The 121,896-nt window shown below is 40.4% G+C and overlaps 1 protein-coding gene and 1 long non-coding RNA gene across 4 annotated transcripts; one reads left to right on the top strand and one right to left on the bottom strand.

Moving 5' to 3' along the window:
• The first annotated feature begins 3,259 nt into the window (after positions 1-3,259).
• On the top strand, positions 3,260-62,564 carry LOC127364252 (uncharacterized). 3 transcript variants are annotated; one of them, XR_007884990.1, is made up of 7 exons: positions 3,260-3,312; positions 3,990-4,098; positions 8,937-8,989; positions 10,782-11,057; positions 44,897-44,959; positions 59,636-59,673; positions 60,209-62,564. It is a non-coding gene; the product is annotated as an uncharacterized LOC127364252 (long non-coding RNA). The 3 variants fall into 3 exon arrangements; XR_007884989.1 differs by lacking the exon at positions 3,260-3,312 and having other exon boundaries at positions 3,534-4,098; positions 60,209-60,900; XR_007884988.1 differs by lacking the exons at positions 3,260-3,312; positions 3,990-4,098; positions 8,937-8,989 and having other exon boundaries at positions 10,455-11,057; positions 60,209-60,900.
• An 18,013-nt stretch (positions 62,565-80,577) lies between these two features.
• Positions 80,578-98,867, bottom strand: wscd1b (WSC domain containing 1b). The gene is made up of 9 exons (XM_051401580.1): positions 98,677-98,867; positions 96,694-97,329; positions 89,076-89,190; positions 87,900-88,084; positions 85,175-85,296; positions 84,389-84,569; positions 83,669-83,833; positions 83,360-83,560; positions 80,578-81,690 (listed from the first exon to the last, which is right to left on the bottom strand). The coding sequence occupies exons 2-9, from the start codon at positions 97,082-97,084 to the stop codon at positions 81,338-81,340; spliced, it is 1,713 nt and encodes a 570-aa protein (XP_051257540.1). The 5' UTR covers positions 97,085-97,329; positions 98,677-98,867; the 3' UTR covers positions 80,578-81,337.
• Positions 98,868-121,896: the final 23,029 nt, after the last annotated feature.

Below are 121,896 nucleotides of genomic sequence, written 5' to 3'. Positions count from 1 at the left end.
AGGAAATGACCTTTAAAGCAACTTAAAGGTCTTAGTTTATTAGTTATTAGTTTATAATAATCTGAATATAAGACATGTTGTGTTTTTGTTACCTTAGAATGAGCTGTTTAATGTACAGAGGGAGTGGGTCCTCTTCTACTGAGTCCGCCATGTTGAACCGCTATGTTTCTACAGTAGCCCAGAATGGACAAACCAAACACTGGCTCCTAGATAGGACAGGGGTCAGCAACCTTTACTATCAAAAGAGCCAAATCTGTCTGGAGCCGCAAAACATATTTGAGCCTTATAATGCTAATTTCTCACTGCAGATCAAACATACTGGTAAGCTCGCAGTGTTGGCTGTGAAATCAAACAAATCTATTCAATTCTATATTTTCCTCTGAGAGTCGAAGCCACCGTTATTGAGGTTTGGCAAAATAAAGAGAAAAGGGCGCCTGGGCAGGACGTATTGTTATGCTCATTTTAGTTGATGAAATGTTAACTGGTTACTCATTTTTACAACTGGAGAATGTAACAGCAATGACAAAAATTTTAAAAGTAACCTTTATTTGTTTCCACATAATTTTTTACTCAAAGCCGCAGGGTGCCACTTAGGGTGGCCATTTCCTTCACATCAAAAAGGAGGACAAATTTGAATATGTTTTTCCACCAGATTACATAAAGGTGCATACACATACCACATAGCTAATAATAAATATACAAGATACAGCTCATGACAACGTGCCCCTCCAATTCAGATTACATAGGTCTAATAAACATCATACAGAAACTGTTCTTAATGTTTTTATCTGGATAGATAAAGGGTAAACAAAATACAGCACCTTCTGTTTCAGATGTATAGACTTTGCCTATACATATGAGTATGAGCATTGTCAGAATTTCAGTCCAACTACCGACATTAGCTCACGTTATGTTCTCTGTTGCTGAGAGCTTGATTGACAGCCTGGTGGTAGCAAGGCGAGTGCCTGTTGTGGCGAATCAACACATGGCTCACTTGAATATTAAAATTAGCCATGTGTTGAAGGTCAGGACACGAAAATGTAACCAATGAAATTACTTATTTTGACACACATTTTTAGCCAATAAGTATTAAACTTACTAAGGAAATGTGTCAAAAGGCGGACCTTTTTAGTTATTTTCTTAAAAGGAGGACAAATGAGTATTTAAAAGCCGGACTGTCCGGCCTAAAGCCGGACGAATGGCCACCCTAGTGCCACTGGAGAGGGGCTAAAGAGCCACATACAGCTCTGAACCCAAAGGGTGTCTACCTCTGAGATGGGGCCCAGATTTTTGCAGCCACAGTTGTTTCTCCTACACACTTGGGACAGGAGGGTGAGGCGAGGGTGTTGCAATCAGCAACTTTACTTAGATGCCACTAAATCCTACACTCTTGTCCTTTAAAATAATGACAGCTTTTGCAAATTTTTGCAATGGCAGTCATTTTTAACTTTTTCAGGGTAGTTTTATATCTGCAATAAAATGCACTGCTGCCTCTGGTGAATCCCTTGTAATAAGTTCTTAATTAATGTTGATGATGTAGCTCTTAAGTGCTATTCAATACATTTCTTTCAGAAGCAGCCAATAAGAAATGAAGTCATGAACACAGCATGGAGGAGACGAAGCAGGAGCGCTAAGCACTCCGTGAAAAGCACTCCCGACATTCAGCACTCAATTTCCCATTTAGGCAAAGTCACAATCAGCAAAAACTGTGTCTTGGCTTGCAGTCAACGAAGAAACGGACTGATGCATTTAATAAATGAAGAAACATTCACTGAAACCGGCCATGAATCATTACCTTAAGCCCTTTCAGCCCACAGTTTTCATCTTTAATTTGCCCTCCCTCCCCCACCTCGTGGCCCAGATCACTGAGGAACTCACTAAAAGCATTGTTCCTCCTGCCAGCTCACTTGGCATATCTAGTTTTATTTAGAACCCTCTGGCTGTTTGGCAGGAGGGGGGAATAAGCGGTGTTAAAGGTATTTATGAGGTTGTCCTCAAAGAACCTTTCTTTATATCAACAGTTTGACTAATGCATGTGACAGTAAACTTGACGTTGGCAGCAGCTATGAAGAAGTTGTCTGTATGACTGATGCTGGTTGTGATATCTGCCAAGCCAACATGTATTAATTATAGTAGCTTTTAAACAGACTGTTTTCATGAAAGACAATGTTTGGGAACTACCTAAATGGCCGCGGCTGTTGATGATTACAATTGCCCAAAAGGGAAGTCAAAATCCATATTCTTAATATGGTTTACATGAATCAGCAGCAAGTGTAATTAAAGAAAGTCTCAAATGGGAGCAGGACTAAAAGCGGAGGGGTGACCTTTTGGACCTGGTCTGGGACACATACTACATTCTTGCAGTGTCCTGGCTTTGAATCCTATAGGTGGTCTTTGTTGCTTCCCTTTTTCAAAAAGGATAAAAACATCTCAGTATTTCATCAAGGTTGAAACATGATGATGTTCTCTGCCACTGTACTCTGCTGCAGTTGGTTCCCTCAATGTTCATGTCATTAAAACAGTGTGAAACATAATAGCATCCATTTTGGAATTCAATCTGCTGTGAAAATTCTAAATATTTTAATTTAGAGATTTCCAACCATCAAAAACTCATAGCCAGTGATGACATGGCAAAAATTCAACTTGAAACTCAAATTGTAACTCACTTTGAAGCTTGGCATGCATACCAAATTTCATGCTAAAGTTGAGAGCATACCACTTCCACAGTGCCCTGTGTAGTCAGACCTGTCTGCTTGGATGTCTACCTCACTATGAAAATTGCTTCGGCTGTCAAAACCTCACTCTCTTCATTCACTTAGTGACTTCTGTCTACTGAGATAATGTCTGACTGGCAACTAAAAATAACAGAATAAAGGAAAATACACTCATTAAAGCCTTGGGATGAAAATCAACCTGTGGCTTTAAAGCTGCAGTAGGTAACTTTTATAAGAAATAAATAGCTGAAATTTTCACTGTGTCCTGGCAGTAGCACATCAAACAGATAGTCCGTGAAAAATATATGATTCCTCCTAGTGCTCCTAATAGAATTTGTAAGAATCCACCAGGCCTGAACGAAAACAACCAATCAGAGCCAAGCAAGATATAAAGATGCTTTTGGTTGCAGGCTTGAAGATAACTGATTGTTGAGTCTCATTCCCATTGTCCCAAAGCGTCTGTATTTGACGCCACCTGATTATCTGTCTCGTGTACTACTGTCAGAATATAGCTTAAGCAAATATGACCTAAAATGATTTTCATAAAAATGACCCACTGCTGCTTTAACCTTGAAAATGGCAGACATGGAGAAAGGAGGTGAGGATATTTGTTAAGAATGACTTCGTTTATATAGGCCTCAAAATGTCAGAAACAATTTACCAGGTTTGACGACGGATAGGCCTATTTCTTTATTTTATTTGGAGCATTTGGCCGTCAAACACCCGTTTCCCTGCAGTTACAGCAGGTGTTATATCGCCGGACCTCTCCCCGCTATGCCTCAGCCCGGGCTTGCCTCAGACTGACTCCTGCTTCACTACAGGAAGTTTATAGCGATTTTAACCGCCTTTCCCTTCATTTTCTTACGTATGACAAGCCTGTCAGTAGTTAATGTATCTCGGGCTGCTTCATTTACGCTACATTTAACTGTTATGTATATTACAGTAGTGTGTATATGATATATGTAATAGCTAATTTTCGTTAATTTAGGCTACCTCATTTGGTTCTGAGCTAGCTTAGTTATATTAGTTGGTATAGTGTTGTTGTTATTGTTAGCTGGCTCGTTATCCAGGACAATAACAGACACAGAGTTGTCTCATTTAGTTAAAATAATGCAACAACAATATGGGACGTATAGAAAAAGGGTGTGAACAAGTCTAAGTTGGATGTCAGTGTCAGTAATGTATTAGTCTACACAGTGCATCAGGTGCAAATGAGTTAACGTTACTGGTAACAAGCTGCGGGCTGTGCTGCACATTGTTTTACATTTTGTACAGAAACACGCCTGTTGCCAGGAACATTGCTGCCTCAGCCAGCAGAATGTGGGACCCTTCTCCTCCCTCACTGGAGCTGACATCCCGCTGAAACAACAGAGGAAACCGGAGGGTGAGTGCAGTCAAACAGCCGCTGGCAACTCAACCTGATTTTCATCAGAGCTTTTCGATTCAGCCGTCCTTCATTTGTCTGCCCTCCCCTGCTTTAGTTTGAGGCTTTCGGTGGATTCCTCCTCACTGACAGAAGGATTTTAGTTTTTGTTGATGCAGGGGCTTCTTCTTCTCCTGCTGATGAAATTTGTCATATAAAGGCTCTGTTTTATAATTATCTCAATTTCTCTTGAGGCTATTGGTTTCTTTAATTTATTGAATGGCAGAATGGAGACTTTTGGTTGTAGGCTACAACTCAGAGACGCTAGAAAGCAGTGTTTTCTTCTGTTTGTTTTTCTTTTCGCTTTTCCATCTTTGTCTAGGGTTCTTTCTATATTGGTTATTCAAACTCTGACCGGTTGTTTTAACTATATAAGATACATTCCCTGGTGTTTTCGGCCATTAACAGAGCACCAAATACACAATAAAATAACATTAGGCTTGACTCAGCTTTTTAAGTTTATCTCAGTAGCTACTGGGCAAATAAGACTTCAATGTAAAGCATAAACATATGAATAAGAACACATTTATCCTTGCAATGCTTGCTGATATCAGCTGAGCATCTTGATTTGTCAGCCTTATTCAAACTCTGACTGTTTTAACTGTGTAAGATACATTCCCTGAGCTCCAAACACACGCAATAGTATTGCATGCCCGTAGAGTTTTCTCCAGTGTGTGTTTGTGTTTTGCGCCAGGTGTTCTCAGTCATTTTCATGTCATGTGGTATCGCTGCTTCCTGGGCCAAAGAAATCCATGTGATAATATTTCACTATGTAAATACACAGAGTGATGAGAGCAAAACTTCAGCTTGTAGAAGTTCCTGTCATACACGTTTTACTGTGAGTGACCTCTAGTTTTTAATTTTGATTCAATATAATGTTGTATTCCATTTGTAATAATAGATTCTCCTAAATGTTACACACTGGACCTTTAATACATTCAGAAGGGCTGTATTAACATATTAACACTAACAAGTTAGTGCTTGTCTGTGTCTGTGAGGGAGTCTAGTCTCCATGGTACTCTGTCTCTTTGTGTCTAGACACTCCTTTTTGAGTGTAGCCTTGATGTACATGTAGTATTAAAACATGCAATTTTCCCATACAGAGGAGGAAGGCTATCAAAGGTTTAAATATCTGTAATCTGCTGTGAAATCTAACAGTGTTGGCGTCACACATTGACAGTCAAGTAAACAGATGCCGTGAGACCCTTCCTGTCCATTTTAGCACAGGAAGTATGTTCCACATAAAAAGATAATGATAAAAAATAAAAATCTGCCTTCCTTTCGCTTGAAAATAAGCACATAACTTATCTTCTAACACACTGAATCCCAATAAGCATAAATGCAGAATATCTTAAATTTCTGGCAAATTCCCATCCTGCTAATGTAAGATCACATATGTTGAATTATTAGCCCAAATTCCTCCCAAAACATAAGCACCTACAAGCATGTAAACAGTACTGAAGCTGTTTATTGCTGTTTTTATAACAGATGTAAAAATGTCTCCATCAGGAGGAGAACATACACTGATTTACACTGATACTCAAATTCTGAATCCTCACTGTCTGACTTCTACTCACCAATAACTGAACAGGCATCTCTTTTTAAAACCTGTGGAGGGCAGCAGCAGGCTTGAGATGCATCTAGGCTGCTTGTAGTGTTAAAAGAAGAATAAGAGCAGGAAGACGAACAGCAACACATCAGCCCATTTATATGAACCAAAGCTGAGAACCTGATAGCACACTCTCAAGTTCAGCCCCTACTGAGCAGTCCTTTTAAAGTCATATTCACCCTTTTCAGGTTATAGGGCTGAAGCAGAGCCATCATAAGCTGACTCAACAGTACAAGCATTTTTAGTTTAACTGTGATGGAACTGCATGTAGTTACTTTAAAGTGTCATGCATAATACTGAACTTACTACTGATACGTTTATTGGGGGTAAAAGTTGTGCGTACAACTCCCAACCCAGTACAGCCCATAAACCCTTTGTCCTACTATACCTTTAAATAGTTTTCACTGTCTCATGTGGTCATTTACATCAAATTTAAATTATGAATGATGCTGTAGCCTATATTGTAGGTACTCTAAAAGGGCATGTTTGTACAGAGGCTGATAAGAAAGACTTGTTTCTGTTTAGTCTTTTTTCATATTTTGTATCATTATATCAATATGTGGAAGTATTTAATTTCAAAGGCTGCCAAATTTCAAATCTGTCAACATTAGGCTAAACTGTAAAGCTAAAGCCTTTTAAGTTTATACCAATAGCTACTGGGAAAATAGTAATAATAGAAATTAGAGACAGTTTTGCAGTTTAAAGCTTAAACATACAAAGAAGACCACATTTTTCCTTGCAGTATTATCAGCTGAGCATTTTAATTTGTCACTACAAGAAAAGCACAGCTGTAGCTCATAACACTAATGTTTCCATTCTATCTGAGTGTCCCAATAAGACATGCATATATTCAAACACATTCGAGACTGTACTGATCCGTCCACGTTCAAATCACAAATCACTAACTTTTCAAAACTGCTTTTAATGTGTGATTAATTGTTGTGTGTTTTATTTTTTTTTCAAACTACAGTATGTATTTTAACATATGTGAAGTGTTTTTGAGTACCATAAAAAGTAAAAATGTATAATTTTTTTCCACAGGTATTTTGACATGTTACAGTAGGAAAAGCACAGGTGTGAATAATTCCATTTAGCTGCTTCAGTTTCACAATCCTGGTATTCTGCTTGCTTGGCTCATTTTCACACTGTCATGGCTTACTGGGACACTTGAATAGAACAGAGCCATCGTCCGTCCTCTGTAGTAGAAGGAGGTATGATCTATAGCCCAACAGATGTTGGATTTCTAAGGCCAATACTGATACCAATATTTGCGAGTTTAAAAAAATCTTCCAAACATAAATGCATAACATAAATAACAATCTCAATATAGATCCCGTATTTGTTTTTACAAATAATTGGGACCAAGAAATCTTGTTTTATATATATATATATATTTACCTCCAAATTACCTCAAACCTAGTTTGGCCTTTCTGTACTACAAATTCTTGTTACTTATCAGCCAACATGCACCTATACCGATATATCTGCAATCAGCTCATTTTAGCAGGTATGTTGGCCTTGGCCAATTTTGATCACAATATCCCAGTTAAAATCCCAGATTGTGTTCCCACATTATTTATTTTCTAAAAAAAACTGAAAAGGGAAGACACCTGTAGCATACACCTTTTCCTAGCAATGCAGTTACAGTAAAATAGACCTGGTGTTGATCATTAGTATGATAATGTTTATCTGTGAAGATACTAAAGTGATGAAAGAAATTGCATGAACTGTACTGTTATGGTCAGTGGCCACAGAATTTTTGTTTTTTAAGCGGGACAAATGGTTTGCTCACATTGGTTGTGAGCCAAGTTGTGTAATAATTACATGCTGAAAAGTCAGGAACTAAATACTGAAGGTGTGAAGGGCTTGATGAATCCCTGACTGTTTGTGTTTCACTTTCAAGGGAGTCAGTATCTTTCATTAATGATAAGAGTTTTTTCCATTAGATTTTCAGTAAGAACATTTGCACTGAAACCAGCAAACATACTGTATTTCTGAAGAAGTTTCCATCTCCAAACATTCCAAAGCCTTTTACCAGAAAAGAATGGAGAGCTTTGTTCTTGTTTAATATAGGTATGATAATCTGACCATGCATTCAGTGTCTATGGTTCATGGCTGTCAGTTTGGGTTATAGGTGAATAGAAGTGGCTGTCAGCAGAACAATGCTGGAAAAAGATGTGCCTTTTATGAATTAAATAACCCAGAGGAAGCAGCTAAAGTCAGGACAGAATGAGGCCCAATATGGAGCCCTGAGGTATTCCACTCTTCCCTTGTACCAACTGAGAGTACAAACATGGTTTCTAACTGAATTTGTAAAGGCAAATCTAGGACATTCAGCAAATTGGATATGTGATCCAGAATATCCCAATTCATCTTTATTGGTCAAGAATGCATTAACTACCATTAGATATCAATGATCTCATAAGAGTGGGTATTTCTGTGCTTTATAAATAATGTATTCCTTAGACTTCTTAGAACTTTTGCAGTGTGTTTATTATCCGTTGTTAACGCTGTAAATAATCAGAATACTACTTTTAATTTATTGACATTGCAAAGACTTAAGAGTGGTGATGATCGCAGACTAGCTTGGCCATTATGACTAAAGGGGTCACCCAATATATATAACAAGCCTAGTGTTTTTAGACATTTTAATGTGGAAATGTTACATATTATAGCTTTAAAATCAATTACTTTTGAGATTTTGAAATCTCAAGATAACTAAGTATTAATTTATTGACAAGTAGACCTCTGTGACCAATATCTATTTTAATTCCTTTTATCTACATTTTTAAGTTTCATTATTGCCCTCGGAGGGGTAAAAAAACCTGAAAATACATTTGTCTTGTTTATTTTTACAAGCTCCAAATCAACAAATGTATCAAATTTAAAGATATGAGGCAGATACTCATTTCAAATGATTGTGTTTTGTATTTTTAAAATAATAAAAATACATATTTAAACAGTTCTTTTCAATCTTCCATCGCTGAAACAACATCTTTCTCGCTGTGTTATGCAAGATTAATTAAAAAATGCAAATATATGGGACCTGACCGTTATGTAAGCATCTGAGTGTCCAATTGGGCAAGGTATCTCCTTTTATGTGGGGTCTATAACCTCATTAATCCTCACATGATATAAGCACAGCTGGGCCATGGAAGTGGATGCATAATGTATATTATTGCTTTAACAGGATCTTCCTGTCAGGACTGCCATGGTTGCTGCGGCAGAAATATGAACTAGCTGGTAAGTGATTTAGTATTTTGGTTTCCTTTATACTGTTACATTATTGTGCAGTTGTATTTGAGAGGGTTTTAAAATAGAAAATTATATTTGCATTTCACCCTTGCTAAAGAAAAAGGCATCATATTCATGGCCATTTTCATCTATATTTCATATATTGGTAAAAGAAAACTGTCATATCAGACTGTAATGTTTTTACCTCAGTATAACTGTTAGTGAACATGTCTTTGCTGAAAGGTATGTACTGATGGAGAGTTTGTGTGTGTGTGTGTGAAGCAGGGAGTGAGAGAAAGACAGACGGAGACAGAGAGAGTGAGGGCAGGAGGGACCGTATTGGCCGGGACACTTGAATGAATTTGAAGAATAGGTTTTTACATGCAGAACAGCCACAATACTGGGCCCTGACTGGCAGACGGTACCAGCTTCTCCCATTCAAATGACGCAAACCTGCCTGATTGGAGGATTTTAAAAAATGTGTTTTAGAATAGTGTCCAAACAAAACCGAGTCCAGTTGTTTAACTTTCACTGCCACTGATCTGAAATCTGAAAAAAAACATGGCTAAATGCTAGGAATCTCTAACTTTCTTCTAATTCTAATTCTTCTAACTCATCTTCTGACTTTGTCTGACAGTAATTCCTTAAATGGACCCCATTCAAATTCTTAGGCATTTCTTCTGTTCATTTATAGCAGTGTTTTAATTATCTATAAAGAATTCAAAATCACGAAATATAGATTCAAATAACATTCCTCAACAAGGCAACACTGTGAATGTAATAAATGAGTATAATTGGACAGGCTTCTATAATGTGAAAAGTACTGCAAACCGCCTCTAAGGCTCTAGTATTATGACAACTTCTTCAGATTAACTCAATTAAATGTGATTTAGCAAACCACACAAAAATGAAAAACCTAAAAGCATTAAAAAAAACAGGAAACAAATGTCAAAAGTGAAGAATAAGGCTCAGTAATGTAATCTTCTTTCTACATATAAAACAGCTTAATGCAATTACTCTTGCGGAGGGAAGGCAGCTATTGTGTGCATGTAACACCAGTGAGTTTTACAGTGGTTGTGACTTACTACAGTGGTGTAAATGTCTGACAGTATTATCTCTGTCAAGTGGCTGTCCGGGTACGGTTATGTGATCTCGTGAGGCGAAGCTGGCCCCACAAATTTAAGCATACACAGACACAACTAAAGCTTCCAGCCCCTCCCGCACACACACACACACACATACACACACACACACTGTGTTTGACCTGGGGGTCAAGGTGCAGTGACTCTGAGGGTTGTCTAACTGGGCCTCTTAAAAGTCTTGCCTTGCATTCCAGCGCCTGGAGGAGGGGGTTGTTGCAGCCAGGCTTATTACCGGCGAGAGAGAGAAAGAGTGATAGAGAGTGAGAGAAAAGAGAGAGAGAGAGAGAGCGAGAGAGAGGGAGGGAGAAGTGGGGGTAGAAAGAAGCTGGAAGGTATTATGCACTATTTCCTTGGCTTCCTAGAAGCTCCCGCTTATTCCCTCCCACTTGCGACACAGTAAAGGAAACGCTGAAAACTTGAACCTGCTACTCTCCAGCTGCCTCGGCCTTCTAACTAGCTCACTTGTTTTCTTTCACTGCTGCTCCCTCTGTATGTTTCTCTCTCTCTCTCTCTCTCTCTCTCTCTCTCTCTCTCTCTCTCTCTGTCTTCCTCCCTCCCTCGCCCTCTCCCTATGTGTCTGTCTTTCTCTCTCTCTTTCTCTGGGCTGTGTGTAAGAGGATCTTACTTTGTGTCCGTTGCCTTTTTCCGCGGTGCTGCAGACACACATGAAGGAGAGGATTGGATTTGAGGAGATACTGACGGGGGTGCACAGCTGCAACAGTCCCCTCCATCTCCACACCAGGACTAATCCCCCCCCCCTCTCTCTCTCTCTCCCTCCCTGTGTGTTTGACTCTCCCTCTGTCGCACTCTCTCTGCTTTCTGCCTCTCGGAGGGGTGGGGGGTGCCATATGGGAGCTCAGAAAAATGGAAGTGGAGCGGAGATAGACAAGAGAGGAATCTGTCATTCTCGGGCTCGGATGTCGGGGATCTATGTGGTAAGTGCTTCTCTCTTTCTCTTTAAGCACTTTTAAGAAGTTCTGTACCCCCCCAAGAATCTCCTTATTCCTGAATTTTCAGCATGTTTGATTCCTCATTGCTTTTGATTCATATGTTGCCAACATTTACCTATTTTTGAGTTTTTATTGTTGGACTATTATTGTTTGAGCCAAAAACCGAGCCTGATTTTCTTCCACTTCACTTCAATGTGTCCAAGTTCATGTTTCATTGTTACAAGTAATTTGTGAGCCTTAGTGATAAGAGGGGCTTTGTGCTCGTACCAAGTTTTGAGGGTCAAGGTAGAGCGAGAAGGGAGGTGGAGTGGAGGCTGACTGGGGGAAGGGAATTTGGAGGGGTCAAAGAGAATGGCACTTGGCCCAGGCAACACAATGGCTCTGAAAACTTTTTTAGTATGACATTGTCACTGCGAAACATGCGCCTGCCTCAAAATCTAAAACCTGCTGCATGTTTCAGCTGGCAGGTTTGTTGTCGAGGCCGTTTATTTAGCTGATGAAATTGATCAGTTGCTCACTTTTTCATGAGCTTGGGATTTTTAAGTCTTGGTTGAGTGCAGTTTTGAGACAATGGGGATCAAAGTTTTGACACACTCACCATCTGACAAAACTGTTAGGCATTTTTTATGTGCCATTATATATTCTAAACTAATTTATTTTACAGAAATTATTAATAAATCAGACAGAAACTTAAGATTTCAAGTTCATAGTGTCTATTGTAGCAATGTTACAGATTACATCGGCCCAGGATACAATGTTCCATGTATCCAGGTTTTGTGGATAGTGTTGTTGAAAGAGTTCGTGTTGCAGATTATCAGCAGTTGGTTCACCTCCGTAGAATAGAATCTACCAGGCCATGGTAGATGTTGCTCCCAGTGCAAACTAATGCATTACTGCAGGCTGACTGAATAACTCCATTATGTGATAAATGGAAGTGATACCTCTGGAGCACTGGACTTACATATAGCTTTTAAAACTGCACTTTGACATTTGTTTCTGTTTGATTTATTGTGTGGTGTGCTACCGTATTTCAGGCAGATTTCATTGTTTGTAATGAGAATTTTTTGCAAGTAACATTCCCCATGATTTTTTTTCATCACATAATTAGTATTAATATAGAATTAATAATGCTACGTAAGACCTTTTTAACTATTATGTTTTTGACTACTTTTGTACACAGAGATCAATGCCTGAGATAAAACAGGGCAATATAAAACGTGTTCATTATCAGTCTAATCTCCTATCAAACTTGTCCTTTTCCTGAATCTCACAAAACAGAATTTTCTAAAATTCAAATACACATCTTTTCAACAAACTGCAATTTTGCAAGTTAGTGGTATTAACTCTGAGAAACTATGGATAGTCTTTTCACTTATTTTCACCCTAATAGTGTGTGTGAGTCTGGGAAAACAAGCTGAGTTGAGTGAGTGAACTCCTTTTAGAAAGCTATTGAACTTGAGGACGGTGATTTATGTGTCTCACCTTGATGGTTCATTGGCATTTTCACCTCCCTCCCCCGTCTCTTTGAGGAAATCAGAACCCGTCTCTCTGGCTGACTCATTCTATGCCTCCCTCGCTCCCTCCGTTCATTAGACATCTCAGTAACATGGGAATGAATTGTCTTGACCGGGCACCTCTGAAAGGTGGTATTTTTTATTATTAAAAAATTGAGTTTGTTTGTGTCTGCATGAATTTATTTTTAGTCTACTCTGTGCAGCATAATGTCTGTTAAACTTATTGTATGCTGGGAAGCTTTGCTGGATTTCAGACACTACTACTACTCTTTTATAAATACACACAAACTGTGTCTGTTGCAGAATCTAGTTCTCTATTTTGGGCATGTGGGTCACAATGAAATGAAGCAGCACTGGACACCTTAATGAGGACTCATGAAGTTACTGTCAAAAAGTTGCATTCTTGGCTCACATGGCTTCTGTTTCAGCTTCAATCATGTACTATGACAAAATGTAGAAACCTCAATTGCCTGCTCAGCACAAGGAAGTAGAAAATGAATTTGATAATAATAAAGTTATCTTTGATAAGATAACGTTCTTGTTGATCCAGTGCTTCAAATTGTTTCTCTCATCTGCAACACTTGAACAAAATCTAATTTAAAGATTTTAAATGAACTCAGGAACATGTTTGTTTAGATGTGACATGACTTTGATCAGGGAAAAGAAGCTGAACTGAAGAGTTTTTAATTCAAAACACTTTGTTTGCCCCCTCAAGGGGCAGTTTGAGGTAATTGTGTAGGTTTTTGGATCACTGGAATTTGCTGTTGTATATTGTAGGGCTGCATTATAATGCTGTTTTGTCACACATTTTACCTTTATCAAAAAAATTGTAGCTTCTTTGATTTGGGTATTGCACCTAACCATATTGCGATTTTTGATAATATTTCGATTAACTGTGCACCCCTAGTATATTGTTTATATATATTTCAGCTACATTTCTCCAAATCTTAAAGCAAAATTTTTAAGTAATAACACACAATAACAAACACATTTTAGGTGAGTTAAAATGTTTCGGAATTCATAGGAGTACAGGTGCTAAAAGAAGAAAGGCTCCAGTGTTTTGTGGGTTACTATTCAGGACCTTGATTTGGTACAGTTCATTCTCCTACCAAGGAGCCTGGATTATTTAAATCTGGATGGTATTTTATTTGTGCTGTCAGTTAAACACGTTATTAACGGCGTTAACACAAACCCATTTTAACGGCGTCAATTTTTTTATCGTCTTTTAACGTTTGTTTAACTTTGTAGTTTTTTTCACATGCTGTTGCAACAACTAGTAACGTTAGAAAAACTACAACACGGATCTAGCTAGACCGGAAACAAAACAACAGGCACGCCGCACACACTTGTTTAAGAGTAGTAGACGTTACTTTTTGAGTGGATGGCGAGCGTGAGACGCCAAAATGGAGGCCAATTATATTCTGAATGGAAAGTTTACTTTTAAAAAGTTGCCAAATGGTTCCATTGACAAGACCAAAGTGATCTGTGTGTTTTGTCATTGTGAACTGAGCTATCATCGCAGCACGTCCAGTCTGAAATACCACTTGATGGCCAAGCACACAGCTGATGCGAATTCTCTGCCCCCTCGTCAAAGCCAGGCGACAATGGATGATTTTTCAATAAAAACAAAATTTGCACAAAGCAAGCCGATCCACTTTTCCATGTTGATAAGAGCATTCAAATGAGAAAAAAATAATGGGACAAAAAGAAATCAAGGGACATTTAGAATAGATAAAATTGTGCGATTAATTGCGAGTTAACTATGACATTAATGTGATTAATCACGATTAAATATTTTAATGGTTTGACAGCACTATATTTAATGTATTAATAGTGCTCATCTGGTGTATGTCTATAGATGATTTTAGTTGTTTGTTATCCATTCTGCCAGGTGAAGACATGTCGTCAGATAACCTGCCTGACCTCCTCAGCCAATTTTAGCCTTTTCCTCATGCCTACTCTGGTTATAAATTAGCCCGCTTGTTTGCAAGCAGTGAAAGGAAAAGCTCACTTAGTAGAAGTGATTTATTAGTTGTTAGCCTGCTGCTGCCATATGAATGACAGAGGTGCCATTCAGGATGAAAACAGAAACTCAGAAAGCAGGCAGGATCTGACTGCCTCAGGAAATAGGAGGTGGTTTCCTTTTCTGCCACTCAACCAAAAGAGAATTTGCATGATTTACCTTTTAGTATTTCTTCCAAATAAATCTTTAGTCGTTCAGAGAGCATGTTAATAGTTCCACATAATTTTTACCATGACTTTAATGGGATATACATCCGTACCACTCCCTACTCCACATGAGTTGTTAATAGTTAACATGCATAAGGATCTGTGAAGGCCTACAGGGAGACAGGAAGTCAAATTTAAGCACTTTTGTGTTGATTCATTAACAGATACATTTAACACAACCTCTGTTACATACTTGCAATTGGCAGTCCATTTGCGGTTGCCCCCCAAAAAAGCCTGTTTTATTTTTCCACAGTTGCTCGCCTTGTGGCTCTTTCTTTAAAGACACTGCTTTGTATCTGGTTCACTCTCTGACTTTTGCATGCAAAATCAAACCACTGAGAGAAACCAGGCTATGTGGTGTCTGTTGTACATGTTGAGAGTCATTTGAAAGATCGATGAGTAATCCATCTCTGTAAATCGAGTTGTGCTTACTCCGATTACGACCTTAATGCAAGTAAGATAACTTTGTTAAGATGTTTGTACGACAGTTGCAATAATCTCAGTATTGCCTTACTCGGGTTGTGATCAAATTACTAAAGTGCATGTAAAAGCAATGAGTGACAACCCTGTTTGCCTCTCCTGTTCTGTCCACAACACTTTATGTCACACACCTAAGAATTCAGGCAGAAAACCCCAGTTTTTACCTCTTGAACAAGAAATATTTTGAAGAGCGAACCTCAGTGGTCCATCACTAAATTCTATTTGGGAGGTTATTTCTGCAGTGAATGTGAAGAAAATGTGTTAATTATACACCTCAGTTTCTCTCTGACAGTAGACCAATGGCAGACACAAGTTGCACTCTTGAGACTGGACGAAGAAATATGCCTCTAGAGTTTTGCTGACTAATGTGGGCACACAGTGAGTGACTGCAAATCCATGCTGTTCCAGGAAGCAATATGATGACATGATGTGAGTAGTTATGAGAATAACTGCTCCAACAATGCAGCTGTTCATGCAGCCTAAGGAGTTCATAACCCTGGAGGCCAAGAAAACAGGAGACTGTTTGACTGACTACATCTTGTCCCAGCACCCTTGTCAGCCCTTGTTGAGACAGACAGGGACAGAGAATGACGTGCACAATCATTATGTCCTTAGAAAGACCTCCTCAGGTTGTTCATCAAGCTTGGATAGTTGCTCCTTGATTACCCTCACAATATCCTGCACAAAGCTGTGTTCCCAACATGCTCCTCTATATGATTATCCTCAAGCAGCAGGTCCTTCCAAACTTTATTCAAATGGATGGCCAATTTTGTCCTCCATGATTCAGGAGTGTGTCGAAGTGTTGAAGGAGATGCTGTGCATGCAACCGTTAGTGTCACCGTTTATCAACATGATGAGCCATTACAGGCTGGGTTTATTCTGCTCAAAGCTTGAATTATCTTCTCTGGTTTAGTTGACAGTAGCTACGTGAAAGGCCACGCATCAGTTCTTAAAAGATCATATCATCATGTTTCTTGAGAGGGTTTTCTTCCTGGCAAGCTTTGCCAAGCACTAACTAAGAAACTATTCCTATCTTCTCTGTGGTTAATTAAGTGGAAAAATGGTTGAGTTGTCTTTTCTGGATTACTTGTTTTTACTAAAATACTGTGCAAGAAATAGTGAGTTTGAAAGTAGTTTTGATCCCCTATTGCTAAAACAATTATTTGATTATTTGATAAATTATCAACTGTTGAATTAATTGCCAACTATTTTGAAAATCTATTTATTGTTATGAAATTCTCTGATTTCAGCTTCTCACATGTGAATATTTTCTAGTTTCTTTAGTCCTCTATGACTGAACTAAACTGAATATCTTTGGGTTGTGGATGAAACGGCATTCAGGAAATAAATTGGGCTTTGGGGATGATTGCCATTGATCGCCATTTTATGGAACAAACAACTAATTGAATTGAAACTGAGCAACAGATTAATCGATAATGAAATAAGTCGTTAGTTGCAGCACTGCCTTGCACCCAGACAGAACTCTTTCCCATTGACTTGTTAACACTTTTATAAGCTTCTGCTGTCAAGAACCTCGAGCTCTGAACAGTGCTGTGGCTCACTCCACCACGAGGGAAACCTCTTTGTGTACTGAGAGGATCCTCAGTAGATCTTACGTACATGCAGCTTCTGAGCAAATCACTTTGGGCTCTTCATCAGGTTTACACAGTTTATGTGTCACCACCACTGAGCTGCAGCAGTTTGAATTCAGACATCAAGTGAGTTTGTGAGTGAGAGTTTTTTACTCAACACCCTGATAGCAGTGATTATCTAAAGACAGTACCATAGTGACATATAAAGACATCAACATGGATGTTAAGCTGTGCATTAAGCTTTGGACCTGAGACCCAAGGGTGACCATGATTTGTGACTGACTGTTTTAAGGTATTCTATGTAAGGCTGCTCAATTAATCAAAATTTGATCATGATTACGATTTTGGGGCCAAAAGATCTCAAAACTAATAAAATCGGAGGGAAACGATTTTTTTTTTCCATTTTCTATTGTGCAACGTTGTATAGAAAAAAGCTGAGCCCCTGAATTGGGACACAGCCACAGTCTGCGTATTTCGCGCGTGCTTATTTCCGTCCCTCCCCCGCAGCATGCACTGCACATCATGCACATCGCCGTTCCCGACCAGTCGCGCAACAATGTGAAGTCACTTGAGTGCTGTAACTATTTATACTTGCGCCAGTGGTCGCGACACTAGTTGCAGTCTTCTCCTGTCACGTTGTTTTCGTTTGAACAGGTACGTTTAAAAAAAATAATCGTTTGAATAATTGCGATTTCAATTTTGACCCAAGTAATCGTGATTATGATTTTTTACATAATCGAGCAGCCCTAATTCTAGTATGGGTGGGCGATATATATATCGTTTGCGATAATATCGTCATTGTTGTTTTGACGATGTGCAAATTTCCATTATCAAGTATTTAAATTACTTCGCCAAAAATATTGAAACGCACGCGGAAACTCCTCACATCCACTTAATACATGGTGCAGCAACGCTCTCTACAGCATGGCAGGAGCCAGTCACACGACTAGTGGGCCTACGTGATCACATGACGTGATCATATGACCTCTCGCTAGCATCTTCCTTGCAACAGTTTATCAGCGCGTTGTGATGGTAGAGAGAAAATGCAAACACCTCCAGTCCCTGAAGCTACCGGTACTTCAGATGATTTAGTGCCGAGACGTGGGTCTACCTCTCTGCCAGAAGAGCGCTTCAAGTTGAAATCTGTTCAACTTTTAACACCGCTGGGCACTCGGAAAATGAGTTTTTGAGCGCTCTCAGCGCTATAAACGCGTTTGGTAGACACAAGCCCTAACTCAGACAATTCCAATCACATTTTAAAGTATATCGACTGATTATCGTTATCGCCAAAATCCCCAAAAATATCAAAATATTATTTTTTGCCCATATCTCCCACCCCTATATGGAAGTCATGGAAACAACTTTATGCATATAATGAAAGACAGTCGTGACATTATGGGTCATTATCATGACGTACTTTGATTAATAGTATCAATGACAGATGGATGCAAGATGCCATTCAGCACTAAGATAATGATGACAGATGATATGCATCATAAGTCAGATTCTTATTGAATTATTAATGGCTTGAGCCAAGACTTGGGCCTTGCCAGTGGAAAATAACACAGATGTTTAGTATTCATTGTTTTCTGTAATAAACAGAAAAATAATACCCATTGCTACATTTTCTGTTAAACCTATTATTGCCATATGAATAAGAAAAGTAGAACAACATGTCAGTCTTTGAACTTAAAGTGATGTTAAAAAGATATTGCAGAGACAACTAATTTATAGCTCGCATGCATACACACAAACACTCTCACACACAGTATTGAATTTGAGCACAAATGGCCCCCAATGGGTTGGTTATAAAGGGGGTGATGTCATTTCTGTGATGGAGACTGTGTGTCCCTTTACCAGTGATCCATTTCTTATCCAGCTGTCCTTACTGATGCAAAGCAGAGAGAAAGAAAGAAGAAACAAAAGAAAGAGAGAAAGAAAGAAAGTGTACGAGTTCCCCACCCACCCCCAGCCAACTTTATATCAGCCATTAAAATGTCACTATAAGTGAAACGATGCTAAGATCAAATTTTCTTGGATCTTAACACTTTATTTCAAAAAGTGCTGATCTTTGTTTGTGCTTTGATGCATCCACTTTACATATTATTTCACATAAGTTATTATCTTATTTTGTGTTCCATAAATTTTAGAGCCGTGTGTTTTGGACAGTTGCCTGGTTCTAGGGTCAGGAGATCATAGGCAATTTGTCTGCTTGTCTTTGAGCTGACAGGAGCTCGTCCTCCTTGTTTGCAAGCGAAGGGGGTGCTGGACCTCTTTGTGGAATCAGTTGTGTGCATGCGTGTGTTCGTGTGTGTATGCCGGGCCCAGTGTTTCTAGCCACACGACTCCCTACACCATTTTAAACAGCTTGGCTTCTTTAACCACCTCAGCCTCAGCGGTCACACAGACATTGGGCGGGGGGGATGGGGGTGCCCATACAGAGCGCAGGGGCGCACTGGGAAATGGCTTCCATACATTTAGCATTTCCTCTTTTGAAGGCAGTCCAGTGTTGAGCAGTGGGGCTGTCGCGTCAAAGCTGTGCTGCAAGGAGGGGCGGAGGTGCTGGGTAATGCAGACACAATGGGCTAAGGCAAACATTAGGAGTGAGACAAAGGACACTCCACTCAGGTCATGGGGGGGGCAACTCTTCCCATTATCTGAGGGAAGTGATCTTAACTGAGGGACTTTTTAAACCCATCAGCAAATTAGGGTCTGTGCGGAGTTGCTGTGTGCACTGGGTCATGATCAAAGCCTTGAGAGTGCGTCTGTTTACAGAGGAAGACTGTAAAGTGTAGGACAGCAGTCAGAACACGACACAACATGGGGCTGGGTTAGCACCGAGCATGCTATCATGACCATGTTATCATTGTCACAGCCAGGGTATTTACTCATGGGAAGCAGAGGATAAGTTCTTTCTCATCTACACTAAAAACACCACAAGCACCATATGTCATAGGGTCAACCGAGGGTTCCCACACCATATGCATCCACTTCTGTTTCCAAAATAGCCCAAATACAATCAGTCTCTCTGTTCAGATGTGGGGTTAAAGCTTTGTTTTAGAGGAATCAATTATCTGCTTTTCCCGGACAATATTGTGTAATGATTTTTAATGAATAACCATCTTTCATTTAATTTCCCTTCTGTGTCATTGATGTTGTTGGAATTGTGTTTTTTATTATTGAAGGGACAGTATCAGGTTTAACCAATTAGGCATTTGAATTGAATTAGAAACAGATCCTTAAAGTACTAACCACTAGGGCTGTAACTAACTGATTTTCTTACTAATTAATCTGCCAATTATTGTCTTAATTCATTGATTAATGATTTGGATCATAAAATGTCCATACCATCACCGTTTTCTAAAACCCAAGATGATGTCGTCAGATTGCCTGTTTTGCCTGATCAATTGTCCAAAATACAACGTTGGTGTGCAATGATGTAAAACAGAGAACATTGCTGGAGAGGCAGCAAACACAGAATGCTAATTGTTGTATTTTTGTTGAAAAGTGACTCAAATTATGAATTGATTATAAAAACGGTTGCAGATAAATTTTCTGTCAATCAAGTAATTGATTCATTGACTTCTCGTTTCAGCTCCACTAACCACTTTACTGCTCAGATGTAGGTCAGCTTTTAGCATTTTTTATTAGCTAAACAGCCTGTCAAGTTGTGCTCTAATTTATTACTTGAAAACAAGGCGTCAATTACATGGTAATTACACGCTCTTAAAGCTACTGCTTAACTGGTAGACATTATGAACATTTATTTTGTTGTCTCTCAGTAAACATGCAATTTACTTTTGGGCTGTTTAGCCACTGGGAAACAATATAATGAAAACAAATAACTGTTTGCATCAAAGTAAGAAAAATCACTTATTAAACGAGCAAACAAATGCGGGCCGGCAGAACTCTATTTTAGGAATCTTTAAAATGGCTCAAGTGAATGTCTATATATTCACATGTTGTCCAACTGTGTGTGCTTTTTTTCGTATGAAATCCTATGCGTGTTTGTGTGACTGAAGGGCCATTATGGGACAGGCTTTTAAGGGAGATCTGGGAAGTGGAAACCTAATACTGCCTGACTGCTGCTCTTGTGTACATGAACCCCACAGCTGCTGAAGAGAGAGAGGAATGAGGCAAAGAAAGGGGGAGGAAGAAGGGAGGAGGGGGTAGAGGAGAGTGTGGTGCGCTCAGTAATTAGTTGTCTGGTTTTGTATTGACCAGTCTGGTGCTTGGGCCTTAGGGACTGTTAAATTTGCTATTGAAACTGAAAGGATTATGCACCCAAAAGAAATTAAACGGGAGCAATGAATAGATTGTGGGCCACATGGTGGACTACTGTTTTTTTTTTTTCCTTTCTCTTGTTCCTTCTTCTTACATCGGCCTTCTTTCTGCTTCAGTTAGACAAGGTTGTATTTTTCCTGTCAAAAACTGCTGTTTTTCATGTTATAGGTAAACTGAAAAATGCAGTACAGGGTCATGACAGTTTTATGTTCTGATAATGACACCTCATTTTGAGAGTGACCCATTTAACAAAAAACAATACACTTTTTACACCCTCTTTGCCAACTGTCAAATCTAGAGTCTTCTGTGGGGTCTATTTATTAGACGGAGACAAAATCCAAAATCATTTCCGCATGTTAGCTGTTGAAGGGTGTGATGTCGCGAGGGTGTAATGAAATCTGTTTGAATGTGGACGTGGTGATTGCAAGGGGGAATTGATGTGTCCTGCCCGGGCTGCCCAGAGGGAAGAGAGATTTGCGTCTCTGTTTACTCCTGCTGAGGTTGGTCGTACTTATTACTGTGGGCACTTCCCGGAGGGAACGTCCTCCACATGCCTGCAGAGGTTTATGGCCCAGAGAGACTATGTTCCCTTTAAATCAACATCCAGCATGGTCAAACTGTTGTCTGCCTCTGTCACCAGTTTAGTGTTTAGTTTAGGGACTGAAAAAAAAATCAGCTTCAGACCAAACTGTAACACAATCCACAGTGTAGTGACTTCCACTGTCTGTTAAGCAGGCCAACACTGGACAGGTGGCTGGACAGTATTCACATGACACTCTTCTTTTTCTCATTCACCCATTCACGCACACGCTTGCATACTGTCGGATCAGTGTCTTGCTCAAGGACACTAATGCAGGGGAACAGGAGAAGTCGGGGGTCGAACCACTAACGGCACCCCGCTCTACCTCCCTGAAGCACGGATCCCTGGCTTCAGCGGGTTAACATTAGCCTCCATCTGCAACGAGCATTTGAACCTGCTGAACTGTGAGCCTCGATTGTATCTAGTGGATGATAGAGGGATGATGTCATGTTCTCTCACTGTTTGTGTAGCTGGCAAAGGCCGGCGTGCTGCTGGAGAAGGTCGTACACTATGACTCAGTCAAGACCAGAGCAGCCCAGTAGGACATTATCCAAAAAGTAGGATAAAATCTTTTTTCTTTCTTTTTTTTCGTCCTTGCTGCCATAAAAAGCCAATGTCTTTTTTGTGAGTTTCTGGTTTAGTCTTTGATTCTGTTTTGACAAGATGATTTGAAATCTTGTACCAACATTCTGTGTTTTTAATCTGTTTGAGAGCCTTGTAACTTCTTGATCCGGACGGGAGTGAGTGTCCTTTGTAGATAAGACACACAATCTGGTCGAGATCCCCCTTTATGATTATCACAACGTAAATACAGGAGGGCCTGTGCACAGGTGGCTGGCTCTGGGCTGATGGTTACCAGACCAGACTGATGTCTGCACGCAGAAAAAAAATCACTGCTGTAATAATCAAGCAAAGCACAAGTCTATTTTTTAAACTCTGTCATTCTCACTGAAACATCATACAACAGAAGTTTTTCACAGCAGAGCCGATGTAGCAGCTCAGTCAAACTTTGTTAAATATCATCAGGTTGTGTACAGTGTAAGTCGTGTGGAGGTCTCACGGTGGCTGATCCTAACACATATCATCTGTGTCTTACAAGGGATGACCAGGGAAGGCAAAATCCCTGCTGTCTGATTGGCACTTTCTAAATAAAAGCATGTACATTCACATCTGGCTGTACCTCAGTGATTAGCAGTGACAGATATTTCTGGGAAGTATGATTAGGCAAACCCCAACGGTTGTGAAATAGAGCCTGGTGTTAGTCCCCACAAGAGGACATAGTCGGGAGAATCTGCCAGGGACTTTGGACTGAATCTCACTGACTGAATTTACATTAATGCAGTTACTTGCACATGGGATGGTTGTAATTAAATTACTCTGCAATGTTTTTGTAAAATAGCGGGCCGTTTGCCTCTCTGTGTCGTACAGTTTTTGTTAGAGCTTGTTTGTGTTGCTTTGTTTATGATTACTGCACTGCGGTCAGCAATGCATGCTGCTCCTCACATTAGTAAAACAGGTTTAGGCTATTTGTTTTCCACAGTCTACACACACACACACACACAAGTAGAGTCATTTTACATACACATTACTGGTGATAAGTATGGGCTCAAACACATTGTTTTTCACATGAGAGTGTTTCCTTCTGCAGTTCCTTTTTTTGTTTTATGTTTTATTAACATTGCCAAGACTCCTTTAAATGGTGCATGATTGAAGCCACACTGTATACAAAAAAAATCTACACATCCTTTGAAATGTTCTGGTTTTAACCCAGCTATCGCCTTAAAGCCTGAAATAAACCCATTAAGTCAGATTTGAGGTCCTGTTGCAAAATGAGCAACACTTAACTCTTCTGCCAAGAAGAACGGGAAAAAAACCTAAATCAACATAATCATTTCGTTAGGATAGCTGTTATAAAAAGCCAAGGGCCCTCTGCTAATTAAACACAATAAATGACATACAGTATGTATGGAACTAATTTATTTTTTCTCATTTTCATACTTTGTCAGATATGTAGGCTTTGTATTTTTGTTGTTTTTATCCAGACTTTGCTAGATGCTGTTATCAGTAATAAGTACCAAATGGATTTGCTAATCAGAAGGCAAAGAGCCAACATTAGAAACACAAAGTGAGTATGTTTAATGCAAAAATAATTGATGTCATATCAGATAGATTATCTTCTTCTTTTAAGAGTTTACCTCAGGAATATTTCTGATAGCTTATGAAGGTGGGTCAGACATTCTGATCATATAAAAGCTGGTCTATGGTTCTGTCTATTCTCTCTTTCCATTCCCAAATGAAAGTGAAAAATGTGATTAAATGTGTTCTCATTTCAGGCGTCTACGCTTTAAAAAGAAGTAAGTCTGAAAAGGTGTAGTGATGTTCATTGTGTCTGTGTGTAGCTGAGGTGTGGTGGTACGCTCACCGGCAGTTATAAACCTGGCTGAATGCGCTCTCCCCCCTATTTAGGGGGTCTCTGTCTCCCCTCCCCTCATCCCTCCTGGTAATAGATGGCCTCATCGCTCTGGGTTTGAGCCCACCTTTAAACAGCTAGACGAGACTGGGGTTTGTCTCCGGCCAAACGTTGGAGTGGAACAATAGGAGCGTGTGACATTGTCTGTGTGTATTAGGAGGCCCACGTCTGTCTGAAACACATGTGTATGCATGTGACGGCATGGTGTTGATGCCACCGGCTTCAGCCCGGGCCTGCCAGGTAGCAGAGGGAGGATACAGGACATCCAGGGTATGCAGATCTGTGCTACTTGTTCATTTTTGCTCATGTCTTTTCAATCCACCGCAGTTTCTCCAGCATTGCTTCATGCTTCTAGGGGTTGCTTGATGCGTACGTCTGTGCATCACGTTCATTGCCGTTTCCATGTTTCCGGCTGTTTGTCTTTAAGGACAAACCCTTTGTCTGGCTAAACCCTTTATACGGAGTGGCTGGGATGTAGCCTGCATGGAGCTGCTCTAGTGTGTAGGTGTGTGTGTGTGTGTGTGTGTGTGTCTGTGTGTGCGTCCATTCATGATAAAGCCTTTCTAAATATGTGTATGCAATTGTGTTTTGATTCATAAGCTGCTAGGCTGACAGCAGCGTTGACCTTGGCTGGGTTCGAATGTGTGTGGAGGGGAGATAGAGAGAAAGAGTTTGTGTGTGTGTGTGTGTGTGTGTGTGTGTGTGTGTGTGTGTGTGTGTGTGTGTGTGTGTGTGTGTAAAGCTGTTTTTCCCCTTTTTATTATTCTATCTAAATGTGCTTATGATGCCAATATTTCTGTTATTTGCCATGGGGGAGGATGTAGAGTCCTCCCTGCAAATGTGTGTTTTCTCACCCTGCGGTGGCTCCCTGGGACAAGGATCTTGCTTGTTTTTTTTCCTTTAGCATATTCCACATTCATATGGAAATGGGGGGCAGAGGAGGGACAGAATCTCACATCAACTTGATCTGGTCATGAATAGCTGCCAGTGTTTGGACTGACCCAGAGCCGGCTTAAAGGCACTGGCCAGCCTCTGCCCCCAGACCACAGAGCTGAGAGCACGTATGTGTGTGCGCACGCGTGTACATTTGCTTACACTAAAGATGAAAAAAGCAGATGCTCATAATTGCACTCACACAATTAGATACACTTGAGCACTTGGGAACACTGAGCGCAGTCTCTTTCTCTGTCACTGTCTCTGTCTTACACATACACAGACAGCCATGCTAAATCCCAGGGAGACGCCAGTGTTGAAATACTCTCTTCTTTTTTTCCCTCTGAAATCCTTTCTTTATTTTATTAACCCTCACTTTCCTCTTTTCCCCTCCCAATCCATCCCCAGATGATGGCCCTTTAGCAGTAAGAAGGAAGTTTGACTGTTTTAATTTATGTTATTCTTTTATGCACTTTTGTTGTTGAGCTGGTCAGAAAATCATGCAATACAAATAAATAATGAAGTACATAGAATTTAAAGAGGAACTGGTGGTGCTGTTTTATTTTATTACATTGTTTCATTTAACAATTTAATTTGATTGTTATGTGTTTATCGGTTCTCGGGTTAAAAGGAGAATCACTTGAGATGATTTATATATTTTATTAGAATAGCCTGAATTAAAACAGAGATATAAATGTCAGTGTGAAACATCCAAAAAATGTAATATTATGATAAAGGAAAAATATATTTAAAAAAATATTTACCAAACTTGAAGCTTTTTTTGTGTGAGCAGATAAATACTGAAACAAGAATATTAAAATCATAAACTAAAATGAATGGGTTGGATGAAGATCATTTGCTTTTAATGTGCTGTCTGTGAATTAATATTGTATTTGAGGGGTCCCGTTTCTAATACATTCTGAGTGTGTTTCCTTCTCGAGCGTCTCTGATACAATAGGCCTCCCAGACCGGACTGCTGCGGTTGGATCTAGCAGCAGGGATCCATCAAACAAGATTTGTCTCGGTGGATATGCTGGTTTTGTCCTTCAGGATTAGAGCCCACCACCCATATTCAACCCCGGTCATACTAGAGTTACTTTGTCTTTTATACATTTAGACAGTTGCCAAAGGTGTGCCTGTAGAGTTTTAATTAATTTAAGAGCAAATTATCCAACCTTTTAAAAATGATCCCTGCAATTTAGCTAATTTCAGTAAGCCCAACATATTCCACAATTAAAAATACAAAATATGATGGAGATAAATAAAAAGTACAACATTTATTTTCCTATTTAATTTAATTAAATACCAAACTGCTGTTTAAAAATTAGAAAGTGTTTCAAGAAACCAGATTTTAATTTATTTCACACAGATTGCAGGACTTTCTTTGACATACATTACAGCATGATTTCTTTGCATTTTAACAGTTTTATTTTTTTATTTAGTATTGAATATATTGAATAATATCAAATAGTGAATTTAACACATCTTGTCTGGCAAATTTGCCATCATAGAATTGTTTTCATTTTATTTTATAAGTTAATTCCTTTTATTTTTTCCGTTTTCAGAGTTTATCTATGCACACAGTCTGGGCATAGTGTGTGACAAGCTGAAGCATGGTATGTCGACCCTCAACTTATAGGCACAAGTGTTCAGCCTCTATAAAAAGAGCAGCGCGTTGTAGGAGGGCCTCAGTGTGTGTGTGTGCTGTTTTGTCTCTCCATTAGCACCCATTCAAGAGACAATGAGTTAGAGAAGCAGACGATGGGCTTGTTAACACACAGGCATTAGTGAACCAGTGTGTGTCTTTGTGAGGGAGGGGACACTCCTCTAGTGTTATGACGGGAGTCTTTCACCGTCGATACACTCCACTCCAACACCACAAGTGTCCGGCCACTGAATAGGGAGGATTTGTTGCCCTACACCTAATTAAACCGTGCTTTGAGTAGTGGTTATGGTGAGGGGCCCTTTGTTCCAGTTCACCTTCTAAAGCACCTTCCAAAGCTTAATGTTTGACTTGTGTGACAGTGATGGTGGGCGCCTGAAACCCGGCCTCACTGTGACAAATACAGGAGCTGCCTTTATACACACAGTGATCATAGCTCTTCACACTGTTTGGGATCTACAGGGGTGTCCAATGTTCTATTTCATCTCATAAATGAGTGTTTAGTTTTCTTAAAAAGGTCACTCATGTCCACAATCATTACCAAACCCGACCTATTAGATTCTGTTTCATATTCCAAAGCAACATTTTAATAAGTGGAGAGGATTTTTAACTCAGAAGCCAAAAGTAGTGAATTAGTAGGAGTCAGATAATATAGTGAAGATACTTTGGATCTGCTTAGCACTGTGGATTTTGAGCAGGGTAGACTCCGGGGGGGTTTAGGAGATTATGATGCCCTCTGTGTTTTGTGCAGCAGCCTATGGGCTTGACCTGAGGGAGGCAGACACATGCCTTTGTGTCCTCAGAGGGGACAACAGATCATGAGTAATGGTGTCTAAGTTAGTTGAACTCGAGAGTGTTTTGTGTGTGTCAAGGAGGTTAGTGGCAGTGTTACACTGATCTGTTGGTGTGGGGATAGACTCAGTTGACTTTTGCCTTTCATTAACAGTGATGTTTCAGCCTGTCATCGTATCCAGAGGCTCCTTCGTATTTCATTGTTTTGTTTAACTATTAATTTTGTAAATTAATTCTGTAATGTCTTCTAGGATTTCCACTCCTTTGAATTCACCCTGACAACCCTGAAGGAATTTCATTAGTTCTGATTTCAGGGGAGTTTTAGTGTCTCATGATGGTCTTAATGCTGCTTGAGAGGTTTTTAACATTTTAAAGACCCTGACACTAACAGACTTCTGCTGTAAAGAGGAGTGTGTATACTGTTTATGTTTATTTATCTTTTTGAAACTTTATATTGAATATTTCAAGAAAATGTTACTGCTGACTTTAGTGAATTGTTATATTCATATGAGTCAAACTCTAATTACTAACAGCCATAATCAACATTGTCTGTGTCCTCTCCTATGCTAAGCTAACATTAAAATAAATGGTAACTGTGCAGATATGTCGCATGTGAGCTGTAGTCAGACGGTTTGCTGTCTGCCCAATCTGCATTCAGGAAACCGGGACAGGATCAGTTCAGAGACGAGGGAGGGGGAGAAAAAAAAAAGTCTGAGAAATCAGAGAGGGGAGCTGGAACTTCTCATCCCTTGCAAACGCTTGCTTGTATTTGGTTAGCTTCGCTGCCTCGTAATGATGCGTGTGTGCCGCTGACACTGGGTCGTGTCTTTGCGGCAGTGCGAGCAGACGTGGCGGAGCTGCACTTGGCATTCAGCTGCCACTGTTTCCAGGCAGGATGATGGTGATGATGGGATGCTGGTTTACTTGTATGTCCCAGGGAACATCTGCCAAAGCTGTTGTTGGGGAGTGTGTGTGTCTGTGTGTCTGTGTGTCTGTGTGTCTGTGTGTCTGTGTGTCTGTGTCTGTGTGTGTTAGGTGCAGAGAAATCCAATGCTGTTCTTTGTTATCTTTTAATAGATTTATGCTCTGCCTGTCATTTAGTTACAATACCAGATCTGTGGGTCTCACTTTCGGGTCCCCTCTGTAGTACTCGGGGATAATTTGAGATGATGGGGAAAAAAGTTGTATTTCTGTCTTTATTTAACCAGGTTGTATTCCAAGACAAGCTCAAGAAAGATGCAGAATTTGTTTAAAACTGCAGTGAAGATTTTAAACATAAAAATGGTTTTAGCTTGAACTGGAAGTGCTGCTTCTCTATTGCATTTTATCCCCTGTTGTCCACAAAGCAGCACACCATTTTAACATTTATTTATATATATATATATATTATTATTATATATTTTTTTATATTTTACATTTCTGTAAAATATTGGCTCGTGCTAGTGTGTAATGTGAGACAGGAAGGTTGTGCATGTCTTTGTGGCAGATTTGGCCGGGGCCTGTCCCTGTTGGTGTGTTGTATGTTGGTTCAGTCGAGACATCCCCTCAACCCCCCACCCCCAACCCCCATCTCCACCATTGTTCCTGCTCAAATCAGCCAGCTCTATTTTCAACATGCCACATCTGTTGTTAGTATGTCACAAGTCTGTTTTTTACTTATGTTCTGCATTATTTTGGGGGCTTTATTTTTACTTGTTAATACTTATTTATGTATTCATTTTAAGATATACATTTTTAAGTAGAAGAGATTTAAAAATATATATATTGTGTAAATGACACATGTTCTGTATGTTTTACTCTTTCAAATTATTACTCTTTTTCATTAATGTCATTATCATTTTGTTCCAAATAGGAATATAAAATAGAAAGTATTATAATTGTGAATTTAATGAATTTTCCTGTTTTATTATATATATATATATATGTATATATATTACATAATGGTACTGATACAGAAGTATTGAGCATTGTATTATTTAGGTGTACATTTGTCACAATTATTTATGTTCATGAAGATTTGTTTCTTAGATTGCAATCTTACTACATTTTAATCACATAAAGCTCAAAGTAATTAAATGCTGAATTGCTGCGAAAGGGTTTTTGCTGCTTGTTCACAACAGTACTCTTCTGTCCGTTTAATCACATCATTTATTTTCACATAAAGCCACATTTTCTGAAACCAGTAGCAGACCTCCTGCTGTAGCCCTTTGGTTTTGTGCTGTTGGATGTGGCTTGTGGTAGTAGCAATATTTTCGGAGGCAGGCCTGGTACTCACGGTGGGAGCAGCCTTGATTGTTGCGCGAACACAATGCCTTTGCCTTCTTACTTCACTGGTTCCTTTGCTTTCCTTCCTCTGCCTTTGAATTTGCTCATTTTCTGCCCCGTTTTGTTCCCCCTTCTGCCCCCTTTGATTGGCCTCTGCGTAGCAACTTGTCACATGGAGCATGGAAGCTAAAACTGCTCCTTTGCTGTGCAGGCATTGCTTTTTAAATTTGATTCCAAGCAGTGTTTAAAATCTTCACAATTTGTTTTTCACCTCATTTGATAATGTGCTGTATTTTTAACTCTCATTTTGCATGAAAGAACAATTGGAATATATTTATGACCTCAGGCTGTTAGAATGGGTTAGATTTGTTAATAAGATATTCAGTCAAAATATTAAAATTATCATGATTATGTACATTTCTTTTACAATAATAATGTGTTAGATACATCATAAAAACAAACCAGGAATTAATTTAGCTGTAGTCTTTCAAAACTAATTTTAATGTTAAAGAGAAAGTAGAGGGTGAAGCATAAAACCATTTGTCAATTAAACAACAAAATGAGTTTTGCTTTATGAATCAGATTGAACAAATAGTCACCTTATCGGCGGCCTCGTCCCTGATTGAACAATATTGATATGTTGACATTGATCGTCTCACCTTTTACTAAGGCTGTCATCGAAGCTCTCGCCTGCCTCCTCTCCCTCTCTATTGCCCTGTCAAACGCACGTATACTCACCCATAACCATTTACTGCAAGAGCTCAATACACACACACTTTATGTTAATCTAAACAAATAGAATTTTAGCAGCGCTGACAGAATGATAATATTTAAGTAATTGTGTTGATTGACAAATTAAGTGTATTTTGACTTCAAATGACAAATAGTGACAATTGGTTATTTATGTGTGATAATTGTCTGAATTAAAATGTTTGTTTGGTCGGATAACGCAATAATTAATGCTTTAGTCTTAATTCTGTATATATTCTTTCTATATAAACATTATGAAATGTTGCTAAGGAAATATGATAATAACTAACCACTTCAGAATTTCAACTAAATAACAGCAGCAAGTCTCAGTTTAAAGTTGTTTTCCCATAATATGTAAGTATTTAAAATTAAATATATAATTGCCTCACAGCTCTGAGTGCACCTAATGCCAGTTGCTTATTTCTTGAATGATTATATCTCAAAAATGATGCTATTTTTTATTTTTTTTGCACTATTACATGATTTTGTTTGTTTCTGATTTGCTCACATTTGTTTAATCAGTAAATAAAAATTCAGAAATATACATTCAAAATCAAAAACGTGATCAGTCAAGAATTTTAAAATCCACCAGACCTAATTTCTGCATTAATCACATATCAAAATATCAGGCCGTGTCAGAATTAAACTTAGCAGGAATTATTAAAGACAGAAAAAACATAAAATAAAAATGACATTGATACAATTAGTGAGAATATAAATCACAGCTCTGGGCCCACAACACAGACCTGAGAAGAGAGAGGGAAAAAATGCTTGCTAAGCTATCCGTTTCACACACGCAGGGACAGAAGGTTCGATATTCATTCGATCGATGAATGAAAAGGCACAATGGCAAAATCGGACGGGCTCCTTTTCAAATCCACGTCTCCAATGTCCCCCCCCGCCACCCCTCCACAGTCTGCAGTCGCTGGGCGGCTGGTGTGGCAGGCAGAGAGAGAAAGAGAGAGAGAGGAGAGCAAGGGTTACATCAAGGCTGCTCCCTGGACCGTGCAAACAAGTCTAGACCAGTGACCTGTTCAATGGCTCCTTTTGAGGAGTGGGGCAAGTTCGGTCAGAGCGAGGAGAAAGGCAGGCACAGCCTCTTTTCACTGCCGAAGCAGCTCACAGCCTGCGATCGACAGGAGGTAAGGAGGGCCGGGAGGGCAGGCATCTGCTTCCATGGTTACGGGCCGGGTATGGGGACCCTACTATTGAGGAAGCTCCGTTCTCATGCTCCCACAGAGGCAATGTCACGCATTTTAAAAATGCGTCAGGCCGGGACGAGGACCATATCCACCAGCGACAGAGTCGCTCTTTGAGAGGGGAAATAAAATCATAGCACGTCAGTTTGAGGAGGGAAAAAAGAGTAGGGGGAACGCTTTGGGATGGGGGTGGCAGCATGTGCTTGAGAAAGAAAGAAATGCGTCACATGATCATGGCAAATCCTAATTCAAAGTAAGATGTTTTTTCGGTGAGCCACAGCGATGTTCTTAAATTTTCCGGGTGTACATTTTGAGCTGCTTTTGTGGTGAAATTGTATTGTTCTGTGAAAGTCAGTGATGATTTATCCTCGGAGAGACCAAAGGTCAAGGTTTATGTGGTGAACTCCTTTGTTGAGAGCCAGAGATATCATCTTAATCAGGATTCTCTCTAACAGGCAACTTTCATGTTTTCAGCATAAAAAGAGGAGGTGGGGTGGGGGGGGTGATCTGTTTTTACTTGTCTTTAACATTTGTTTTTAATTAGCAGAAAACTGTAACCTGGTAAAAATGTCAGTATTTATAGGCAGGTTTAACAGATCAATTGGAGCAAACTGGGCATAATTGTTACAATAACAGATTGTGTGTGAGCGCTTTGGATTGCAAATCTGTCGAATGTGAGGAGTCACATCTGACTGTTTGTGTGTTGATTTGTTTGTGTTTGGGCACAAGCTGTGTGTGTGTGTGCTCAGTTGAATGGATGCTTTGGGCTTTTCTTCATGAAGGAGGGGTGTGTTGGAACGTTGAATTTGGTCATGCAGCTGACGCTTTACCCCCTAACACACTCCAAACAGAACGGACAGATGGCCGGCCCTCAGGAAGGGCTCGGGGCGTTGGATTTGCTCTCAGACCGTGGGAAAGTCTTTGGCTGACTTCACCTGCTCAGGGAGCTGATGTGACTGGATTAAACAGCAATGAAAGAAGTGAGAAAAGAAAACTAACGTGGACAACGGTGCACCAGGCTTTGTGCAAGTGCGAGCCTATTCTCGTATCTTGTTTAAGAGAGAAAAATGGGACAATCCCTTTAAAAAGATTTACTATATGAATTTATTTTTTGAAGAACAGCAAACATGTCTTGTAAATTTTTTTTTTTTTTAGTGTGCCCAAAGAGAGAAAGGGTGGATGGGTTCACTCTATTTTTTGCATGTGTCTTTGTAATCCTAATTGGAAACAGTTGATGCTCAGTTTGTTGGGACATTAGACATGATGTTTGGCCATCTCTCTCTGCTTTTGATTATCTCTGTCTCAGAGACGGCAATGTGCGCGCTTTGATTTATTGTTATTAAAAAAGAATGGGGCAGTTTGTCAGCCTTTCATCTGATTGATGCTAAGATGCATGCACACTTTAAATTCATACTCATAAGAAACCACGGGCCGTGCATTTAATGGGTCATTAATTATCTGTTTGAATGTGCAATAAAGTCAGATGAATTAGTTGCACTGTTGTGTTTTGCTCATTTTCATTTAGTGCGTGGATGTTGGAAGACGCCACTTAAAGCTGTGCTGACAAGTGTGAAAGTCCATTTTAAACAATACAAATGAATGATCAAAAACAAAAAAACAAAAATCACTGTCACAACTGGAATAATGATCAGTGTAGCATGAAGTCCAGACAGGTAGCTCTTTATTCACCAGTCAAGGATTCCCCTCTGTGATGTGAGTGCAGATTTCAGCAGAAAAAGAAAAAGAAAAACAAAGATCCTGACGTTCAAACACCTGTACCACTTTATATTCTGTTTGAATTAAATATTATTTCTGAAGGCTTTAAGTGGGTGTAGTATGCTCATCTTTAACATGTTAAGCATAGTGTGTATGTTTGAGATTAGTTACTGACAATATAATCCAGTTCATTTTCACTCACTTTATAGTCTGTTACACATTTTAGAAATGAAAATATTTTTTTATTTATTTGCGTTTATTCTTTCTGATTTAACTCTGGCAGTAACTTAGTGGAAAATACAGAAAATCCATTTGCCAAGTATCTTTGCGCACTGGCAAATAACTGCATAGTTGTCATGTTTATGACACCAGCCCAGGCATCTCCAAATGTTGATTCATAACCACAAGAATCCCTGATTGCTGCCACTGCCAGTGCCATGCTCTCAGTGAAATACCCCATTGCAGTTTGGCTACAAAAAGGCATTATCTTTCATACAAGTAGAGTGCATAAGAGTTCAATTTGGGTACGAGTCAAGTGCTCTCCATCCGAGAAGGGTGTGTGTGTGTGTGTGTGTGTGTGTGTGTGTGTGTGTGTGTGTGTGTGTCTCTCTCTCTCTCTCTCTCTCTCTGTCTGTGTGTGTCTGTTGTTGGGTGGGGGGGGGCTGTGGAGGACTAATCAAATGTGGTTATGTGCAGAGCAGCATAGCCAGTGTTTGACAAGAAATGTGAACTTGACTCTGCGGTGCTCAAGAGACCCTTCAGGAATTTTGCAGTTTAGTTGTAGGTTTATTGTGCTCTTCAGATTTAACCCAAGCTGTCTTATTTCTGGGAATGATTTGTGCCGTAAGGATTAGGTCATACAGTTGTACATTTGATATTCATTTGCAGCACATTTCCCCACCAGAGCAGTGATGACGGGACAATGTCAACAAGGATTTAGATGGCATTGTTTCTTCCTCACTTAGCTCTAAAGGTGTTCAGCACTTCATTCAAAGACATATGATGTTCTAACTCTTTTTTCCCCCTTCTAGTTGTGTGTGAGTTTGCTCATCTCAGGTGCGCTCAAACGGCTAGATGCAAAAACGCTAACAAAACACATGTTTTATGTTACGACTGCAGAGCGTCGTAACGCTGATGTGATGGAGCTGGTCCCTGACAGTGGACGGACACTAATTGGGTTACTAGAGCTCGTTCCCCATTCGCTCATACACTGTATATATATATATATACACACTAAGAGACATTTTGTGCTCTGGCCTCGCTGACCTGTTCACATCATGGTTTATTTTTATAGTGGTAATTTGCCATTGGCCCGATGGTTTGGTTTCAGAGGCCCACATCATTAATCATGGAGGGCATTACTGCAGTATAATTACACTTTCTCCAAGTGAACCCGCAACATTTCCCGTGTGTGCACTCTCTATCTCTGTCTATAACACAAATACGCACACAGTCGGGATGTAGTCAGTTACAAAGTATGCTCAACACAACGGCACAGGCGAGAACAGAAGTGCCTGGTCTGTGCTGCCGAAATACTGCATACCAATGTGGATCCAAGGAGTAATAAGCTATAATATCCCCATATAAAATGCAAACGTCAATATCCTTCTTAACTATATCTGTGAATGACTGAAAGAGTCGTTTTAATAGTGTTGGTGTGGATTGACTACATTGAGACATCCTCTTAAAAACATTGTTTGAAGGTGTTTGCAAGAACTTAAGACAATAAGACTTGACAATAATTGAAACCGCAAACACCCCAGGAAACAAATGAATGTGTGTGTGTGAAGGGGGGGTTGGAATCAGTGGCAATGCTGTGTAACCCCTTTAAGATCATTATTCCACACAAAATGCACCCCCGGGGTGTGTGACACATTTCTGAATGGGCTCTTCCATGGGATTTAACGGGTTAACAGCAGACAAAGGGAGCTGGGACCATGTAGCCCAGCAGGGGAGACCCCAGTGGAAACACCAGGCTTCCTTATAATCCCTCGCTCGGTCTCATCCCGTTTGCTCTGCCTGCAATCACAGCTGACTGACGTGGGCTCTGTAAGGCTACATTTGGGGTGAGAGGAGCCACATGTTTTCAACTGGAGTGCATCTCTGCAGAAATTCCTACAACACGTCACACACCTTATACGCACACACACACACACACACACACACACACACACACACACCAAACACAAACAGCTTTCCAGGCCATGTGAGGATATTTCACGCTTTTGTACAAGCTGAGTGGAGAAATGATAATTAAAGGCAAATGGTTTAATTCCGAATGGATGGACATGAACTTTGGACGGATGCCCGACTTTATTGTCTTGACCAGCTGCATGTGATTTCATGCTGTAAGCCCTGTTCTATCATACATATCTACAAGTATCACACAGTTTACTGTAGGTCTACGTGTGTTTTATGGATCCAGCAGTATGCTGGAGATTATGGAGGCCTAGCAGAATAAATCCAGTACATAATACAGTGTTGCACAGTTGTCAGTTCCACTGATGTTTGCAGAATGTCGTTTGTCTGTTATATTTAAAAAGCAAAGATTAGGAAAGGATAAACATTTTCACTTTCTTTATGAGAGTCTGAAGCAGTTTAGGTCAGTTAACCTATTTAAATTCCACGTTTCTCTGAAAGTATGTGAGTTAGTTATGAAATCCAAATGAGCTCTTGCTCGTTTCCTCCAAATATTTCCTTTAATTCAGGCAGATTTTTCTGAAAACTATTTTTTCACAAAATCTAACTTGATAATATTTGTTTTTTAATTCAGCTTAACATCGGCATGCACAGATGTTTTGTGACAAATCTTGTACTTCAGTGCCACTTTTTGTGCTATAAAATAATAATAATTATAATAAAAGGGTTTTCTGGGTTAGGTTTTTACATATCAACAATGTTGATTATTATAAATAACATGACAGCATAAATCATAATTACAGTTTCAGCCTCCTTGATTTATAAAGCTTGATAGTTAGATTAGCACTAACGCTGCCAGTTTAGGGTTTGATTTCCATGTTGGCAAGCCTTCAGTCAAACATTTACTAAAATGTACCTGCTGATGTAAAAAAAAGGCAATAAAACAATATAAAGCAGTATTTCTGATGGCATTAATGAATTTGTAAGTTGAAAAAAAGCCTAAATAATTATACCAAGTATTCAATTTGTAATGTCATCTTATTTTAGAATTATTTTGGCCTATCAAATGGATGCTAATGTTTCTTATGGGATTTTGAACACATCTGACACTCTCAGAGAAACAGTTGGGTTCCATAAAAAGTTTTATGTTCAAGGCAGTTTGACCTCTCTGAAATCCGTATGGTGCTCTGTGGACGTCTTAAGAATTCAGAGCATGTTTCTGGATCCACTCAGACGGTGCTTAGGAAGTCAATTACAAGCTAATGGCCATTTTCATTGGAAGGCAGTGCCGATTCACCTGCTGATTTACCTGCAAGTCACCTGCTTTATTAGCCACAATAAGAGCTGTGGACACTTTCCACTGTCTAGTACCCAACTGTGAGCGAAAGGCATCTGAGCTCAAATAGCCATTTAAAAATCATCAAATATTAATTCATCTCCTCTTGCTTATGAGTTTTAGCTTATTGACTGGTACCTCCTAATTGTGTCTGATTGTTTTGCAAGAGCCTAATTAAAGTCTTGAATCGGCAATCATTTTTCCATAGTCCTATACTAATTCACGTAATTTCCAGTGTTCTTCTTCCCATTGTCAGGAGATTGCTTTGATAATGAGAGGTTGTGCAGAGGGATTGTCTTTGGGAAAGCATTTGGTAAGGACACGCAGAGAAAAGGTATCATTATGATAACTGCCTTCTCTGCCTCCTAAATGAGAAGTCATCCTTAATGTAGTCGATTACGCTCGGCTCCTCTGGAGAAAGCCTGTGGAAAATTATTTGTGCCATATAATGCTCTGACTTTCTTTGAAATTTACACACCTGTCGCTAAGATGGCAGAAATAAGCAGAAAACGGTCTTTTAGGTTGTTACTAATATGGGGGATCACTAGAACACAGTAGTGAATGTGTACTGATTCAAGTAGAGATGTACCAGATTCAAACTGGAGGTTTTTGAACCTTTTTCGTTGAATACTGAAATATATATATATGTGTACACTTTGAGTCTCAACCTTTTGTAACTTAAGACCCACTTCAATTCTAAAGAGGACCACCTTCCCAAATAAATAAGAAAAAAACAGATTTAACACACTGCTTTCAGCTCAGCATTACTTACTGCCATTATGAATTCAAATTTAATTCTTTCAGGGTCCTCTTTTTTTTACCACACGCCACGAGCTTTTACTGGCACAGGGTTGTCTTTTTGCTTTCAAAAACCGACGCATTTTGTCTCACTGCAGCTGAGGCAGTGTTAGCTAGCTAACAGTGGCAAAATATTGTTTCATCTCTACCCAATAATGCATCGTGACTGGCGTGCTGATATTGAAATTATACATTTTAATTTGCTGGTCTTTATGTATGTAAATTCTGTGAAATGTGAAAATATCTAGCATTGTAAATGATTTTAATCCAACCATTATCCTGCAGCCCGCTACATGAGGCCCACCAGTGGCTGAGGATAGCTCATTTAAGTGATTATAATAGTTTTTTCTTTTTTTAAGGAATAATGGCTGAATGTCTCTTTCAGTGTTGAGTGTTTTGAATGAGTTGTGTTTATGAGCCCCTTGAGTTTTAACCCGCATGTGCTGTGCATCCTCTCCTGCTTTATCATTCTGTCATATATCTAAAAAGATCTAATAGCAGTAATACACTGCTCTGCTTCAACCTCCAGATTAAATGTTGTTGCTTTTATTTCAGTCATGATAATGTCAAGAGCATTTGTCAGTTATCTCCACAAGCATCTCTTCTAATGGCACACCACATGAACACCAGCAAATGTTAAAACCAGAACCATGCACCTACCTACCCACATGAGTTCTAATGAGCACAACATGATCAGAGAATTTACCCAAATACCACAAAGGAATACATTCGAAGCTTTTCTCTCAGCTCTCTGTCTGTTAGGTGTTAATACTGCAAATTATAATAAACAAACACTAAAACTAACATATGTGGTTCCTTCAGGGACAGTTTTGGCATCCATGTTTTTAAAACAGGCTCAGATTATTTTATTTTCAGCCATGAAAATACTGCACATAATCAGTTGTAACTATCACATGAAAAAACATGTTAAATGTTGACAGATTTATTGCTGTTCTCTGTAGTATCTTTAGTTCCTTGACATTTTTCTACAGCAGTTGTGTACTTTTTAATTACATTTAATTTGAGGACAATGTTAACCTTATCTCCGTATAGTGTTAATTCCATCGCTATGTAAATGCTAAACTAAGCCTTTTATTTCTCCATTGTTTTTGTCTTGTTGCCTGAGCTACCTGATAGGAAACAGTGGTAATTAAAACACAAGGCCAGGTCACGAGGTGAGCCAAACGCACAATAAAAAGCTCTCCGATATTCCGGGACGAAGGTGCCACACAGTCCAGATCCATTTTAATTGTCGTTTGAATTAATTTGAAAATGCTCAGGTCAATTAAGACGATGCATTCCTCTAGCTGTGTGTAATGTCATAATCATCGATCTGTAGAGGTTGCTTCATGCACTCATGTGTAGGATACATTTATGTTTCTGAATCTCTGCCATTTGGAATTCATTAGGTATTGATCCCTTGTAGCGACCGTAAAAGCACGGTCTGATAGCAGCCTCGTCTGAGGCCAGGTTATCAATTCAGTGCCATTCAGAAACAGATGCCCTTTTACTTTGTTAATGTTATGGATCAACATTTGATACCCCAGCAAAAACTGCTTGTATCTCTATCAGCAAGTGTTTTTTCGATTCAACATTTCTATATGAGACACCCTTTGTGCTCAGTGATAGAAAAATATTTCTTTTGTGTAAAAAGCATCAACATAATAACTTGTGTGTGGTCGGTGCACATTTTTTCATCTTGGCGTGATTTCTTGTTCAGAGTTTGTATGAGGTTTGGTTGTCTCTGCACATCCTCTCTCTCTCTCTCTCTCTCTCTCTCTCTCTCTCCCTTCTATTCTCAGTCAGATTTTTGCCCTCCATCCATCCCTCCCTGCGCACTGATTGGCTGTTGGTTAGTCAGCTGCAGCCAATAAGCCTTGGTAAAAATCTTGGTGTTTAGTCTGGTGCTAGGCAGCAGGATCAACAGACAGGTGGGTCAGGCAAAGTCATCGCCCCGGCTGGCTGCACGGTAAAGCTCTCTTAGCTTTTAAAGCAACATTACACCGTGGGTTAGCAGTCACAAACCATTTTTGCTGTCATCCTAAACAGTTTAGTCAATATTTGTGAGCATCTACAACTCTCTTCTGAAGCTAGAATGATGAGAGGCATCGCTCTGATTGTGTAAAATGAGCTGCTGGAGCTGCTCTCATGACTGAATTTTCATTTTGGCTTTTGCGCCCAGTTAAGCTGTATTTTATTCTGTTTACATGAAGATGGCTGTATGCCTGTGATGCTGCTCAGTGTGCATTACTGGGCTCACAAATAGATTTCCAAAAAGAATTTTAATGTTACAACAAAATGTACAAATAGATTTCCAAAAAGAATTTTAATGTTACAACAAAATGTATCTCATGCAACAACTCTCTGACTCTCTTGGTTAAAGTTCAACCTACCTCTTCATGTCGACAAGTCATAGTCGTTCATATTCGTTTAAGTCATACTTCTTCTTTGTGAATCCTGTTTGCAAGTGGCTGAACACTGAGGAAGAGGGGCCAGACAAGGGCACAGTAAGGCTACGCCTCTCTACAGGGGAAACAAAGTAAATTGTGTGTGCAGCCTCAGCTCATTCTTTCATTGCCAATCATAGTCTACAGTGTTTTTATTCACAATATGCAAAATAACTCAGGAAACAGAGTTATCCAAAATATTCCTTGCAGAATGTCAAATTTCAGCATTTGGGTTTTTTATTGTGTTATTCTATCCTTGGCAAGTCAAGTCACATACTGAAACACTATGAAATGGCTGGATGGGTATGTCTCTCATTAAACTGAACTGTATAAACTTCTGTCTGGATTAACCTGTTGACTGTTTTTCTGTCACGGCTTGAGGCAACATTAAATTAATGGAGATAAGAGCTTTGAGCCAAAAATAACACCCTGTCTCTTGTGTGCCTGTGGAGAATAAAATAGCACAAATTATCTTCCTTCAGAGTTTTGGCTGCCAGTATGCAGAGTTTTGGTAAAGATGAGAAAATGTGTAATGTGTTAAATGCCAATTGTCAAGTGAACAACTCCTTAATATTACAGGATCCCTATACGTATTTATTTTCATTTTAAAAAAGAGTGTCTACAAAGAACTTCTGTGCATTGATTTTTCTTTCACCGTATATCTCACTTTTGGTTTTGGTTTTGGCCATGAGGACATTAAAAGATTAGTTGGTTTTGTCCATTAATGATATATATTGTGGAGGAGGCGGATATATGTTGTTGTTAGCGTATATTAACAGGGCAGTGTTTTAATACCACAGCAGACTTATATGATATTGACTACCTTTTTTTTAGCTTTTTCCTACCCGTGCAAACCCAATATGCTTTTCATGTCCACCTCTGTCTCTCCCTCCCCCACTGACTATAGATTTTTCACATCTTATATATTACCAGGTTGAGTGGTCTGTCTGATTTTTCCACCCCTGTCTGGTGTGCAATGGTATATCCCCAGGGGAAGTCCCTCGCCGCCCCCCATTCTCATTTGAACTTTGACCCTGGCCTCCTGCCTTTCAGGATATGAAATGACCCTCTCAGTGGGAGAATGTTTTGGAACTGTTTTAGCTGAGTCTGTTTAATGTAGGCTGGAGCAGATGAGGAGCTCAGAGGGCTGCGTGGCCATTTTGTTGACAGATCCAAGCGCTCTATTTTAACTAGCCATGTGTCTTTAGACAATGAGAATGTGTCTAAGTGGACTTTTATATAGTGTGCTATGCAAAAGAGGCTGGTATAACATGGGTGTGATGGTTAATCATCAACTTATCAGCCAGTCAGAACTCATCTCCTGTATTTAATAAAAAGATGTGCTAGTCATGGAGCATGATGAAAATGGCTCATCGTTGGAGAGTACATTGCGGTTTCTCCTGGGAAAAAAAAATGTTGTTGAAGAGGTGCAGAGTGTCAGTGTGTCCCCAGGATGTCACTATTTCCTACACCCACTGGTTTACAATAAATAGGAATACAAGTTGTAACCCATCAGTTTGATGTGCAGAGAAACACAGATGTGTGTGTGGTATTTTGCAGCAGAGAGGTGTTGACTGCACATGATATAATCAACGTAACTTGCATGCATCTCCAAACTTTTTGTTCCTCTCCACCCAGCTTTGCACTAATGGCATTGTGCATGGCATGAAAAACAGTTTAACTACCAAGATGTACTAATCCTGTTTATACCAGTCTCCACCATGGAAAAGGGATCTTAATCTGCTCGTCTTGGCCAACACACCAGTCTGTGGTCAACAACATTGGTTGTAAGAGAGAATGTTCTATGGTTTCTGCGCTTGATTACTTATATTTGTTTTCTCTGCTCTTTTTTTAAATCAACCACAGAGTCAGCACATACACAACGTGTTCTGAATTGACATTTCTAGCAGCACCTACCAACTCTTACCTTACTTTATAACATCCTTACTCACTGAGTAAGATAATACACTAAATAACAAATATAACAAATAAAAATAACAAATATGTCTACATTTGTGACTGCATGCACTGACATCCAGTATGTTTTTGTAGATATGATCTATGCACAGTGTCGTCAGTGCTATCCTCCTCTCAGTCACTTGGGTGATTCTTGTGCATTCAACGGTTGTAATGTGTGTGATGGTATATGGTAAAAAAAAACCATTGGGATTATTTAATAATAAATAGTAGGATTGTGATAAGATTCATAGTGGGAATGATCATTTTTGCATCACAATTTTCATTTTCACTGAAAAAACTATTAAATTGAAGAGAATATGACATCTGTTGGGGTCTGTACCAAAAAACATGTTTTTACATCTGGAGAATTAGATTTGTAGGCCAGAGTATCTCTGCAGCTCTACAGTACTTCATTATAATGCTGTTTTGTCACACAGTTTGCCATTATCAAAAAATTGCACTTTCTGTGATTTGGCTATATTGCGATTTTCATAATATTTCCATTAATTGTGCAGCCCTAAAGTGATACATATATATATTTATAATTATAATATAGTATCATCATACTAGTATTAACCATGAAAACGACAATTATGATTTGATTGAATGTGACCATAAAGATTTCTGCTGTGTAGACTCTAAGTTAGTGAAACACTGAGAAAAGAAAAACAAATATCAAACAGCCTGTGTCATAGTTCTCCTGCTCCAATCACAAACTGAGCATTTTCTTAATTAATCACGAACAGAGTTGAGTGCGAACAGTAAGTGCGGCAGATGCTCAACAGTTTGGTGTTAAATTGAGTGAGAGAGCCGGTGTATGAGAGGCTCTCGGGGCAGAACTTTAATCTTGTCTCTGGCGGATACCTTGCTCTTCAGTGAGTTACAGGTCCATGACATATGCTTGTGTTGTTACAACAAACCACCTTATTGTGTTTGACTACTGTTCTGGCTCAACTATACAGTATGGAGCATGGGAAAACACATGTGTCTGCTCTTGATACATGAGAGGCTCATACTCAGAGTAAGTAACTCAGAGCTACTTTAAAATAATCTGTAATCTGCCATATTTATTCACTCACCAAAGAAAGCAGGAATTACACAGGAATTTAAATGCAGTGTATGGAAAAAACCAAAATCACCACTAAAGGTACCCCATTTTTTTGTACCTTCAACAAAGCCACGTTATTCAGTTGACTTGATATTTAATGACTCTGATCTACTGTTTGTGTTTGCTGAAAGTGCTCACGTGCTTTAGAATGTGTCATGTCAACTTTATTACAGTCAAGTCCACATATATACAGATACAGTACAAGTTTGTCATTAGCTTGTCTTGCTTCCAGTCTTTTGTATTTGCTCTGTCAAAAATTCTGGCAACCGAGCTGAAATCTTAAGCAACCAGCACGCCCATAGAGTTGACTTTGGAAGGCACTAAGCATTCCTGCTCGATACCATATTAGCCCCTACTTCTCCCCACCTTGGGGTGCTGGGCAGCCTGCCAGGTAGAGGTTGCCATGACTCCTAACACCACCCTTTACACTGCCCCCACCAGCGCAATCCCCCCCCCACAGAAGGTGCCAGATTTTGGGAGGAGGCAGGCAGGCCGGCTAACATTTGATTTAGACAAAAGATGTCTTCACAATGTCAGCAGAATACTTACTGGGAAGGCTGTGGCTTTCTGGTAGGAAATCATGTGATCTTCCGAGCCAAGGTTTTGTAATGGTGCCAGGCGAGAGAGAGAGAGAAAGACACTCAGAGGGAGAAAAGGGGGAAACTTTAAATAATGATGCCAGCTAATCGTTTTTATCCAGTTTTTTCTTCTTTTGTTCTTGTTTGTTTCGGAGAAAATGGCGGACAGCACATCGCTGAACTGAACCCGTACTGTCAGTGGGCTCAGTTTAGAAGTGCCCCTCGGTCTTTTCATCATTCCTCTCATTACCAGAAAAAAAACAAAAAAACAACGGTTGTAACGCTCGTGGCTCATTGCTCACACTCGAGTAGAAAGCGTGGATAGAGAAAAATAGAGATGATAAATCAGACAGGATAGTAGAAATGTGGGTAAGTGGCATTTTCCCTCTCTTCTCACTTTAGACTTTCCTTTGTCGCACTGCGGCCGTAGGAATATTCCGTTGTTTGTGGCTCTCTGGCACTGGCACAGTTAATGGTAGCTGACCGTGGCATGCTTGATTACACTGGCATCCCTCTCAGGCTCTGCTGTCTGCTATCTGCGGTCTTGGCTAAGTTGAGCTAACCTCTCACCACAGCCACATTGCTGCTGGCCAGGAAGAGGGACTGCTATGGCAATTCTGCGGGCTAGTTTGGGATAGGAGTCCACAACAGAGTTATGATTGTTATTATTATGGACTTAATTTCATATCTGGGAACTGCTGAGGCATGTGACGCTCCCAAACCGAGGAACAGCAGCTTCAGAATATGTGGCAATTTGTGTTTAAATGTTTGTTTCCCCCTGTGTGGATCTGATCAGTCAGAACAGTTACTGGCATGTTTTGTAACGTTATACTCCTCTTTTTCCTTTCTCACCATCACACTACTCATTGGTTTCTTATTCTGTTTACTGATAGTGTTGCTAGTGTTTTGTAAAGCACTAACTATTCAGTAAAAACAGCAGTTACATACCGTTGTGTGGTATTTAAAAACAACTTTCTTTTTCCTGTTTTCAGAGAGGCGAACTAAAATCTGACCCCAGGCAGCGAAACCCCCAGAGCAAGACACTTCCATGAAGGGTAAGTTATCACAATCCTTCACCATCTGTTTGATGAACTTTGATTTTTTTGGGGGTGAATCTCAACAAAGGCTCTTGTTGCAGTTTCTCTAAATGACAGCTGAACTGAACTCAAAACCCTTTTGCTCCAGACTTTGGACTCGCTGTCTCTTTCACGCTCTATATGAACGCTGAAGAACGCCTACACTGTCAGCTGACGTTCAGCACACTAGGCAAGAAGTTTTTAGGTCAAGTCACGTTGTGTGATTGGCATCTCTCTCTAAATCACATCATCTGAGACACGCCACTCACATTCACTTTCATAGTTCTTTGTCACATCAGAGAGTACAGTGCTCAGATTTTATGATACATTTTTTGTCATTTATTCAGTTACTTTGATACTTTGGCCATAACCATTTGGCACAAACCCGTAGATCCGATCTTGTGGCAAATCTGACAGCACAAGCTCGCCTCTGTGGGTCTTTGTCATTGTGGTGTGAACGTCGTCTTTTAACCTTTTTTTTTTCTTTTTGCTTGAATAACCTGTTTGGTGATATGAGTGTAGTGTAAAGTGTAAAATATAAATAATAGTCTCATGGCAGTACATATTAAACAAATGATCTTCCTCTAACATCCAACATCCTCTAACAAGCAATCTGCCTCCCTGTTAGTTGCAAACGCCTTCATTGACTTAAAAACTGAAATATGATGAGGGTGATGAGGCTTTGTGTTCGATAAGTATGACAAAGAGAAGTTTCGGCTAGAGGTTGGTATACCGTAAAACTTCCAATAAAAGCAGGGTCCCTAATAGACTCAGGTCTCATTTAAAAGCCTGGTGTGGCTACACGTTTTGACAAATAAACGCAGGTCTCCAATAGAGGCCTGGTCTGGATTTTATAGAAATTATCTCGATGTATAAACCCTCTCAAAACCCACCGGGTCGCCCGCTTGAGCGAGTTTTAAGTTGTTTAAATCTCCTACACAAATATAAATGTTTAAACTCATGTCCATATGTACGTGCTGCACATCATTAGATCAGTTATAGATTTTCCACAATTCAATCATTCCCTATATTTTACGAAAACGATCAACAAAAAAGTATAATGTTAATTCATTCGGACTTACCGGTAACACGGTAAACAAGAGAGAAGGAAAAAAACCTCTGAAGCAATCATAATCATCGTGTTAGTTGTTTGATTTTTGTTGAATTTGCTGAACAAAATCTCAAGAGAAGCAGCAGTTTAGTTTCGTGATAAAGGAATTAAACGCCTGTCCAAAATAGAGGTCTGTCCCAAATAATAATGATTTAAGCAAATAAACGCCCGGGCTATTATTAGAAGTTTTACGGTACTTTGCATAACAAATAGAGAAGAGGAATCCTAGTTGAAAATGTGTGCATCCGGGTTGAGGTAGTAGGTTGTATGGTTTAGAATTACACCCTGGGAGTTAACTGTACAACCTTCTAGCTTTCCTTGGAGTACACGTATGACATCAGTCTATATAGAAAATGGTTTTCCTTATAATGCAGCACGCAGAATGGAATTTTCCAGTAGTGTCCTTGCAGTTATAATGCCTCTATGTAGTGCTAATTGTCTTCATATATATGTCATTTTTGCCCATTTGAGGTTCTCATTTCATAGTTGACCTTTAGCCATGGTCAGCCTGCCTGCTGCGGCTCAAAACCTTCAATTAGCGTTAGCTTGACATGCTGTATTTTTAGACATAATGTATTGTGGTTAGTCGGAGTAACTGCACCGCATCGATTGCATTATGGTGTCACACAGAACACATAAACGTGCAGTCTGTTGTTTTCCCCTATTTGTCTCTAAGTTCCCATATATCAAGTCCTGTTAATGACAAATCTCAGGAATATGTGCAGTTGTATGCTAGTAAACAGGCCAAATGACATGTTAAACTGTTGCTCACAACACAGTGGCATTTTGATCTCCAGCTGCGGTTGTAGCTATTACTGTGAAACTCAGTATGTAAAAAAAAATGGAGTGTTAAAATGTTCTAAGTATGCTTTATTTATTGACTTATTTGGAATTGCCATTTTCTCACTAAGGTGTAATTGTGTGGTGGAACCTATTTCACACAACGATGGCTTCGCTTTTCAAACTGTTGCTCCATCTTTGCGGCCTGGTATTACACCTCAGCCTGTTTAGTCAGTGTGGGGCCGTGGTGTCTTCCGAATCAGTTGCATGCGAACCGTGTGCCAAACATTATGATGCACAGATGGTTCGATATAAACACAAAGTATGAAATAAAATAATCATAATAAATCTGACTTGTTCTTTTTAACAGATTCTTCCCGGTGACTGCCATGCCCTGTGGTTTTACAGCATTGCCATTTGCACATTACATTTTAATATTTTTCAGCAGCTGGCAAAGGTTAGATACATTTCTCAGGGATTGAGAGGTTTGATTATCATACCTAACAGTATTTAAAGCTGTTTGCCCAATGCTGCCTCAGTAGACCTCAGTAATATTCCAGGTTTCCCAGCGTGGGAAAAGTTGAATGTTTATACAGTTGTTTCTGGGCCCTGTGATATATTGTCCGCAGTTCCATACAATGATGCATTTGTGATATGAGGTCTAGTTTCAGGTTGAAACTTGCCTCGGCGACACTGAAGTCTCTGTTTACTGTAGACTTGTCCACTAGGCTGAATGCGTCTGACTTCATCTGTGTCTGGCGCTAAGCCACGGCTTGTAAAATGACTCCAAAGCACCACAGAGGAGAAAAATGGCCTAGCAGATCAGCTAAAGATTTACCACAGTTTGTTACTCTTCAGGATGACTTGATTTGAAATGCAGCTTGAGTAGGGAGCCTTGTTGTAATTTGTGCTGTAGTTCTTTATCATCTTGACAGTGTTTTTTTCAGTTTGATGGATGACACTGCTTTGCTGTGTTTAGGGCCAGGGCTGAGTGGACCACCTTTCTGCAACCTTTGTCATTTATCCAATTAGCTCTTTGGTTTCAAGTGGTTGAGATAGCATCTTTTTTCATGGTGTTTGATGCTCAGAGTTTCTTCTGAACTGTTGTTGTACTTTGAAATTTTAAATCAAACACGTACTCATTTACAGTGATATATTTATATATATTTTCTCTTTATATTTTTTAAGATTACCTTTGGCTAAAGGATTGTGTATTCGTTAGATTTATTATAAGATTGATAATAACCAAATGAGGCTATTCATTTTACAGTAATAGAGAAGAGAAATGTAAACCATGCTCCCAAAGCTGTACAGCAAGGGACTAGTTTAACAGGCCGTCTTGTGAGGTTTTTTTAATTCACAAAGGTTCAATTCCTGAAATCGTCTTGGACAAGTCCTGGAAAACCCCTTACTTGTTTCAGTGCAGATATTGAATGGGATTAATTGGAAATGGCTATTTTTAGATCATCAGTAATTAAATCCAGAGTGATACTAACACCTCCATTGAAGCCCAATGATCCTGCTCAGCCTCACATCGCCAACAGAGTCATTGTCATCAAACAGGTTTCTGTGAGGGAATATGATCCTGGTAAATCCCAGGAAACCCAAGAACTCCTTTTATTGCGTATTTTGCGTCCCCAGTGCTAGGAAGGTCACACTTCCTCATTCAACCAAACATCAGCAGGGTTCATATCACCGCTGCTCTGACCCACTCACGTGAAAAATGGTCCAAATAACTGCTGAAAAGCAGACGATGTGCAGTGTGTCACAGAGGGAATATCATGCTAGTCAGCTTCAAATGAAGGACTAATGTAGGCAGGAACTCATGTGCCTGCTTTATTTAATCAGAAATACATACCTCATTTTACAGTTTAGCCAAAACGAAGAGCCTTCCTCTTTGTTAGCCCTCACAAATTTAACAGGGCATGGAGAGTCAAGATGTGCCTTGCTAAAGTTTATTTTAAGAACTGTGATTTTCTCATCTTTCCTCACCTCTGAACCTCAATGGTTCTTCCAGATGTGTAGAGGAAAGTGTCGCTGCTGAGAATCATGCTGCCTCAGCACTCCCCTGTCCAGCTGCCCCAGCAGCACAGCTAAAAGTCATTGGTTCCAGCTGGGCCTTCATTTATGGGATGGTTGAACAAATAAATTATGGGATTAGATAGGGGCGGTTCAAGCCGCTGATTTTTTTTTTTTTTTTTTTCGGTCTCCACTGCTGTAACAGCCCCTTTGAGAAGTCAGTTGGCTAGAAGTCTCAAGGTTCTTCAGCTGACTTTAAGAATTAATAAAATAAAGATTCTCTTTATTGAATTTGGTATGCTGCAGTCCAAATTATGTACAGCAGAAAGTGCTGGCAATGACTCAGTGTCACCTTTACACCAAATTCTATTAACAAGCAACAACAAAGGCAGGCAAGCATAAACCCAAACTCAGTGTTTTCTGGACAAACAGCAACTAGAAAACAAGAAAACTATCCTTAAAAATACAAAGCTGTGTACACATTTTTTCATTTTAAATGTCTTTTCTTCATCCTTGGCCAGTTCAATATGCATTAGTCAGCCTTGAAACTTATTGACTGCTGTCTCTTACTACTAAGGCAAGAAAGTTGACTGTCTCCTATTGTGTGTACAGCTAAACTGAAAAAAGATATGGAAAAGATTCAGAGCTCGTTATAGCTCCAGCTGAAGATAAATCTCACAGAGTTATAAAAGTAAAAACACGCTGTCCCCAAAGTACGTGTATATCATTGTAAGTGGAGTGGATCTGGTACATACAGGGGGATCACATTGCAGATTACACTTCTGCTTTTTTGCTTGGGGATCTGGGAAACCGTATATACATAGGAATTAACCCAGCACACAAGGGTAATATACTTTGTGATACTTTCTCTTCCTCAGGTGTTTGAGAGCCATCCAAATCTATCACAGAGAGTGACACTCAAGACACAACATACTTGTAAAATCAGCCAATTGCCGCTTACGTCTGTAACCGCTCTATGAGCGGTGATTGGCTTCTTTTTCTTGACGTCACAGACGGGTGGAGACCTTAGTAACAAATCGTCTGAGACCAGAACACTGTCAGTTCTGGCCAGACTGGTGCTTTACCTCCCCAACTCATAAAATCTCACTTCCCTATAAAAGCGAGCAGCCTCGAGCACTATTTTCTCCCAAGGAAACATATTCCCTTAATGTGGTCGGGTTAATGGCAAATGAATAATCATAACACACCGATGGCAGACGGGGGGTGTCATTGATCTGTCTGGAGTCAGCCCCTCTCTGCCTGCTGCATCAGCCACTCTCCCCCTATTGATACGCTCTTGCCCCTTGACCCCTGGGACAGATCAATGGCATTGATTGGAGAAGGGCAGGGACAAGGGCAGGATCTGCTGACTGGCCCGACAGCTAGTGTGACAAGACATGATCGTCATTAATGTCCTGCTGGCTGGCTGGCTGGCTGGCTGGCTGGCTGGCTGGCTGGCTGGCAAGGCGCTGTGCATCACATATTCCCTGCCTCCTGCTCCCCTCCCCCTCCCACCCCCCATCCTCCTCCGCTCTCCTCCTTTACCCCTCCTACCTCTGCTGCTCCATGTTCCCATTCTGTGCTGTTTGCACTGACTGAGATAAGTCCATTGTTTGGATACCTGTCTGATGCTTGCCTGGCATCTGTGGCACAGATATCCATCTCCAGGCTGCGTGGAGATATTTTGAGCTTATTGTAGAAAAACGAACGGTGTCATTGCAAGTGTCTGCTGCATAATGTCTCTTGGCTCATTGTGCGTGCTACTTACCAATCACAATGGAGCCGGTCCTATTTTTGGGCGCTTTGAAAAGCTCTGTCTTGGTACAATTCAAAAGCAAGTAAATTAGAATCTGCTTCAACTCTGTCACAACAACTCGGTTCTGTAGTCTCAGATCGATGACAAATCCCACCCTAATAAGATACCTACGTGCCCTGATTCCCAACGCTTCTCTGAAAATATGTCATTTGTACGTAACAGCGACCGGACCGTGTATCTGCTGTTTCGCCGTTTGGCTCTTGTGGACCAATTTCAATCCGCCAATAGGTTATATGTCCCGTCTAGACTGGAATCGAAGCAAGAAACGTTTGTGTGTGTATGTGGAGGGGTGATGGGCGGGATGCGGCGACAGCTCCAGACTCTGCAGTGACACGGCTGTAATGGAGCTGATTGATCACCTATATGGCCGCCTGCTGGCCCCGCTGGATTTAGCATACAGCAAACTCCCAACCCCCCGTCTCTGCGTTACACTGCCATCCCCAAGCCAATCTGCGAAGACCCACCATCCCCCATAGACTTCAACCTGGCCACGGTTTTGACATTGGCTGCAGGGTTTACTTCTGCACCTCTTCGGCCGGCATTTGGCTTGCACTGCTTCGGTATGCTTCTGGAGGATGGAAAGGTACCGCCGCATTTGCCATCTTTGATGAAGTGACATTTTCCAATCCAGCCTTTTTCTGTGTTGCAGAGTTAAAAGCTGCTGTTTTCCATTTGAATTAAAGGGCATAATCAATCAATGATAACATTTGCAGATCTCTCTCCCTGCCCCTTCTATGTCACACAGGGTCATAACCCTAATTTATCCACGGTGTTGAAGGTGATTAAGCTCTGAGATTAGAACAAGCTGTCAAGGCCAGATCTCATTCAGACAGAAGGAGAATCTGAAAAATGTCTTCTTTTTTCCATAGTATCCATTATATGAAATATTACCTACCACAAAAATACATCACATTTACAGTCTCTGTTGCTGTGTCCATTATTGAAGCAGTTGTTAGCAGGTATTCTTGCTGGAGACGTATGTTTAGTTGACAAGAAGAGAAAATATAGCCCTGAAAAGTAAATTAACTTTGAAATGACCCATTGTTATTTGTGATCCTGCAAATCCCCGGAATACAAATTTAAACAGTTCAGTGCATTTTATATTTAATAGCTGTATGTGTGTATGAGTATATATAAGTATTCCATAGTATGGTGACATGATCTCTGTATGTGAAGGCCTTCAGTGTGCTCAGCTAGTAGAGAGACACATGTGTTTACGTGTAGAAGAAGACCCTTTATATGCACTTTTGGAGCCATAAAATAAAATAAAAAATGCAATTCCTAACATACAGAAAATAAGGGAGCACTTTGCAGTGATGGAGGAACTGATAATACTAGCCGTTGCTTTTCCCTCTGACTCAAACAGTCGTGTGCATTACGCTGCTGCTTGCAACCCTCGGTCACAATATTGTGACAGTGACTGTTTGTGTTTAATGCTCGCACTGACCACATCGCTGTCTGTGTGGCAGTTTGTGTGTGTGTTAGCTGAGCATAGTTGCCGTAGTGTCCATTCAAGCCGGGTTGGATATCTCTGTTTTTCGAGGGGATGTGTTAGTTTGTTTGCTGTCGCCTGTGCATGCGCTGCCTGCTCTGTCCGTGTGTGTGTGTCATCTGTCTCAGATGACTGTTTGCACTCAGTTTTTGTATCACAGGCTTTATCTGTTCATTAGTGTTTGTGTATGTGTTTGCATGTTAGTGTGCAAGCTGCATTTATGTTATACTCCATGTTACAAGACAGTTGAATCGCTACAGTGCATCCTCCTCCATGGCCAACCAGTTCGCTGCAGAGTGTGTGTGTGTGTGTGTGTGTGTGTGTGTGTGTCTGTGCGCCGCTGGAAAAGAGAAGAAATTGATCAGCACAGGGAGGAACGTGTTCACCAGCAAAGGCTGGATGGAGGGTGTGAGAGAGAGAGAGAGAGGGAGAGAAAGAGCGAGGGCTGTCGCTGCAGACTCCTGCTGCAGTATCTCACTTTGGGCAAGCAGCTGCAGACAGGGAGTAACAGACAAGCGAGACAAGCAGACAGGTACAGACCTGGTGTGATGGGAGGGGATGAGTGGGGGTTGGGGGTGTGGAGATAGTAGTAGAGGGCAGTAGATGCTGGAGAGGCAGGGCTTTGGGGGGTGGAAGGGTCAAATGGGGGAGGAGGGGTGGCTGAGTGAAAGGCACCGGGTTGCGGCGGCAGCAGCGGCGGCTGGTGGAAGCGAATGTTTTTGACTTTTTTTTCCCAGTGATGGCTGCCCCATCGTGTCGGACCTGTGACGATAGAGGAAGGAGGGAGAGGTGGAAAAATAAAAGTAGAGGGTGTAGATGACAGTGTCACGACATGGCTGATGTCCCAGTGGCTGGACCAGGATGAGGAAGAGGAGGTGGAGGAGGAGGAGTGGTGGTTGTGGTGGTGGTTGTGGTGGTGGTTGGGGGGGGGTTAAGATGCTGAGATGGAGCTGACAATGCAAGCGCTGGGATGGAGCAATGCTCTGCACTGGGGGTTGGAGGTGGGGGGGAGGGTGAGGCGGGAGAACAGGCGTCCCACCTCACTGACCTGCGTCTGGCTGCAGCTTCCCGCAGACTCCTCGGCTTCACCCCCCTACCCACCCCCCACCTCTCCATCTCTTTCTTTCACCCCCTTTTTTCTCTTCTACCGCTGCCCTTTTTTCCCTCTGTTCTTCCTCATCCTCAGCTCAGAGGCGGATAACAAAAGGCGTAGTTGGTGGCAGACAGAAGAGTGAGCATGCGAGGCAACGCGTCGGGTGGCGCGGAGCATTCATTTCCGGAAGCCTCCACTTTGCCTGGCGTTCCCCAGAGAGAAGGAGACAGTCAGAGACATCTATCCGATTTTTTTTTTTTTTTTTTTTTTTTTTTCAGTCTGAGGGGGAGGAGTTGTGAGGTGGGTGGCAGGATGGGGGGCAGGGGGGTGGAGGGGGTGGGGGCAGTCAGTGGTGTGTTTGGGTACATGACAGGCAAAAAACATGGAAATGTTTTCAATATTACTTTGTTAATATTCACTGCAGTTTGGCATTTTATGGCAATTAATGTCTGGATTATTTGGTTCCAACTGTGCCTGAAGCTTTTTGTTTTTTTTTTTTTTTTGTTTCATAGAAGCTGTTTTATGTCTGACTGAAGCTTGTTGCTTTTGACACTGACAACTTATTGCGTGCCAAGCTTGCCGCCATGGCGGCAGAGTTCGGCGGGTAGGTGGTAGGGTCTGGCGTCGAGGGTGTTGCAGTCAGTGTGGAGTTCTACCTGTGTTCTCATCAACGCTGAGCAGCCACAGAGCAGAAGCCTCGAAGCTCTGTGTGCTTTTTACTTGATATCTGAGCAAACATTATCGTGCTTTCCCCTCTCGTGGCAAACCAAAGGCTGAGGCTGCTAAGGTGGCGTCTCTGCATCAGTCAGCGCAAACGGACGGACGGTCCAGCGGACGGGTCCGGGTCCAGCCATCCTGGAAGAGAGAAATGTAGACTGATGATCAGCCAACGCTCTTTAGGACAAAGAGGCGAGTCTGGCTGCTTGGCTGGGGGGCTTTTCCTTTTCCAGCACAAAGGCTAGTTAGCACAGAGCAGGCATTGCAAGCTTGTCTGTTTGTCTGAGCCTCTGCTTCTGTCTGGGTGCTGCGATGAAGATAATTTGTCAAAAAACGTACCTCTTTGTCTTCCTTTGTCATGTCTGTTCTCTTTTGTAGTCGCTGTTGTTGTCTCATGTCTTTTTGCATTTAATGCGTTTAAGCATTTGTCTGAAAATGTTTCTACCTTTGCATGTCTTTGTGCGCACAGGAATCAAGCTGAGCCTTCTGAACAAAATAAGTTATCTGCAGTGGAGGAAAGGAGGAACATGGGATCATTTTTCTCTGTCCGGGGCCCTTTTTTTTTTTTTTTTTGCAGCCCATGCCTCATAAAAGACAGATAGTTTGTGTGGGTGCCTTTGGGCAAAAATTGGCTACTTTTAACTGAGGATGAGACAGAGTGTGTGTGTGTGTGTGTGTGTGTGTGTGTGTGTGTGTGTGTGTGTGTGTGTGTGTGTGTGTGTGTGTGTGTGTGAGGGAGAGAGAGAGGGAAAGGTGTCAGTGCCACTCAGTGCCCTGCAGCTGACTGCGGCTCCTCAGTAGACTCTGTCGTACTTCACCTGCTCCCTGAGACCCTAACTTGTGAGCTCTCTTGATAAAAAATCACGGGTTAGGCTCTTGGGACGCGGGCGGAGGGCACAATCGACTTTCTACCGAATGTTCCAAGGGTGGAGTTGGAATGAAGCACCAACTAATTTACTGTTAGAATTATATATATGGTAGGGACGACATAGAGAGAGGAGTTGAACATGAAAGGAATAAAGAGCAAATGTTTGTCGGATTGTTGTTCGATCGGCTCCTACGTCACATCATTTATAAATGAAGTAAACTGTAGCCCTGATGGAACTGTATATGTAGGAATGTGCATGTTTGTTACTGCCCAAAACAGAACATTTCTTCAAGAATTTCATGATGGCTGCAGTGTCATCGCTATAAAACCGAAACACAGGTCTACGCCGCACCGTGCTGTCGACCGACATTTTAATCTCTTTTTGTGTCAGCATCTTTGTTTGAATACATGATCTGATTAGAAATGGCAGGACAGCAACCACTCCAAACCACCACACCCCAGACTTGTGTTGATTAACCCCTGTCACCACCACAGCACAGTATCGCAGAGACCCAGCCAAATATATGTGATCCTCCATTACCAGGCAGTCGCTCCGAATTTGATCAGTCCAGCTTCATTCAGGAGCAGTCTTAGACGAATGCCACATCTGCCGCTGTCACTTTGTAAAACTAAAGGCTCTAATACACACCTTTTATAGTTTTGTTTTTAGCAGTCCGCTAACTTAATCCTCTGTCAGCAGCAATCTCATTTATTTCCTCTTCGTTTCTCTTTTTATACACAGAAACATTGTGGAATTTCCGTTATTCAGCCAGCTATCCAAAAGTGTTCAAATATTGGATCGTTCTAAAAAATAAAAAAACGAGTCATTTAAAAAAGCAAGTTCCAAAGTTAATACCCATTAATTTACATATCTAATAAATCCCCTGCAACAAAAGCCAAATGTAGATTTTTTTGTTATCACAATCACAGAACAATTATTTGTTTTCTAAACAAATACATTTTTAATATAGACTGAAATGGTTAAAAATGTCACATACATTACGTTTATGATAAAAAATAATGTATTTAAATTGTCAGTGAATGACAGTAGACACACTGCCTCTATGCATTAAGTTGCTGACAGTGTTAAAATTATAGTCTTACCATATGTTAAATAAAAATCAATAAGCACACTTTTAAAATGTTATAATCAGTTCTGCAGAAATGTTGTTGTTTTCTTGATTTGATAGTTTGTGTTTAAATTTGCCATTGTGGTGAAGTCTCATAACCAAATTGGTTAATGGTCTAAATCGATATTTACAGTGGAGGTGTAGGGAGACTAGCACAGACATTTTAATTCAGCAAGACAGGCTGACAAAAAGACAAGATTGAACACTGAATAGAAAATGGAAATATTGGACTGGTCTCTTATGAACACGACTATAGAAGTGCAATTACAATAAATTAGGCCTGCTAAAAAAAATAGTTCTTTTCCTTTATGCTATTCAAAGGTGTGACTTCATTCACAATTACAGCTTGACCTGGTTTTTAAACTTTCAATTTTTCCCAAGGCAGCATGCTTTTCTGAAAACCTAATTTCTGCTAAATTACCCATATTAGGAATGCAGTTCAAAACAATTGATTTTCTCTCTAATACCCTCCTCTCCATCTCTCTCCCAGTCTCCAGTCTCCCTCTCTCCCTAATTATGTTTTTTTTTCTCCCCGTCTCCCCATTTGGTTTCATAGTGAACAATGCCGATGCCAACTAATCAGTCTGTGCCTATGCCACAGAGCCCCCAGCAACAGCTGAAGGAGTGCCATGCCCCATGAATACAAAACAGCCAGGCACAGTGCGACAAGTGCTGAGCAGTCAGACGCAGCACAGCCAGAGCGGAGCTGGTGCCCACAAAACAGCCAGACAGTTTTATTAGGGTCTGTCTGACACGCAGCAAAGTCTGGCAGCACCCGAGCCCACTGATGAAATCCTCACCGCTCCCCCAACAGTAACAAAGCAGCATGCTCAGAGCAATCCGCCAAGGATCCAATAAATATCACCCCGTAAAAATCAGCTCCCGGCTAGTTTGTAACTCCACAGCATGGGGAATACAAACTTTGTTCAAAGTCAAACTAGTTCTGAGTGAGCAACTGCTAAGTAGATCTCTTTTGTGCCATCTAAACATTACACCGCATCTGACACAACAGGGGAAAAGGAAATCTCCTCCAGGGGACAGTCTGCTAAAGCCTTTTCTGTAAAAGCTGCTATTTTACTGACTTTGAAAAAAAAAGGCAAATTAATTCCCTTTTGTGTGTTTGACCTTTTTGAGACATGAAACATGTTGATGCTGAGGTGAACTTTTATGTGTGCTTTCATACTAAGTTGATCTATTCCTGTTTTTAGAGGGAATACAGAATGAGAAACCTGCTTTATCTTATTGAGGCCAGTCAGCTATGAATTACTGAAGTGAATGAAATGTGAATATAATTGACATAATAATGGTTTTGTTTAAAGTAGCAGTGTTTGTAATTTTGCTTGTTATAGGAAAATTCAAATTTTATGAAATCTATTTAATTTTGATATAAGATACAGTCATAGCAAATGTGGAAGTTGTTGTCAAGGTCAAATTACTTCACAGCCCAGCGCAATATTAGCTTGTTTTGTTCTTCCTAAAAGCACTCATGTACTGTGTTTACACAGAGCCAATCAAATTATTTTACTCAAATGAAAATTACAAATCAGTGATAATATAGACAGACGAAATGACTGAAAATGAGATGTTCAAATCTGCTTTGGTGAAACCGATCAAGAAGCACAAATTCAGCTTCTGCTTCATTTTGTTACTAAGGCAGCGCCTCATCAAAATAAATAATATAATATGATGTAATATTCTCTCATCGTGACTTGTCCTTAATTAACAGCATTCACGCCGTGGTTTCTATACTCAGCTAGTCTTGAAGTTCCTGCAGGAAAGATTGATTCAGACCTTGAATAGGTGTAGATAAACCAAAGGCTCCAGCTGATGGACCCGAGTGTGTGCGAGAGATTACACTCCATTGTTCAGAGGTGGTCATGTAACACACTGCGCCGCCACATCGCTCGCCGATAAAAGTAATAAGGACAGATTAACATTTATCCCCCGCGTTTGGATTTGGGCTCGAGCTGACATGGAAATCAGATGGATTTAGTGAATTAGAGGGCTTGTTTTTTATTTATTTATTTATTTTTTTTGTATTGATTGTCAGGTTGTGTTGTCTAGTGAAGCAGCTTAGTGTTCAGTGGATCTCTTATCGCAGTGGTGGGGGAGGAGGTGCAGGTGGTGCTGGTAGTGGTGGAGGGGGGGGGCGTCAGGTATGCCTGATAGTGGAGCAGCGTGGAATGGAGGGGGGCAGGGGTGGGGGACGTCTGAGTTTCCAGACACTGCGGCAGGAGGCCAGACAGTCACCTGAACACACACAGAAAGTGTGCCTGACACCACACACATGCACCCGTGCAGACACACATTTTATTCACGAAGCCGACCCCCCCCCCTTTAAAATCTGCACTAAAGCCAATTCAATTTTGTTTTTAATTCAATCACGGGTATAAATCGTAGTGCCACTCGTAATATAATTATCCCTGTGCATCGAAAGCACAAAAGTTTCTCTATTATTCTCTGGGCGACAGGGATGAGAGATAAACTCCATTAACTTTTTTAGATTACAGTAAGTGCTGAGGGAGGTGGGGGTGTCTGTTGAAAGGACAGTCGAGCTGCGCTGAGACCCGAGAATTTTTTTACTGTGGGCCTGTGGGTGCAGAGCAGGAGTCTGGAAAGTGGGCTGATGATTGAAAACCAAACAACAAAGCTCAAAGGGAACAGACTGACGGCCTGGCAGGCCAGAGGTCTCAGCGCAGCCAACTGGAATGCTCTCAGACCTGGTTTGTGGTGTGTGTGTGTGTGTGTGAGTGTGTGTGTGTGTGTGTGTGTGTGTGCATGTCGGCGTTGCACATTTGTGTTCGTATTGTCCAAAGGTCCACAGTATTTGAGGGTGTTTTCCCCCTCGGTCCTCCTTGCTCCCTCCACGGGTCCAGTCTTATCTCCCCTTCTCTCTCTGATCTGTGATTCACTTCGGAGGCGTTGCCAGGGAAACCTGGTATCTGGCTAGCAGCTTGATGGAGTTATTGAACTGTAACTGGCTGGGATAATTATGCTGTGTCTTGCAGGTTGGCTATCCAGTGGCTGGGACTTGAATGTGACCTATAGCTGGCCTAGCATTGTCGCCACAGGCAAAGCTTTTAACCCCTTGGTCACCAGACAGCTGAACTGTTGTAACTTTGGCAGAGAAGCCAAACCAGAGTTTACACTGTAAGCCTCTCGCTTCCTTTTGTACGCTGACATTAGTGCTGCAGTCAGTTATTTTATTAACTAAAGATTAAAATTTGTTGACTTGTGGTTAGAAATAAAACTTGTCATTGTAACTGGCAGGAACACACGCACGTACTTTTAGACATACACACACGTTCAGCTAGCCTAGTCACATTCTGCTGGTTTGCTTTGTGTCCCTGAAACAGGTCATGACCACAAATTCCTACTGTGTCCTCAAGTGCATCCGTTGAGCCCCTGGGCAGGTGGACACTTGGATAACTGATTTTGTAGAGATGGTCTTTGATACCACTAAAGAGCTGACGTTGCAGAGATAGATTCTGCTGAATTTTGCATTTACTTCTAAGCTTTCCTGAAGGGGTTTCCCATCCTTGTAAAGACAGGGAACATGATCAACCCTCCTGCATCTTCTATTTTACCACACTCATTCTAAATTGCTATCATTATCTCTTCTTGTCTAGGAGCCGTGGCAATTGTCTGTGTTCCTCCGCGCTCCAAGGTAAGACAAAACGCAACTTGAATTTGCAACAAAACAAAGTGTTGTTCTGTCTGATCCATTTTGTTAGCAGACTAGAGTGGAGGATGGTGGTTGGGTGTTTTCCTCGCACACTTGCAGTAGTGGAGTGAGTCAGTAAAAGTGTCAGACTGCCGTAACAGACGGCCTGCGCGAGATAATTAGCCTGGAGTCATTTGGAAGCCGCTCAGCTCTGCCCAGGTGCCCACAGTGCACAGAAAGAGACCAGACGACCTTTTACTCAGCTCCGTCCCACTGCAGTCACTTAAAACAGTGATGGATGTTTCCCTTAACACCCCGCTCCCTAGCAGGCCTCTTTCTCCTTTTCTCTCCACCCTCCCTCTCTCTCTCTCTCTCTCCTCTCATCTCACCATCTCCCCTTCCTCCTCCTCCTACTCCTCCTCCTCTTCCTCTCCACCGCTCCAGCTCCACTCTCACCTTATTTGTCCCTTCTCTCCTCTCCTTGGTTTTCTACAATCCTTCGCCTTTTACAGCCCCCCATTCTCTCTTGTTCTTCCAGGGTGATGAGGAGGAAGAGGAAGAAGAAAAGAGGTGGTGGTGGTGGTGGTGGTGGGGCTTGGTGGGGTTGAAGAAGCGGAGGGGGGGGCGTTTCCTGCCAGCGCAGAGCAGAGTCAAGCCCCCCCTCCCCTCGGCTCCTCATTAGTATGCGGCGGCTGTTGCTCAGGTGACACGGCTGCTGGATTCGGTCCCGACTGCGGGAACATCAGCAGCGTGGCGGAGAGCGGGATAGCAGGTAAGGACAATGAGAGAGAGAGGAGGAGAGAGGGATGGACTTCTTTTAAGGACGTAACACCCACACACATGCATACACTCGTACACTTTACACTGCTGTAATGCACACACACACACACACACACACACACACACACACACACATATTCTCAGGTTCAAGTCCAGCCTCCCTCCCAATGCCATATCTACAGTGAAGGACAGTAAGTGTGTGTTTTCTTGAATTCAGATAAGTAACGCTATCTGCTGAGTTATGCTAGCTGAGATGCCGTAGTATTTGGGGTCGTGCAGTTTTCTCTGTTGATAAAATATTTGACTTGCTGTACGTTTCCAAAATGCATTCATTCACAAATAATAGTTTCCTGTATTTTATGTGACAGAAAATGTAATAATAGTAGTCTTTACAATATCTATTCCATACTGTAAATAGAGTGATTTCAATAAATGTCAATAAATGTCGAATGTGTTCTGTGCTTGGTTATTTAGAAATGTAATGTTTTATTCCATGTAAGCAAACAATGAAGGAATCCTGCAGCTTCGCCTCAAAACATTTTCATTGTTTTCACTTGAGAGGTTTTCATTCCCCTTGATATGTAGGATATTGGTTTTGTTGCCAAAGGCAACAAAGAGAGAGGTGTATTAGACAAATACTCATACGCTCTGTAAGTGTGTATCTTTGTGTGTTTGTGTGTGTGTGTGTGTGTGTGTCAGAGGAAAAGAGAATACGAGGAGAGGGTAAGAAAGGGAGGAAAAAGAGTGTGTGTAGGTGTGCTTTTGTTTTGCTCTATTTGTGTGTGTGAGAGAGAGAACTAGAGACAGACTGCGTGTGCGTGTGTGTGTGTGTGTGTGTGTGTGTGTGTGTGTGTGTGTGTGTGTGTGTTTGTGTGCGTTGGGGGAGCAGTGCGGCCAGGCTGCAGATATCATCCATCTCCCTGTCACCGGCCCAGGGGCTGCTGGGAAAGTGGCAGACAGCTCCCCGGCTCTGACAACAGAGGCTGCATCCTAATTTTCCGACACAGAATGCTTGAAAAACCTGCACCGCTCCTCCCTCACCACCCAGTACGGAAAACCATTAACCCCGCGATCCGGGAACAAAGCACAGAGCTCAGCCCAGGCCACCGCTGGCTGCGCGTCCTATCTGCTCCCATCATCCACCAGCAACACTTTGCATGAACTCCGCTCTATAAAACATTCATAGCACCTCGGAGACTGCCGCGTTAAAGCTCCACATATCGAGCAACACCATCAAACGAGTTCATTTTTTAAGTCACGTCTAACTAGGAGGTCATGTTACTGACTGATACTTGATGACACTGCAGTGATTTCATTTGTGCATTTTCAAAATAAAAGTCCTCCTGGCAATAGCTGTTCTAACTGGATTACATGCTTTCTGGTTAGCCATGACTAATTGCATTATAAAGCTGTTGTCAGACATTCTATAGCTTTTGTTATATGCACCAGCACTTTTGATTTCCCATCTCTCCAAGTGTTTCAATTTCTCTGGTCTCTGGTCCAAGGAATCAAATAAGCACTGGCATGAGGATTACATTAGTTCTCATTAACGTGTCCTGTGTGTAGCTGTAGGTGAGTTTTTTCCTGCTAAAGTTATTTGAGTTTGGTAGTTAATCGTAAGTAAGGAAATTAAAAAGCCTTCAGAAAACTTTAAGGCACATGGTTTTCGCAATCTAATTAACACAATGTCCACACAACATACAATAGTGAAGAAATAGTGTAAATAAACGAGTACAGATAAATATTCCCATCAGAGAGAAAACAGTATATCTGGAAATATATTTACAATACATAAATACACAAAAACTACTGAAATAGAATGAATGAATGAATGTGTATAATTATGATGAGTAAAGCTTTTTTAGATCAATTTCAGCTCAATTCACTCATTGATAGAACATATATGAATGAATATTACATCCCACTGTCAAAATCTCCGCTGATAGTAACTCTGTCTCATCCTAATGATGTTTCTGGCTGACTGTCACCTCTGCCTCCTCTTCCCGAACTGTGCAATATAAATATTTGTTCCTGGTAAATGATGTAATTGTTGGAAATTTCATGATTTTCCCCTCAGAAAACGCCTGTGGAATAAAACTAATTCTAAGAAAGAAGTCGATTTATGTTTGTTTTTCTTTTCTCTTGTTTGTATGAATACAGAGTGAGATTTTTCTTCCCATAGCTGAGCAGACCCTGCTAGCATTTAGCATTCGTAGGTGCCTTCCTTTGAATAAAACAGATAAGACCATAAGAATCATCTGCTCAGTCATGAATAATGTGTCTAAATTTCTAAATATTTATACATACATTATAATAAGGTAATGACAGAAGACTGCATACCAGATGGTAATACACAATAAAAGATTTGAGACAATTCAACAGTTTTTATTCAAGCTGTCATGACATGAGTTTGATTTTGTCCCAGATTGGGGCTGGTATGGGACTGGCTGCTGTCAGGGCTCTAAAGGCTATGAATGTAGGATCAAAGGCCTGCTTTAGATCTTTGATTATTGTTCACAAATCAGTGGAACATGCTGGTGGGATCAAACATTCATACTGAACAAACCATCCACATGTTGGGTAGGAGGTAATGTATGTTAGTCAGCAGCCACTGTAGCCTACACAGAGGAATTACACTCGTCTGCATACTTATGTTAACAATAAAGCAGAAAACCTACTACTACTAATGAGCCAGCTGAATGCATGTAAGGTTGAAGTGTGACAACAGAATTTGTTTCAAAGACTCAGTACTACAAGACAATATTATTATCAATTATGTCAATACAGAATAGTGAAGGAATTAACATTTCATTGTCATAATTATCTCCTAATTTAGCATTTTTAAAGTCCCCCTCCAGTCAAAAATCAGTGTTTCTTTTTGATCCCACAGTGTGCTGTCTGAATACTGTCTGTGCAGAGTTTGACTCTAGAAGGATGTTTTCACATTCATCTGCTGAAAGTGGAAAGTTTCTCTGAGCTCATTGAACATCTGATTTTAAGGGCCGGGGCCTACCAGCATGATCACAAATAGTTAGGAAGTCAGTCCTGGTCCAGTATCAACTTGTACAGTGTGATGTAGAAACTTGAAGCCACCAGTGCACATCCACTGAGAATGGACTTTACAGTGAAGTAGGAGACATCTTGTGTCCAGCAGCAAAACATGTTATTGTTCCAGGCAGACTATTTGTATGTGTCTTAATATATGTTTTGATGGGATTTTTAAGAAGTTGTTTTTTTTTTTTTGTACATTATTTGCAAGTGGTGTATAAACAAATAATGAATGAGTGACAATAAAGGATAACAATATCTTCATATTTAAAGCTGCAGTAGGTCATTTTTATAAAAATAACTTTTTTTTAATTAAATGTAAATATTTGCTGAAACTTTATCAGTAAATAAATGAAACTGTGAATTAAACTATCTTTCTCAGCTCTGATTGGTTGTTTTCGTTCCAGCCCAGCGGAATCTTGCTAATACCATTAAGACTAAAACAAAACCCAGAGAAACCAGATTTTTTCACAGATGATCTGCCTCATATACTACTGTCAGGATATAGTGAGTTTCAGTAAATATGACAAAAAGTTATTTTTATAAATGACCCTGAATGACCTGCTGCAGCTTTAATATAAATAGAGAATATATAGTATTGATCTGTTTTATTTACTCATATGTAGCCTACTTACTTATAAACACTCTCTGGCAACTATGCAATCTCCATCGGCTGCTGAGGGCCACCAGATGCAGCTGAAAGCTCCAGAGGAAATTTAGTACAGTAAGTGGTCCTTGAGTTAAATGTTTTTTACTATTCCTAAGCTCAGAAATGAACCTCTGAGCTCAGTGTGTATATTTAAACACGTGTGTGTGTATATATAAATAAATGTGCTTATATCAGCTTACAAATACATTATAAACAATTAATTGTAAATATACAGCTCATAAATACTAAGTAGTTAAAGTGTTCGAATTTTACCAAATCAAATTCTACTAAGTTGCTGTGTTTTGGAGGGTCACAGGTTAAAAACAACCCAGGTAAGTGGATTACTGTGAGATCCTCTTCAGCAACTATGCTGCATTCATGTCATACGGGTCAGAGAGTAAATAAGAGCTTCCTGGTATTTGAGAAAGCCATTCAGCTGAGCTTTTGGGTCACGAGAACTGAGGCTCAATGGCGCACTTTGATTTCTCTTCCTCAGTCCTGGTGTCAAGGAAAGGAAAACAAGAAAAGCAGAAAATGATACATTCAGCTTTAAATAAACCAAGAGAACTGTATGACCTCAGTCACTTTTTGCTGACATGAAAAAATAGCACACGGACGTACAACTCGCTGGATTTGTCATTTGTGGTTTACATTTCTATGTTTGGCTTTCTGTTAAACACGAACTCCGTAACCAAGTGCACATGTGAAAAAGCTTATGAGGAGAATCCAAAACCTACAAGTGCAATCACCATCTTTAAAGCTTCAAAGTGCTTCAAATCCGAACCAATTCTTAGCCACTACGTAATTTTCCCACATGACATGAACGCAGCATGATGCCTTTTTGTTTTTGAGCATTACTACATGCGGGAATAATTGTGCAAGAGGTGCTGTCATAATGTCAAAACAACAAATAATCAAATAAATACATACACCTATTAAATGAACTGCAGTCAAAAGCCGAGTGCCAGCAGTTTACAGCATTTCAGGATGAAATAACCTGCTTCCCCTTCATTAACAGTTTCCACATAATAACCCCCCCTCCCCCCCTCCACTCTGCTGAGGTGTCTCACTGCGGCGTTGTGCATGAGGGTTTTGGATGAAGCTTCCCAGCTGTTTTGAAATCCCTGTGACTGTGATTCAACCACAGCTTGCAAGCGCTATGCTGAGCTCAGAGAGACCTCTCTGAAGCCTGGGAATGCAACCCTGGCTGGGCACAAAGACGACTTTGATTTCTGATGAGTAAAATAAACATCATGCTCGTACATGTTGCCAGAATCTGCTGACTGTGTCTCTGTAAATGGCCTCCGGGAATCTCACATTGAGAGAGAGAGAAAAAAAAAAACAAGCTTCTCAAATGTTGCAAATGAGGCTTGAAAACACACAAACTCAACCACAGACTGAAAATATAAGTGTGTGTAAATTCGTGAGTGCGTGTCAGTATATGTTTTTATGCTTTTTCAATATCCACATGCAAAGAAAAATAGATGTATTTATAGCTAAAATGTAGTTTATTTTAGTTTGTGTCTACTGATTGTGGAATAAATAACTGAATGAATATATTTTTTATTTTACGTACATACCACTGAAATGCTCCATACCACAGGGGATTACATGACACACAATAATACCACACATAAACAATAATTATGCCCCAAAGGAAATAAATCAGGGCTATATGTGACGTACTTACCTTACTTACCTGAACCAAAGAAAAGAAGGTCGTTTTAGAAACAGTATAAAATCTCCCTGTAGCGACCGCACAATGTTAGCCATTCTGTGACATTACTCTCCCATCAGCCTCAGCTGTGTTTAGTGCTAATCAGCTAAGTTAAGCTCAGAGCTACACTAAGACAGTGAACATGGTGAATATTATACCTGGAAAAAACATCAGCATGTTAGCATGACAGTGTTAGCATTTAGCTCAAAGTTCCCTAAGCTAGCATGACTGCAGACTCTTTGTCATGTTCAAGATAACATTAATATACATTTAGAAGGTTCAAACTCATTATTGATATATATATATATATATATATATATATACAATTCCCGCAAAATACAAATTAAACTGAATTGAATATAAAATTATACAAATGACGATATAAAACAAAATGCATTTCATTTCTGTTTCATTAAATTCATGTAGCCTATCTTCTTCATTCAGTTTCGATTAAACCAGATGTTCTTTGTTTTGGCTTCTTCCTAATCTCAGCAGCTATTAGTTCAACTACTGAAAAACCAATCTGAAATCAAACCAATATTCACTTTGCTTACTCACATACTAGTTATGGAAATAAAGTATGTATACACAGTTCATACCCAGTCATACCAGTCTGTTCCACAGCCATAACCCCAGTGGACTGAATAGGGTTATTAAGCTATGGTTAGAACAAACTTAATTAATAATAATATAATCCCTAAAAAGTATTTCTTTATTTTGAACCTGTTCACATCCTTTGTAAGCTTTTTTGAGTTACTGAAGAAACCAATCGATGTATTTAGTTGACTCCACCTAAAGCCACACAAGCCAATATAAAAATGCTCATGCCCATTGTATTTCTTTTCTTTGTGTTTAGATATAGATATGTGCCACATCTGATACCATTCACAACTGACAGAAAATATCCATCAAAGCTTAAAATGCATCGATCACTTCTCAAATGATGAAATGTACTCAGATGTTTTAGGCCTCTGTGTGCCTGGATACAATAACCCACACACAGTCTATAGGCCACACACACACATGTACTGTACATCTCTTCAGTTTATTGATTCATCTTTATTTCACAGTTTCACACAACAATCATGGCGGCCACGGCTCGCCACGCAGCCAGGCGAGCGTGCACCTCCTCGTGTCCCGCCATGCACACTGAGCAGCACATTGCAGGAGTAGAAAACTTGAATATACAGATGTCTCCGTCCCTCACAGGCTTACTGGTGCCTGCACACGAGACGGCAAACACACAGTGCTGCTGCTGCTGCTGCTGCTCGGGCAACAGCCTGTCAGACAGACATCCATCAGTGCAGAGACGGAGGGTACAGCCGTTTCACTGCGGCTCTGTCTCAATGATGTAAATAAACGGAGAGGACAGACCTGTGTCAGAATTAGCTGCTGGAACACCGAAGACAGAGCTGCTGTGTTCTGAGCGTGTTAAGGAGACGAGAAGCTAGTTCAAGCCCAAGCACAGAGATGGAAACATTTCAGGCTGGAAAAGTGACTGACAGCTCTTCATACCAGAGGCCTGTGTATGATTAAACCCATGTACAGTCGGTGTGTTAACAACTGAAAATAAGACTACATTTACTGTCCTCTCCAGATGTTCCTCAGCTGAGTCAGTAATATTAGTTCTCTGTGGTCTGTGGTATCCTCAGGTCTAACACTCATGTGCAGAGCTCACTGTCAGCTGATTGGATGAAAGACCTGCAGTGCTGCCTCATCACCAGAGAGAGCTCTGGCGCCATCTTGTGGCAGATGTGAGGACATTAACGGTTGAATGGCACATTTCATCCCAACGGCCTAACCACCATCAACCCTCCATTATACCACTGTTTCTCAGCTCTCCTTACATAGCTTCAGTCCCTTTAGCGTCTTTTATTAATGAAGGAAAATCTTAACATACCAGAAAACACATTAGTGTAGATATTCCACAGAATTAACAGTTTCATTTTGAATTAAAATTTGACATTTTCCTAAAAATGTCAAATTGGGAACAGCTATTCTGACTCTGTTCAAATCTAAAAAAACATCTGCCTAGCAGCACCTCAAACTCACTAACTAATATGTTATATGTCATTTGTTTTATCCACAGAAGTGGGGCTGTGGGATTATAGGGAATATGTGTCAGACTATTTCTTGGCCAGGTTAATTCCTGCAGACAGGTTTCCAGTCTTGATGCTAAGCTAACCAGCTGCTGACTGTAGTCTTATATTGAGCATATAGATATGAGAAAATGTCCAACTGTTGCTTTAACCTAACAGAATAGTATTACAGTTATTCCGCAGAAAATTCCACTGAAAGGTTGACATTTCCTCTCAAAAGAAATTGTTATTTTTACAAATTAGGTTCTCCAGTTTAAAGAATATTCTTTTCTACCAGTTTACCCTGTCAACAGTTCAAAGAGCCTCTTTCTTTGGAAGGAAGTAGTTTGAACAAAAGGAGGACCCTGCTCTTTTTCCCAGACATTACTGACTAACTAACATTAATGAGGGCCCTGTTCTATTGTAGTGTCCCAGTAAACCATGATAGTGTGCCAGTGAGCCCTGAACTGAAGCAGCTAAATGGAATTCAGCTATCATTCATTTTATTATTTACGGCTGTGCTTTTCCTACTGTGACATGTCAGAATGTTTTTGGTCCATGAGAACCTGCGAGATGAGAAAGCACAAGAACTCCAGGAAGGAGTGAAGTTAGTAACATGCATTAATGGGACATGAATGAGTGCAGAAAGAGAGAGAGAGAGAGAGAGAGAGAGAGAGAGAGAGAGAGAGAGAGAGAGAGAGAGAGAGAGAGGATGAGAGGAGCTCAGTGCATCATGGGAAGTCCCCCAGCTGTCTAGGCCTATAGCAGCATAATTAAGGGATGGTTCAGGACTCACCTGATCCAGCCCTAACTATAAGCTTTATCAAAGAGGAATGTCTTAAGCCTACTCTTGAATGTGGAGAGGGTGTCTGGTTCCACAGGAGAGGAGCTTGGTAGCTGAAGGCTCTGGCTCCTGTTCTGCTTTTAGAGACTATAGGAACCACAAGTAGCCCAGCATTCAGAGAACATAGTGTTCTAGTGGGGTAATAGGGTACTATGAGCTCTTTAAGATATGAAGGGGCCTGACCATGAAGAGCTTTATAGGTGAGGAGGAGGATTTTAAATTCTATTCTGAATTTATGCCCCAATTTAAGCGGTCTGTAAAGTCAAGAATAAACGCCATGCATTATAAACAGTGACATGTAAAACTAGTATTGTATATTCAGTTCACCCAAAAATTGTCCATTAGCATCTGATTGACTTCAAAGAGTAAGGATCATTATGAAATGAACCTTAGCTACAGAAGAGGTGCAGATTTTATAATCAATAGTGGCCCACAGATGACTGAGGAACTACATAATTATGCATTTGAATTGAATTATTCCTTTTTCCTTACGCCTTCCACTCATGAAAATTGGACAGCTATGAATGATGAGGATCAGAGGGGATTTTATACTGAATGCCAACTGAAAAATAAGTGGGTATACCTTATACTAAACCGCTGTCTATTATGCAGAGTAACAGAGACACCGACAGTGGAAAGAGTTGCTCTTGAATTTTTTTCATGGTCCTACGCTCTCACATGGCTTTTGAGCAGTTATGTGACCTCAGTTATATGAACTCCCCAAATTCCGTACTAAATAATATTATAATAATGATGATTTATTCATACAGCACCCTTTGAAACAAAGTTACATGGTGATTTACATAAACAGCATTTCAAAACTATAATAAAATAAAATCAGGCAATTAAAAGTACAATAAATGACATCAACTAAAATACAGAACAATTAAAAAAACAGGGGAGACACATTAGAAGTGACACTCTAACAGATGCAACAGAACTAACCAGAGAGTTGTCAATCAAGCACATCTGTGTACACCCACACAGTCCTGGAAACAGAAGCATCCAGATCCTTTAGTTAAGAGAGATTCATTCAGTATGTTCCATTCTTAATACTGATGCATCAAGCAGAATATTATGATATGAAGTGCAAATACTTTATTACTGTATGTTTTTTCAGGTATCTGTACTATACTTATATTTATTTCTTTAACTTTTCACTTTTATCCCCTACATGTGCACATCCCACATGACAGACAAGAGAGGAAGACACAGACACAGCAACTAGAAATGTCCGGCAGAGAAACCAGGAGAGTATTTTTTACTTTTCAGTTCATTTCAGAGCCCGTACTTTCACTCAAGTAAAGAATCCACACTTCTACTTTAACTAGAGTTTTTTCTGCACTTGTACTTGGGAGATTGTAAGAATATGTGTATTTTCTGTTGGAATGTGACAAGGGACCCCAAATACACATCACTTTTGTACGAGGATACAAACCAAAAATAACATGTAGTCTTTTTTAGGGTTGCACAATTAACTGCACTATTATGGAAATCAGGATGTGGCCAAGTGCATCCAAATTGCAAGGAGCTGTACTGTTTTGATGAAGGGTGTGTGCCATAACGGAATTATAATAATTCATGTTTGTTTGGTATAGACAAAAAACATAACAAATGTTACATCATACCAATTTTAATATATATATATATATATATATATATATATATATATATATATAATATTATTTATTTATTTTCAGTGAAAATTAAAATTGTGATTGCAAAAATGATGTTGCAGAGCTAGTGTTTTTATCAGCTCATGTGTTTTATGTGAAATGTTAACCTGAAAAGTAACCATGAAATTGTAATTGTAAAATAAATGTGAAAATACATCTTGTTTTGTGTTGGGGGCAGAAATGACAGCTCAAAACCTGCACCAGAACCAACCAAAGCCATCTCCACTTCTGCAGGTAAGTGAGAAAAACATGTTTTTCTGTGATATGTGAGTCACTGCATATTGACAGCCCTGCTCCTCCTTAAATAATATCAGCTACCACTGCAGTGCTGCTGGGTTGGCAGCATTTTCTCTCATAGAAATAGCAGACTTTTCCTTTTGTTATTACTGGACTCCTGTTTAAGTTTCTCGATTGCCACACAGAGAATAAAACCCATCACAGTATTAAAAGTGGCAGAGAGAGTAAACAGACGTGGTGGGATTGTGCCCAGCTGTGGGCTGAAGTGAGCCACCGCAGCAGCTTAAAGATGTAAATGAGGTTAATTTGCAGAACCACTGTGTTTACAAGTTCAGAGGAACAACGGGCTCCTCTGGCTGCCTTGCTGTCAGTGCGAATTAGTCTGACATTGCTCTTACCCACAGAGATCTACCAGCAGGTGACAGTAATACACGTTTTTGAATCTTGACAGACTGCAGTGATTTTGTTTTTGTCGCTGCAGCTGGGTTTCGTAAGTCGCTTTATGCAAATAGCCTGATGGAGTGCGTATGCTCTTATGAAGATGTGTCGGGGCTGTCTGAGAATCAGCACGCAATCAACACGGTCCCATTGTACAAAGTGAAAATGATACGTGTGTTTGTATGTGTTTGCATGTGCCACTTCACTGATTACTGAGTATTTACCCAAATATTTAAAGCAAAGAGCTGTTAGAATCAAACAATGAACCACTGCAAGGAAATTACACTGTCAAAACACATATCCGCAGTAGCTATGTGTCTATAAAAACTGACAACACAGCCTTTTTCAGCCACACTAGCAGTGTAGCTCAGGGACGACTATTGGATTGACTGCCACAAACAGTTGTATTACACAGTCCCTGGAGCAGTGGTTCCACACCTTTTTCCTTCAGGGACTCCTTTACTATCATTGAGTAAACTGACAACCCCTGAATAAGTGACATATTTTATGAATATTTCACATTATATTCAAAACTGTAAAATGAACCCAAACAGTGAACTCAGTAACTGCAGGATGTTTGTGTTGTGTGTGATTTAGATGAATATTGAGCAGATTATTTCCTGTCTAGAGAACTTTTTATACAATTCTCTGTCTGTATTATTGATTTTTAAACATTATATTTAACAACCATACACACCTTAATAGGCTTCTTCTTTGACAAATTCAAAGTTCCTGAACCACAGCCTAAACCCTAATGGCTTTAGTGATCCCATGACCTTTCCTCTAGTGCCACCATGTGGTTGACATTTGTGCTTTTAAATGAAAGATCTCAACTATATTGTATGTATTGCCTTGAGATTTGGTACATTCATGTCTCTCTCAGGATCAATTGCAATCCTTTTGGTGAAACCCTTCATATAGAGCAACCATTGGATAAAAGTTTTGGTTTAATACCTGTGAAGCTAATTTAAGATGAGATTTATTCATTTTCATTTATTTTGAAGTCCACCTTTAGTCATGTTTATTGGGATTATTTACATAATTGTATTCATTCCATCTACATATAATTAATGTTTGAATCCTTTGTTTTATAAGGGAACTACATAATGCTGTTCACCTTGTCTGTGGTGTTAACAGTGTAGATTGGCGGAGTGATACGTCGCAAGACAAACGATATATTGTTTGTTGTCAGTTTACTATGACTGCGGATTAGTTGTCCGGTGTCCTACAGTTGCAGCGGACAGTGAAGTGACACAGGTGAAGTTTAACAAGAGAGCCCATTGACAGTAGGCTATATAGAGAACAAGTTTACAGCGGTACACTAATGACATTCCCAGCGGCCTCAGCTGTCCTGTGTGTTAGCGTTGGACATGGTAAGCATTATAAATGCTAAACGTCACTGTTAGCATTGCCATTATAAGCAAGTTAGTAGTTAGCTAAAAGCACTGCTGTTCCTAGCCTTGTTATTGGCCTGAAATGTTGCCCTACAGGTCAGTTCAAGGTAATAATGGCGCCGTTTATATACCATACAGAGTGGTTAGAGTTTGTCCCGTGATTACATTTGAATCACAACTTAAAAAAGAAAACGGCACAGGGCAGATAGTGCTTAGATAGATAGATAATGAATGCACAGTAACTGGAGTATGTGCCAAGATTGATGAACTCTGAGCCATACATCACTGTCGTCATTATTGAAATGAATAATTACTCTTTTAATTTGTTGGGTAACAAGCCAAATGCTGCCACTGCAGTGGCTGTGTGGAGCGGCACGTTGTTTATAACCTTTCAGTAACTCTTGGAGGAGAGAGGTCACTTTGTGGGAATGGGGGGGATCACTGACAGTAGATATGATAATGTCGGGATGAATGATGGTAAGTTGAGGTTTTCATTAATGGCAAATTGCCTGAAGGTCAGAAACACTTTTATTGCTCTTGTTTTTGTTTTGTGTACATTTCTTCAATTTATGGCAAATGCAGGGTTCCCATGTGTCCTGGAATATCTGGACAATTTAGAGACCTGTTTTCCAGTCATAGAAACACCTGGAAATTGATTAAAGTTGGCAAATATCTTGGAAATTTGAATTGCATCTTACCCTTTAACTCAGATTACATTTATTGTCGTGGTTTTTAATCGTTAATTTTACATGCAATGAACAGGCAGACTACTTTCTAAATGTCCTTTAATAGACTGATAGGTAAGAAGATGAATTCTCTGTAAAATAAGATACATTCTACTTGATTTGAGCTGTTACTTATGCTCCGCTGGGGGGGCGCAGTGGAAATATTGGCTGTGATGAGAACAGCCAAGTGTGCCACGAAAGCGAGCTAACATGGAGTGTAACATAAACACTGACCACCATTGTGAGCAAGTGCTGTCCTGTGTTGAGAGAGAAAGGAGAAAAACTGGACAAGTCCTTGAAAAGATTTTTTTGAGAGAGTGGGAACCTTGGAATATGTATCATCCATGCTTCTTAACCGGAACACATGGTGGTAGGGTGCTGAAGCGAGTAAACAGGATTCCTATTTAAAGGGGAGGCTTAAATCTTCAGTTTTTTAATCAGTGAGTAAAATGTGAAAAGTGACCATAACAGCGAAGCTATCCAGCTCACAGGAAGTAGAGTCTACAGCCCATCCGGACATGTTATCATAAAGTATTACCAGTACGGCTGGGAGATGATGCTCGAAGCTACAGCACCCAGCATCTAGGCAGCATCTGAAGGTTTAATGGTTCAGGGTTTTTTTTGTGGCTTATCTTTCCTGTAGCTCCTGCTGATTTATCTTCACAACGTAAGAGAAACCATAAAAAGAAAGGTTGGATTGCTGGGGAATAGTGGCAACAAACAAAACAGCAGCGTCTCTCAGCAGCCTCTGTCTGCGTTTGTCCTAAAACCTGACTGCTGTTGGCTATCACATATTTTACCAAGACTCGTATATTTGAGGAATAGCTAGCCAAGACAGAAGCTGTAATATAGCCTCGTCTGTCATGTTTTATGTACTTTTGAAAAGCAATGTTTTGATTTTCATCAAGATATGTGTGAACTTCATGTGTCCACAGAGCTGGTGTCGATGGAAAACAATGACCTCCTGTTGATGAGTAGAGACGGAGGAGAGATGGCTGCCATGTGCTACAGGTACGCCTGGTTACACATGAAGTAATACTTCACCTTCTTCAGAGTAAGCTCTGTGTTGCTTTTATAAAGTGTAACACTGCAGGTATTTATTTCAGCCAAAGACTGAACTGATAAATACATCTTTAACTAGAAAGGATTAGCTCAGAGGAATCAGTGCAGTGTTTGGTTGGAAAACAAACTGTGGTACAAAGTTTGATGTCCCTTAAAGGTTATATATTAATATCACTGCTACTAGATGTTGAACTAGAGCACCGGCATCTCAGGCCAAAACAATTGAGCGCTACAGCCCACCGGACTCCAAAACCAGTAATTTTACCTAGCAGATAATCGAACACACTTCAAACTGGACAGATCAATCAAGAATGTCTCTTTGATTAGTTTGTCTGATTAAACATCCACGGGTGAACAGAGGGGCCCAGGCTTTCTGACATGGACTCCTTTGTGTGATTGAGCCTGCAGATTGTTTGATTGAGAAATGCCGCCTTAACTTCTGACATAATCAGCATTCATTCTGATGTCCCTTTGTGTGCCGGGATGGCGGGAAAAGCTGAATACTTAATGAAAATACTACTAGTCCAACTACTGAAAGCACAAGTGGTAACACTTTGGAATAGCTGTGCAAAACATGTGGTTAAATAATCCTAACTAATGTTTGAATGAATGCACAGGTTGCATGTAGTCGGTTTTTTGAGCATTTTTGCTGAAAATAGCTGTAGCTGAAAGCTACAATATGAGAGTCAATCAAAACAGAGGAGCAGCAGAATCGGGATAATCACTACCATCAGAAACATTTCTGTTAGATTAAGTGATTGTGTATATGTATGTGACAGTAAACCTGATTTAATTGTATCCTTCTCTATGTATGACTAAATAAATCTAGTGATGTGATCCATTGCTAAAATGAAAAACCTTGATTATAGCCACTGTGGCTTTTCTCCACATTCATTGTTCCTGATTACAAACTAAAAAGGCATTTGGGTGATAGTTGTGGTTGTTATGGGTTTTGTAATCTGTGTTATTATGACTGTATGCTGAGATGTCAGTTTTGGTTTAAACAAAGAAAATGAATTATGGAAGCTTTCTACATAAGTTATTCTCAAAATGGATATCTGCAAGTGAGGAACAGTGGGACTAACATCAGTCCAGTTGGAAGGACGGACTCCATACCATCTACTTCTCATCATCTTGGAGTATCCATTCAGTTACAGTTGTGAATTTCATAGAATTGATGAATGATGGAAAAAGAAAAGATGACAAAATATTTAGGTTTAAATAGATGACATTAGGTTCACTAACACATTATAACACACACTCTGTTTATGTAAACTGCTTGTAAAACCATTAAAAAGCACACAAGCTGCAGTTCAAAATGGACTCTGGAACAAGATTTGAACTGAACTGATGTGTCGGGAAGTAGTTGTCAATAGGCCCAATGATTGTACTGACTATCTCTACTTTGTGTTCGCTGGCGTTGGCTTAGCAGAAAGACAGACATAAATATAAAACATAAAATGAATGAGAAAACAATAATACTATATGTAGGTTTAATGAAACAATGCTAAAGTCCAAAAACAGGTAAATTTTTCAAACAATCTCCTAAAGCTAAATAAGCCATGTCGTAAAATTACTTGTGACCTCGGTGTACTGTGATATGCTATCCAGCCTGCCTACAATGACAAATACACATAGACAGGATCAACCATTGCGTGTCGGTCATCCATTGCTGTGGCAGCGTCCTCACGCTGCTGAGAGGCTGCAAATGAGGTAAACAACATGTGTCTGTCTGAACTGCGTGGGTGCTTGTTAAGGACTGAGGTCATGCTATTTTGGTAACAAAATATACCGGGCTTTATCACAGGGTGGCACTGTCACCTAGTGCACAGTTTGAAAAACAGCACCATAAATAGAATGTAGCATAGATTTAATCCTGGCAGCGTTTTTGTTATTTCAGTAATATTGCCTCTGTGGAGCTGCCCAGCCAATATACTGTACACTTTTAACATGTTTACATATAGTATTTAAGAATAATGTGTATGGTGTCGCTACCTGTAACAATTTAGTGTTATCAACAAAATATTATACATTAAGAGTAAAGGCACTGATCATGCAGAATGTCCCCTTTCAGTGTGTTAGTGTGTTGTTGTTATTATTATAATGTTATATTATTAGATTGGTTATATACAGTACATACAAAATTCACTTGCCACTGGATGTTGCACTAAAGTGCTAGCCTCTCATACCAAAACAATGAAAGAAATAATATAAAACTCACTAAAACCGTCTTTGTTAGTCTTTCCACTGGCTTTTCAACAATCACCAATGCTGGTTTGGTTGAAATGAATCCTTAATTCACAGAGTTAGGTACAAAATTACTTGTGAAAAAAGCTGCAGTTGCCACAACATAAGCTAACATTAATCCTTGGGGACAAATGCACTTGTCAAAGTACATCCACTAACAGTACTTGTTTTTACCACTGACAGACTGAGATTGTTATACTCAGTGTCTGACAACATTATGGAAAGGATCCCTACAGAGATAGACCTTGTGTTTAACCAGAAACAGACTTAATATCACTATCACTCTCCACCAGACTCCATAGACAAAAACAGTATTTTTACCTTGCATGTCATCGAAACATCATAACTTCATTCAAAGTGACCGGAAACAAAATAAAACTCACCAGAACAGTTTTCGTTAGTCTTTCCACTGTTCCAACAATTACTAACTCTGGTTTGGTTGAAATGAATCCTTAATTCACCGACATAGATGAGAAAAACAGCAGTTTCAGTCAATCCACTATGTAGCAGACCGTAAACAAACCACAGAGAAGCTGCAATAGCAACACAGGCAGAGTGTGAAGTCATTCTCTGCTATATCTTTACATAACTAATAGTTGTTTGCTGCTATATGAATGTTTTTAAGCTCATAAATATAACGTTTCATGTGTAAGCAGTATTTTGGTTGTAATTCGTAGTTGTGAACCTCATATTAAGTACTTTATATACTGTCAATTTAATCTGTAACAATGCATCATATACATTTATCATGTATTGATGTATTGCAGTAACAATACAGTGGAATCAAAACTAATAGTAGTAGAAGTCTAAAGCAACATAAAATTGACATACTCAAGTAAAGTTAGTACCTGAAAATAGCACTAGTACAGTCCTTAATGTACTTTTACGTAATAAAAGTTCTTAGTTACTTTCCACCTTTTACATACAGGTTTTAAGTGGTCTATATTAAGAGAGTTTTTTACCTGTAATATGTTGTAAGCAAGCCCTCCCCCTTTATCCTCCCTTTGTGATTCGACTGAAGGCTTACTGATATTGACATTGTGTGTCCTTTGAGATTCCTCCTGAGCTGTCAGGACTGGCTCATCTCGCTGTCTGTGCTGCAAGTAACGAGCTTGACTCCTGTCCATGTGACGGCAGGGGGAGGAGGCTTGCTCGGCTTCAACATTATCTGCAGTCTGCCTACATCCTCTCTCCCCTGCCTTCCTCTGGTCTCTTCCACTGACTGGAGCTTTGTCCTTGTATTTATATTCTCTCTTTTTTTTGCATGTTTAATCAGTTTACATTTGCACGTCAACCAGAGAAAAAGCCAGTAAAGACATCACTTTTGACATCACATATTTGTGAAGCAGATGGTGTTGTGTGTCTTAATATAACCCAGACTAGCTGTCAGTCCATTCCGTGTTTATGACAGACACCTGACTGTGAGGCCTTATGGCACTGCTTCACTAATTAAGCTTAGTCTCAAACTCATTCGACCCTCTGGGAATAACACAACTGTTACAGACAATCAACATGATGAGCCTGCAGGCTTGTCATCCAGCCTTCAACTCATAGCATTAGATAGCAATCAGATCGCGTCTGACTTTGTCATTTCCTGCTTATTACTGCATTAAGCAACATGAATTAATGTACCCTTACTGTAAAATGTTACCTATTTAATTCATTTATACTAAAATGTTGTTGCACTGGGAAGCTTCAGAGACATATTCTGCAAATATAATCCTTCTCACTTACAGCAACCCAAATACTTCAACCTGTATTCTTTTTTTGTGTGCCACTTTTGGCAACGGAACAAGCTATAAACACTGACATGTCACCTTATAAATTTGATATGGGGAACGTGCCAGCAAACAGTTGCCTGTTTACACAGCAGATACGGAGTAACAGTATCAGTGTGTTTCTTATCACCTGACGAATATAAGTCCAATCTTCACTGTTCTTTTAACTCCACTTCGAGCTGCTAAATGTGGTCACCAAATATACCCTATGTTAGTCTGTCTACCTGTAAAGTAACAGCTGCCTGTTGTGTCTGGGAACAGCACTGATGAGAGCAGTGAGACAGAGACAAAACAGTATAGTTGCAGACCAGAGAACCAAAACAGTGAACTGAAAGATGATAAAACAGCCATTGTTAATATAGAAAATAAATGATTATAACAGCTTTAACTTAATTGATACTTGGCTATCACTTATGTCACATTTATTATGTAATAACTTGTAATACATTTTCACTTCATTATGCAGCTATATCTGCATTTTGTAGCAATCTGCCACATTTTGTAATTAACAACCTGAACCCAATATGCAAAATTTTTTCACATATTATGTAATAAATTATTACATATTACGGTGGCTATTACAAAATATCAGAGTTGCTTTTTTTTATGAACTGCATTTTGAGTAAGCTTTTTGATGGTGTTTTTGGGGAGCCTTGTCAATAGACCATTGCAGTTGTCAACCCTGCTAGAAATAAAAGCATGAATGAGTTTCTCCAGGTCGGTATTTGACATGAAGTTGCTGAGTTTGACTTTATTTATAGAAAAAGATAACAAGCTGATCTTGTTACAGCTTTTATGTAGCTATTTAGATTAAGATCGGAGTTGGCTATAACGCCAAGGGAGGCACAACAGGTCCAAGAAGCCTAATTTAATATTTGGGAAGTTTAATTTAGGTTCATTATAAAAAAAAGTTTACAAAAAATTTGCTTAATTTGAAGTAATAATCTTGATCATCAGGTAACTGTGATATATTGTGGACTTTGTGCAAACCAAGTAGGGATAAGCTAATTAAACTTCCTATTTATGTAGTTTTGTTTGAGATCCTATCAAAGATATTGGAGTGGACATAATAGCATGAATGTAGACCCTTAGTTTTGTGAGTAGAATGTTGGTTGAACTGGTAGTTTCTGGGGCTGTAGTTTGTGGTGTTGCCATATGAGCAGAGTATTTGAGAAGGTAAAATATTTAAGGTGATGTTGCCCCCTACATGAATCTGCTCATGACACTGATCGCAATCATGTTACACTGTCAGCCAGAGCAGCTAACAGCACCCTCTTGTTCAACCTGAGTTTTATTTGGACACTTTTGCTTTTGCAAAATCATCTCCATGAGAAAAAGTTACATTTCCACACTGCCCCCAATTTTCCTTCTTTTTGCATAAGAGTCAGTGCTCTGTTTCTGACTGGTGTTCAAGGAAGAGGGCCAGCATGTATACCTGAAGCATCTGCACACTGCTGCACCGTACACATGTGTGTTATGAGGATCAAGCTCACAGCGGGGATGTGAAGCAACTCATAAATCCAGGGATTGAGGCTGTTTCTAGGGATGGGATTTTGGTGCGACATTCAATCTTGGTACTTCCAGCTCAGAAAGGACTGAGCGATCTTGCTTGTGACAATGGGTGGATACCAATATATCATGGAACCTGTGCAGGCCAATTTATCAACCATGCCATGAGTCCTACCTTTGTCTCAGTGTCAGAGAGGTAAATCTAAGCTTCAAAAAGGAAGTATTTGTTGCAGACTACTGCACTGAATTGGTTTGTTCAAGTGTTCTTGACATTGTGTCCCTCCTAATACAGTGACATACATCTCAGGTATCCCTAGATTTTACCTAGCTATTCAGATATCAGCACTGAAGCCTGATCAACATAATGAATTTTAAGAAAGAAAGAAAAAACTTAGAATCATGTCATAATTTTGTTCCTTCAAGAAGTACAATTAATGAAAACAGAGCAAACTTCTTTTACTGCAATGTCTATAGTTCAGCCACCAGGTGGCACTTTTCTTCCAGACTATATCTGTAGTGATTTAAGTGGTAGATCTGAGTTCTTTTGCTCTTTGTATGGTGAACATGAGAGTCTGCTTTCGTTTAGCCTCTGTTTGAGACTGGGTACACAAACACTGGACACACCGCCTCAGTGTGAAGGCCTAATAGCTAAATAAATCAAACCTGTTGAGATGGTGCTGTAGTGCATCACTTCGGGACATTAAAGGGAAAAACATTGCAAGTAATTCAAGTGTAAACAACTGATCGCATTTAATGAAATAAAATACTGATAGAAACAAGCTGGATTTCATTTACAGTTTAAAGCATAAAACACAAAACATATTTCTGAGTTCATGTGCAGTCAAACTAGTTGCATGGAGAGTCCATACGGCCACATGTGGCAACTCTGAGGCTTTTATCCATCATGATTGCAAACCTGTAGCAACCAGCGGATTCCCACAGAAATTCAGTGTAATGTGGATAACGCTAACGCTGTGGTTGTTCATCTATGTTAGTATGACTTGTCATTTTTATTAACATGGATGTACTGTATGCTATGAACACAATATCTACTAAAGTAAAATTATAAAGCCACAGAGAACCCTCTTCAACCAAAATGAGTCCATCCTGGATTTACACTCATATTTGTGCAGTCGGGCACTTTGCTAGATAATCCCAACTCTGCAGGCCAACATATCACGTCAAATCCTCTCTGAGTATTTGTCATATTTGCGGCTCTCAGAGGCAGTGCCTGCCCTGAGGCTTTCATCGCTGTTCACCATTGGATTTCACATTGAATTGTCATGTTTTCTCCATTGACCTCCAGTGTGTTTCCATGACTCTACAGCCATTCACAGTGTGTCTGGCTTATCAAAGAGTCAGGTGGTCCACTTACACCAACCAGTGTGTGTCTGTTCCCAACAGAGCACTCTGTAAAGAACTTCTCTCTCGCAAACCCCCGCTGGGCCAGTCATTTAAAGGACTGTGTATGACATTTTCAGACCATCATCTGGGGAGGTATTCCTGTGGAAGTCTGCTAAAGTTCCTGCTCTGCAGTGCCTGGTCGACAGTGTGAATGAAGGGGTCAATCATCTGTCTCATATCAGGGGTGAACGGGTCGAAGGAGGGCCGCGGGGCCCCAGAGCGCTTGAAATGCCCATCTTGGTTGCTCTGGGCACAAAGCAGCCTCTCCTCGGTCATAGTGACGTTTAGAAAGGCTGTGATGAGACGGAGCTGTGGGAGGAGAGACTTCTGCAGCTCCTCATAATGCACCACCAGCAGGCGCCGTCCAAACTTCAGCCAGCTCAGAGTGTGGGATGCCCACCAGGGGGCGTAGCTGGAGACAAATTCTGGCCATTCTGCAGATGAAAGATGGTACAGTGGATCTTTTAGACAGGCTATTTTCATCAAGTGATATATGATTTGTGCTTTGTGATTTACTAACTGTTGAACAGGGTTAGAGAATAGGGTGTGTCATCTATGGGGAATGGTTCATATTCAGAATTTCATCCATTACATCTCAAAGTTCAAGAATCAAATCATCAATCATTTCAATAATATTGCCATTAGAAAGAGAGCCTTAACCCACTGTATACACATCGAATCAAAGCCAAAGTATAAAATAAATGTGTCCCTTCCATCCTGTCAAAGTCTCCCTGCGATATTGCCACTGCTGGACGCTGAATTGATGCCGCTCTTGACATTTATATGAAAACGTCTCCTCGTGTTACTAGAGGTGAGGCGGCCAGCAATGAAACCCACTTGATCTATATATGAATTAAAGATGAAACCACTCTCTCAAGATGCATTCCAAGCATCTTTGCAAACACTTTGTAATCATTATGTAACAGACTTAGTGGACGATAATTATTCATCTGCAAATGGTCTTTGCTTGGTTCTGGCAAAAGAAATCACAGCAAAACTCCACTGACTGACTATTAGTAAAGTGAGGAGGGGGATCAGTACATCTTGAAAACATTTATAAAACTCAATCCTGTGATCATCCTCCCTGGTGTTTTGCCAGAAGCCAACATCTTGAGTTTCAGCCTTGATCTCTGACTCCTGACTCCTCTTTTCTGAATATTCCATCTCAGTTTCTTTGAAAAGTCAGAGTATTGAATTATTAACTTCCTTTGGGCTGTTTTAATGTTCAGACTCGTTATGAATATTTTTGAAATGTCAAATTTATTTGATTAGGTTCAAATATTAGAGAGTCCTTATCATCATGGCAGGAGTTGAGGACTTGTTCTCCATTTGTTTCCGTCTTGGGGGGGTACCTAGAAATTGTGGGCACCACATGATTAGAGATGTAAAATAAACTGGCCTATCAAGAAATTACTTAAAATTGATAGCCCTTTTAGTACAACCAGACATAGAAACAGATAAGAATAATAGCCAACTAGACAGTTACCACGGGGAAGGTCTGACAATTACTTTTGCAGCTGGAAAGTCATCAGCAATCAAATGTAAAACTGTCTGTCAACTTGTCTGTGAATTATTTTAGTATAATAGTTAAATGCCGTGAGCATCACAAATTCACTTCCCTTCCCATTTATTTTGGTGGAGGCTCTGAAAAAACAAAATACATTCTCAAAACGTGGACAAATAAAGCCAAAACTTTGAGCCAGACGAGATACAAATAGAGGTGCAGTATGTGAGAAAATGTTTTTCTTTGTAATTTGGGTGACCTGATCCTTTAAACATGCTGTATTTTGTTGTTACAGATGGTGCCACAATGCTTTTTGTGTGACAGTACTTCACACAACGATGTGTCAGAGATGTCTCAATAGAAAAGCTTTCAGAGAGCACATGTGCTGTTTTACTGACCGTGGTATAAAAGCTTAAGAGTGCAGTCTTCACTATGAATATGAGAACCTAACTGCTTCATGATGCACTCAGTCACAATCCCAGAATGCCCTCAGGTCTACTCAACTAACATCAACAGCAGGACATTATGCAGCAGTAGCATCCTTCAGCAGAGCCATAAACTACTCCCCTATCATGTCTTTATGGATTGGACTGTATTACCTTTGCTTTTCCATTGTGCGTCTGTAGCGTGTCCTAAATGTCCGGCACACTTGCGGTTGAATTCAGCCACAAGGGAGCGGTAAGGGTTTCGAATCAGCAGGATGGCAGAATCGAACATCTCAATCTCTTTCTGACCACTCTCGTGGGTCTTTACACAGATGCTGCGGCCACTCTTCCAGTAGTCCTTCTCTCCTTTGAAACCTGGTACCAATGAATAAATGAATGAATAATGGTCAGCTGCGAGGTAATATTTCAACGAACACTCACTCAAACGCTCGTTTGAACAATGGGGAGGGCACCTCGCCTCACCTCTGTTGTAAAGCGTGCCGTCGAAATAGAAGCTGCCAGTGTAGTAGCCGGTCGCGAGCTCGATCAGGTGGCGTACCCAGGTGTTGCCTGCGCCAGGAAAACTGGAAAGAGCCACCAGGGAGTTGGATCTCTGAGGCAGAAACATCCTCTCTTTGCACCTGGAGTCTAGAAGGACAGAGTTTTTGTTGCCAGTTTTAGCCGTAAAACAAAGCCGAAATGCACCAGATCAGAATATATCAAATTCTTTTCAGAGATTAAAAAAAATAAAATAAAAATGGATTCACTTTCAGAGCAAAAGAAACACAATACATGTCATGACACACAAATTGTAGTATGGTTGCAAGGGTGACAAAATGGCGAGTTGAGATTTTGGGATGAACACTGCATTCAAGAGCAATTTCGTCCTCAATTGTGCACTAAGTGTTCTCTCTGAAGGAAACGACACAATATTCACAGTGTCAGTGAATGGACTAGTTTTATCTGAGGTTATTTTTACAGGCAATTTTACAGGAGGAAGGAGAGGCTGGAACTTTAACTGCTGTGCGTGATCCGTAAAAATTACTGACATGGCAGAATAGGCGGGATTTAAATACAGACACGCTCTGGTAATTATTACAGTGTCCCATCTCACTCTGTAGAACCAATCAGAATGAAGCTTTACATGATTGGAGCTTTTAACAAGAGCCTGTCACATGCACATGATTGACAGAAATATCTCACCAAGCACAGGTGTGTGATACACCTGGTAGTGGTAGTCAAGCTCAGTGGGTGCTGTGGGTGTGGAGGTGCTGGTGAGGTTCCCCACACACTGCTGGTTGTCAGTCTGCTGGTTGAGACTGAACAGAGAGGACGTCCAGGTACAGAAACAGTGGGGCTTCTTGAACACAGCCAGCGGGAGCTCCTATGAACCAAAAGCACAAATGTTTTCCATGTTTTTCTATGACTCATCTTTCTTATTTTCCTCTCCAAAGGGTGTTGTGTCGGCTGAGTTCAGCAAGAAAGTCTGCAACACATCCCCACTCCACAATTTTTTGTTCATTATTTTTTCTCACTTTTCCAGTAGCAGAGGGGTCAGAATGATCAATGTCAAAGCTCAAGGACAGTCACTGCAGTGAAAATTTAAGAAAAGTCATGCATATTCACACGTACATGCACACACGCCACACAGTGAGAATTAATCACAATGCAGTTGCTGCTAAATGATGTGCAGTATTTTATACCATTTATACATTTTATGCCATTTTCTGTTTTCGGAGGAGACACAGCTGCATTCAGTGAGATCTCAGTGCAGGATCCAGACTGTCTACTTCTCATTAGCGGCACATTAAAGCTTAAATATTCAGCAAAATCCAAGGAGCTCCATGCTCCCACATGTGTTCTCCTGGGAGACAGCTCTGAGCTATGGAGTCTCCTCTCCTGGAAGTGGAGATCCGCTGGTACGCTATAGAGAGCTACGTGCAATAAATTGATCATCACGGTCTGTAATTTCAGAGAGCTAATTCAAACCTTATCTGTGCAGGTCTCAATGCAGGACTGCGTGGTTAGGTTGGGCTGAGAGGAATAGACAGGGAAGGTGCTGATGGTGCTCTTCGGCAACTTGAAGCAACCGCGGTAGTGAACGTTTCTGACTGGAAAAAGAAAAAGAGAAAATAGTTGCGGATAACAAAAATGGATTTGGTAGGATCCAACTGCATTAACCAGTTAGGAAGTATTTTTATTTATTTACTGACGAGGGAAAATACAGGCTTTACTGAGAAATACATCGTCAACAATGTTATTCGACATGAGATGAATTTAAATTACCAATCTGTATTTCTGCCCTAATTACATTCCTATTCTTAACTGACTTCTGGTGTATAATACATTCACAATTCAGCTGCAAACCTCCAGAGACGCTGAACCTTCCGATCATGAATATTAATACTGTATATGATATAAACTCATTTTATAATGTATTTGACCTTGCCAACAGCAATAATGTGATGCATATCTTTTAAAGAGCAGAAAACATTTTAAGAGAAAAATTTATAATCAGTATTGTTGAATTTTTGATGTTGCTATTATGAAGTGTTTTGGCTTATAAAGCTGCAGTTATATACTATGGAGTTACAGGAGTTATACTTGCATGGCCCTTGTACATCTTGTTCTTTTAAATGAAATATACAGCAGCTCACAAACTAACTGTGACATTCCCCGTGCAAAAGATTGTAGACGAGCAGACAATGTGTATCCTGTGATACACTCTGTAAACTCCACAGCTGTCGCCCTAGACAATATTCTTCAACAAATATCATCAATCAAGTGTAAAGTTGCACTAAATGTGATTTTATGCAAAAATGCACCTGTTTAATCAGCCTAAATCATCAGAAAGTGGGACTGCAACAAAGCAAAGAGTCCCATCACCCAGATGGACAACTCCACCCATCCTCTTTGCCCAAATTATTTCATATCAGGAATTTTTCTGTCATAGAAATCTTCTTGTCACAAAGCTCTGAGCTGATTGACTCAGATTGAAGACATAATCTTCTTCGTTCTAAAAAACGAGTAACACATTTTTTCTTTTGAAGGCTCTGTACGACGGAGTGATCTTTTTTTAATTTAAAAATATTTTGATTTTCGAGGATAAAGTCAAAACGTTGAGAATAAAGTAGAAATAATATGTCAAGAATAAAATTGAATAGTGAAGAATACACATTTCAAGATTAAAGTCAAACTTTTGAGAATAAATCTTCTAGCATTAGCTTGTAGTAGTAGTAGCATTGCTGCCTCTACAAAATGCCTTGTGTAGATTAAAAGGTGGAACTGTACTTTATAATTGGTTTTAGTATTATGAAATGATTTATCTTTTACTGCGTAAACACAGTGGGAAGTATTGGGAGATTGTGCCGAAAAATGCCTGTGTCTGTTGAGAAGGAAAAACCACTCAAACTTGGAAGAGGTGTCAAACGCTCTCCAAACTTGATGTGATTTTTTTTTTACTTTATTCTTGAAATTCAAAATAAAAATAATAAAAAAATTGTACTCTCATTAGAGATGCACGACAATTATCGGGTCAGATAAATTATTGGCCAAAAATGGGAAATTTATATTATGATAAAGGATCTGAATAATTAAACTACAGCCGATAAATTATTGGTCCATTATAATAATTATTTATTTTGAATTCTTATGCAAAACTTCTTTATAAAATACAAAAATGTGAAATTATCAGTTATCTTATCGGTATCGGCCATGAGAAGCAGGTAATGATCAGTTACCGTAATGGCTGTAAAAAAAACCTTCCTCTCATTTGTCCCCTTACGCGTGGCCTAATACTCTTCCTTAGTCATTCCTTAAATCAGCTGGGCACGGTACTGTAGGAATAGGAATACTCTAGTCCTTTGTTGGGGACTGTTTTCAGCCGCAGATTAGTACACATTTAGTGCTCTAGTGCAGTGGGTGCTGCGGCACCCTGCGGTGTCTTGAGAACAGACCAAGGGTGTCCACCTTTCATCACATTAAAAAAGTAGGGCACATTTACATGAACTACATTTTCATACAACATTTTCAAACGTATCAGAGCAGAAGAATAAACGTACAAATCAGCATATTAAAAATCTTTTAAAATATGCAGTTATACCACAAGACTGGCGACGACGGGCTGCTGGTTGTTCTGGTAATGCAATGCGCTTTCCGGCACACAAGTGTGTAACGACTGTAAGAGCAGCGATGGAAAGATTTGTCTCTTTAACTCTTCACAGTCTGACACGACCAAAGCAAGTCAAATTAGACTGTGCAGCAAACACCACTGGTTAATGGTAATGGTAAATGGACCTGTACTTGTATAGCGCCTTTCTAGTCTTCCGACCACTCAAAGCGTTTTTACACTACGTGCCACATTCACCCTTTCACACACATTCACTGGGCTCACAGCTCCTCTGGAATTGGCTGTCCCGCAGCAGAACAGAATATAAGGCTATTTGTTACACAGGTGCCAGTTGTTGAATGAATTGAACACTGGTCTTTGTCTGGTTTTGACCAGACTCATCCTTTGACATTGATATTCACTTAGGTGTGATGAGTGCACTATTTATACTGACATCGCATTCTATTGAATTATTTATTTTGTGGAGAATTTCAGTTTAAATGAGTTCAGTTACGTCTCCACTTGTCTGAAGTCCCCCACAGAGCAGCTCGTGCAGAGAATAAATAGCAAACAGTCCTGTGTCTCTCCTGAGGGAAGTTGACTCACATTTCCTGTGACCCGGCAGCTGCTCCTCCACCTTGTAAATGGAGAGTCGACCCACGCCGCCACACGGAGACCCCCTATCACCGCGACACACCAGACTGCAATCCTCCTCGGGAGCCCGTGGGCTACTGATCCGGTTTCCGCAGTGGCATTCAGCTCCATACTCCAGACCTGCAAACTGGTACCCACTAACCACACACACACACACACACACACACACACACTTATTGCCCAAGCCAAGGGCAATGCATAACCTCAAGCTATTGCCCTCGGGCTAAGCCATCCCACTGGACATTAGTTAACATTTCAAACTTATCATTTAACTCAAACTTCCCAGCATTAAATCTACAGCATGGTCTGTCCCCTGTGATATTTGTCAGTACTTCTCCTTCTGCACTCGCCTGACTGTGTAATGCCTTTTTCCAGCTGAACTGCACTAACCTCTGATCTGTACTTTACATATCAAGGCTGTCGTGACTCATCCGTTCTCTTTATCCTCCCTCCTTGGGACAGACAGAGACCTCATCAAAACTGACCTTTTCATATATGTCCTTTGAAGCTGCCTCATAAATTGCCTTGACTTTTTACTTTTACTCATCGCAGTAATTGGCCCGCTCAGGTAACGAGCATGCAGGCTCGAGATGTGAGCACTTGCTCTCTGTCTGACTGCATCCATCTGTCCTCTGCTGTTCTGTTTCAGCTGGGCTACTACTAAGATATTAGAGGGAATAATTCAAGTGGGTCATTCCTTGAATTTGCTTTGAAAAGTCCACCTGCCTCTGCATGTTTTCTTGAAGCTTTGGACATTTCAATGCCACAAAAACCGCTCACACTGACCTAATCAGAGATTTTCGCCCCACAGCCTCAGGAAAGCTCACATCTAACCTCTGACTTATTCACCAACTGCTGTAGTCAGCTCATTAAGCTTTCTAACACATACACACCTCCCTCCTTCCTTCTTCTTGCAACACATCAAGCCTTCTGTCCTGGCCTGCTCTTCACTCTCCCCTCTCTCACGCCCCCCCCCTTCCCTCATCTTTTACTGTCATCCAGCCACCTGGCTCTCCGCTGGCTCCAAACACAGGGAGGCATTCATGGAGGCGACTGAGATCCAAAGCATTTACTCAAACAGCAGGCCTTCTGTGGTCCCTTCACAGGAGCCCGCTGCAAATGCATTACCTTTCTGAGCAGGTGTCTTGACACAGAGAGCTGGTCATTTTGCGCAGGTCATAAAGCATGGTTCCTCCCAGGGCTCGGTCGCTGGCATTGTGCAAAAAGCAACCGATGTAGGTTCCTGCATGTGTCAAAAAAAGTGAAAAATTCTCTGCAGAGGCACTCACAATTTAAAATGTCTCAATTTGAAAAGTAGTTACAGTAATTGAAAAGTGTGTTTGTGTTATTAACATTTCATGCTGAAACTAGTCAATTAATTGATTAGTTGGTGCACAAAAATATTGACAACAATTTAGATAATAAGTTCGTTTAAGTAATTTGTCAAGCAGAAATACCAAACATTCTTTGTTTTTAGCTTCTCAAAATGAGGAGCTGCTTCTTTTCTATTTTAGATTTGACTGTAAATTAAATGTTTTGGGGGTTTTGGATCATTAGTTGGACAAAATAAAGCAATGTGAAAGTGTCACCTTGGGCTCTGGCAAATAGTAATGTAATAATAATTGACAGTTTAATGAATTCTAAAAATAATCATCAGTACATTAATCTAATCGGTCGTCCGATTATCTGTCAATTTCAGATAAACAGCCTCGGCATCCTTAATGAGAGCAAATCTGATCTATGATATAATAATGCAGTTGAATGACCTTGCTTCTGACATACTGTACCTCGTTTTCCCTTAAATACCTGTAATGTTCTGAAATCTACAGCCTATCCCCATGTATTTTTCTTAGTAGTTTCATTAATTAATAAAAATTCCATCAAAACAACATGTTACTGGATAAGATAACCATGCATGCTGGATTATAACGTTCATGGAAGAATCAAGACTCCCACTCTTTTTAAGAAAACATTTTCCTGGACAGTTGTCACAAGTTTTTCTTCAAGTTCTTCCTCCTTTTTTAATGTTGTTATTTTTAAGTGTCTCAGGGTCATTACGATGCTGAAGAGATTGCTGCAAGTCCGTTGCACTCTGCGTCTGGTGTGAACAGCTAGACTGACTAACATGGCTAAAGTGAGCATTTAAAAAAAAATAAAATTCTATTCCGCTTCATGTCTGGTTAACACACTCTCTCCGCGCAGCTACCAGCTACAATAAAAAAACTTAAATTTCCAGGTGTAGCACCAATTATAGGTGTAGTTGCACCGAATATGAAGTTCATTTTCTAGTTGGTTCTTTAAAGGGCCAGTGTGTAGGATTTAGTGGCATCTAGCAGTTAAGTTGCAGATTTCAACCAACTGAATACCACTCGTGTTTCAAGCATGTAGGAGAAAATTTGGTGGCTGCAAAACTGATAAGAAATACAGAACACTCAGTGGTTGGAGCCAGTGGTTGGTTTTTAGAAACATGGCAGTTTAACATGGAGGACTCATGGGGAAAACATACCTATGAATATTATATTCTGTTTCTGCCAATGGATCCTCCTAAATGTTACACACTGGTGCTATAAGCGAGATTCTGAGCATATTTACACAAAAGTAAAATAAAAACTATAATAATTATAATAATTCTGAATTGCACACCCACAATTAGTCATAGATAGATGTTGACACTCTCCTCTTTAACTTGATTTGGATGTAAACCAGACATCCTCTGTCTTTACTCTGGCACTGGCACCGTTCTCTAACAGTGCCAAAGCAGCCTTTGCGTCATCACTTACTCACACTCATTATACACACCAGAGTGTATTGTGGGCCATAATATGCAACTAATTTATAATGATGAGGCCTACTTTATCATCCAGTATAGATTATTCTTATTCCTGCATTACAGTCAACCTTATTTACTTGCGCAAGAATAAAAAATCACCCATGTAGAAAGAAGGATGTAACGTATAATAGGCAAGGACACACTATTATGATGTGCTGACAAGATTAAGGCTCCATATAAAATGTCACCCAAATTCAGTCTTTGATGTTATCCTTGTCTTTGCCATATTGCTACATCAAACTCCACTCAGCTGACACATAAAAGTCTTCTTTATAAATACCAGTCTCAGTGGGGAGGCTAGCATATGCATTTCTTTTGTGCGCAGACTTCATTTGCATTTCACCCCTTGGGTCTGAGACTGTAATATTTTTAGGTTTTATGCTAGATGTTTCTACTCATTCAGGAGCTGTGTGTTGTGAACAGGTAGGTTTTAGTCATTTTGGTGCATGGAGTGCATGCAGATAATCCCTCAAATGTTGGCTTTTACGTTTATTTCACAAACCCTAGTATGAATTTGTATTCATAGATCTTTTAAAGGTTTCAAGGACACTGGGGATTTTTTATGTTTACTACCTTCATAAAAAAAAAGACAGCAGCCAACTGGTCAAAGAGAGGATTTAAAAAGTGTTGGAGGAGATACATGCTACTAGGATTGAAGAGATGTGGCAGCAAGGTGCACAGACGAGATGGAAGTAGGCAATGGACCGTGAAATCTCTGGCAGGCCAAGCATCACCATATCGAATTTGTGATTCAATCAGTCTGCGATGTCCTCTGAAGCCCGTCCAGGCTGTTGTGCTGGGGCGAAAGCTGAGTCACCAGCCGCCTGTGCTTCAGGAGACAAACACTGGAGAGCAGCAGCAGCTGATACCTGAAAGCACTGAGAGACCAGAGCTTGCATAGGAAGCATCTCAAGAGGCATCACCCAAGGTGAGGCCCCCTACCCCCCTCACCCACCCAGCGGGGCAGGTCGTTGCTTTAATCAAAGTGAAGGAGAGCCCCCAGGCAGCTGCAGCTGAGGGTTAATGGAGGGAAGCAGCCCGAATTCCCAGACATGATAGAAATGACTGCACTTAGGCCTGACACTGTGTCGCTTTCTTAAACACCAAGACAGATGGCGGTGCTGGAGCCGATTCTTCCCCACAGTATTGGATGGAGGAAGCTAATGACATGATGGCCAAGTATGTGCTGCTGCCACGGGTAGCATGTGCACTGTGTGTGTCCATTAAAGTGGGCTGAAGAGGGTTCACACTCTCACTGCTGGGTCTCTAATATCCTCACAGATGTAAGGAGAGTCATCAAAGCCACAGTACAGAGGTTCTCAAGGCATGGAAGGCTGACCCAAGCCGGATCATCTCAACAAGGGTTTTTAAGACTGAAAAACCGTAAATACCCAATGACTGAATCACTCCTAAATCTATCAGAAAATGTACATAGAACCAAGGGCAAAGGTTTGGTTTCAGAAGTGGGGGAAACACAACAACGAAAATACAAAAAAACAATGTACATATATGCTATAATGTGCAATAATAATAATAATAATAATTGGGATAAGAGTAAAAGATAAGGATACTAGGAAAAAGTATAAACTGTCAAAGATAAAAAAATATCTGTATCTAATATAAGTATTGTCATGTTAAATGTAATGTTAATGTGAATATTTTCCGAATAGGAAATATAGAAAATTCAACAAACTATAGTGAAAAAATTGTAGAATAACACACAAAAAAGAAAAGCTATATAAACCTCTGTATTAATGTACTTATCCTGCTTTGTATTTGTATTTGCATTTTTACCAAAAAAAAGAGTGCAGAGGTCTTTGGTTCTGTGCTTCACTGTCTTATCTTTGATGTCCAATTCTAGCGTCTTTAAGAGAATATTAACTGCAAATAAAAATAAATATTACTTTTTTTTTTTATCTGAAAAAACAAAACACACTGACCTTTTTCAGCCCTGAGCAGTGTCTGCATTCTTTCAGGCTGTACAACCTCAACAACCTTCACCAAAAAGGTAGGGCAACATTTACGTAGCCTGAGAGACATAACCCAGGGGAAATGTAGCCTGCCAAGCACTCGCCGCCACACATTCTGCTGCTATCTGAGCTCATTGCTGTGACTGTACGGTTATAAGTAAAGGAGACTCGAGCAAGTATATGAATATTTTTATTAACTCAGATCTTCTCTAATCTGGACCGTGGACAGTCAGAGAACAATATTCAAAGACCTTTAGTAAAAAAAAAAATCCAACCTTAAACAGCCCCAGTGGAAATTATGCCCTTGTGTACGACCCAACCACCTGCCCTTCCTGACTACCTAAAACCAACAGAAACTTGATAAAAATCAAATCTCGCGAAATATCAACACAGAGAGTTTGGCCCCTACTGTGCAACCCCTGTAATATTTCTTACTTCTGATCCGTCTCCACATCTCTGGGCATGTAATACTTCTGATATGTACTTAACATATCAAGGAATTTTATGTTACTCATCCCTTCGAGGCAGAAAGTTTTCGGCAGCAGACAAAGTGTTATGCATCTCAAACTTTTATTATAAAATGTTTGAATAGGTAGGGTTACTCCTGGATCTATAAATATCCGAATCTGAAAATGCATGAAAACCTTTCCAATCGACTATTTAATGTTATTACTGCTATGCAGGCTACTGTGTGTCAAAGTAGTCAGTGAATAAAGATGGAATTGTGATTTAAAAAGTGAAAACATAAAGATGGAATATCAAACTACGGAACTAAAGATATTACAAACAGGCCATTAATGAAGCATATTATATGATTAACTTCATTTTCCTTCTTTTTCAATCTGGTAGTCCAAAGTAGATATAGTGATAAATTGCACATATTTAGGTACTGACATCATGACTACATCAGCAAATAAATATAGAGTAATTGCAATACAGAAATACCAAAGATATGTTTAGGACAATGTCATTTAGTAGTTTAGTAGAAGTATATTTTTACACATTAAAATGTCCTGCTTACTAAATATCTTGGTCACAATTCTTCAAAAACGATTAGCAGACAATAATTTGTTATCTGATTTTTAAAACTCTGAAATATGATATCAATATCGACCAAACATCTGGTATAAGTCGGCTCTAGAGACTTCAGCTGTGAGATCTGGAAGATTGTGCTAGATGGATTGAGAGCTGTTTAATGACCTTGGCTGAACACCTCACAGTGGTCCTGATTTAGTACCTTATGATTTGTACTTGACTCACAGTAGAATAAAGGCAGGGAAATGTGAGAAAATTACTTGTTGAATGTTTCTGCTCACTAAGTAAGAAAGTGCTTCTTAAACCTCTGTAGAAAGACACATCAAAATGAATGTGACAGTTCATGTTACATTGAAACAATGACTGCAGCTAACCATTATTTTCATTACTGAGTTAACTGTGAATACATGTTTTGATTATTTGATGAGTTATTGAGTCAATTAAATGTCAGAAAGAGTTGTCCTTGCTGAGAGTAAGATGAGAGCATTCTCATGTCTTTCCTCAAATATGAAGCTACAGCTAGCAGACCGTTAACTACAGGAAAAAGATCTTTTATGTGTATTGTTTAAAGGTCCAGTGTGTAACGTTCAGGAGGATCCATTGGCAGAAATATAATATTCATAGGTATGTTTTTATTAGTGTATAATCACCAGACAATCAGTATCATTGTGTTTTTGTTACCTTAGAATGAGCCTTTACACATCTACAATGGGAGCGGGTCCTCTTCTACAGAGTCCGCCATGTTGAACCACCATGTTTCTACAGTAGCTCAGAATGGACATACACTGGCTCTAGATAGGGCCTTCCACATTTTTCCTGGCCACTGTAGTTTCTCCTACAGGCTAAATCCTACACACTGTCCTTTAATCCATGCAGAAACTGAAGTGTAAAAACGACACGTGGTGGTGGGGGGTTATGTAGCCAACTGTTTCTTGGCTAGGCATCCCCAGCTGGTTGCCTGGCAACCTCACAGGGACGACAAGACTCCGGCCATAAAAGATATAATGTAGTAAAGATATTGCTTTAAGACAATCAATTATCAGAATAGTTTAGAATTAGTTTTCTGTCAACTTAATCAACAAATTCTTTTAGCACTAACTGAAACTGATAAATGCACATACTTATTGTTTGTACGTGCACTGTATAGGTTTATGAAAGGTATCACAAATAGCAGGCCATGGCTCTTTCTCTGAAACCTTCGACCAGTTACTCTCCCGGGGCATGTGGTACAATAGACCTGGGTAATTTAATTCTGTGTCCAGGGTAATACTTTTTAAAAGGAACCTTTGCCAGATGGCTGTTGCTGAAACTGATCTTATTCCTGCCTCTAACATTTTTCATCTGTATTACCCTACTTAGTGCCTGAGCGGTTATGTAGTGTCTGTTTTAAAAAAAGGATTAAGAGTTCTTGTAGGATGCTTTTCAAGAATGAGCTGGAAGAACAAATGTTCCAGTGGAGGTAATTCCATTGTATTTATCATTTCAACAAAATGGCAAAGGCACTGACAGGCCTGTTCAACAATAGAGTAAATCTCCAGGGCAATTTTAAAGTACTTTCTTAACAAAAAGCACCAGTTAGGAATAATATCACTTTTATCTTCATAATTACTAATTTATTTTCTAGAAACTACTTGCCTTTTCCTTCTCTGTTTTCTATAGGATCAGTGAGCACTATCCTTCATCTACAAGATCTGAAGCACCCAAACGTAAAATGTCATATAAATATATAATGAAGCTCTTCTAAATGTTCTATGGTCATGATTATCTGTTCATAAATGTACCATGAAGCCTGTTGTGTGCGCTACGGAAGCTCCGTGCAGAATGTAGTACCTCGGCTCCAGGCCACCTGAGCCACAAAAGTAAATCACAAAATATAAAATCAACGTGTGTATTTGCTTGTTCATGTATTATTCACCAGGATAACCACCGCCTCAGTCAACACATCTTCACCAGGATCTCTCCTCCTTTCCACTGCTCCGTTTCACACCGCGTGATGGTGTTATAGCCCAGAGCTTTTCTGCTTTTGTTTAATGGCAACAGAGATGTGCAACCTTGGCTACAGATATACAAGGTCAGTTATTGATTGGCAAAAACCACATTAGATGTTGTGATCTGGCCACACAATCACAATGCTGTCAGGTAACATATATTTTGGCAGCCATGTTCGAGGTCTCTGTTTTGGAACAGCCAACAACAAGTAGCTGATGGGATTGCTTTAAGCACAGGTCTCAACCGAATTCATTAAACGTGTTTCATTTCGGATTTGTTACAATTTTTGGTGAAGACAAAATTTGTTTTCACATAATGCTGGTCAGCTAGTTAAAAATAGCATTCAGCTATCACTTTCATGCTGTTAACACCTCACTGGCACACTAATGAATGTAAATAGGGCAAGCAGTGGCCAGTGGTCACATGTTAACATTAACATTGCTTCTTTCGCCTGCTGGCTGCTTGGCTCTTAGAAAACCTGCAGTGATGATGAAGTCTGAGTATTTAAGAGTAGAGCCCTGAACTGAAGACAGGACAGTGTCGAGTCAGTGTGGAGACAAATCCGACTCAGACTGACTTTTAAAGATCCAGTGAGCAACCTTTAGGAGGATACATTGGAAGAAGTATGTTTTCATTAGTGTATAATCACCTGAATATAATCATTGTGTTTTTGTTACCTCGTCGTTTTTATCTGCAGAGGGAGTGGGTCCTCTGCTACGGGGGCCACCTCGTTGAACCGTCTTGTTTCTACAGTAGCCCAGTATGGACAAACCAAACACTTTGCCACTGTAGGTTTGTTGTACATGCAGTGTCCAAATGGTTCTGTATTTTCACCGCTAGCTGCCATTAAATCCTACACACTGTTTTACTGTACGTGTTGAATGTGTTGACAGAACAGTGGAAGGTGTGTATAGTTGTTTACCTTTATGCCTGCTGCTCCTGTGGAGAGAGACTCTCTGCTCTGGACTCTCTGGCAGCAGATTATGAAACCAGCGGCGATGCAAGTGTTGGACCCCGAGGCTTTGGGAAGCGGGCCAGTGTCGCCCTGCCTTGGCTCCCCCTCCGGACACAGGCTGAATGGCGGCCCATCTGGAGCGTGCCCTCACGCCCAGGCCTGCAGTCCTGAGGGCAATAGGAGGCGCTGCGAGGGACAGCAGTGGCGGCAGGCTGGCGAGGTTCGGCTGGGCCACTCTGACGCTGGAACGCTGCAGGAGCAGGATGCTGCCTGCCATCAGATAGGCGATGCCAAGGCAGAGCAACAGCATCTGAGCCCGCTTCAAGAAGCAGTGCAGTCTGTAGAGAGGCGCCACCATTCTGTTTCCTGTCTCTCACCTTAGTGGAAGGCCATTTCATGGATTAGGGGTGAGGAGATCTGTAACCCACTTACAACTTCATAATCTTGGAAAGACCTGCAGCATCTGGCAATGTCGTAGACATTGTGTCTGGGTCCTTCACCGCCACGGAGTCCAATGGCAGCAGTGGAACAATGGATGTGTCACAACAGAGTTTAATATCCAAGGCTGTGGCCACTGACTCCAGGATGATCCTCGGGGAAAAGCTGAAGCACCAAAAAAGAAAAGAAACACAAGCAGCTGGATTTGAAGCACAAGTGAGTTTCTCTGTATGTGAACACAATCAAAGGGAAGGGGAGTATATGCCTGGCGGATTAGATGTACAGCTCATGTTGACATATGGGCTTGTGTTTCTGTCTTGCAGCATCTTGCAACACATGGTGCGTCTGCTGCTTCGTTGCTTTCATTCCTACCATTTGTTTTTAATTCAAAAACCCTGCCTCGAGTTGTGTTCTGCAGTTCCTTTAATTCCTATTTCATCTGCGTCTCTGGTCGGCACCCTCCTGTTTCACATTCATCTGGGGGTTTTTTTTAAAAAGGGGGGAACTACAGGAAATCACCCCAACCTTTACTAATAGGGCTTTTAAATTTGATTCTCCTCCAGTGCAGAGATTTTCACTCCTGCACTGTCAGATTGCGAAGCTGGGAGATATTGCCGGTGTTACAATAAATATAATCTCTACAAGTCTCAGTTATCACAGTGAAATGACATCATGTGATTTAAAAAAAACTGTCTGGAGAGCGCATTATGGGTGCTTATGAAATGAGGATTATCAAAGCAGTGTGCAGACCATCTCTCATCTGTGGAGAGATGAATAAGTTATGAGTAAAACAAAACATGCAAAGATGAGATGCTGAAGATTTCTGAATGATTAGAATGTGGAACACCCAAGTATTCGTGGTGTTTTATGAGGCTGATAGTTTGACTGGCGAGAGGGCCAGTGGAGTGCAGCCCTGACCCTCTCCTCTGTGTTTTTGTCCCCTTTTCCTGCCACGGTGGTCTCAAGCCCCTCTTTGATGATTGCACTTAGAGGTTCCTATGTGACAGCAGCTATGCTCCCCCAATAGATGCTTCACAGACTGAGTCTCTCTCCAGTGATATCCATTAAAGCCCCGTTGTCTCGGTGGCCGTCACACACCGTCATGCCCTTCAGCTCTACTTTTCATCTCAGGCCTCTAGTGTTCTGTCTTGTGAAGCGGACCCGCCACACTGTACCCCCCCTAAAAAAAAAGTAGGGGTGCGGTAGTGCTCCCGAGGATAGAAGCAACAGTTTGCACAATGAACAGTCTCTGATCAAGTCCGAGTGCCCAAGTTGTGTTCAACTCCACATTTTTACGCATAAAATAACTCACCGCCACGCCACATGACCCTAAAATATCCACGCCGCGTCCGCTTTGATGTAACGGGATGGATGGGAGCTTGACAGACAAATGAATAAAACGGCGAGAGTAAACACGAATCACCTATTTAAGAAGCCGAGGTCTTCCATCTTAAAAAGCCCTCACTCTGCCTCCACCATTTACAGTAGAGGATGTTTCAACATGCGGCTTACCTTCAGCGGCGGCGTGGTACGCATGGCATCCTTATGTTGTGCGACCACTCATCAGTTTATGGCCGTTGTGATCGCTGTTTTCCCCGCTTGCTGTCCAGTGAAGGTCTCCTCGGCTCTCCAGCATTTCCCAGAGCTGGTGTTATATAAGCTCTCTCTCTCTCTCTCTCTCTCTCTCTCTCTCTCTCTCTCTCTCTCTCAGCCAGGCAGCGCTGTGCTCTCCGTCGCTCTGGAAGGCTGGCACGGCGATAGAAAGCACAGACAGTGTGTGTGAGTGTGTTTGTGTGAGAGAAAGAGGAGGTGATGGGGAGGGGGAGGGGGGGGAGTCGGTCTCATTTGCATTGGTGATCTGAACGCGTCACAGCTCCTCCGAACGCAAACGGGAGAGTCGTGTCCAGCAGTCTGCAGCTTGCACTGCACGGGGGGGGGTTATAATAAACAGGCTTCACCACATATATGCCGTAACATATCTTCCGACGCCGAGCTTCATGTAGGCTACACCGTGCCTTTATCGCCATGCACTCCCCATTGGACCAGGATTTTGGCGTAAATCACTTAAAAATACCCGAGCAGCATGCACCCTGCAGCTCACCGACACTAGCCTACTCTTTGAGTTTCGGGTTAAAAATAAGTTTTGTACTGTTAATCACCCACCAACCATTTGAACCATTGTCTTTGTGCGTATTTGTTAAAGAAAGCCTGAGTTTAACCAAATCTACTGATAATGATATATATGATGATAATGGACCAAACAAAAGAAAATATCGGAGGACATTTATTTCCCAGCCATATCTCTGAAGTCCCTTTCCACGGATCCTGATAGCAGCTGATAGTTTGGAGAACTCAAATCATTTGTCACATTGAACAATGTATTGTCCCCGCTTGGATGAAGCCTTGCACGTTATTTTAGTTAAATGAATGTTCCATGAGCTAGGGATGACGCGTCAGTCAACCCCGCATTTCAGCACCACGAACAGCGCCTCGTCCGCCGCGCTCCTGCTATCAACACGGGGATTTAACAGCGCATATCAAAGCGCTTTGTCATGGATGATTGACCTTCAAACTTAGGCCCTTACATAAACCGCCCGTGGCCTGGATACAAGTCGTGATGTGTTCAAGGGTGCCCTCAAAAAAGCAATCTCAAGTCTTAATTTTGTGTGGAAAATTTAAAATCTGCTGTGGAGTCTCAAAATGTAAAAAAAAAAAAAAGAGAGAGAGAAAAAGTTATATTTCATAAAACATCTGAAGAAATGTGGGAGTTCTTTGAAACAGCTTCACTTTTTCTAGTGCAATTGAAGTGTTTTGAAGAATTTTCTAAACGGGGGGAGGATGAGGCAGAAATTATCATTTTAAAGCATACATTAAAAATATGTCATTAATTCTTTTCAGCCTTGGTTTTTTTTGTTCTAATTCTACTCTCCATTGTAACAAATCAAGTATAATTGGCTCCCATATTCCATCTTATTTGATTTTGATGTTAAGGCTTTAGAGCACTTAACCACATCATCAAACCAGCCCATATCTGAGAAGATATGTTTAGATATATTATTTATTTTTGTTTTTCTTGATCTCAGTGCTGACAAGACAAACATTTGTTCTGCTTTTCCTCCTCAGTGATTTGACATTCTATGTTCAGTGGTTTTAAATCTGCTGAAGATGTTCTTGGGGATTCCACAAGGGTACAATTTGGGACCTTTGGTTTTCAATTCGTACATGGTTCCACTTGGCAACATTATTAAGAAACACAGTTTTTGTACATTGTACACTGTAAATTTCTGTGTCTTCTGATGATTCTATAAGCAAGCTGGTAAACTGCATCAATGATAACCAGGACATTGTTATCACTTGAAAAAACATGCCAAAATTGAGTGGCTTTATATCTTGAACTTACTCTGATGCATCCTTCTCAACCAGGTGAGATTATTGCAACACATCTCTTCTGGATTACTTAAACAAACAACAGGAAGGCTCCAGAGCAATTGTAACGTAGCAGCCAGAGTCCTCATGTGTACACCCAAAAATGAACACATTACTCTAGTACTTAAATCATTTCCTGGGCTCCCAGTGCAATACAGAATTATCTTCTACATTCTACTTATATCTTTAAAGCAATTCATGGTTTGGCTCCCCAGAACTGACCTACTCGCCGACTACTCCAGTCAGAGCTCTCATTTCATTGGGTGGTGGTTAACTGTACCTAGAATACGATCCAGGGATCAATTTCACACAGATATTTTAGACTGGTTTTGTAGTGCGAGGCCAGTTTGACAAAAATAAAGGCTGACTTTCTTATTAAGCTCAACCACATGAGTATTATCGTAACCATGGTGATGCTGGTCCCCAAACCTTAATGTGGTAGGTAGATTTACTCAGAACTAACAGCCATGTTTTCATGGTAACAAGCAGTGACACTTGATGACCTGTGCCTTTGAAAAACACCCCCATTTTATCTGCCTTGCTTACATTTAGTTTTAGTTTTCTCGTGAGTGCCTGATTGATACTATGCAAGAGTACAAGTGAGATGAGAAGGAAGCAAGATGTCTCACTCCTTAGCTACTTCCATCATCAGCTCCGGAAAAAACAACGTGTTTAATATTTTCTTATTACTTGCCCTATTAAGGCTAGATAAGGCAAGTGAGACTAGATTTTCTAGCCTGACACGGCAATTTACTTGGCAATCGGGGGAGTTTGTTTTGTTAAGCCCTGAAAGTCCATTGAGTTTACTTGTAGTATAATGCGCTATATAAATAAAAAGATCTTGCTTTGAAACTATAGTGTGCTGCCTGGGCTTGGTATGTTGCCTAGTGGGAGTAACCTATAGTGAGCAGTTACCTTGCTGTTACCCTCAGTTGACAGGTGTCTTGTTGTGGGCTTGTTTCAACATCCAGTTTATAAAGAGTGACACTGCCTCCCCCACTGAGCTTAACATTCCTGTTATTATTCCAATCAGCATGAATATTGCTGGGGCTCAGCTTTTCCTCCTGTGGTTATACTGTAGAGTTGTAGCCTTGTGTAACTTGCCTCTCTTTACACAGGCAGCTGCACAAAAAAGGGGAGCTTATCCACATGAGTCCACTGGGGAAGGACAAAGTAAATCCACACCAGTCTGCCTATTTGTTTTTATTAATTCTAACTCTCCTCTCAACCCCCTGCTTGCTTTTTTAGAGAATGGGGCCATCTGTCCACAAAAATTGCAGTCAATTTAACCTTATTCAACCCTTCAGGTCAGCTCACACTCAGGCCATTGTAGAGAGAGGATGCCAGAGCTGTCAGTCAGCGCTCCAGACACCAGAGCTCATCTCTCCCGTCTTTGCCTTTCTGTGCTGCCTCGCAGACACTGATCACCTCAGACAAGACAGAAACACTTGCTTCTGTCTCTATGCAGCACAATGCCTCAGTCTCTCCTTCGTCCTATTTCTGCTCCTCTCTATTGTCATTCCTCCTCTTTCTCAATTACAGAACAGTTCAATTTCCTACACTTGAGCCACAGTCTTAATACAGGATACATAGTGCAGTTTAGGTGCAGTAATAGTTCAACCACAAGTCAGAGGTCGCTCTGTGCTGTTGCATTCAGGTACAGTATATTACCTTTAGCATTCGAAACAGGCAGGTTTACTGGTCTCCGTGAAGAGAAAAGACTTTGTGTTGTGATTTATGTAAGTCTGAAGATGAAGTACATTTCATGTTTTATTGTTTATTACGTGTACAGTGAGTTTTCATTTTTTTTATCAAATGTCCTTTATTCCAGAGGAGTTGTTCTGGATGTATCATTATTAAAAAAATGTTTTAGTAGGGCTTTTTGTGGCAAGTTTTATTTTATATGTGTTATATGTAAGAAGTTATTCCAGCCATACTATGGTCCACATTAAATGTGGGCACTTGTATGTGCAAGGCACAATAAATAATACAACTAAGTTACTAACTAGGATACACTCCATACAGTGTTGTCCCCTATCACCCCTCAGATCCACTCTAACAAACAAAACATGGCACATCTTCGCTGACCTCAACACCCCTAAAAAGAAACTGAATTCTGTCATTTTCCGTCACTATTTCCTCTGCATTTCTGTCGCAACTAACCCTTTCATTCTGGTTTCACTGTTTCACTTCACACTAGCACTGCTTCAGCAGAATCTGCAGACAGTAGTATTCTTCTAACTCCCCAGACTGCTCTACTCCTTCAGCAGCTGTCCTCTGTTCTACTTTTGACCTTGACTGTCATGATTTCCTGCTACAGCTCGGCTGTCTGAAAACCTTGCAAAATTAATTGAAAAACCCTCCCCGCTGCTGACAGAAAGTACCAAAAAGCTGCCTTGTTTGAATTTGTCGTGCTCTTTTAATTTCTCCTCTCTCTCTCTCTCTCTCTCTCTCTCTCTCTCTCTCTCTCTCTTTTTTTGCATCTGTCTCAGCTGAAAAGTCAGCAAAACCAACCCTTTTAAATCACAGTAGCCTCTGTCTTCTCCTCTGCTTCTCCTTCTCCATCCATGCATTCTGCCCCACTCTTTATCAAAATGCCACATACGTCTACTGTACACCTGCCTCCTTATATCCTCCTCTGACCCCACTGATTCAAATTATAAATTACATTCTCTACCTTTTGTCTTCCAGTTTGAGGCCTAGAAATCCTTTTCCACCATCAGGGGTAGCAACTCCTCTCTTGACCTCTCTATAGCCTTTCCATCAACATTTACCATTAACTCCCTCTCAATATGAAGTGACATAAAATTTGCCTAAAGGTCACCTGGAGCTCTTTCCCTTCCTCTTCTATGGAAAAGATCCTGTAACCCATTTTAGGTAAAAACTCAATTGTTGGATTAGTACAATATCTATATGTGCACTGGCAGTGACCCCTAGTCGTTATTCTATTAGCTTGCTTTTTTTGTTGTTGTTTTTTTTGTTTTACTAGATGCGTATATTAAGTCAAAACCTAGCTTACTCATCAGATATCATGACTGCATCTTAGCTAACGTTAGTGTATATTTGTTAAAAGTCTGTATAACTTGCAGGCACGTGTAACCAGGTCTTGCAGTTAGCTAAAAAGCCTGAAAAAGGCTTGTTTAGGGAGTGGTAGCGTTAGTTAGGAAATTTTATCTGTGTATTAGGTAGGAAGCAATCTTGGAACTCTGTGGGCAATGGCCAATGTTTTGGGGGTTCCAGTGTAGCTAAGTGGATATCCGTAAAACAAATATTGGATATCTTGGCCAAGATTTCCTCTGCAGTCCAATTGGCAACTTCATATGCGAGAGTGACACATTTTGGCTAATGTCTATAAACAGACATCTCATACGTATGCAGATACATGTTTAAAGAAGTTACATTGTTATCAGACGATAGCCGATTGGTTCCGAGATTGCATTTATGCTTACCTGCATCCAACCAAAGCCTACTCAAACGTGATTGGTCATTGCTACGCGGACTCCAAATGGAAACCAGAATGCTTCTGATGCCAAACCTTGGTCCCTTGCCTTTAAGGTTCTGCATTCATATGCAGATATCTGATTTTAGAGATTAGGTAGGAAGTAGTGTTCCTAATAGACAAATCAATTGATTGATTAACCCTTCTGTACTGTAATGTTTCATAGCCAGAGCTGGTCAGGCTTGTGGAGCTCTAAAGAAAATGTCATCTGAAAGAATCAATAGACATCTGTCCATTGTGAGAGTGGTCTGGCTTTCAGAGATAACCTCTATTTCTCTCTGGTTTTTTGCTTTGAACCCTATCAACCTCAAATGCTCCTTGCCATGTTTGCTCACCAAAGAATCTCTTGCGACTCATCTCCTAACTGAGACATATTTCTGCCCTCACCAGGGTCTCCTCGGTCACATACATCCTCAGGGCTGCAGTGCCACTGCTGCTCCTCTTCTCCTCCTCTACTCTGCTATCACGTCTTACGTCACGTTTTCCTACCATTGTTAATGCTGACAACACTAACTCTTCTTTTCTCCAATCGACACACATATTGAGGCTTCCACCTCTGCTTGCTGAGCTGACATCTGCAGTTGGATGCCTGCCAACCACATCAATCTCCACACTTTTTTTTCTTCTTCAGCAAATCCTACTTTTTGTAGAAACCCTTGGTTTTACTGATAACACCACGCAGTCTTCTGCTCAGACTACCAAGAACCTTGGTGTGAAGTCACGCACAAAGCAACCACAACCACCTCCTCCTTCTCTTCTTTTTTGTTGTTGTCCAAATTCTAGTCATCGCTTGTCTGTACTACTACAACTCCCTGCTGGCTGTGCTCCCAACAGACCTTTATCCAGCCTCTACAACTCATACAGAAGGCTGCAGCCTGTCTCATTTTCATCCACACTAAAGTCTTCCATTTCATCCCTTTCTCACTGGCTCTCAGGCTCCTCATATTGAATTCAAAACCTCAGCTCTCTTCTCTGTGTGTTCCCAGTGGTGCGATGACCTCCCCACCCCTGACAGGACTACACAGTCGCTCCCTATCTCCAAGGCTGAACTAAAAATTCTATCCAGGCAAAACATTTCAGGTTCACCTTTCCCCCTATCTTCCTTGTGTATTTGCATCTGATCTTGCTATTTTCGTGTTAAAAACGATTCATGCGTGACTTTCTTTCTTTTTTTTTTCTTTCCCCTACATTCCTTTGCAGACGCAATCCTCTGTACATGAACAGTCAGCATTCATGAATATCAATGCGTGGGTTGAGCTCAAGCTTTAAACATAATATATTTAGTTTCCACAGTGGCCAGGACTTTCAAACATCACTTCCATAAACTGTAGCATATAGACTTGTTTCTGGGGTTGATTAATGTGGGACTTGAAACAAGCAAAAGAAGACTGTCATTGCCCACATTAATGAAAAATATGAGAATATAAAGGTTCCCTCACCATACACCAGTGCAAATCATTATGCACAAAACAGCTTTATGGTTTCTCGTGGACACCATTAAGGCCATTTCCACTGTAGAACTCCAGGAATAATGTATTAATTACCTTGAGGCATGCTAATAGAAACCCAGGGCATATTTAAAAGCAGACTTTCTCTAATTGCCCACGCTGTTTCACGTCTTAATCAAAATGAACACACCAAATACTCTACATGTTTAATTCGCCTGATCCCAATTTGCTGTTTTTAAAGGCTTTTCAAAGGACCCAGGAAGCAGAATTAGCTCAGTTGGAAGAATCTGTGACACAAAACACAGCAGTGCTTACAGTTTTAGCTGTCTGGCTTCCTGCTGGATGTGGAATCAATTATTGACCTGCCAATATATTCAGCACACCCTACAAGAGAACTGTTATGCTGAATCAGACCATAGCCAAAAGCAAGATGAGGTATGTGTGAAGAATAATTGCTACATAAAGCATCAATGGCAAAGTCAGGCTGTAAATATGATTCTTTTGCCAGCAATACAACTTTTTTCCACATAATCTGACATGTTACACAAGCCTTAATCTTTAAATAATTTATTTGACGAGCATTTCCATTTGATGGTGGCTCACAAGCTTATGAGTGTGTCTTAGATGACTGATATTAAAAAGACTGACATATCCATCAAATTAGACAGGTAAAAAATATATTAATAGTCAAGCATTTGCTGGGCACATAGGTACAGTATGCATCTAGGGTACTAGTGGGTATACAGTGCTGCCAAACAGAATAGTCCATCAGCTCATAAACCCATACAGTACATATACACTATAATGTCTTGAAATCTTAAACATCAATCATTTTTAGAGAACATTTATTTAAATTAGTGCTCATACTTAAAGCTTATATATATATGAGATTTAAAACATCGATTTGCTATGTAAGCATATAGTGGAGTCATTGTGTCCCTAGCAGAGAATGACCTCACGCTCCCTTGGCCTGTGTTGCTATCACAACTTCTCTGTGCTTTGTTTACATAGGCAGTCTGGCCACGCGTACATGTAAGTGCATGTGAGTCCATCTGTGTACAACTGAGGAGAGCGACAGAAGCTGCTATTTCTGGTGGAGTTGGTGATTGTTGGAACAGTGGAAAGACTAACAAAGATGGTTTTGGTGAGTTTTATTTTGTTTCTGTCGTTTTTTGAATAAAGTTACAATGTAACGAAGAAAGTGGAAAATTACTGTTTTTGTCAATGGAATCTAGTGTTGTACAATATTACGGCTGTTTCTGGTTAACCAAAAGGTCTTTCTCTGTAGGGATCCCTTACATAATGTTGTCAGACACTTAGAATATCAACCTGATCCTGTCAGTGATAAGCACAAGTACTTTTAGCAGATGACTGGTGCATTTGTCTCCAAGGATTATCTTATGGTACATAGCAGCCATAGCAGCCCATTTTCACATCTCACATCACAAGTCTGTGAATTTAGGGTTTATATTGACCAAACCAGAGTTAGGTAAAATTAATGCACATCATGCACATTGCATACACAGTTCAGTTGTGACACACACACTGTATGCAGAAGCCAGCGTGTTTACTGTTTGAATGTTTGGCGAGGCCTGGTCTCCTTGGGGTTGTGGCTGGACAGGGAGGAATCCAACCCCCCACCCCACCCCCCTGACCATCTCCCCTTTAGGGGCCTCAGGCTGGTTGCAGCAGAGGGACAGAGGGGTGGTGAAGCTTGAAACCACAGAGAATGAATAGTGGAGGGGCACGCTTTTAAAGACTAATTGGGGAATAATTATCCCTCAGCAGTACTTTAGCTTACAAATAAGCTCTCTGAGTTAAAGTAAAATATATCTGAGCACATATTTCAGGGCAATAAATTGACTCTAAATGAAATGACAGGCATTCATTTGTAAAATTCTCCAAAATTGTAGAACAAAAACTGAAAAGCAAATGTGCTTTTCAGTTTTTGTTCTACAATTTTGAACTCATCAGTTTATGTCAAGATGGTACGTTACATCAATACTTTCACTGTATACTGTACAGTATTTGTTCACCAGAAAAGACAGCCCTACAACTCCTATTAGAGTGCAGAGCAATAAACTGAGGAGATGAAACACTTTGCAGTAACACTGCATTTATGTTCCCACCTATTTGCCATGCCAGCAGCTCATTCGAGCCTCTCTCCGCTACAACTTGCTTTGGCATTCTTGTTTGTGGGCAGACTGTGCCTCTGTTAAGCTAAACCAGCACTGGCAAGTTCTTCATGCAGATGGTTCCTCCATCTTTCCACTGTTCACTGTGTTATTATTTCTGCCAAGAACTCTTCTTTTCTTTGACTGAGAATGAGTCATTGAAGAAGGAATGCATTTTGATTTTCCCACCATTTTGTTTAACTGCTCGAGAAGCATTCCTTTCATATAGGATACATTTACTAGTTCTTCCTGGTACTTCACCCCTCCCTGACCTTGCTGTGTAAACTTAAAAGAGTAACAATAAAAGAATGAATGATATGTTAACTGTTTTGTGCACGGTGACGCTTTCTGAATATTTTCCATAAATCATACTGTAGATTAGCTCTTTGTTCAGATTCAGGTTAAAAGTGCATCAGGATGCCATTTAATTGGATCATTTGCTGTTGGTAAAGTATGCTTATTTCTTGCATTTTCTCAGCATGCTAACATGTTAACATTGACAGTGCTGACTTGCTGATGCTAATTAGGTTTACCATATTCACAATTTTAATGTAGCCTGTAACAGAGGCAGACTTATTGTGAAACAGCTGATTCTGGGTTAGGATTAGCACCCTAGAGAGGGCACTTCATCACGTTCTGTCAACTGGAAAGACACCCTAGAACATGGGGGCAAAGGAGAGGGTGTTAGCAACATTCACTACCAAATTGTCCCAGTTGTCAGCACATAGACGTTTATCATGTTCTGTCCCACTCCTAACCCAATATAAAAACATAAACGATGCACAAGTCTGAATTCAACACTGATTTATCTGTATGCGTATCAATCAATCAATGTGTCATTGTCAAGGCAGTTGCTGGCCTATCAGTCTAGAGCTATGACACTTGTGGCTCTTTTACTATACCAATGGCTAGCTGTCCTGCTGAAGTGTAGCCGGCAATGAAAATGCTGCGTTCATGGAATCCATGGTGCTGAAAGATGCGCTGGATAGGTGTGCTAGGCACTGAAATAATTGTCCCCCATCCTGGTGTAAAGAGACAACTTGCTGGATTAACATAGTTATTTTAACCCAAACCATTATCCTTTCTAAACCTAACCAAACTGCAACCACTTGTCCTATAGCACTTGGATGAAAACACTTATATATGCATAAGCGCATAGATGTTCACTTAAAGGACCAGTGTGCAGGATTTAGTGACATCTAGAGTTGAATTTGCAAATTACAACATTTGAATAAGGTTCAACTTTCCAAGCATAGGAGAAACTACCGTGACTGCAGACTCTCAAAGAAGACGTAAAAAGCCTAATCTAGAGCCAGTGTTTGGTTTGTCAAGTCTAGCGGTTCAACATGACGGACTCTGTAGAAGAGGACCCCCTCCTTCTGTAGATAAAAAACAGCTTATTCTAAGGTAAGAAAAACTTTCAGGTGATTATACACTAATGAAAATATACCTATGAATATTATATTCCATTTTTGACAATAAATCCCCTAAAATGTTACACACTGGACCTTTAAGGATCCCAGTTTTGGGGTTTGAAAATATAGTCACCCTAGCAAATCTGCAATAAAATACAAAGTACAGCTAAGAACTTTAACTGTGCAAGTACAAACTTCCATGGAAATCCATCCAATAGTTGGACCAAAGTTGAAGACTGACAAAAAACGACAAACGACAAAAAAACATTGCCATCCCTAGAGCCAATGCTGCTTGGATGGCTGACTTCACACAAATCAGCAAGCTAATATATTAACGTGTTCATATGTTAAAAATACTAATTTGCAGCTGTTTTGTTTTTTTTTATCTTTCCACATCCATCTTGCCTTCAGATGGCACAGCGACTCGGGCTCCTGCTCCTTTCTGCCTCTTCTCTGATTTAATCTGCGGGTTTTAGTTTTAATGAGAGAGTCTTTTTTTTTCCTCAGGTGTCCATCTCTTTGACACAGCCCTGCCAAACGATGGCCTATGCTAACTGAGCACTCTTATTATTTGCTTGCTCAAGGTCACCGAACAATCAAGAGATTGACTATGAGCAAGCTCGCTGTTTCTGCCTCGGAGGAATAAACTGGATTAAGGTTTTGGGAGGGCCGCGCAGTTAAAGCTTTAGAGATGGCAAACACAATCAGCATGTCTCTACATGCCTTGCCTCTTTCAATCATCCACAAGCAATCATGGCACGAATGGAAACCCCCCCCCATCCCCTTCGCAAATCAGACGGAGAGGCGACAGCATAAGATACGATGCATGTCATATGTCTCTTATGGGCTTCACGTGCAGCTGTGTGAAGGTTCACATATGTTCTGCTCAGTTTGCATAATGACACTAATTAGATAAGTACATTAAATCTTAAAAAGAAGAGGGGCGACACTCGGTAGGTATACATTTTAAAGGCAATATTTTCTGAGCTACCATTAACCTCAAAACCTTGTTTTCCGTATGTAAATGTTACCTGAAGGATAAAGCCCATCTGCCTCTCCTGGGGGTCTTAAAGCTTGATTTGACATCATGCATGGATCATTATATGGTTGGAATATTTTGGACCACTACAGCACTTCCAGTGAAGAGATGAATTCACGCTGCTCCATCTTCTGACTACTTTTTTAAAATTCCTATTTAAGGACTTTAGCTTTATTTTTAATGTACTTATGGTTATTGCTCAACATGAATGAAAACATGTTTTAGCAGATAAAGACTATGCAAAATTCATTTTCACGATTGCTGTTGCAATGTTTACGTCCATTTTGTAGGGCAAACACACTCTCACTTTGATGGTTTGGTATATAGCTGTAGCTTGACAAAGCTGTCTGAATGTAATTAGCTTGTAAGTTCCCAAGGGGGAATCCAGAAGGTTTGCCCACCAAGAATAAACCAGTCGTCAAAAGTGCAGAGGCATGCTCATACAACTTTACAATGCCCTTGTGGCTCATTCATCTGTCCTTGTGTATGTGTGTGCTGGAAAAATATTGTCTCCTCAGAAATGACCCATTTTTTTACACTGTTGTGTCAAAGTCTATTGGTGTCAAAAGGCTATTGTTCATGTAAAACATGTTTGGACTAGAAAGACCAGGCATACAATTACGCTGATATACAGATATATGGCTACAATAAAATTCAGGATATAAGACATGATCAGATAGTTATGAGTTACAGTGCCAATATGAATGATGCCTCTTTGTCCACAGCTGTATCTAAATGGTCTATATATCCTGACCTAGGTCATCATTTGTTGATACTAATGCCAATATGAGACCGAAATATAAACATGTATTTCTACAAAGCCCTCTTATCATTTAATGCTCTAGCTCCTTCCATGATGTCTGCCATCTTGAACTGACATGTTTCTACAGTAGCCCTGAAGGGCCAAACCAAACACTGGCTTTAGATAGGGGTATCCCTGTTTTCTGCACGTGTCGTGGCTACTGTAGGTCCTCCTTCGCGCTTGGAAGGGGAAGCAAGGAAGTTGCGATCTGTACCTACATAGCTAGATTCTACTCAATCCTACAACTGGACCTTTAAAAACAGAAGGTCTCAAATGTTGTGCAGTGTGGCTCTATCTAGTCCACCACTTTACTTCCAGAGAGAAATATCTCAACTGCTATTGAAATCATATTTGGTTCACACACCTCAGGTTAAAATGAAATGACTCGATCTTTTCTCTACCGCCATCAGGGCCAAATTTCAATTTGTCCAATACTTTTTGTTTATGACTAAATACATACAAAACTAATAACATTCCCAGTAGCCTCCAGTCTACTCTGTGTGCTAATTATGTGCAAATGTTGCATGCAAACATAGCAAACTAAGATGAACATGGTGCTCTACTCACCACTGTGGCTAAGTACAGTCCGACTGAGCTGCTAGCATGTCTGTAGTTAAGACTTTCTGTTTGTTAATTTGCACACAGACATGTAAAAAAAATATGTATCAGTTTGACACTAAATGGAATACTGGTACAAAACTCAAAGAATCTCTTAAATTATTTTGATGGTTTCTAGAGCTTTAGAATTTAATGAGCTAAGGTTTCAGGGGAGAGTTTCTCATAATGCTTCACGGGTTTGACGATTGCCGATTTCAATATAGGAATATTGATGCTAGTCTTCAGAGACACCAAACCAAATTCCAGTTTGTAATCTCACTGTAATAAACCTCAAACACCTAGGGTAAAAATAAACAAGAAGGGTGTATGCCTTGGTGAGCCAGAGCATTTTGATTTTGAGTTTGATTAACTTTATTATCCCTAAAGGAAGCAATTCTCCCTCCAATATTTTACACTATATTGACTTATTATGATTCCAAGAGATAATACAGTAGTATTTAAAACCATTTTGCTCCACATTGTTTTGGCAATATATAGGATTTAAAGTTCATAAAGTAAAACTGAACTAATGCAATATTTTCATCATAGTTCTGTATGGCACACTTTAGATAGCCCTCTTTTTGCAGTGATGACAGAGGGACCTGTTTGGCTTTCAGAGTCACGCCTTGACCTCTTGGGATAAATGCTGAAGGACATGTTTTGAAGCACGAAGTTACATCTCACTCTGTAAGGCCTTTGCTCTTTTATCCTTGCCTCACTATTCTCCTCAACCCGTCTCTCATGCGCTCCCGAGCCGCAGCGATAGCCTCCAGTGCTTACTCGTCATACTGCATGACTTATACATGAAGAGTCTGCTCTTTATTCATCTTTGGGTCTCCCACTGTGTGAGCCCAGCTCTCCGCCGTCTGTATCACTTCAGCTGCTGTGTCTTTTCTAACCTTTTCCTCTTCTCGCACACGCAGACGTTCACGTCACGTTCATTCAGACCTTGGAGCCCTCTGGGAGCCCCATGGAAGTGAAAAGGACAGATAATGCAGGCCCTGCCTAACTCTGCAGTTTGTATTTATGTAAATGAATTTGTGTGAACTTACATTAAGAGTAAATAAATTAACTCTGTTGTCTGACTGAGTGCTAACATGGCCATTAAAACCTGTTGTAGAGCTGGATTTTTGGAAGATTCTTTAAACTGCTTAAATGTTGGCTTTGTTTCAGTGTTTGACTGAATCATTGGTGTTCAAGCTTGACTTGCTTTAAACCCTAAAGACTGGGGCATCATAATGTTTTAGGGAACTGCAGTTATGAGAAGTTTTATCCTTCCTCACCTTTTCAGTTGTGCTAGCAGCGTTGCTGTATGGATACCAGTGTCGGTTTGTCGGTCAGTGTGTCCACCGCGTTGAAATATCCCAACAACTATCAGCCATGATATTTTGTACAGACATTCATGGTCAACATTACTGACTTTGTTGTTGTTGACTGTGCCACCATGAGGTTGAGATTTCTGGCTTTAGTTACATACACCGATCAGCTATAACATTATGAGCACTGACAGGTGAAGTGAATAACACCGATTATCTGGTTATCTTGGCACCTGTCAGTGGGTTGGGATATATTAGGCAGCAAGAGAACATTTTGTCCTCAGAGCTGATGTGTTAGAAGCAGGAAAAATGGGCAGCGTGAGGATGTGAGCGACTTTGACAAGGGCCAAACTGTGATGGCTAGACGACTGGGTCAGAGCATCTCCACAACTGCAGCTCCTGTGGGGTGTTCCCGGTCTGCAGTGGTCAGTACCTATCAAAAGTGGTCCAAGGAAGGAGAAAGAACCGGAGACAGGGTCATGGGAGGCCAAGGCTCATTGATACACGTGGGGAGTGAAGGCTGGCCCGTATGGTCCGATCCTACAGACGAGCTACTGTAGCTCAAACTGCTGATTTATCTAGACCAAACCAGGGTTGGTGATTGTCGTTGGAACAGTGGATAGAATAACAACAATGAATTTGGAGGGTTTTATTTTGTTTCTGTCCACTTTGAATGAAGGTACAATTACAATCTGTGAGGTTAAATCACTGTTTTTGTCTACTAGGTGTGTCGCTGTTTGTGGTAAAACAAAAGGATATTTTACTGTTTAACAAATGCTCTCTGTAGAGAGCCTTTCCATGTTAGACACTTAGCCGCAAAAAAATTAAGCACTGTTAGTGGACGTACTTTGACCGGCACATTTGTTCTCAACTCTGTGAATTAGGAGTTTATGTTTACCAAACCACAGTTAGTGATTGTTGTTGGGAAAGTTGAAAGACTAACAAAGACAGTTTTGGTATGTTTATTTTGTATCTGTAGCGTTTGAATAAAGTGTGTATTATTATCTGCAAGGTAAAATGAGTGTTTTTGTCAATGGAGTCTGGTGTGCAGTAGCGCTTTCTCATTTGTTTTGGTCTGAGAAGCTGTGCTGTAGTGACATCTAATCTGAAGGATGTATGCAGCACCTTTTAGGGAAACTTTTGGATGGATTGCCATGAAATTCGGTTCAGACATGTTCCCTCAAGTTAAATTGTAATTACTTTGAGGAATCCCTGACTTTTCTTCTAGCGCCATGACCAGGTCAAAATTGAATGAGTCCAGTACTTTGGTTTATCGAGAAATACTGTAATTGGTGTTAAGTGCTAATTAGCTAATGTTAGCATGCTAACATGCTAAACGATGATGACTACATCAGATGATATTCTTCAGTGCATGTTAACTTTTTGAGCCACCTAAACTAAATCAAATAATAAATAACCATTACACTGTAAAGAGAGAAGATTTTTACTCACCCTCCAGCTTTTCATTATAAGGAGTTTAGACTATTGATGAAGAGTGCATTTAGAAATGTTCTCTTCCACAAGGACCATTAAGACAGACTAGCCTTTTATCAATAATTCATTATAGTGATTTCTTTCTAATCTAATGATGTGTTTCCGTGTGAGCTTGATCAGCATTCTAGCTTTAAATCTTAAGTTGTGAGATTTTATGTCATTTATTGTCTTTCCTGAGGGGAAAAAACAAAACAACAATCAATCATGCTGCGTTTGTCATGTGATTTTTGTTCACACATCCATTTTGTTAGTAAGATACAAGAAGTGGAAAATGTTAGATTGATCTGCTGTGAGTAGGCGTATCTTTGGGGACCCTGCTGGTGTAATGGATTGAAATTGTTTCAACAAATGGAAGTGGTGCAGTTCCACACTTAAAAAACTCTTTCTCAAATTACATGAAGTACACTGATAATATCTTACTAAATAAAACCTTACTTACATTCAAAACATGTATATTTATCTCTGATTTATGATTGGTAGTTGCAGCAGTGACGGCTTGTCTCATGCATATCAATACAGATCTATCTCAGATTGTTTCCTTCAAGCATGGTTTGTCTCAGAAATATTCATACTCTTAACATTATGTATGATTCTCCCCTTTTCTGCTAAAAACAGCCACTGTGTCAAGTATAGTAATCCTGACAGTACATACAGTAAAATGTCACCTGCAATAAATAGAACATGAGCTACGTGACCAAAAAAAAAATTCCCTCTAGGATAGAAATATACAGTCACCTGTTGAGGTTACACACTGTTTACATCTGCTGACTACTTCCTCTACTGTTATTTTATTGTTCTTTATATATCCATAGTTACCATAATTAAAAACAGTGTCAATGCTAGACAGAACCGCCTGATTTGCCGCCTGCTTTTTGCAGATAAACCATTTCAAGTGGTTTTAAGTATGAGAAAATGAGGAGAATATAGTGACTCACCCTATTTTTGGACCATATCTGTTCCATCTGACATGTTTGTTTACCAGAAATACACTGTGATTAATTGCAATCCCTCTTGCAGAGAGCTTAATGAGACTTCTGATGGAAAAATTAGTAATGCTCTGCAGGAAGCATCATTCTTTAACTCCTGAATTTTATATAATTTAATAATTATTATGATAGGCTGTTTGGAGTAGCATGTTGCCACAACTCATATTTATTACATAGGCGGATTGCCACACATACATGCTGGATAAAGTTGAAGTTCAGATTGGGAAATAGATGGAAGTGTAAATTATCAAAAACCTTTGTTATTTTTAAAGGGACATTGTGTAGTGTTTTAAGTATTTTATTAGCTAAAATCAATGTCTTCATTCATAAATGTGTCCTCATTGGTGTAAAATTACCTCTGCCAATGATCTGACTTATCCTTGTAAGCGAAGAATTTCTTATCTGTATATACATTGGACGGGCAAGTCCATGGAGGCTTCCATGTCGTTCCGCCATTTTGAAAAACTATAATCGCCGAGAGGGACAAACAGCACTAGCCTACCTGTCTAGCTAATCCACAACGCGTTTTCGTTCAGAGCCAGCGTCACGTGACTGAAACCAGCTATAACGGAGAAGGACATCAGTGAGAGGCGCTTGTCACTGCCCCGGCACATTTGAAAGTCTGCACTGCACTTTAGTTAATAATGGAGGATCATACTTATGGAGAAGGAATCCTCGTCGCCAAAAAAGTGAAAAAGGGAATTAAAAAGGGAATGAAAAAGGCAACGTGACCGGCAAATTCAACAAACGAGGGTAAACATCGGTGTAGCTTTTCCCAGGTGGAAAGAGCTAATAAAGGAGAAAGGCTTTCAAAGGGACGCTGAAGTTGCCTGCTTTCTCCTCGACAAGTAGGCTTCTTGGTACATAACGGCTACCGTAGTTGCAATACGCATTTGAAAACGCGAGGCACTAGAGAGCACTATTCGTTTGAATGCAAAATATAAGTTCACCACTAGATGGGAGAAATTCCTACACAATGTCCCTTTAAAGCTGCAGGAGGTAATTTAAAAAAATAACTTTTTGTCATATTTGCTTTATATATGAGACGGATCATCTGTCTCATGTACTATTGTCAGGATATAGTCAAAGTTTCAAAAAATATGACAAAAGGCTATTTTAATAAAAGTGCAGCTTTAACCTCTTAGGGAATTATTTTTCTCTCACAGAAAAATAGATATTCAAGAAGCACAGTTTGAGTGATATTGAATGTTTTTGTTGAGCCAATGAGGAAGTACGGATCCTGATATTCATCATCCGTGTCAGCTAATTAGACAACTCACCAAGTAGCTCGTCTGTGATCAGTCAGTAATATGTAATCGGACTCAACGTTCTCCTCCCCAGACATGCTATTATCCCATTCTAAGGGGCTCTTGGTCAAAGAAAAATAGTAGAGGTGCTCAAAGGGCTGAAATACTTACAGTGATAGGTGCAGCCTCAGTCTTGAGTTTCAGATATCTTCAAAGCTGAGCCCCATGCAGTAGCAGAAGCAGCAAAGACTGAGTTTTATTTCATACAGCTTTGAAACTAAAGAGCTAGTGTCCACCCAGATAAGTGCAAGAACGGATATTTGTCCTGGTGTCTCATTTCCTGAACATCCGCAGTTATTCTTTCATAAACCCGCACCACTTGCAGTGTTTTTGTGCTGAGCCAAAGAGTCCCTTCACTGCTCAGTCTGACGATAGCCATGTAATATTGTGCCTGCAAAAAAAACACATACTGAATTTCCCTTGACGTGCTGGGAGAAGCTGTGCTCAAAATGTACTCCGTTTTCATGTCACTTTCATCACTATTTGTCATTACACAAGAATTGCTTTCACACCTGTGTGTGGAGCTGGATGCATGATATGAGCCGGGCTATTTTTATCTGCAGGTTTCCTGTCACGAATACCAGATGATATACCTGATGGGGCCATGGCCTGAGAGTGTGAGGGGTTATTGAGGTCTTCTAAATCAGAAGTCTGATTCATGCCTTGGGTCAGAAATGCTGCAATGATATACAGCAGATTCAATGAATCATTACTGGAATGTTGCAAGCCACAGGAAGACTTATTCCTGAGCATTCAGCCAGAACACAATGCAAACTGATTGATATCCTTTGCAAGCAGATGATGTGTTTGTAACCATCATCCACATCCTTTTTCTTGTCTCCACCTTTTGGCCTGAGAATGGCAATTTCTTTTCCTTCTTTTCATTCCCAGTAAATGAAAAAAAAAAGCACCACTCTGCTTTTGTAGATTGGTGGCATGTATGAGAGCAGGGGTGTCACAGTGAGGGAAATACTGGAACTATAATACCCAGCAGCACAAATTTTTGGAGGGCCTTTCAAAAGCTTGGAATTATTGTGGAGCAGAGGCATTAAGAGGAATTAAGTATGTTTTATCTGTAATTTAGAATGTTGTCAGCATTAGTAGTTCAACTATTAGTCCACTCCCTGCATTGAAACATTCTGGATCTATGAATGCCCCGCCCACTACTGCTGCTATGAACGCCACCTGCGCATAATGGAGCGTGCGTTGATGAGGACTGAAAATTTGCATAACTAACACCCCAATAATAATATATAGATGAAAGAATACGTGGCATCAGGGATGTTGCATTGTCAGGCATTGTGCCAGAGGATGTTCCCCTGGATAGCAACATGCGTACAGTTTAATGGGAAGAGAACCCTAACCCTAAGACAAAATGATATATTTACAACTACACTTACACGTGATTCCTACAAGTGGTCTGGAGAAAATTTAAATAAGAAAAAAGTTGTAATGCTGCAGGTTCTCCAAAATCAGTTGTACAAGCCACTTAAGAGCAAACATTTTTGGAATGGAGGGAATCGTTAAACAAAAAAGTTAAATCAGGCTACCAAAAGAGAAAAGGAAACAGTCAGAGGGAAAGCAGAATTTGCCAAATGTTTTTGCTATGTAGCTTTCTGATAAATTAAGCATTATTGGCTTTTCATTCTCTGCAACAGCCACAGAGAGTGCATCAGCCGACATTTCTTCCCTCCTTCATTGTGATGTTCATGCACCCCAGAATGTTTAGGGTTTCATCTTTGAAAGACAAAAAAATCATGATAGGAGCAGAGACTACTATGAAGAGGGGGACAAAAGCAATGTGAAAGAATGGGGAACACAAAAGTCTGTTTTTCCCCGGCTATTTTTATGGCTCCGGCTGAATTTTATAGCTGTCGCTAAATCAGCCTATGATCTTGGGCTACAGCAGCTTTTTACTCCAATAGACATTTCAATTAATCAGTCAGGCTCCAATGCAGGGGGGGGAATGCTCGCTATTTAAGCACGTCACCCTTTCAGAGTATCAGAGACAAACTGGGTGCTGCTGAAGGGCCACCTGGTGCAGGTTTGCTGTGCTGTTGCTGTTTGATTACATCAAAGCCAATGCATGATTCATTAGAGCCAATATGGAGGCTGAAGAATTCAATTTCAAATTACACTGGAGACAGTCTTGTTACTGTAGGCACTGTCTTAAAAAAAAAGGCCCTGCTGTAATTCACAGACAGTCCTTTCATCTATTCATCCGGCGTTTTCTTCAACCTTGGGCTGAATTCGCCTGTGCAAACGCACTGCATTACTTGTCATTCAAGGGTATAATGACTCACCATCCACTGTTCCTCCTGGCACCATCAAAGGTCATCCCTTCACCGGCGTCACACTCACTCATCGGAATACAAAGACTGCGGGAAAACTTATCTCATCTGCTCTCCCAGGTGCCTTTAAAGAGATATTTCACTGCAGTAGAACATTTTATCATTTACTGCACGTGCCCGCAGTGTGTGGGAAGACTCAGCCACAAAAGCCAGACAGTTTGCAGATAGAAACGGGGGCTCGGTGCCTTGCTCAAGGACACTTGGACAAAATATTATTTCAGTCTCAAGGAAGGATTATTTCCTTCCAATCCAGTCCCCATCCTCGGTAAAAAAGAGGGCAAGGTTTAATGCATGAATAAAACAGCAAAGAAACATCAGTTCAGTGTGCATGTATGTGCGTTTTTATTTTTGATTCCAAGGTAATTCTTTTCAGGGTGTCATTTTTCCAACGTGCAGTTATTGATGTTGTTATGCTGTGGGTCAAACAAAGCCAGATTGCTGGTCGTGATAGCAGATCCCGGGGGCAGGCAATTAGAAGGTTGACTGCTCTTGAACCGTGATGGAAGTGCGGGTGCTGAAAAGTTGTTTTAGCAGAGAGAAATCTCACTGGACAAAAGCAACAACCGCCCACTTCTGGAGCCTTCTGAAAGGTTTTATTCAGGACTTGTTTTTACATTCCTTTTCTCAAACTCTGAGTCTACTCGCCTACATCAACACTTATCATTTCTGCCATGTAGCGATGGCAGTGAATGCAACACTGTGCCGCTGAATCTGCCGTTCCACCTGCCAGCTTCAAAGACGAGTCTCTGGTCTCAGAGGAGCTGTTTTGGAGATGGAGCTGCACAGACTGTGTGCATATACTGTATGTTTGGGTAGTTTCAATTCCAAATCACACAATGAGCTTATCTCTCTCAGTCCCAGCCCACCTTCTGTGCTGTCCTACAAGACAGCCAAACACTGTACAGAGTGTACTGTATTCTCTTTGTCCTTGCATACAGACCTGAGATGATCTCATCCCATTAAGAACCAGTGAATCCAGCTCTTGCTTTGCAACCTCCCACAGAACACCTTGTTTGGCTCACATGTTTATTTGCACTCCTCCACTTCCACCTTTTGTAATGTCTTGTTTCATTCCTGCATCAATCACTCAGCTCTCGCTTTCCTTGGGCATCGCCTACAGATTGATTACCTTTCAGGAGTTCAGTGTAATGACAGGAGGCCAAGCTAATTTCTGAAGTGATAAATGGTGAGCTAAGTGACTACAATCCACAGGGAGGCAAATGGTCCTGGAGCTGCTCTCTGAAGTGGCCCCAACCTTTTTCTGTAATGGTGTTCCCTGACAACGTTAAAGAAAAGGAAAGCCCATCACTGAGCACACATCCAACAAACGACAAGATGAAATCAGCCAGGATGAGATTACTGCTACTTTTCTTTTAAAAAGTTCTTTCTTGATAAAGAGCCCTTAAGGCCCAAATTGGAATGGCAGAGCAATGAATGAAAAAATGTCACATCAAATAATACTTGAAGGTGTAAAAGCATCTTGCTCACTTAAAATGTCCATCATTGCTGAATTAAAGCTCCAGTTTGTAGGAAGATCTATTGTCAGGAATAGAATAGAATATTCATAGGTATGTTTACATTTGTGTATAATCACCTGAATATAGGAATTGTTGAGTCTTGTTTGGAACGTCTGTGAATCACCTTGTAACTGTAATCCCTGTTGTCAAACTAGTTTAAATAAACACTTTATTCACCTCAGTTAGATGTGAAAATACACTGGCCTCTCGTTCAGCTGAACGTCTGTCACTGAGCAGCTGTCATTCTTCAGAGGCAGACCATTAAATTAGCTAAATAAAATGACAAAAATAAGCCCAATGGTGGAATCACCAATAGCCAATATATTCATCTAATCGCCCAACCCTACTTTACAGCCTGTTCTCATTCCCAGGTCGTCAAATACAGACGTGAGCAATGTTCAGTTGGTTTCAATCTGCAACTTTACCGCTTGACGCTACTAAATCATACACACTGCTCCTTTAACTCAGGCCTACAGTTAGAATTAGGATGAAAGAGAGCATGTGGGAAATTCAGTTTCCATCTTCTAAGCTGGTGAAATTGTTTTATAGCCCTGCTGTTTGCCTTACTTTTATGGTAAACAGACAATCAGTCCTGTTATGATGGCTTAACATTTCTGTAAAAGCATTTTCATCACAGTTCTTTGAGGATGTGATCATTCTAAAATTACGGTGGCAAACAAAAGTCCAGATTGCATTTTCGAAGCATCCTACGGGGTCCTGTTGTTCAGAGAGCACAACATGCTTGTGTGTCATGGTAGCCCCTCACTTACGGCAGAGGCTTTGTTGTGCTGCCATTGTCCTTTGTAGACATCAGCAGCCTTTCAGAGCTCTCAGGGAAATAAAAAGCTCTACATATGGCTCAGGGAGAGACAATTGTTGGGCCAGAGCAGTCTCTATTCACCAACCAGCTCACACAACATTTAAGCCTAAATATAAGCCCCCTGAGCACAGCAAACACTGTATTCTGTTGTTTTCTGCCAGTAGAAACATCTGTAGACAAGGTCAGAGTTTTCACAAAATCCCAGGCTCTGTTGTGTATTAAGCCAGCTTGATCTGTTATTTTTTAATGATGGTTATTTGAGGGAGTTCATAAAGCTTAAGGGATTTCAGTTTTCTAGTACTGAGAACACAATGTTCACAAACACTTTATATGTATGTTTTTCAGCTACAGCAAACAACTTTCACAGAGAGGATCCTTGTATTTGACAGCAGAACAGTATCATGGCCTTTTTTTTGCAGCCAACAAAACACGTTAATTGCTGATTTTTGCTTGAATGCTTTAATATTTAAAGTAATGGATTGCTGTCACATATGTCAGTTAGCAATGTTTACTAAGGGTGTAAGAAAATATCAATACACTT

The sequence above is a fragment of the Dicentrarchus labrax genome, unplaced genomic scaffold (genome assembly GCF_905237075.1).
Source record: "Dicentrarchus labrax unplaced genomic scaffold, dlabrax2021, whole genome shotgun sequence".
Lineage (NCBI taxonomy): Eukaryota > Metazoa > Chordata > Actinopteri > Moronidae > Dicentrarchus > Dicentrarchus labrax.
The sequence above is the reverse complement of the archived record's forward strand: the minus strand, read 5'-3'. Positions and strand labels throughout refer to the sequence as shown.

Coding starts and splice junctions, on each gene's coding strand:
- wscd1b (XM_051401580.1), bottom strand. CDS start 97,084: ATGGTGGCGCCTCTCTACAGACTGCACTGCTTCTTGAAGCGGGCTCAG. Junction 88,085..89,075: donor CAAGACACCTGCTCAGAAAG/GTAATGCATTTG, acceptor GTGTGTGGTTAG/TGGGTACCAGTTTGCAGGTC. Junction 84,570..85,174: donor TTGAGACCTGCACAGATAAG/GTTTGAATTAGC, acceptor TTTGGTTCATAG/GAGCTCCCGCTGGCTGTGTT.